The sequence below is a fragment of the Helicoverpa armigera genome, chromosome 4 (assembly GCF_030705265.1).
Source record: "Helicoverpa armigera isolate CAAS_96S chromosome 4, ASM3070526v1, whole genome shotgun sequence".
In the NCBI taxonomy this organism is placed as follows: Eukaryota; Metazoa; Arthropoda; class Insecta; order Lepidoptera; family Noctuidae; genus Helicoverpa; species Helicoverpa armigera.
In genome coordinates this window covers 9,113,993-9,258,171 of record NC_087123.1, presented here as the reverse complement: position 1 = coordinate 9,258,171, position 144,179 = coordinate 9,113,993, and the positions used below count along the sequence as shown (strand labels likewise).

The 144,179-nt window shown below is 36.8% G+C and overlaps 4 protein-coding genes, 2 long non-coding RNA genes and 1 other non-coding gene across 12 annotated transcripts in view; 2 read left to right on the top strand and 5 right to left on the bottom strand.

Moving 5' to 3' along the window:
• Nucleotides 1–37,091, bottom strand: part of LOC110374844 (rho GTPase-activating protein 100F) — a 43,615-nt gene extending 6,524 nt beyond the window's left edge. The window contains exons 1-13 of one of the 4 annotated variants that reach the window (XM_064034227.1): nt 36,918–37,091; nt 6,759–6,878; nt 5,462–5,545; nt 4,510–4,608; nt 2,792–3,068; nt 2,438–2,567; nt 1,865–2,026; nt 1,533–1,673; nt 1,317–1,444; nt 777–1,239; nt 620–705; nt 392–543; nt 56–317 (exon numbers count right to left, since the gene is read on the bottom strand). In XM_064034227.1, the coding sequence (XP_063890297.1) occupies nt 56–317; nt 392–543; nt 620–705; nt 777–1,239; nt 1,317–1,444; nt 1,533–1,673; nt 1,865–2,026; nt 2,438–2,567; nt 2,792–3,068; nt 4,510–4,608; nt 5,462–5,545; nt 6,759–6,878; nt 36,918–37,004 (2,191 nt within the window). In that variant the 5' untranslated portion in view covers nt 37,005–37,091. Of the gene's footprint in view, nt 1–55; nt 318–391; nt 544–619; nt 706–776; nt 1,240–1,316; nt 1,445–1,523; nt 1,674–1,864; nt 2,027–2,437; nt 2,568–2,791; nt 3,069–4,509; nt 4,609–5,461; nt 5,546–6,758; nt 6,879–36,917 lie in introns of those variants that run through there. The other 3 variants (XM_064034226.1, XM_064034228.1, XM_064034229.1) reach the window with 3 other exon arrangements.
• A 4,947-nt stretch (nt 37,092–42,038) lies between these two features.
• LOC110374850 (uncharacterized) lies at nt 42,039–43,737 on the bottom strand. The gene is made up of 2 exons (XR_002429452.3): nt 43,247–43,737; nt 42,039–42,266 (listed from the first exon to the last, which is right to left on the bottom strand). It is a non-coding gene; the product is annotated as an uncharacterized LOC110374850 (long non-coding RNA).
• Nucleotides 43,738–44,568: 831 nt separating this feature from the next.
• Nucleotides 44,569–45,809, bottom strand: LOC110374842 (uncharacterized). The gene is made up of 2 exons (XR_010276440.1): nt 45,632–45,809; nt 44,569–44,767 (listed from the first exon to the last, which is right to left on the bottom strand). It is a non-coding gene; the product is annotated as an uncharacterized LOC110374842 (long non-coding RNA).
• Nucleotides 45,810–46,700: 891 nt separating this feature from the next.
• On the bottom strand, nt 46,701–52,416 carry LOC126055970 (uncharacterized). 2 transcript variants are annotated; one of them, XR_010276397.1, is made up of 3 exons: nt 52,154–52,416; nt 49,339–49,451; nt 46,701–46,897 (listed from the first exon to the last, which is right to left on the bottom strand). It is a non-coding gene; the product is annotated as an uncharacterized LOC126055970 (transcript). The 2 variants fall into 2 exon arrangements; XR_010276398.1 differs by lacking the exons at nt 49,339–49,451; nt 52,154–52,416 and adding an exon at nt 47,927–49,332.
• A 1,576-nt stretch (nt 52,417–53,992) lies between these two features.
• On the top strand, nt 53,993–115,526 carry Spg (sponge). Of its 2 annotated transcripts, XM_064034202.1 has the most exons (35): nt 53,993–54,195; nt 55,616–55,699; nt 56,706–56,899; nt 60,789–60,937; nt 86,905–87,019; nt 90,709–90,996; nt 92,833–93,045; nt 93,338–93,437; nt 94,559–94,794; nt 95,265–95,424; nt 96,043–96,166; nt 96,599–96,753; nt 97,102–97,270; nt 97,786–97,920; nt 98,573–98,819; nt 99,386–99,578; nt 99,986–100,233; nt 100,827–100,988; nt 101,161–101,289; nt 101,811–101,955; nt 102,493–102,721; nt 103,870–104,026; nt 104,355–104,468; nt 104,771–104,899; nt 105,341–105,535; nt 106,160–106,301; nt 106,721–106,881; nt 107,290–107,397; nt 108,502–108,815; nt 109,393–109,482; nt 109,582–109,678; nt 110,098–110,273; nt 110,643–110,740; nt 111,208–111,351; nt 111,820–115,526. In XM_064034202.1, the coding sequence occupies exons 1-35, from the start codon at nt 54,153–54,155 to the stop codon at nt 111,987–111,989; spliced, it is 5,613 nt and encodes a 1,870-aa protein (XP_063890272.1). In that variant the 5' UTR covers nt 53,993–54,152; the 3' UTR covers nt 111,990–115,526. The 2 variants fall into 2 exon arrangements, with proteins under 2 accessions (XP_063890272.1, XP_063890271.1); XM_064034201.1 differs by lacking the exons at nt 109,393–109,482; nt 109,582–109,678; nt 110,098–110,273; ... (1 more) ...; nt 111,208–111,351; nt 111,820–115,526 and adding an exon at nt 103,200–103,217 and having other exon boundaries at nt 108,502–108,839.
• On the bottom strand, nt 61,744–76,502 carry Inx3 (Innexin 3). Its single transcript, XM_021332715.3, has 9 exons — nt 76,214–76,502; nt 71,899–72,088; nt 65,502–65,698; nt 65,097–65,219; nt 64,733–64,828; nt 64,400–64,510; nt 64,048–64,184; nt 63,726–63,873; nt 61,744–63,621 (listed from the first exon to the last, which is right to left on the bottom strand). The coding sequence occupies exons 2-9, from the start codon at nt 72,059–72,061 to the stop codon at nt 63,436–63,438; spliced, it is 1,161 nt and encodes a 386-aa protein (XP_021188390.1). The 5' UTR covers nt 72,062–72,088; nt 76,214–76,502; the 3' UTR covers nt 61,744–63,435.
• Nucleotides 115,527–117,851: 2,325 nt separating the features above from the next.
• Nucleotides 117,852–118,713, top strand: LOC110374839 (ubiquitin carboxyl-terminal hydrolase). The gene has a single exon (XM_021332733.3). It carries the CDS (start codon nt 117,960–117,962, stop codon nt 118,644–118,646), a length of 687 nt encoding a protein of 228 aa, XP_021188408.1. The 5' UTR covers nt 117,852–117,959; the 3' UTR covers nt 118,647–118,713.
• Nucleotides 118,714–144,179: the final 25,466 nt, after the last annotated feature.

Here is a 144,179-nt window from a genome sequence, read left to right as displayed (position 1 = left end):
TAGTGGGTTAATAAAACCATTTATCAGTCAAATTATAAACTGGCTGTATTCTTACCATTAGGATTGATATCGAGATGTCTTTGATGTCGTGAGCCAGGTGTTGGAACAGGGCTTGGGTTAGGACAGTTGAAACGAGATCCCAACTCAAGCAGTTGTCGAACTCGCCGAGCTGATGGTGAACCACCAGCTCCTGCCCCTAGTTGCTGCGTGGCTCCCAATTGTTGCGAAGATACTGAACGAGCGGGCAAGTGTCGCGGTCTTTCCACCCGACGCCCTGCCAAACCTAGTGATGATCCAAACCGGCTGCCACTTTCCATCTGAAAATGACCATTATTTAAACTTAAAGCATCAATCAAAAACAAAGTACAAATCGATACTCAAAATTGCTTACGTTTTTGAGCGCATCGTGAATATTTTCAGCTGAATAGTGCGTAGGAAGTCGTGGACGCAGCGTCTCATAGAGAGCGCTGGTAGAGGGCGCACGTGATAGCCACGCCCTATACTCGTCCGAAGTGAATACTGAAGGAGAGGACGGTAAACGACCTGATGAACAAATGATCACTGATAAGGATGGTTCTATGGTGATATTGTGAAAGTTATTTGTTGGTTACTTGCTTACCTCTGGAAGAACGAAGATCCAAACGTGAAGACAAAGGTTCCGGCTCATCTTGAAGAACACTTCCCGCGCGTCTACTCAGTCCCAGCCTATTTAAAACATCGTAATTATTCAATCAATTGTCTGGCAATCTTATTATATAAGTAGGACACGCACTTACCTCTGTCCAGTCCCTCTCACATCCCTCGGTAAAGAATTAAACTTCGATCCAATATCCCTGCCCAAAGTGCTACTTCGATACCCACTAAGCCCTGAATAATATGGAGTTCTAGTAGGAGCCGTAGCCTCGGTATCCGACGAATAGTCCAGACTACGGTTTCTTCTAGCTGTTCCAAATTTACTGCTGTACGACGGTAGACCGAGCCCAGTAGTTCCATATGCTCCTGTAAGTGTCGATCCCAGGCCAGTTCCTCCTAATCCTGATCCTAGGCCAGAGCTCGTCAAGCCTGACCCAACAAGGCTTGAACCTGTGAGGCCACTGAGTCCAGTAGTCGATAATCCAGATGGAAGCCCGGGGCCTAAACTAGTTCCAGTTAGACCAGAGTCTGTAAGTCCAGTCCCTGTTAGGCCAGATCCGGGCATACCAACACCACCATATCGCTGGTTGTATCTTAAGCTTGATGCTGTAAATAAAAGGGTTAATCAAAAAATGATCCTTTATAATATTCTGTAGTAGAACTCTAAGCGGAGAAATCCTTACCTCCTGTTGCAGCCGATGCCTTCAAACTTGATCTGAGCAAGGAATGTCTACCAAAATCAGAATGCGTTTCAGCTCTGGGTAACTGCTGTTCTGACCCTGACCGCGGCACTCGGCCTCCGAAACGAGTACTGAAATAAGAATTAACATTTTAGATGATGACCAAAGAGTATTGAAAGGATTAAGATATTGTAAAGAAACCTTTAGTACCTATCATACCTTCCGCTGTCAGCGGGATAGAAAGAGTGCACTTTCTCCGCCAAACTGTCCAGAGTGTTTGGATAGGATCGCTCGTACGGTACAAAATGCGTCGCTTGAGATTTTGGCTGCTCTGTGATCACCGGTGGAGGCGGACGGTAGCTAAAAAAAAAATATGAAATCGTAAAAAACACGTCAGGGAAACACATGATTTTCTTGACACATAGATCTTTGGTGCATCTTAATTTGCAATTTCATTTTCTTATGAAAATGGATGAAATAAAATGAAGTTAGAGTAATCTGAATCTGATCGTCATATACTTATATTATATGGGATGGGTATGATAATTTACCTCCAAGTAGAATGATCAGACGGCGGTCGTGGATTGTAATATAAATCCAATGCCGTGGAATCCGGAGAGAGAGCGCCGAGCTGCAGCCGACTTCTTTCTTCCCTTCCATCACCGACCGGTCTTACTCCTCCACCGGGACCCGCAGACCGAAGAGTGCCATGCCTGGTGGAAGAACCACAAATTTTAAATTCCATTATAGTAGAAGACAAGACGTCTTTCGACTTGATTTGAACATACGTTTATTTTGACATCATGTTAAAACATTGTCGCCGCAGATTCACAGTTTTTTCGAAATCCACGGCCAGCTGACAATTAATTCAGCATTTGATCTGGTGTGATGCCTCCATTATTAAACTGGAGTCATTGAACACTTCAAACATTATTATATTGAAAAAAGTAATACACAGGATTGATCTATCTACTAATTACAATTAGGAATCACTAGAGAAGATAAATCATATTATAAACTCAAAAATCATAATCAAACTACACTCTACAGATCTTATGCTTTGTTAATTATTTTGAAAAAAATGTGTATTGATTTATCAGTGTAAATATATATGTAACACTCACTGTGAATAAAGTCCGTCGACTCGATCCCTGTCCCTCTCGTCATCATCTCGGCAGTCCCTTTTGAGCACCACGACTGGCGGCGGCTTGTGCTCCGACCGCGGCATCGATGGCGAACCGGGTCCTGATTTACCTGGGAAGGTAAATGTATTTTTTTAAGTCTTGATAAAATACTGGATAGTGTTTGGGAGGAAAATCAACTATAAGATGGCCATGCCTGTCTCTTGTTAGGTAAGATTACGAATATTACAAAAGTAGTTCATTTAATTCTGACAGACAATTCCTTGCTTTCAGTGAAAGTCCAGATTTCCAGAAGTCTACTGAAATAATATCTTTCTTGTTACATTCTCAACCAACCTTTCCTCTGCCTCGTACACAACAACAGCCGCCTGGGTATCGACATGATGATAACCACGTCATCCAGCGACATCCTCCTAACATCCACCAGGTTGACTGCCAGGATCTCATCCCCCACTTTGAGGCAGCCACTGTTGTACACCGCAGACTCCAATGCTATCCGGGATATAAACACTCCATCCGTCCGTGCTCCACCGTCACCTTCCCTGATATACAGTCCCAGGGTTTGGCCGGGTCGCTTCACTATTTCCACTAGTTGGACTATGTGACGGGAGTCCTGGGAACAAACAAGTATTTGAAGATAATTTAGAATAATCAGAGTGGCAGGAGGTAAACAAAGAAACTTAGTATACTATAATTGATAGTGACAAACTTTAATGACAATAAAACTGTTAAAAGAAGTAATAAACAGTTATATCATACAACAAAAACATCGGTAGTCACGTAGGTGCTTCAAATTCCGAATCAATCTGACGCCTTACAACAATAGTATTGTATCGCACAAAGCACAACCGCAGCAATTTAAGGAAACCGCAAATGGAATAAACCACAGAATCCATAGTGAACAATATTACATAGCTATGGTATGAGCCGTACTGCACATCCCAACAATGCTGGTCTAAATTGCGTTCACATTCCCAGCGATCTAGGCCAGCCCGACTCGAACAAAAGGGTTCACTAGAGTAGCGTTCTTTCACAGTGGGTCCCGTACTAGGTTACGAGCAGACTATTCGGGTCAATGGAGCGGGAAAATTACCTGGGAAGACTGGTGTTTTTCAAAAAATGAAGCCTTAACGCCGTCTCCAATCACTGTTCTCTCCCACTTTAAATATTTATGATCCATTCTCTCTCTAAAGAATAGGGAAATGATCGGAGTACCTATTTGTGAGTTCTGTGTGGATTCTTTTTTATATTTTCCAATCACGACAGCGTGGCGGGTTCTACTTTATGTTCATAGTTGTTGGTGCAGTGATCAGTATTCATTGCGGTTAACGATTTGTTTTCAATTTATTGTTGTTGGTTTTGCTAACAAAAGACGCCAAGAGTTTCAGCGAACTTACATTTGCTTGAGTTAAAGGCATTGTTGCGGCTAAGATTGTTGCATAAAGCGAGAACTAATACCAAGTTCGTTTCCTTAATGCAGTTAACGTATTCATCTCAGTTTCTATAGAAACCTTAGTTTTATGCTTACCTACGTTGTTGTGTTCTTCATAGTGATCATCTTTATTATATAGAGTAGCTTCATTAATCATGCCACTAGTTATATCATTCCCTCTACTGTCGGCTGTACCCTTATTGACCTTTAGAGAACTTACACGTGTTCCACGTGGAAATATATCGACATTGTGGAATCGTACAATGGAACAGTGTCGACATTCAGTGAATACGGCCACAATACCTAACAAAGGTACATATCAGCGACCTCAGTATTAGAAGTATAGAAATGTTCCTTATGTCAAACAATCAAATGGTTGTTGCCCAAAAATCAACAGTTTATTAATTTTATTGTAAACTAGCTTCTGTCAGTGGTTTCACCCGCATCCTGAGGGAACTACATACCACCTAAGGTTAAAAACGTGAACTGTGTTAAAAAGTACGATTGCAATCAATATGTGTTAGCTCAATACGATCAGCTGATATGCTCTATACAAGCATCCTAACATACAGACTCACATATTTTATATGTAGGTATAGTATGAGTAGGATAATGTTGTTACCTGTAATGAAAAGAATTTCTTGGCGGCTTCAATATTGTTACGGCCCACTTGTCTGATTTCAAGGATCCGTACGATCATCTCGCCGCGTCGCTCCACCGCCTGAAAAATACAATAACCATATATTTTACACGAACAGTTCATTTCAAGCGAGAAAAATGGCTTATCGAAAATACCTAAACAAATGTCAAGACTACGCGTATTTTTCTTCGTAAAATTCGACAAGACTTTTTTGGGTATGTAGCATTCAATAAGCATATTTTCAATAATTTTGTCGTGCGAAAATGTAAGCTTTCCCTCAATTTCTGTATACTTTTGTACCACGTGTTTATTACGTCAAATATTTGCTTACAATCTGTAGGTGTTGAGCAAACCTATTCATTGTGTGCTGATATCATTGACGGCGTGTTACTCATTTGTTAGAACATTGACGTATGCTCAGCGCAACGCTGACGTAATGGGAGAAGCCTTACTGATATAAAAGTGCCTACACGTACTTTACAAATGTAGGGTGTTGTATTCTGTTACATAAAATTTCCCCAAGAATGGAATAGGCTTCTAATATACTTGTAAGTTGATGCAAGTGATAGTTGCAATGGAATCTAAAGTTTACTTTTTGTGTTAACGATTTTATAATGGGCTCGAATAGATTAGCAAACTGAGATATCATTTTGTAAAATTGTTAGAATATTTTTACTGCCTTTCACTTCATCAAGTATTGTAGATGACCTTATCGAAGTATTAACCTTAGCCCCAGTATACTTATGGCAAAACGAGACCCTCTTATCTATTAAATATTTCAACTTCCGAATCCCAAGTATTCACTGGACAGAAATAAGTGGCCTCTCACTCTAATTAAGTACAACATCAAAATGTCCACATTTTCTCAAAGATATGCTAACTACGTTGAATATTCAGAAACTTAAGAGAATAAATTAAATAATTAGTGACTGACCTCGAGCGCCGCGGCAGTTGTCGAATCGTGGTCATTCTCAACCATTTCAATCTGCCTGAATATTTCATTGCTCACTCCTGATACCTGTGTAATGGAAAAATAGTTTCATCAAGCTTATTTATAAATCCTAACTTAGAAATTACAAGGTGTTTCTTGCTGGCTAGCCATTTCAATCTGAAGAACAGAAAAACATCGCTGTGGCGTTGTAATTCATTGGGTACCCATCTTCAATCACGTTCTTACTAATATCGGGACACCTTTTCACACACGGTCGGTTAGCCCCATGGTAAGTTATTAATTAACTTGTGTTATGGGTGCTAACACAACTGATAAACTACATATACACATATTTATAAATACATATTGTAACATCCAGACCACAGCCAACAAGCATGCTCATCACACAAATGTCGACCGAACCGGGAATCGAACCCGGGACCTCAGGCTCGGCGGTCCGGCATGGTTACCATTGAGGTATGTATTAATGCGACTTTCTTGATATTAATAGAATTTAAACTTGATCACGTGCTCCCCCTCATATTATTATGATCATCACACTCCATCCATAGTGATAGACGCCAATAAATTCCACTTATTGGTCTATCAACTGATAAAATGTAATGCGTGTAATAGATAAGTACCTTACATAATAATGATAGGGATAATTTGTTACGGTAATAACAGCCATAATCATGCTTACACAAACATTATGAAGTTGTATGTTTGTGTGTGTGTATCACACATTTACTGTGTGTGTGTATAGAGATACCTCATAGATTTGCTTGGCTGTAAAAGACTGTAAGTTTCGAGGTATTGATGATATAGTCATCATCTTGTTTGTTTAAATGTTCCTATAAACATCTAGTCAACAGACCGTTTCATTCATCAGGTTTAGATTATACACTGTCAGATTTTGAGGTGTCATACACAAACGTTTAAAGCAGCCAATTGACCCATCGACTCGGTGATCAAATCGATACATATTGGTAGCTTGAGTCAAATACATACCATACAGAGCATTCGCCCGATTAATAGATTGTACCTACAAATCTATCGACTGATCAGCCGACTATTCGATTTTGTAACCGACTGACTCGAATACTCGAGTATTTGCTTAAGACCCATTTTCATCGATAATCTTAAAACAACAGTTTACTCCGACAATTAAACGTCAATATTCATTGTGAACAGTTGTTTTAAGAAAACTGACGTCTATGCTGTCGGTACTTGGGCCTTGGTGATTGATCAAGTAGGTAATCTATGAAATGATCAATTTTACTTGTTTTATAATGTTTACCTTTCGGAAGTCTGGCTGCAGCACGCAGGGTGGTGCGTGGTTGGCGCGCGGCGGCTGCGGCGGACCGGGCGGCGCGCGCCCAGGCGACGCCGTCAGGTCCGGCGCCGCGCGCCCGTTCTCCTAAACAAAGCAAAGTAGAATGTCTTAAATATAGTAAAAAAATATATTTATGTGGCATATTCCAAGCTCAAGTTAAGAAGTTTCAAAAATATGACGAAGCGCTTCGAAAAAGGTAAACGTGTCGTGTGCCGTTCTCGTCTTGGCGGCAGATTCGTATTTTGAAATTCGAAATCGAAGCCAAACTCAAGTCAAGAAAGTTCAAAAATACGACGAAGCGGTTCGAGAAAAGGTAGGTAGTGCTAAGTGGTGCCATTGCGTTTTGCTTGGCTCGTCTTGGCGGCAGATTCGTATTTTGAAATTCGAAGTCGATCCCTACATTTTTCGTTTTTTTTTCATTCTCTCTGCTCTATAACATCAGCGACTTATCAAACGATGTTTCAAGTAAGCATGAAAAAGAAATACTTAAGAGTCCCAAAATAATAACCTTTTAATTTTTAGATATTTTGAATATTGTTGAAGAAAAATATCTACTCATGTGTCGTGTGCCTGATTTCGTATCGTAGAATATAGTTTTCTTATTTGTCTATTTGATGTTTTTATGCATTTAAATTAAATCAAATACATACCCTTATTTCAAAAATGTTGGGTAAAACTTAATACCTTTCTTCCACACGACTGTTAGTGACACTATATTACTTATGTTATTACAGTCTACTAACTTGAAGCATATTGCGAAAATTGCGAACCATTTGGTCACATATTGCCTCATTTTTCTAGAAGTAAAAATACTCTAAGCTAGACACAACTTTAATTTTACCTCTATTTTTGTCAGTGTGACAAGTTACAACGATTTTTTTTTGTAATACAAGATGATGTTTGTCTGCAATATTATTACTATTAACAAATGATAATACACTTCGTCTTTACATTTGTTAAAAAAACAATACCAATAGCTATTTTGCAGCGATTTGAATTTAGAACTCGAATCACTCGAATCACAAAATTAGAACGTTTCTCGTGTTCAATTACTATTTTTGTATACATTTTGAATTTGGAAGTTATCATTCATTTATTTTTATAATAGCTCATTTCATCCTTCTCATGTTGTGTACCAATGTGATATGTAATGTATGCCGAACAACACGGTAAACTATTGTAGCCTCTTTGAGAAACAAGATAAATCCTTGAACACAGCTACTAGTAGTACTACGTACATACCTATAGTCTATCAAGAAGGTAAGATGAGATCCCTTATCAAGTTTCCAAGTATTCAGTCATTTCCTAACACCGAGAGCTGCGGAACAATGTCTATATAGCCAGACATCTATTATATACTGTACCTACTATATAGATATACTTTATTAGGTTCCATCCACGTCCTATTGTCGGGGAGATAGGAAATTAATTAGCATATCGTATGTGTTCGATTTTCTTGTTCATGGAACAGAGAAAAAGCCTTTTGAGCATCTTAATATGAAATTAAATACGTGCTCCGTATTGTACAGTGTTGGTATTATCTTGTCAGAGGAAAATATGACGTTATAAAATATAGATTTCAAAGAAGTACCTAAGTCATTTTTGTTGCACTTTTTAACTTATTACAAAAATCCAATTACATTTTGAAAAGTTTCTGATTATTGTCGATATCATAAAAATGAATCTCTTTTATACACAATACAAAGCATTTAAAAACCATTTCCCCAAAACAAAAATGCCTCTAAAACAATACTGGCCACAACAGCCTGACCACAACCACGAAAAACTTCTGTTCGATATTCAAAACACCCGCCAAATACCGAGCGAACGAATCGAACCCTTTCTCCATTCAAATATTATTACGTCACAAACAAATATGGCCGCTATTCTTATTTCCTACAACGTTCCGGAGTACGTAATATTGTCACATCCTATGTGAACGAGGAATGTCGATGCGGTGTGGAGCAAGGAAAAGCCATTTTAAAGATAAATACAGATTAAGGAGCTTGACGGTTTCCGTTTGAAATATACAGTACGGAAAGAAATTATTTTGTTTGGTATTTGCGTATTATACGTTTTGTTAAAGACTGCCTCATTGATTTTCGGAAAGAGGATTTAATCTCAAGGTTGCGAATTGTTTGTTGGATTATTCGACGCCGTTTTTTTGTAGATAAGGGACTGTATATTATGTAAGAGAGTATGGCCTTCTATCTTAAGTGTGTCATTGGCAATATGTGTGAGTAATACAAGAACATTTAGGAAGCGCTTTAGAAGTAAACCATATGAATAAGTGTACCCGTGAAAGATTAAACTCAGTTTGACAGCAAATGTTACTTACGTGCTATAATCGTTTAAAAAAAGCAAATTACTCAAAGGCATGCATCGTTCAGACAGACGATTCATGAATAAATCTTTTTCAATAGAAGTTTGAATGAAAAAAACATGAAGTGCAGTGACGTCGTGTGTAGTACGTCATATGAATGATGAATGAATTGTGAGTAGTGCAATAATGATATATGCAACGAGCAATCATTCAATGAAAGGTTAAGTTGATAAATATTTAATATATTCGTATTTTTGGTCTTGAAATTGATAGGATTTAAAACATTTTGAAGGACAAATTAATCAGTAGATACACATTTCAGTGCTCTTTAAATTTTTATCCGCCAAAAAATTCTGAATGATAACTTCACTTTCTGACCAATAAAACGAAGTCAACCATAAATTACGAAAATAAAGCTTAATAACCCAACTTTAACATTCAAATTTAATCGTCCGAAACTCCATAAACGCTGTTCAAAGCAAATCCAACTTCTCAACTGAGTTGTCAAACAGTTTTCGGCTTTGAATCGAACAATGATTTGTGAGTCGTATCATTGTCATTCCTCTGATTTTCGTTTGTGACGGTAAAATTTTGGCGGTCGATCGAGTGCGGGGTGGGGTGGAGCCGTGACCTAGTTCCTCGCTCCCCCTCCTCCCCCCGCCCCTCGCCCCTCTCGCGTACGCATGAGGTCAGTGTACTGCAGTTGCAAGCCCCGAATACCGCAGGGTGAGTGGACTCATCCCACAATACGACGGTACTAGACACGCAGAAAGCTTTGTGCCAAAACCTGATGCCAGCATACAATAGAGATTTGGGAATACATGAGTGACGTTTTTTTTTTGGTTTATGGGTGACGTTTTAATTTTAATCGCTGCATGTATAATAGTCGTGGTAACTTTGTTGAATTTTTGTATGATGGTATAGAATTTTTGACATATTTATATTTTAAAAAAACTGATTCTAGAAGACACAGTTCAAGTCAAACCAACCCAATATTCGAAAAATCTCAAAACATTCCCACAGTTTATTCCTAAACTAACATCGGAAAATATTACTTGAAGCAGAACATACTAAACGAAACTAGGATGGCACTGCACCCGTATATCGGTACATTGTGGTTAGCTTTATCCCGTGCTACATGTAAATGACTACGCCGTAGACGCTACGAAACTACGAAACGCTACGAAGCTACGAAATACGTAGCGGTGCTTTATAAAATACTCCTTTGTGTTTTTATGTCTTTACACGACAATGTATTTGTATGGCTACAATTTGTTCAAGTTTCTGTACAATGGAGCAAATTGTATGGAATAAAGTAATAAACATTTGTGTACAGAAGTTGGCAGGTACATGACGTGTACCAGTAAAGTTAACATTTCTTTAAATACGGCAATTGTGAATGGAGTTATATTGAGTCAACAAACAACCACTTACTTCTGATACTATTATTTTTGAAGTCAATCTTAAATGAATCATGGCATCAGAAAATACCGAGATACCCAATACAATGAAAAAAAATACGTTTCCATAAATCACCGTCACATGCCAAAATGTAAAATGGGATTTTTGTGATCAAAAAAAATAAACAACAGATTTAGATCCGAAAAAAAAACACCGAACACACAGTACCTATGTATTATAAAGCGTCATTCTACAAACATACCGTTAATTCATTATTTACCCTAATAGCTGAAAAAAGGACGACCAAGCAAAAAGATCGGATTAAAACCACAAGAATCAGCAAACGAGCCTGCTAACTTTTATGTTTGCATACCAATTACACGGCGAACCTAGCCCCATGTATTTACAAGAAACCGCTACAAGTCACAACGACTTAAGAACCTAAGAACTTGCTATAGGATTATAAGTCTTATCCCGTTGGTGGAAGATTCATTTTCATTTGATAGAAGTTTTAATATTCCGTATAAGGATAATAGAGTTGTGTTGGTTCTGAAGCAATATCGTGCAGTATGGCAGCGGGATCTAATCTTAGGTTTTATTAGTACTAGATGCAGTTTAACTCGTTTGCTCGTAATCTAGGTCTTGAAGATACTAGTTTAATGGTTCTGTTGACTTGGCCATTTGATGGGGTTTCATTTGTTTTTTATTTGTGATGGTTGTTTTATTATCTGTCAAAGCGAGGTCAAAAGAGTTTAAAGTAATATTTCAAAGCGTGAGTTATTTTGAATGACAAATATGGAAAAAAAGAGCAGAAAGAAAAGCTTATAGAATATATAACTTTTAGATTTGACTAAAACCTATTCATGAATATTAATATTGTTCAACCATTTTCACTCAAAATTCATCGTACATAATATTCACTTGTAATAATATATGAAAATATATCAAAACGACCCTTTCACGGCTACCCAGACTTAAATCAATGCGCCAACTTTCTTCGAAGGCCCACAAATAGATAACTAGGGGCTCTGAATAAATCATTTTGACGAACTACCTCCAAATGAGGCCTGTCGTGGCCTGTCGAGTTCCAACAGAAAATAAACTTTTGATGCCATCTAAAAGGTTAGGCTTGTACAACTTTCTATACCTGCATAAGTATAGCTTTATATGAAAATTCTATTTTTGAACAGTCAATTAGTGAAGTTTCTACCCAATTATTGAGTTAACAGATTTGAACTTTCCTCATTATCTCACTTTTAACATCAAACATTTTGGTAATGAAAGCTCATAAATTGCTAAAACGATATTTAATTTATCTTCTGGAAGCATCTGTAATTTCATTCGATTTTTATTTCTGCCTCAAAATGAGTTTTCATTCAACCTTTATTTCTATTTGTAACTTTTCTTAAAATAGCTTTGGAGCGCACCTAAATATATGGCCGACGCACTCTAGCACTCAGGTACCAAAAATATTTTTACCTCACATGTAACATATTTTTAAAAGCCTGTGACGACAAGAGGATGACGTCAGCCGGCCTCAACTTACTGACCACAAAATAAGTGCACATTGACATAGTTGTAACTTCAATGCTTTACGTGGTAAGTTTTTTTAGTTTTTCAAAAACATTTTTTTATTTATATTCTAAATTATACGCGTCCTATATGAATATTTCTACGTTCTAAGCACTCAGATGCATGTAGGTACACAAATCAATTTTCGTCCGATATTCGGTGACCGTTTTTTTGTAGGAGAAAAATAGAACACACTGAAAGCAATAGTGTAACTCACACGTCCTACAAGAAGGCCCTCAGAAAACTAGTCAAAACATTCTTCAAAAAATCTGTCTGTACCATTATCTATCCTACAAAAAGTGTGACGTGAGCGGGCAGCCTCAACATCTAATTATGTTCAGGACGAACGCTCAGACAACGTAATAACATATTTTTAAAACACTCGTGACGTCACGAGACTGTGACGTCAGCCAGCCTTTGAACATAAAATTAAGTGCACGATGTCATAGAAACTTTCAATGCTTCATGTTAATAGTTATTTTTTGTGAATATGAGGTGTACACTGACATAGTTTTACTTCTCCATTGCTTTAAGAGTTTTTTACATGTGGGGTATTATTTCAATATACCTACAGCGAATGCATTTCATTTTCATTTCATTTATTTATTCAGAACAACATTTACATTGTGTAGAACATACAACTTACAACTAATAGTTAAAATGATGTTACAATTTAATTCCCTGACACAGTTATAATTGTAAGAAATCTGACACAGAGTACAAACATTTTTCTAACAAAAATGCCTTTAATTCCTTCTTAAATGAATTAGTGCTATAAATTAATAGTTTGAGATTAGTTGGTAGCCTATTAAACAATTCCACTGCTTGGTACCCGGAGCAATGCTTAGCTATATTAAAATTTGGAGCTATCTTGTGCTTGAAGGTTTTCCTTCTTGTACTTTCTCGTATCTTTCTTTCCTCTTGTGATTCAAACTGATGAATATACTTAGCAAAGTGACTTAAGGTAGTTAATATATATAAACTTGGAACTGTTAGTATTTTTAATACTTTAAAGTGTTCTTTGCATGACTCTGTCTGTGCGATCCTAACAATAGTCCTTATGGCACGTTTTTGCAAGACAAACGCTCTCTGGCTGTTATAATTGTAGCTGCTCTTAAGTACCCCATAAAATAACATACCTACTGATGTCAAGGACATGATGATACCCCAACTTAGCATCTATAATTCCCATTGTATTTCCTGCATGTTAATGTACGTACTGATTCTCATTCAACCTCAAAAACGCCAACCAGCCCAAAGTACCTCAAGTACAAGTAGTAGTGCTTGGGGACCACTGCAAAATGAAGTGCACATCGACACAGTTGTTCCAACGCTTCACGTAAAGTAATTTTCAGTGGATGTCTCGACGCGGAAACGTGGCGCGCTGTAATCACCGGCCCTCGTAATAAAACTGTCGGGACTTACTCGAGCAGATTTATCATCTACTCTGCGGGTAGTTGCAGTTTGTTGTGACACTGACAATTGTCATTTTGTCATGGTGTGTGCGTCGTTAGTTATGAGAATTATGTCATTGTGTTTGGGTTTAATCAGGGTGATTTTATTTGCGTTTTTTTACGATTGCAGATGTCATTAAGATTATTTGTTGTGTCTCTCGACTTAAGTGACGCATCTGCGCCCAATATTCGATAAATCAGTTCCACAGTTTGTACATGCCAGTAAGACGATAACTTAAGATTACCTCAAAGGCTAAATATTCCCAAATTATGCACATGTGTGTAGTGTGTACTGAGCCTACAACTACATGACAACAAAAGTCAGTATTAATACTTTCACGCACACGATACGTTCAACCTTTCAATTACTTGTACGTACACAAAACGAACTGGAAATTGATACCCTAATAAGCGTAAAATGTTACATACTCGTACATTATTTACCTAATAACGACTGATTCAATGAACTGCTACGCCGTAGGCGCGAGCTACTCGAGATCAATGCTACGTAGGTCGAGTGCTACGCGAGTACTACGAACCAATTTTATACCTATTAGTCGATGTTTCGTGGTTCGAGTAGAAATATTTATTGCTTATTATATGTATCTGTTAATACACTAATGATATGGAAGTTCGTCATAAAATTGCATCAACAATAATAATTAATGAAACTACTGTAACTGTAAACTGTACCGTGGCTGTGAGAGTCAATAAAAACATAATATAAAACACACTTTTTGTACATATCAGCTTCACTCATAGAGACAATTATGTCTTGTAGAGATAAAAGAATAAACATTTCAACTTAGTTGAACTATGTTAATTGAGCTAGAGAAGTTAAATAAAAGGGTGCTGTAATGCCCAATATCTTCCCCTGCCCTGTTCCCAATTATTACTTGGGGTCGGCGCAATATGTCATTTTCTTCCATTTTCCCCTGTCACTCGTCATACTGACACTCACTCCCTTCCTATTCATATCATCGTAATGCCCAATATAATTTAAGTATAAAGTCCCCAAAAATTCCTTACATTTACAATTAAAGTCATTCTAAACCACCCCAACTACACTCTAAATACACATATCAACTAATTACACACACTAACAAACATTTATTTACAACACCAACACAAATAAATAAATATAAAACCAGCCATCCTGAAAACAAGGCTTGTTATCGGTTTCAAATTACAGCGATTCACTGCAGCGCTGTAAATTCACATAAACGTACCGCCATTATACCGTGCTCTGTTATTAATACCAACCGTTTGTCATGTTAACTAACTTACTCCCATAATTGCCTGTATTGATAGTAATGTATTTTATTTTGTAATTTTATCACGTACCTACATATATAAGAGAGTCATAGATTGTCAGTTTTATGTGTGAAAGGTAATATTTCAATCAGGTATTTCCATTTCAGATTTCCTGTTCTTTCAACTAAAGATTATTATATTATATAATTAAAGAATTATTTGACATCGACTTATAGTTCATTGTCAAGTAATTCCCAATAAAGTCTCTCTGAAATATCAGTGTACATTTAAAAAATAATGAAACAATATTTAAACAAGAAACTCCCTTTATTACTCGACTGTATCATCCGAAACTTTATTAATATCAAACGCCAAAGAAACTTATTTAGTTAATAAAATTAATTTAATTAACTCATCATTAGAGCAAAGAGAACAAAGAAATTAATTTTAATAATACATAGCATTCTATTATCTAGTTTGAAATAATGGCGGTAATTATTAAGATAGAAGTAATGAATGAACAGCCGAGCTCGAATGAGGTCAAATGAACTGTGATAAATTAAAACTCGTATAAATAAACAGTTTTATAAATTGTGGCCGCACAAAGCACAAGTTCGCGGTATGAATGAACAGTAATTTATAAATCATTAGGTTACACGTGAATGGGGTGCTTTAATAGTTCGCACACTTTTATGTTTTTAATATTTATCAATACGAGGTAAGTCGTGATACTCCACCGACCACTCCCAACAATCCCATACTCACGCGTGTGTATAAATCAAAGTAACGGCGACGCCCTTATAACCCACGTGTCCCGCTCTCTATTCAACAGTAAATCCAATATACGCATTTCTCGTACACTGACATTCTTACCCAAGAACGATAAAAGAAATTGCCTTAAGAAAACTACCAAGAAAATTCTACGGAAAAATTTAAAAGTCGTCGAAAAATAAACATTCGTTTGACAAAGCAAACGATGTCCAATGTTTAATTAGTTTAAAAAAATAGTAGACAAATCCAAGACGTACATTAAAAAGACGTCGTGGAGCACACAAGGGGCCTCGGATCGATGGGCCGTCGTACTCCTAATCGATAGCGCCGTACTACTAGCTCAATGGCGTGCGCGCGCCGCCTGCCTTACGTAACGCGCAGAACAACACCTGTTGCTAATACTACCACCCATTTATAACCCGACCACGTTGGGAAGCCCGTCTCACCTCCACATACAGCCCATTTTACTGCACCATCGAATTCGGCCGGGTAGCCGGAGTCAATGCACTTGGGCAACCTTCGGCGCTGCACTCAAGGGTGCATAGTAGGGTAGCGGTGTGTAGCTATGATAATGATCTTCGTTACCGTTATTGGAAGGCGTAATGAAGAGTTTACGCTGTAAAGGGCATGGTAATGCATAAACTTTCTTGATATTTCGCGGTTAAAAGTGGTGTCCTAACACAACAGATTTGTACTTGCAGATTTTTAAGCTTGAGTGCGGAATGTTGTTGTAAGTTCTTGAAAGGAATTGGGTGACTGCATAATATGGTTATTTTAGTGTTCTTTAAACCCTTACGTCAAAGAGTACTAAAAATGTTTTTCCCTGAAAATTTTCGAATGGCAGAGAATTAGCGTTCACCCATAAATAAGTGATAAAATCGTGCGAGGATCCGGTTTTCCGGCTGGTCGCAAAGATCAGACGGCGTTACGCACGGAGCGGAATGTGCGCACATCACGGCTGAACGGATCGGTCGTGTCCACTTGTGTGACTGCGGAACTCGCCAATGAGGCGCGAATAACTCGGGAAACAATAAACTGGTTATTGCGTTTTATGGGGTAGTTAGATGCGAAATAGAAGTGCTAGTTTTGCATATCTGTCATTTTATAACAATATTCAAGCTTCAAGCTGTACCTATGATTTGGAGTTCGTTTGGGGAGGCCTACGTTCAGAAGTGGAGGGCGATTGGCGAATATGATGATGAATCGAAAATCTTTGTTAAGACAACTAATCACAATTTTAATGTTTTTTTCGATCATAGACATATCAATCAAGATTGTTCTGTATATTTTTTAGAGTAAATGAAACACGTTTTTAGTATTAGTTGCCTACACATTTAGAGATGTAAATGAATGAAATAATGAAAATGCAAATGAAATCCCGCACATTTAAATATCTATGTTTAGTTTCAGACCGCTGCCCACACAAAGTAAGTAACATTTAAAGTACAGGCGTGGGCTTACATCAAAATCGTTGAAGCATTGATAGCTTTGTAACTACCGCCCACAACGTTTTAGTGAAATGTACCCTTCATTTAATGCTTGACCAGACATATCTTAGACTGATTACCAGAGTGTGTGGTAAGGTCTTTATATTCACCAAAATATATTATATGATAAATTAGTCTCTGGCATTAAATACCTAATGTCGCTGTGACCTAACAGGGTCCACAGTTGTTCTTAGCTTTAAGCCAAATGTTACATCTGTAAAAAACTTGTGGAAAGCAAATAAATGATATGAATATGATTAAGACTACAGGGTTTCATGTTTTGTGTTAACATATGGTAATGAGGGCCTGAAATTAAATTATTTGATTAAGACGATAGCTATATTGGGTTGCCCGGGTAACTGGGTTGAGGAAGTCAGATAGGCAGTCGCTTCTTGTAAAGCACTGGTACTCAGCTGAATCCGGTTAGACTGGATGCCGACCCCAACATAGTTGGGAAAAAGGCTCGGAGGATGATGATAAGACAATAGCTAAAGAAAACATAGAAAAAACATAGTCCTTATTGTTCTACTCATATTACTTGTCAAGGTAACACCAAAAATAATTCACATTAAATTCTCAATATAGAAAATGGACTCTTCGTGTCACAACACATTTTATCATACAATTTTGATAGAATGAAAAACGACGCAGTAATTGCATATCAAATATTCTTTAAATAAATCATCCAAATGGCTAAGTACAGTAGACCGCACATCAGTGGTAACTGTCATGCACCTTAACTCAATAGTAATAAGTACGATTTTCCTATAAAACTGTTACCACTGACCTGAAGTTGACTGTACAACTAGGTTGGGGTCGGCTTCTACTCTATTTGTCAACATCAATATTTTACTTGGAACAAGTGACATGTGACCTTTACAGGCCCAAATACCTGGATTAGGTACCCGATTTTAGGTTTACGACTAGTTTTCAGACTTAAGAATAGCTTTTACATAAATTAATACTTCTAAAGGTCTTACGGCAGGAAAATAATAATAATGTATCGAGACACCTTTGATTAGCTTCTTGGTAAGCCATATGGGGTAAAACTGAACTACACTACATCCATTAAATAATGACAGTAAGAAATAATTTCTTCGTTTCATTATTTACTAAGAAAATCCCTGAAGATAAACATTACACAAGAAACATGTGTAAATAACAAGCCTACATGATTTACTCAACTGTAACATACTGCCAATATAATATTATGTCAGACATGATTTACTTTGGTTCACATAATTTGGCATAATATGAGAAAACCGGCGAAATGTAAGCACAACCTTTCTACCCACGTGGCATCTGTTACCCACCCACAGACACTCGATAAATACCTTCTGATATTTTCTTAAGTAATAATCATTGACATTATAAAAACCAGTAGACCGAAGCAAATTTAATATCGAACAGAATAGAGTAAATTGTGTTTATTGGCATTTTGTTGGCAATACTTTTTTGCTCAGACAGTTGGTATTTACAGTTAACATTCTGTACTTGAAACTCTTGTCAAGATTGAACAAATATGCCAAGTACTTTGGATGCGGAAAGATATTACTTATATTGGACGTAGTCGGTGTAATAAGCTATCATTGTCTACCTACTAGTTTGATTCATACCCAAAGGGGACATTTGTAAATACAAATTATATACATGATCCAGTCTCTACATCTGGGTACCTAAGTAACTTTACGGAACGTTGAGTGTACATAAATTGTAACATAGAACAGACAGTTCAAAAACATATTTTTCCTTCATTCCCAGTAATCGACCTCAACTTTAACTCGAGTCAGTTATTTCGGCCAACCAAGGATTCTACCATTAATACCTCTGAGATTACCCTCACCCCATGAGAGAATTAGAGAGAAAAGATAACTCAATTCCGTTTAATTATCCCATTACAAGGAATACCATCGGATTGCCATGACTTGGAAGAGTCAGGTGATGAAAATTATTTATGGTTATTATATTATTTGAATGGGCTCTTTTGTAAAAATTGTGTCACTGGCTGGTGAATTGTGTGACTGTTCTATCATTTCTGTCTTTCAAAATGTGTTTGTGCCTTGACAGTTTAATGTTTTTTTTTTCTAGAAGATAGTAAAAGTACTGGAATGAAGTCGATCGAAGATTCTTGCCTAGATTGAATTGAATTCTCAACACGACTATGTAAGTGATTCGAGTGCGCTATGAGTAATTATAATGCAGAACGGATGAATTCATTGAAAGATGAACGAAAGGGCCGATTTATCTTCGAAAAACTACATTAGTTACGTTGCTTTAAAATAGACTAAAACATCAGAGCTCACTAATAAGCTTAAAACTAACAAATGCCCGACAGATCAAAACTCAGACTGACCAAAAAGTCGAACTCAAGTATTTCAGATAAGAGATTCAATAAGTCTACAATGTCTAGCCAGCCCCTGGCAACAGCCGAAGTAGTACGTACAAATAAATTCTTAAATAAAAAAACTTCTACAAAGGATTTTAAGCAAAGATTTAAAGAGCTTTTACTAAGAAGTTGGCTGAAGATCAAGTAAGAATAAATAGTTTTAGACGAATTATATTCTTTACGTGGCTCGGGTAGACATGTTATTTAATTTCATTTTGAAATAACGTTCTACGCCTACGGGAAATCTGTCATAGGTTTAATTAAGTCCCAGGGGCTAGTAGTTTTAGTACCTACCGATCCTAAATTGGGTAGGTAGATAGTTTTAGTATGTATTTGGCAATGAAGATACAGAACCTTCTATTTTTTGGGCCTTAAATAATTTTCCATTTAAATACGATAAAATGTTCGTAAAAACTTTTTAAGTTCCCGACATAATGAGATCAATAACTGAACAATTCTAAACCTTTTTCTCGTAAGCAGCTTTACTGAAATCGATCTCAGAAGTTTAAACTTATGTAAAGTATTTTTTTATTGATATGTAGTAACATTTTAAACTTCAAGCCCAGTATAATTCCTTATATTTTGCCTCCAAAATCCTCATTCAGTTCTCATTTTTCTGTTTATCACTTAATTTCCATAACATTACATCTGGTATGTAAATCTAAAGGTTGCTCGCAAAATTTTGATGAAGTTTCCAAGCGGAGTACCTTTAGCGTGCCCTAAGGTGGAAGTAAAGTGAAATTGCGAAAAATACACCGTACCCCCATAAAACATACCCATGTGTAATGCTGAGGAGTTTCCACAGACCCTGCAAATGGGGTTCCATGAAATAGGCACTTCGGAATGCCATAAACTTGTCACGTCGTTTGGCATCTGGCTTTGTGATGCTGTGATGTGCTTTGCAGCTTGAATGCAATTTTAGGAATAGATGAGTTTGCATTTTTGGAATATGAGTTTATCTAATCAGTAATTTTATGGACGTTATAGCAGATAATAATAATGGCGCCTAGGAAAATTGTCGGCCGTTTTCTTAGGAGATCAGCTAGCTACTTTGGACATATCGACATATTATACTATCAAGAAAGATCAGGCGCAGGACCTCTCCGAGGCACTACGTGGACCACCATCTACTTCCAGGCACCCCTGTATGTACTTTTAATATATTATTTATTCGTTGTATAAATACTGACTATATTTATTAAATTTACTCTGTAGTGTCATACATTATTAATTTAATATGTGTATTGAACATGAAAATCCTTGAAAATGTTGAGAGCAATTACTTCCACAAACTTCACAAATGGGACTAAGATATTCACTTCGAAAAGCAAATCTGTTCAATGGACTTGAAGGCATACATTGAATATTTAAATAACAAAACAGTCTAACATTATATTCGATCAAAACACTCGCTAGACTTTCACCAGTTGGTAAAACAAAACAAATATTAAAATTCACTCTGTAAGCTACAGAGTAACCACAAAATCAATTTCCTAACTCCGCTGGGTAAAAAGCTGTGGAAAAAGCGCTTTAATAAAAAAGCAATCAAGTTTTTCAATCAAAACAGCTGCATGTAATATCTGCAGCCCGGGGCTAGATCGTCAAGGCTATCGTCTAGACAGAGCGGACAGACTGTCGGACTGATCATGTCATCTGATCTACGTTCAATTGCTTTTGGACACGGAATGCAAAAGTTGACGTCAATTGCATCGTTATAGAAGTTCAACTTTTGACTTGCTATCGAAATAACTCATTAAGTAAATGGAATGAAAGATAAAAGTGCTATTGGTAGGTAAGTATGTGGGTAAATATGACTTAGGTACTTTGCTTCAAATCAATTTTATTTTTTATGTTGCAGCTGTGCAATAAATCAATAAGTTTTTCATCAGCGAGCCCAGTTTATGTACAGCTGCAGGCAAATAGAGTCTTCAAGGCCTAACGTCTAGACTATAAATGTAAATTCAAAGATGTTTCTTTTTCAACCAACTATCTACTTATCCTTAAAAAAATTAAAGATTATGGGGTCAAAGATGATGTAACAATTTGGACATGAATTTTTATTTCACCATAAAAATAACACCAAAAATGTAGGGGTGACGCAATTTGATTATAAGTTTTGCTTCATGAATTTCATATTCTGATACTAATATTAGAAATATCTTCAGTTAATATATGCTGCCCTTAGCATAAATCTAGTGGGGTAACTCAAGGATATTGTCTAGACAGGAGACACCACCATTATTAATAATGTCTTCTGGAATATTCTGTTCGAGATGAAATTATGTCAAGATCGGTCTGGAGGAAAGTTTTAGAGGAAAAATTTTATTTCGGCCAAACATAATTAATATAGGAAACCGTTAAGTTTTCACGTGTAGAATCTACTTCGCTTAATTTCTTATTTGCCTTATTTATGTATAAGGCACACTATAATAGTAATTCTGGAAAATTTAAGGGACCAAAGAAATCACTGGCACCTTTCGTCGTGTACATAAATCGTATTTTAAGAAAGGCTGAGAGAGAGTTACCCACCCAATATTAATTTCTTTATACGTATTTCATTTTTATAATAAACTCTAATATTACGAGTTTTCCTAAGAGATCTTATATACATTTTCCTACATAAAACAGCAAAGCTAACGTCCATAAAACGTTGAAGAACTAAAATCTACCCCAGTAACGTCGAGACAGGCGCCAGCCGAACTAAACCCCCATTACAAGGCTGGTGACACCGTGACGTCACCGATAATTATTGAAGCTCACGAGGACACGCCATGACCTTTCTGTGAGTGCTGACCTATTTTGCAGATGATTAAGCTGTGGTTTTATTTATTTATTTATTTATTTAACAGTTTATGTACACACACAGAATACAGAGAAGAAGAAAAAATAGAACAGATAGTACAAAGGCACAGCTTATTTCATTAGAAATCTCTTCCAGCTGGCCCGTTATGAGAGAGTTAGAATAGAAAGAGATTTTACTTCTAAGGAGATCTAGTTTGAGTAAGTTTCATTAAAAGAAGCAAGGCTGACTGGCTGAATCTGCTATTGAACCGGGTGCGCGATGCAGTTTCCACGGGACGTGGGTGAAGTCTCTGGCGAAAACTAGCCCTTAACGAATGGGAAGGTAAGTTTTTTGTTCAGCTTTTGTGCTAGAGCAGTTGAGTTTAATATGACATTTAGCATGAACATACATATATATAGTAGCTTAGAACACCCTCTAAGTTTGTCTCAACGCAGACAAAGTTATGGCCATGCAGTCACACATAAGTACAGGGCGCTCTCGAAGCGAAGTAATACCCTAAGGTCGAGATGTTATTAAACCTACTATTATATCCGAATATTTGACTGTACTAACAAGAACGATACATCTTCCAAAATCTAAAGCAGTCTAAAACCTTAACATATGACTGTAATTCTCCTTTGTGTTCACATAATAGAAATATACACAAGTACATAAAGTAAAATGATGATGTTCATTAATTCTCATTAAACAGTCTGGACTGAACTGAGGCTAAGCCCTTTTATCATTTGACAGTCCTTTAGGTTACAATAACCTTTGTGAGTCAAATCTCAGTGATTGTTATTATCCAGCCTGTTTGGATTATGCGTGAGTGAATTTTAACGTATGGCTGTGTATATATGGAATTAATTGTGAATTTTGCTGTAAGGGTTTCTTTGAATATTGGGATTACTGGATTGTGTAATGAAAGTTATTCAATCGTCTGCTAAAGGTTTCATAAGTAATGATTTTATTTAAAACTCTATGCTCGTTGTGGAGGAGAACTTTAGCGAGCAATATAATACACGATATTTTGTGTTGCTTCAAAACACAAACAAAATATAGCCTGTGTTATTCGCTGGTAGTCTAGCTTTCTATGAGTGAAAGTTTTTCAAATAGATTCAGTAGTTTCAGAGTCTGTACAGGGACAAACAAAATATTCTCATCGTCATTCTTCTTTAAGATACAAGTTTATTAATATATAGTTGATAAAATGTTTATCTAGTTCTTGAATATTTTGTGGTAGATTTACTCGTCCGAACTAAACTCTTAAACTGTGTTGCCGATACTAATTGCTTCACCCAACACTTTTTTTAAACTAAGTAAATAGTAATAAAGTTTCTGCGCTCAGTGACTTGAAACTAAGCCAATTAAACTGACTCCAACATTAAATAAAAGTACAGAAAAAGTGCAAACAACCTTTATACATAAAAATGTATATTAAGTAAGATAGTAATGTCTAACACAATGAAATTTTAACTAGAGCAAAATACGTAAAAAGGCTGATAAAATTATTTTTCACAAAAAAGTATCACATTCTCTATTTTACATACGCTATTACAAAAGCGAAATTCTCATCAATAAATCTACTCAGGCAAAATCAAAGTATTGATCAAACAGTTACCCCGAGGCACTAAAACGATACATAATTGTTTCACACAATTCACGTTATAAAGGGTCCTTTTGAAACGGTTAATTTATTCCCAACGTATATAGGTATATACCTATTTACATAACAAAAGGTCGCTATGTAAACAATGCCGTCGGAATTCCTTTTACGAATAAAATTGTGATACATCCCTTAAGTTGACGCAATCTCAAGTATTACGGGATAAGTTGGAGATAACTTGAGTTTGTTCACACAGTTTAGTGTTTGAAGAGCATGTAATATGAGATATTAAGCACATGCTTAGCGTACTTTGAAGTTATGCGTAGGTACATGTTGGAGTTTGAATTTTAAAATATGCTTCAGAAGTTCTATAAGATGTCACTTTGGATTTCATTGAAAGACCGGTCCAAAGAATAAGAGGCCCTAATAGTGTAACAAAAAATAGTTTTCTACAAGATATTTTACTCACGGTATTTTTAATCAACGCTAGATCAAAGATCGTCGTTTCTTCGAAACTAAAAGCAGAAGAAACGCCCTTTTATTTTATAGTTCTTCGTTTGTCCATATCAAAGGCAATTGCTATTAAATGGTCAACAGAGCAGTGAAAAGCTCGGTCAATATCAAACAGAGCCAGTCTCTTAGGTCAACAGTCTATTGTCCAAGCTGTTGGTTCTAGGTAACCAAGAGAAACCATGCGGGTAGTTCAAACAAATAACTTGTTTGTGGTACTGGCCATTTCTGTATGGCTTGTGTCTATTGAACGGTTATGCTGACAGGTGGGATGTAATATTGTCCATGCCTAATTTTGATAGATAAATAATTATGGATTATTTTCTTTAGCTGGTGTCCAAAAAGTTGGTAAAAGATTTAGACTGATTTTAATTTCCGAAGTTATTCAGGAATAAAGCGATATAACAATTCACTCGTAGAGATATTTAAATTGAGAATTTAGTAGGTGAAATGGTGTCCCGTACAGAGTAAAAATAAATGAAAATCTTTCAAAACCTTCATAAATTTAAATACCTAAAGCAAATTGGTAAAGCCATAGTTTCTCAATATTAATTTACGTAAGTAAATATTAACTGGAATGTTTGTTTATTTCTCAGCGTATGTAATCAGTAAATCTAGTCTCAGAAGTCAGACGTTAAATCAATCCCTGAGCTGTTTCAATATTAAATCCAATACATTAACGATTGATATTACTTCAAGCGAACCAATACTTCTAAATGTTTCTCAAGAACTTTATATTTACTGTAAGTACAAATAAATAACGAGGCACGAGACATACTGATATAATTAAAAATTAATAGGGACAAGTTAATAAGAAAAACAAGTTTGTTATTAAAACTGTTTGATGTAAACGAAAATAAGAAGATTTTTAAAAGGTTAACATTAGTTTAATACATATTTATGGACATGAATTTATTTTAGTACCTAATAATTATTAAACATAGGTATAACCTATTCTTTTTATAGACACGTTTTTCTACTAGCAAACTACCAGTTCTTCTCTATCAACCAAATTATGTGTCATGATAATCAGAGGTCGTCAATTATTATAATGGCTATCACGTCCAACCTATGTTCCAGTGAGCTTAGCAACTCATCATTAGTAAAACTGACATCTCTTCAAATAAATCTTACGGCCATATTTTACTTCTAAGCCCAGTCATGACTCTCAATTTAAAATTAGATTTCGGGATCAAACCTGTCAGCAAAAATCTGGTCTAAAAACATGATTCGTTTAAAACAAGATGAATGATCGTCCATTGTTCTGAATAGTCCCCGATTTTAACACCCACAGAGATTCAATTGTTTTTCACTTAAAAAAATGCTCGTATTTTTTCTATGTGTGTGTGCTATTAAAGTAACCCTCGTTCACTTTAAAACATTTAGCTAGTTTGAACGAGTCAAGAAACCTACATAGTGTGGGATTACCAGGAGTCGGCTACATCACCCTAAGGCTTTGGTGAGTCACCGGCTAAATTAATTCCTTTCTTTGTATGTTATGTGTAGGTGTGTATAACTCTCAAGGGGTGATTCAGAGCTAAAGAGCATAGAGCTAAAGACAGTTACATGTTAATTAATTGATAGTTTAAAATGTTTTGTCATCGTAACTAATTGATTGTGAAATATTACTTTAAAAGCGTCCAAGTTAAATTTAAAATTAAACTTTATTCTGCTTCGTCATTATTGCTTAAAATTTATCGTCACCTCAAAGGCCTATGTAAATATTTACGACATAACATTCACGAAGTTTCGTACTAAAAGCTTGACGCTAATGCCAAAATTTTTAAGCGGGACATATTCAGAAGTCGCGTAATGTCCCGCGCCGCTATTAAAGGCACTTCGGCCTGGGCCCACGTCCTACCCATTATAAACTTTGTACCATATTACCCTCCATGTCTTGAGCCGCAAATTGGGGCTAGTTTAAAAGGATTGATTTTTTTAAGGTGTTGGAAAAAGTGGTACTTTTATAGGATCTGCACGTGTGCTACTTTTTTTTGCAAGATCGTTTACGATTGATGAAAAAACATATGAAAATCGTAACAGCGATGTGTGGAAGAATGGTAAGTTATAACGACCGTTTGATTTTCTTTCCACAAAAAATATGTTAAAAATTCATGAAACTGAGGACACCATAATCCAATTGAAAATCCCTGTCTAAAATTAGATGGGGTAAAGTTAAAATATTCACCTACTTGTTGGTAGCAAATTCGTTTTGACATTTCCTCATCAAAGTTGATTCCTAAAAGGCTTTTTTTAAACGAATTTCTTTTGGCCTCCAACCTTTTAAGCTTTATTTTACTACTCACATTTTATAAATAGGTAATTAAACAATGTAAATTAATCTTTATCCTTATGTTAATAAAGGTCAGATTATCATTAGTGAAGACAATACGCTTCTCTCTAGACGGCCACGCCCACTGAAAGCCTACATGCACTTAAGACGTCTTTAGTGACATAATGAAACAAAAAAGACATAAAAATAGGAGATTAAAAAATCAGGAGAAAATAACATTGACATACTTTTGTTCGATACAAAATCCGCTAACGAGAAACTCGTTTGTTGACACAAAAACGACATTTAATTATTTGCGCATCATGCCTTTCAACAGTAACGTATTGCAATCACTGCAAGCTACAACAAAAAACACTGAAACAATCCAATTTGTTGCTAACCAGTAATTTTTATGTAATAGCTGGGAAATTAATTACGTGCGCAAAACACAGCGTGGTTTTAAAAAGCCGTCAATTATAGTAGCATACATTAAATTACTCCTTTAATTACTCGATAAGTGAATTGTGACCAAAGCTTTTAAGCGCTTCCCGCCACACGTGTAAAAAGCTAGAGCAAATACTATATACATGAGTGTTTTAAAACTAAATGTAGAATTATTTTAGTAGTGTAAATTATTCTGGGTTTCTCTGATTTTTCTTCTTTCTAGATTTAAACTCCCGAGACACATTTTTGGACTGATTGATCAAGGTAAGTACCCTAATAAAGTTATTTTACAGTTATCTCAAAATCTATACGTCTATAATTACACATTCAACATGGTGCAAGTCACCCCAATTTTTACACTTCACCTTAAAAAGGTGCCACGCCAACCCAACGACAAACTTTATCAAAGAAAATTTTTACGATCACATTTTGACATAAAAAATTAGATTTACTAATCGTAAATAATGTTGTAAATTATTACTTTAATTTGCTGTTCGCAGTACTTAACGCCTAACGTTTTAATTTCAACCGTAAATTATAAGTTGCGAAGTAATGAAACAAGGTTGTAATCACGGCTATTTATTAGGTTTGTCTCGTGACCGACGTTTATCGTTTTTAAAGCGGTTCTATGCATCAAAGTGTGATAATACTAGTAAGTGAGACTATGTATAGGTACTTGGGTCTGCGTATAGTTGATATATAAAGAGAGGAGGAACAAAACGCTTCGTCTTAACGTACAATGGTCCTCCCGGTCTGACGCCCATCCCTCCCGCGCGCCCCGCGCCCCTCGCCCGCCTGTCTCTGTGAGCGGCGCCTAATGAGAAGCGTTGAAACCTAAAATTTGGTGCCAACTCGAACTCTGAAGTGCTCTAGACGGTCGAGAGCTGAAACGTCGACAACTGGAGCGAAGCGTCCACGTCAGTGCCAAAGGAAAATATCCCCTATCTCATTGAGATAAAGACACAAGTGATGCAGTAAATAAATTCGTCAGTCTCAAGTGGCAAATGGCGGTATTGATAGAATTTTTACGGTTCTATTTTTAAGAGCTTTTATGTCAGCTGTAACCTGATTTTTCACTCAGAAAATACGATTGCTTTTACACGTGCTTGTCTTGGTATTTTTTGTAATTTCAAAGACATTGTTTTAAGTATTTACTGTAGTAAACACAATCAACATGATTGAGCGAGTAGGTATCTATATAAAGCATATTCAGCATATACAAAAACATTAAAATACTTCTGTATGACCAATCTCATATCAGAGATCTAGATAAAGTGTGCACAGGCCCTAACTGTAGGTATAAGAAATTTTTGGTAGAAAATTCTTCTTATTATGACAAATCGTAGGACATAAAATTGCGTCACCAAATTAGTATCACAAATTCAAAACGATAAATTATCTGTTAAATGATATTAAAAGACAACAAATCGGAAAACATATTCAAACATAAAAGAACTCCTTTAGGGCAAACAATGAGATTCATTAAATAACAAACGCTTTGTCTTGTAACAAAAGGTTTTGCAGGAAATGATATATACCGAACCTTCTAATGAACACAAAAAATAAACTTTTATAAAAGCAACCAACACGTTATATACGAAACAATATAAGCGTAGAATATATTTTTAAATAAAAAAGTCAAAGTAAATTATTATCTAGAAGAAAATTAATAAGGTTTTATGAAAGGAATTTCTCAACAAAGAAAACATTTAGAACCCTTAGAGCTTATTAACATTTTCTAAGTTGCGCTGAAGAATAGTTGGTCGTCGTAGCCGCTACGAGAGCTACGAACTTTCGTAGCATGTTACTGTTTTCAAGTACACTAATGAATTGTTTGTTGTGAAACATGTTATTTTATAATATGTAGTTTTAAAGTTAATGAGCTGTAGAATAAAATAAAACCTTCTCCCTATACGAAAGAACAATAGCTGAGATTAGTCACTTTTCTTCTGAGCAACATATATGTTTTACATTAAATCTGACTTATAAAACCCTAAAGTGAGGAAGGTAAAAATAAATTGGGCACTATCACAATATAGAAAATAATGGCTCTAAAATTCACACATGGTAACAGCTACTTATCTCAATGACGAAATAATCATTCCACACTAACACTCCATGATTCTAAGCAGGCACGTACTCAAGTAAATTGCTTTCCGTAATATATATGGTAAAAGTAGTGAAAAAACAACGAAAACTAATGGTAAAATAATTGCATTGGGTTTCCATATCTACCGACCGGCTGTAATTTCTGTGAATGATAACCATCGGAATGGATTAACTTTGGTGTTGGTATGACCGCTTCCTTCAATGGTTTTTGTTGGGTATTATTTACTTAGTGTTTTTATTGAGGATTGTTTAAAGTTGATTTTAAGCTTACTTATTTAAGGAAGTTCTTGAGTAATATCGGTTATCGTTGTCTCCACCAGATCACGGGACTATAGAGTCCGGATTTTTAGAAGAAGCTCGTGGGGCCAAAGTTAATTTGTTGAAGCCCTTTTTAGACAACATTAATAAAATGGTGACAAAAAACCTGCATTTATCCCTTTATGCACTATACAAAATTACCCAAGGACAATCTATTATTTTGAAATGAGAGTAAGTACACTATTTACATCCCTCGAAAACACAATTCATGTTTTTTCCAAACAACATACATCAAAGAAAACTTACTTCCAAAGTACCTGATTATATCCCCATAAACATAAAGCAAGTGATTTATATACCTGTTATTTTGTCCCAAATAACATCACCAGACAATGGCAGAAAGCCAAACAAATCTAAGATAAGAAAAACTAGGTTACACAGGGTTTGAAGAATATTTATTGTCAATACAACAAATATAACCTAGTTGGCAGTCTTAGTGATGAACCAGATATGTAGACTCTTAGGCTATGTTCAGTGTATGTAGACTCTTAGGCTATGTTCACTGTAGACTCCTGAACTATGCTCAGTGAACGCTCACAGGTCAATGACTACAAAATTATGTGAAGTCAACTCTGTCTGATTATTTGCATAATTTTATCTGGGAAAGAGATTTTCCTATTTAGGCTTGGTTTAAAAGGAATTGCTGGTAGAGTTAAGATCGTATGTAGCTTAATTGCATGGTAAGCAATGATTAAAACTCGAATTTTAGGTTGCTTGTTAGTGACACTTTCACAGTGAACTTTGGAAATAGTAAAGTTATGTGTGATACCTGGAAAATATATATAAATTAAAGCATATACCTAATTTCATTTAATACGTTAAATATAAACTGATCATACTTAATACGTAAAAGAGTAATTAAATTAAAAGATTATGTCAAAAACATTTTGAGGAAAAATCTCTTGCTTATATTGGAATTATCTTTCCTGTGATCCCGAACACACTTCTTTAAGGAAAACGTGTACAAAAATAATAATATTATTCAAAATATTTTCCCGAATCTGTATTGCTACTTGATCCGTGAAAGCCAAGCTTGAATTCGTTCCTCTACAGATATATTATCTGAAGATTTATATGAGATGGATCACTAAAACTTTCCATGTCCTTGTTGGTTAAATGCTTATTGTATCCACTTTATATATGAGAGCAAAAACAACACTATTTTCCTGGTAAATCAAGGCTATTCGGAATAACATTCAAGAACCACAAAATGTATTAGTATCTGCTAAGCTTCAGACTATACTTGGCAAAAGTCAAATGGTGACACCATAGCGTTGCATGAATGTTTGAGTTTTGAATAAATTTCACAAAGCTGTCCAGATCCTGATCGTCATCGGTTTTTCGTTATTAATTCAAAAGCCCATACAACAAGAACTCAACAGATAAACTTATCCTTGTACAGGTACTTACTCTACAGGGTATAATGAGGGTCCCTTAAAAGACCGCTTAAAATTTTCCTATACACGTGTAGATTTTGATAACGAACTTATAATAGACATACTTTCCTGTTTCCTAATGTTTTACTCGTGCACTGCGGTAATGACCCCACGGTGCTTGATCTCATCATCCTCCTGCCCTTATAAAATATACTTAATGCTCTACTCTTTTGTCAAACGATTTATCTCTATACTACATTGTATCTACGAAATGCATTGAATGAATTAATGGGGCCGCCACCTGCCGAGAGGGAGTTTTTAAGTTTGTTTGACACATCTTTGGTAGAAACCACGAAGGACGAAAAGATAGGGAAAGACCCAGATAGTGGGTCTGGGAAGACTTTTAATAACTGATGCGGTTGAGGAGAAAACGATAATGAAGATAGCCTGATACGCGCTGGATTGGGCGCTGGATCGGGTAGCCTTGAGAACGTGGTGGCGACCACCATAGTCATGCCCCTCAGTCAAAGAAAAAGTAGTGGAAGAATAGAGCATTATTACCTCTTAATGAAACAATAGGTTACTATTCTTATAGTTTGCATTGAAAAATGGCATGATTTTTCTACAGAAGCAACTACACAGTTAATAAATTGGTTAAATAGCGGACAAAGAGGAAAAAGTCGACGGACGATTGAATTTATTATCCAATGCTATTGTGAATTGAGTCGCTTGATTTATTTAAATTGAGCTGCCTTAATGGAGACAGTCGGTAGCTTCGTGGGACATGATACGGTCAATTTGTTTTGAAATATTTATTTTTGAACATAATTCTAAAACATCATATTTCGATGTTATAATTTGTCATGACTTTTTTACTACTTTATTAATCACATATTGCTCTCCTACCTACCTAATGATAAATCGACAACACTTTATCAAATGAAATAGTAAATAATAATATAACAATATTTCACTGTAAAGAGTTCAATCAACTGCAATAAACCTTTAAATAAATCGAACCAGTAACAATTGCTATCCATAAACAAAAACCATCGAGCTTAGACAAAAACCGAACAGTATTCGAAATTCAAATCAGATAGTAAATGAATGACGCAATAAACAACAGGATGCACCATTACAATAATCGAATAAAATATCGATGCAAAATCGAATTAATTGAATCGATGCAGAAAAGTCCTTGAACTTTAGGTATCGATATCGAGCTTTGTTCATTCATGAAGCATGGTGGCTTCAGTAGTTGTCTGCCTACGTATGACGTCATTGGCTGCAATATTGTATGCCGTGACAATAGATAGTGGAACACTTTAGAAAGATAAAGAGAACGCAGTAAGCCTATTAGCGCGCTTCACTTAACTGTTATCGCATCAATGTGCCGGCTTTTTTAGGGTTCTGTAGGTAACACGATCTCTGTAGTTTTGTCACGTAATAGTCTTAGCATTTTTATTACATCATTTTCAGGGAGTATTTCCTCGTTCATGGTGGATCAGTAAGACAAGAAGCTTCACAGTTTCATCTTGGATGTTTTAGAAGAATAGAAAGTCGGAAAGCATCAGTATTATTCAAAGATAACAGTGTTAGAGATTTTTTTTACGCGGAATATTGTAGTGTTTCGATCTCATTTTCAGCACTGATATGATCGTATTTTATGTCCTTTTTTTCCAAAGCAATAAATATTCAAAGTTTTTTTACCAATAGTGCAGTCATGGTTGTGATAACATTTTGAACTATGCTAATGACGTTAATTTAAATTTGAAATATACTAATATCGTTTGGTCACACAAGTAAAAAAACCAAATCCAAAAACATTAATTTTAATCTCACATCGGGCTACAAAGGTCTCGACTTTCATTTAACCCGCTAACCCAAGTCGTTAGACTCCTTGACTTTGAAGAAGTGTCAAACTCCTTAGCGGTATTTAAACTTCTTAACATAATTACCGTAACTATGCAAATCAACCCTAAACTGTGTAAGACACTTCATCATCAAGTAGTGTCAACAAATAGTTGCCAAGTGGCCCAACAAGCCAAAGCAAAGTTAGTTATTTATTCGAAGCGCGTAGTACTTTGATTATTGTAATTTGACGTAAGCCACGCCCGGCTCGGGGTACTCAACCCTTGGTGAAGGTTGAATGGAGTCACTTCACATCACAATATTGTGTGAGTGTTGATTATCTCTGACGCTCTCGAGTTGCGTTGAATGCGATACGCGAACGGAATTGTCGTGTGTGCAGGATGAAAGAGTGCGGTGAAACTTCTTTAAAAGTTACTCTGTGGTCTGCAGTTATGCTCTTGTTCAGGCGTTGAGGTAGTTTTTGATATTGCAGTTTTGCAAACTTTTTATCAAATGGACGTAATAATGTTGCTTGAATGTTAAGTCTTCAGGACTTAAATCTAAAACATTTGTTAACTTTGCTCTTGAATTCAAAAGTGTAGCAATACACATGTCATAAGAATTCTCAGAACATAGGGATAAAATCGGTGTCACCAATATTTGGTAAAAGAAAAAATATGCTTTCCATCGGGTGCAAGGTTACATGAAATATTGAGGGCCCCACGTATTTACGTCATCAGCGTAAAAAAGGGAACGAATGTCAAATGTTGATGCGAACGTTCAGTCGAATGTGAAAAACTGCGATACGAGAAAAAGGCATTGGAAAAATATGCGTTTATTTCTATTTAACATACGTATTTTACGAATACTTTTGTACGTGTAAATAAATCATCATTCGATCGAGAAAATATGTCACAAGTTTCCTAACATTACTGACAAATTATTATGACAGTATTGACAGGTGTACAAGGAAAGTTTACGCTACAGAAAACAAAAGACAACCGCCCACGAATGAGCGAACACGTGTCCTCCTTATTAGCCGTAATTGTAGGCTGAAAGAAAATAAATCAATCGTACTATGTTGTCATGCTTAGTGGTTCGAAGACTGTCATTAGTGACCACGATTTACTGTTATTATCTTCATACACCTGTTTATTTCACGCCTTCTTTTCTAAGGTTTTAACAGAGGTATGAGTACAACTACCACATATCTTGATTCAGACTTAAAGCCTCATTTCTTACAAAACATTCTAGCTTAAACAGTCTATGTATTTATATTATAATATTCTCTCAAATTGAAAACTCAAACAATCTCTAAGATTTTCAATAGAATCTATGTTCTATCAAGGCGATCTCTCTGTCATAAGATACCCAATAATCAAAGTTACAGCATCGTAAGAAAAATTCACTGAGCTAACTAAGCTAAGGAGTGAAATATGTGTTCCCTAATTTGTTTGAAGTGAACAGGGAAATTAGTTCTTTATTCATAACACTTGTATAATCAAGGCTGTGCTTCTATTACCCAGACAGTTAATGCCCCGGTTCTTAAATGTTGCCTATCTAACCAAAAATAATTTGGTAACCTAATTTTTTTGACCTAAGGCTCTATTTTTCAATGGTTTTACTCTTTAATCCTACGTCATTTGAATTAAAATCAATGACCTTACAGGTAAAAAATTACGTAGAAAAGAGGGGTTGGTACAATATTTGTAAGCATTGCTCAATTCTACCTTTTTATAAAACCCTATAGGTACATTATGGGGTATGATTGACCTACATACACCATGACCAAAACAAGGTTGATGTAACGTTAATTATTAAACGTAGGAATGAGTTTAATCGGTTGTTCTTCTGTTATACAAAATCTATATCTAATGTAGGGTTGAAATGGATTAAATGTGTCATTGAAATTCTTTATCTGCGTACCCCACTCGTATTGTAGGGTTAAGATTTTAATAACTGTTGTTATATTTATTTTGATAAAATATGTAGGTGTAATATTCATTGGCACCTTCATATTATGGTCAATGAATGATCATTATTGCAGAAAAATATAATTTACCAATATTTTTTTAATCCCGTACCAAGTCTATAGGATTTTAGATGCTCTTGTAACAAAACATACTTAATTAACTTTTTAACCGACTTCAAGAAAAGGAGGTTCTCTGTATTTGTATGTAGGTACGTTTGTGCGCGATTTTCCCATGTTTGACTGAGCTGATTTTGATGCGGTTTTCAGCATAGTATTTGTCAGACTAATGATAAGGTTCAAGCTTTATTATTGAAGTCGATTTTTTTATTTTATTTATCAGATATTTAGGTATCTTTAAATACGGCAAGTTGTGAGATTCGTGACATGAATCATTACGAGGTTGTCACAATAAAACGCGACGAATAAAAGTCGAACATCATGTTTGGGCGGCACGAATTATTGTTCATATTTCTGACATTACTTTCAGAATATAAAACAATCCTAGTATATGTACAGTGTTAATGGAAGTATGTAGAAGTCGTAAAGGTACTAGGTTGTGTACCTACAAGACTTTGATTTTAAACTTCAAACTTCAAACATTTTACAAATATGTTTTCAAATATTTTATTATTTTACATCGATTGCAATGTAAGTTACGTCTTAGTATCAACTCAGCCCTCACCTTTAAACGAACATATTTGCATTTTAGAAGTATTATTTGTAATGATAGAAAGTTGCATAGACTTGTCATAATTAAACTTAAATTAGTCATCATCATTTGCTCTAGCCGAAGGCTTGAAAGACTCCAATGATTAACCACCCAGTCTGGGTAGACTATCTCTTCTTCTTCTTCTCACCAGATAATACAGCATGATTTGGACCACTTTGTGCTCTCTTGGTTTGAACACCGAGCTTCGGTACCACCGTGTTACAAGTAGGTAGGTACACATAGAAACTCCCTAAGCAATAAAAATATGTGAGAAATCGCGAACTAACCATTTCTGAAATATATTTCATAGGTTTTTACTAAGACTGATTGCTTTTATGACAGCGATTTCATTTCATCATACTTCTATTGTAGCTAGGTAATTAACTTTTAACTGACGGTAATTAGTCCACGTGTTGATAATTTGACAGCTCTACAACATCAATTAAAAGTAAAGTAACTTTTTATATTACAATTTTAAATAGGTACAGTCAGCGTGAAAATGTTGGTAGATATACAGGGCTCCTTTACCAGTGCCAGAATGCATAGGTATTCATAGAGAAAAAACGTTGCATTAGGTATCTGATTTCTTCACAAATACTATAAACATGGAAATTCAAAAGCTTAACATCGAACGGATTTTTTTTCTGACTGTACTCACTACTACTCATCAGAGTAAGCATGTATGATCAAGTTCTTAGCAAGATTGGTCTAATCAATATAACAGGCGATTTCATCGATTTGACAGTTAAATCCTGACACTAAGAACGAGCATAACGTTAGAAAATCCCTATTCCATCCACAGATTCACTATAAGTGTAGCTTAGTACAGATGTCTTTACAAGATGGCGAGATGCTGCAAGTACATACGGCGGTACAGCGCAACCATTATACTACCGACGATTAGGTATTTAAATACATATGTTTGTTTCCACTTAGAACTTACATAGTCATTTTAGATATATTAATATTACATGTATTTCTGGATCTAGTACGGAGGGGCCGGACGGCGTTTAAAATAGAGTGACACTACAATCTATTTTCTATGATCATCGAAGCACAATACTCGATAGCTCTAAATTATAATCGATTCGACGGCCCACATTCACATGACCTACGGATTCATTACCCGCCCTTCAACGAAACTTCACTAATTGCTTAGAAAACGTGAACTTTTCAAGCGTTTAGCTTCTTTGATTAATTAAACTGTCACGATACATAATAAATGTTCACGGGTTAAGATAGTTAAGTTGCATAATGTTAACATGCATATGGTTACAACGTCTGAAAACTGCTGAAACATAAGGTTAGGATCCATTCAGACTAAAAGCTACGGGGTTGGAAATACATAATTTTATAACAGAATTCAGTGACAGAATTTGATGAGACGAACTAGGGCCAAGGAAAGATGAGAATCAAGAAGAAGCATGATTTAGTGAGGCATTAGTGAGTGGGGTCGTCGAACGGCGTCGGCGTCCGGGCCGGGAGGGGCGACGGTTTCGGCGCGCGCTATCGATCGGATCGCATACCTTCCTGCGGCCGCAGCAGAGCATCCTCCGAGCGCGCGACTGTCCGCCCGGCGAAGACTTCAACCTGGTCAGTTTTCGCCACTGCATGGGTGCAGGTTAGCGCGGCGCTTGCGGGAGCGGCCGCGGGGCCGGCAGGTCGCGCATCGCGACGCCGCGGGCTGGACGCGGCCGGAGCGCGCGAGCCTTCCTCGCGAAGTGCCCGCCGCACGCCCGCGCCTGCGCGCCGCCGCCTCGTCACCCTCGCGCCCCCTTACTCCCACCGATTAATAATTCCGGCTACGCTGCCAGTGCGTATGTGGGTTAGTTTTTTGGCGATCGATGCGATTATTCGGTGCGAGCCGCTTCCGGTCGCCAAACCATCGCGGTGCACCCCGAGACGCCAGACGACCTATTAATCGCTTTCTGACATCACCCCTTTAGTGTCGCGCGGACGCTATAGGTGTCCTTAATGCTTTATCCGGAATATAGGTCAGACGCATAAGTAGTAGGTATAAAATCACTTAACATGCAAGGAAAGATTATGTGCCCTACTGAACTATATTGGCAGCTTTCAATGTAATGAACTGAATATTTAAGAAGCTCACGAAGGCTTGATTGATTTTAAAATAGGTAAGATAGATTCATAAATAATTAATGAACGGGAGAGCTAGGATACCTAGGAGTAGGAGCTATCTATGCTAATTTTACGATGCCATTTGATACGCGTCGCACCTGTATAACTTTAACAACCGAGTGAAAATCCTACAGAACCCGAAACTGTAAATAAAACCGTCACATCTCATCGACCATAATAAATTCATCTCGAACTGTTCTAAAGCGTCAATAATTAAGGGTATAATAATTGCGTACGAGGCTAAAAGTCAAGCATGTTTGGGCTGGTATTAGGCTACAATACGTCGGAGGGTTACATCCGACCGCACAAAGAGCTCTCGCGACCACACGAGGCCGTCCTGAGCCCTTCGAGAGGGACGCTCGGCCCTAAAACAGCCTCGTAAACGGCCGGACGGATCACTTGCGTATTTAGGAGCAAATTAATGAAATTTTACTAACGTTTTTCCCGTGCCGCGGTTTCCTTGTGCGGGAGTAGGGATCCGTTATCGGGAAGCGAACTGGGAAATCTCCTCTCAGGAAAACTTGAGGAAATGACTTGATAACTTTGTGTGTTATCTGTTTTGTGTGAGTTATTGTGTTCGTAATTCGAATTGGCTATTGTTGCCCAATAAACTGTTGAGTTGTACTTTTGTCGTATTTAGAAAACATATGAGGAAATATGTACCTAGTTTATAAGTTTGTGGAGGTTACGTATTATAGGGATGTTATCAAAGATAACGCTTGAAGTAAGATTTTTATAATTCATTAATAATTTTTCGTATCAAAATAATCCAATAAATCATTCTACAAAATCTTCAGCTTACTCAAAAAATCGCTTTGTAAACCAGTCAAAAAACATGAGAATCTGCATAGCAAGGTCACGGGCCCCTAATTTCAAAATGGCGTGGTCCTCAACAGAATTGATTAGGGCAATTTCGTAAATTATATTTATTTTAGTTTCACCGTTTCATCGTCGCGATGTGGCGAAAGCCTCCCTAGAATGTTGACTTTGTTAAGAAATAATAAAAGGAAAAATTGTTGTTGACCAAAGGAAATTAATGGTTAATCGCTTTTTGTTGTTTTAGATATTATTATTGGCACATCTTTAAGTCATAAAAAATAAAATATTTTGTGATCCTATCCCAAAAAAATATCTTACAACTGAACGGACAAACTTTGTCATTATACTATATTTCTTGTATAAAAAATTCCTTTCATAGTACCTACAGCTGTCTTACCTAAAGCTACAGATACGTAACATTATTAAGACAACAGTTTAACTAAAGCTACAAATTCAATGAACAAGAATGAGCTCCGATTGCTGCAGACGGCAGGCTATTAACCGATTATTTGCTGTCTTTTCCCAGCATTTTTCTAGACAGGCAACTGTGTTGAACGCTATAATTAGGCTTCGTATAAAACATAATTATTAGAAGCCCATAAGTCTGACACTTCCTGGTGTTATAAATAAGAATTTTAAATTATGCGTCTGGTATTATACTATGATAAAGGTATGAAAATATATAAAAATAGTAGTGGTGGCGTAGTGGGTAAAGAACCAACCTTTCAAGTATGAGTGTGTGGGTTTGATTCCAGTTCATACTACCAAGACACCAGTCTTACCAAGTGGTTTCGGGTAGCGGTTGTAACATAGGCAGTCGCTCCATGTTAAACATTGGTTGCGTCCAATTAGGCTGGAAACCGACCCTAACATAGTTGGGAAAGGGATCGGGACATGATGTGATGTATAAAAAATATATGTACATTCTTACGTTCGATTCTAAGATTTAATATAGATTAAATCTTAGAATCGAACGTAAGAATGTGTCTGTCTACATTATTGAGCCTACGCGATTTGATGCTCGTAGCAGATAACGTGCTACGCCGTGCTTGCCGCGTAGCGCATACAGGCGCATGAGTTTGAACATTGATGCCTGATTTTTTATTATTTAGGTTTTATTACTATATGTAGAAAAGTATTGTTATCCATACATTACGCCAACTTTCTTGGCATAAACATACATACATTAATTAAAGCTTACACGGATAACACTGATTTTAATCAGATATTTTTCTCTATTCTTGTGCATAGAACCTCAATACATACCTCCTCATAATACTTATACGTAGTTACGCAGATATTTTACGTAGATTTTATCAGCATCCTTCGTTTCACAAAATTCTCCAATTATGATCATGTTAATGCTAACAGAATTTACTCATATTTTGCCATAGGGAACAATTTCGCGCCCTTCCGATAGACCCATTAAACTCAGGTGTGTCACAATAATTGGCCAATTCAAAGGCAATTTCGTTTGATCTATCTTGATAACCGTTGATTGACTTTTGAATAGAGTTGCAAGAACTAGTGCCTACAAAAACAACGCTAAGCTAATGAAAAACTTTGAAATTTTAATACAGGTTTTGTTTATTTTTGCTTGTGTGTTCATTGATTCTTGTATTTATGTTCTGTAGGGTAAATATCTAGACTTATGTAGTTATAAGTACCACCCACATTTGTTAAACGGTCTTACCAAAACTTCTAATCCAGCATTCTTTATTCAAAGCAAAATATGATATACCTAATTACCTAATCATTGCTTAACATGTTGTATTTCGGAGCGTCGATATATGCGAGCCACAATTGATTTTCTATTGTTTTATTATAAGCGAAATACAAAAGGTGGATGGATATTGATTTTTACTATCAATGAACTATCGTTAATAGTCGGTTATAAAAATAATGGTTTTAACTTTATATTGTGACGTCATCAAATCATTATCGTCTACTAATTTATGTTTTAATTATGTCATCTTTAATTGCATTTGACATCAACCATCAGAGCCCCACACCGCTTAAAGATAAAATAATTCGAATCGTTAGAAACATAAAAATAAAACGCTTCACACAGACATACATACAAGACATACATACATACACAATACACATACTACGATGGCCACTTGGTATCCAAAGATGAATGAAATGTCATCATCTGCGAAAATAATTGATCCAAAAGATAATAGGTACATGATGATGTCCTCCTAGACGTTTCCGTCGACGGCGACACCCTGGCATATATCGGCAGTTTGGTTTCGTTCATGGGCTCGTACATGACTAGCGAAACCAAACTTTGCCTTGAACACGCGGTCACAAATAGCGCAGTAGAGTTGCCCTTGCGCATTGTAGGTGTAGTTATAGGAGGGCTTAGGGCGGGATTTTTGGAGCTGGCGTTTAGCGTCTAGGGTTTCAAGACGCCGCTGTTCAAAATCCTGTACGCTCTTATGAACAGTTCTGCGCCACTCAGGTCTTTGGGTCGCTAGTTGTTCCCATGAAGTTGGCGATAAGCCAACTGATCTTAGGTGGCGCTTTAGTACGTCCCTGTATCGCAAATATTGCCCTCCAGATTGGCGTTTGCCAGTACTGAGCTCAGAGTAAAAAACCGTCTTAGGCAATCTGGAGGACTCCATACGTACAAGGTGACCGCACCAGCGCAATTGTCCCTTCGTCAGGAAACTTTCTATACCTGACATAGACGATCGACGGAGAACCTCCGTGTTGGAAATCCGATCTTGCCAGCGAATGCGAAGGCTAGCTTGGAGGCATTTAAGATGGAAGACGTCGAGGCGTTTGATGTCACCTTTGTAAAGGCACCAAGTCTCCGAGGCATACAAAAGCAAAGGTTAAATAAAAAGATACTACATAATGTCATTCTAGTAAGAGAGTTACCTACCAGTTTATCATAGTAGGTATCGTTTGGACTAATACCGATGTTATAATTTTTCTCGTAACTCTACAAACTATTGGCAACCTACAATAAATAACTAGTGCTCTCAATATGCGCAAATAAATTACAAATTAAAATGAACTACGCAACAACATACCACCAAGTTAACCGTTGACGTGACATAAGATATGAGACTGTAAAAATAAATATTATGTTCTGACACATATAACTTATCTAGGTCAAAGATAAGAATGTAAACCGAATTGACCTCATTTCTATAAAATAAATTATGTTCTTGGTACAATTGTTCTCTGTATTTTATTTATTAACAATCTCTTTATAAAGTTTGTTTACTTATTGACAAGTTTATAAGAAAGGTCATAGTTAACAGAATGACGCTGCAGCCGGTTCTTGGAGTCTTTAGGTGCATTATATAATTTAACCTTTCTCCATTTGCATATAAATGTAGATTAATTGGTTAGGTATTAGGTATACGTAACATATTGAATCCCGGATTCCAAGATATCTACCTATATCGCTACTTCTGTTGCAAAATAACCTATTATTTGAACAATATTTTCGAAAAGCCATAAATCTAGAGATTATTTACCCTATGTGGCTTCAATAATACAATGTTACCTATTTAAAATATTAAATATATGGATATAAACATTTCCAGAACTAAATAAAGCCGGTGCTTCATATCCGTGAGACAAAACACCGAAACAAATTCAACTCTCAAGGTCTCGTAAAACCCAAAAAAATACTAACTCCAATGACCATCCAAAATAAAACCACGTCACTTACTTCATAGCTTTAAATAACTTAAACAATAACATTAAAATTACACTAATTGCCAAAAATCAAGGGCACTCTTTTACACATTCGTGGGTTATGGAGTCTCGTATGGTGCCAGGGTTGCACCAGCAATCACAGTAATGTCTTCTCGCTGAATGAGCGCTGGGAAGCCCACAGATGACTTCGAAGGAACAGTCGGGACCAGGGTCGTATTGTCCCGGGGGGCACTCCGCTGAAAAATAAGAAGTAAATTCTAAGTCTAAAAAATTTTTGGACACTAATCACTGATTAAAGGTGAATGAAAACATCTCTAGGAAACCTGGATTATAAAATGCGAAATCACCAACCCAGATTGATCAAGCCATCACTTTAACGCTCAATCCTTCTCTATGTGAGCGGAGGCCTGTGCCCAGAAGTAGGACGATAAAAAAGGCTGATTATTAATGTTATGGTGGCAAGACCATGCCTAGGTACATGTTGATCAGAAAACTCATAACTCTCACACAGCCATCATAGTAGTAAAATACTGGTACTCAGCAGCATCCGGTTAGACTGGAAGCCGACGAAAACATAGTTGGGAAAAGGCTAGGCAGATGATGAACGCAGTCATCATAGCCCACGCTATGATGACTGCGTACTGGGTATCAAACCCACGCCCTCAAACTCGTTAGTCATACATACCTACATAAGTTAATTTGCAAGAAATTGATTATAATTACATTATCTTAGCATAGGTACTATGATTTATGGTAACATCAATTATTTTCGATAACCTCAAGTACGTTATTAATGCTTAATGGAAGATTATTATCGAAATATATATCTATGGAGATACCTACTTATATTTATTAGCCTCATCATTATCATCATCATTAGTAAATAGGTAAAACCTAGACGTCTATAAAGATTTTAATTCATCCACCATCGATTAACTTTATTAAGTCTTGAGTGGATTCAAAAAAAGTAAATAGGACCACTACCTACAGATATGCTCTACATAATATTTTGATACACCTACTAGGTACCTATATGAGAAATACTTGGATAAACACAGCAAACTGCTATACATTGTGCTAGATATATAAATCAGTCAATAACAACAATAAAAAACCGGTTAAAATTAAGTACCTATTAAATCCTCTAGCGTTTGTTACAATACTTAAGTTCTAGGTAAAACCTACATAAAAATGTACATATAAATAAAGTACTCACCAGTAGTCTGTTGCAAACAAATGACGATCACAAATAATAATATAACGGTCCAGAACTTCATGTTGGCGCGACATACACACAAACACGAATGCAGTTTATCACAAAACATCACTGTTTAAATAACTTCTTCACCTTGATTATCTGTGCCACTAATTTGTTCTATACTACATCAAAATTATAATAAACATTTTATGTCATCCCTGAATGTTCAGCAGCATTTTATGGCTCCGCGACAATAGTGTTGTATTTCATTAGAATCGATTAATTCGATTGTTATCTCGTATTGATTGTAAACAAATTGCTCTCACTATAAAGTATCAGTAAATTGTAGCCATTAACAATATATTTTCCACTATCGAACTAGCTACACTGATGTGATGGAACTAAGCATCGTCGTACGAAACTACAAAAACGATTAACTCGAAGCGAATAGATTGATGATACTGATTGACGCAAACAAGTTTCTCACGTTCCATGTACGAACATGACAATGGAAGCGTAGGTAGGTAATACACCTATGTACGTATGTGTGATACTTAGGTACTAATAATATTACTACGAATATGTGGTTAACGCTCACGCTTGCCTTTATAATCTTAGGACCATGTACAATCAGATTTAATTAGACGCAAAAAATCATATAAAGGAAATCTATTGAAGAAGCAGCATGTATGGGCACAAGATATTTGCTTGTCCATAGCGTAAATAATTCAAATGAGTTAGTTAAAGATAATCATCGTCACGGTTTGCTGGATAATTATGTAATTTTAATTTGCACTTCGATATAATATGGAGAAGCCGCATTTTTTATATTACCTATTACGTCATTCGCAATTTTTTCTAACCAGGTAATGAAATCCAGTAATTTTTTTTCAGCTTTTCAGTGACTTCTGGTTAAGACAACATGCTCGTTAGGCATATTATGCTTACGAAGATTCAAATAATTTGGTAAATAATAATAATTTTTTTTTCGTAGCCAGAGCTGTTCCACTGCTGGACAAAATGCTGGACTGCCTCAATATTTGTCTCCACACCTGTCGATCCTTTGATAGTTTCCACCAATCAGAGTTGTAGGCGTCGCAATAAAAAAATACGAATTAAAAAAAATCCCTATCCCCAAAAGCTAACGTTTACAAGTCAACAATACCTAATAGGATGCTATAGGTATCTACTTTCACGTCGGGGTATCGCCAAGTTCAAAGCAATATCTTATTAGGACCGTGAATACCGAAACGGTACTCCAACGTGATAAGGCCCGTATTATTTTTCACTACTTAGGTACCTACACAATCGGTAAATGAGGATGAGAAAAACCACAAAACCAATATCTTACAAAATATATTTCTTAATCGCTACAGCCGCTTAGTTCAACACAGGCTTTGGTATCCAGTCTTCTATAAGTGCCAGGTATGCACCAACAGTCGCAAGCATGCTTCGGATACGCATGGGAACTCCTTGTGGAACACGATGGCTCTAGACCGCAGTTTGGCCCTGGATTATATTCTCCTTCGGGACAGGCCGCTGAAAAGAGTATTTGTTGTCGTTAGCATCTTTTATTATAGGTAAAGTTCGGGGACAAAACATAAGTGTAGGTCTGCCGTGGCTGCGGGATTATTCGAAAGAGTTACCGTGGCCCTGGTACATAAAAAGCCTACGACGGAACACGACGGTTTTTAGTCAGTAAAAGTCTAACACTCCCTCACCGCTGCTAACCCATAGCGGGAGGGGTCATTTGATGATTTTTGACGTCGTTAAAAAAAAATAAGTTTAGGTATATGTGTACCTACCTATGTGTACGCCTAATCCCTATCTATAATACCCAAAGTGCGGCTGCATCCGGTTCTAGCCGGTTAAAACTAGCTGCAGCTGGCCACATGCGGTTAAACTTAAACGTATCCTCTTATCTTTGGTTATAACTACTTAGTCTTAGCCGTTATCAAAGCAGCTAGAAGTAGATGAAGCTGCAAATTGGTGGCTTAATTTAGGTGTAACCGATTCATCAGCTTAAAATGGGTTTTCAGTTCACTTTAGCATCCTGGTTTTTGTTTGAGAGATTCTAAACCAGCCTTTCATGTGCAGAGAGTAATTTTATTGCTTCAGTAAGTATCCCTAACAGCAACTCCCCCAGCATATGGAAGGCCTTGCCCTTGTCCCAGCAGTGGTTTATTAAGGCTGTGACAACGAAGTATATTTTCTACTATAATTTACAGATTAACATGTAAGTACCTAACAGTAAGTAAAACACCGACGTCTACTAGCCCAATAGATTACTGAAGAAATTAAATGGCCTAATTTTACATTCACTTTTTGACATCTGTGTAAGGATCCTATGCCTTACACACCGAGTACCTGTTTGTTAGTATAAACGGACATCTTACTACTCACCTAAGACCACTGCCAGATTGACGAGCACAAAACAAAACACTATCGTCCAGAACTTCATGGTGAATTTGTGTCCTCGGTTGTACATAAACACCCAAAGTGATGCACCCTTAAACTATGTTCTGTTATCGATAGAAATTGTTCAATGTCGACCGCTCTGGTCACTATCCAGAAGAACTCTGGATTATTTTAATTGCGTAGTCGATAAAAGGGTAAAGGACGAGCATTGATTGGTAGGTACTGTGGGCAGCAAAAATAATGTTGCTATGTGTATTTATATGCAGATTCACGCGGTCGAGTAGTGGCAATACTCTCGGGCCTCGGAGGGCAAAGGCAAATGCCTGATCAAGGTCTAATTGTCCCAACGGGCTATGAGAGAGAAGGAATAGGGAGTGCACCTGTGTTTGTGCAGTGCTTGTCAGGCCGTTGCGTCCATAAGTACCTATAATCATCTCGCTACTCAGGCACTATGGGAGTGCCCTAACGAATTTCCCAAACTACAGAAGAGTTTCAGTAGAGGCGAACCTACCCCAGAATTTACAATTATTATTACTTCATTTTCTTATTCATTATATCTGCGTACAGTTGTTCTAATACCACACTAATACCTACCTCATTATTTCTGCATATTCATTTTTCTGCCAACCTTACTAATTTTATTATACCTAGGTAAATGTTGTGCTCATGTTTACACTTTGATTAGTAGGGTAATTCGGTAATTAAATTGAAACACAACATTCCCTTATCGAAGTAATTCATAAATAGACGCATATATACCTACTTACTAAAATATTTTTAGATATCAACTAACCAACTCATAAAATTAACTTAAAAATTATTACGAAAATAACGAATGGAAAAGCAAGGGCATATGAAAGTATATAAGAGAGTAAATAAGTGTTTACATATGGAATTACACAGGTGCAGTACATAGGGGAGTAAAAAAAATGTAATATATAGGAAGAGTAGGAATAAGGGCCTACTGCGGTACGGAACCCTTCATGCGTGAGTTCAACTCGCACTTTGGCGTTGATTTGATATAGTTTTAAAAGAGAAAATAAAAAACAAAAGGGCCTGTTAAAACTGCACTTTATTATTATTAACAAGATTTAACGCAAGTGTTGGTTTCCAGATTTCTCAGTGTGCCAGGTTTGCACCAACATGTTTCACAAGCATGCTTCGCGTGCGCTGTTGGGCTCGCGTTTCCCTGGCAAGATGGCTCCAGAGTGCAGTCGGGGCCCGGATAGTATTCACCCTCGGGGCAGTCGGCTAAAACAAATTTTAAAATTAAAGCAAACATTTGACATGTCACTTAAACGCAGCTTGGCAGCGGAGTCTTGTTCTAGAGTTAGTACCTACCTAGGACGTACAAAGTGGCAAACTTCGGAGCGACACAGTATTTGACGAGAATCTACCGATCTGCGCCAAATCAAAGCAGTTTACCCACCTATATGTATTTTTAGGGTTCCGTACCTCAAAAGGAAAAAACGGAACCCTTATAGGATCACTTTGTTGTCCGTCTGTCTGTCTGTCAAGACCCTTTATTTAGCCTTTACCTAGATACTAAAAAACTTGAGCGTCCCATTTGCATTGTATAAATAAAGCTATAGGTACTCACGAAAAATTAGGTATACCTACCTACCTAATTGAATACCTAGTAAATAAGCTTAATTTAATTATTTATTGAAACAAAAGCCAACATGGACCAACCAATTACAAATTATAACATAAAATAATAATAAATATAGTTACCTACCTACATAAGGTTCAAAAATAAATACATTAAAAATAATATTAATGGACCATGGATTCCAGACTGGTAGGTGAGGGGTGGCATAGCAAATTTTCCTGTCGCAAACCGCAGATAAACTGGTAGGCAATTCTATTTTGAAATCCATTTCCTAACAGGTCCATCCATTCCTGAACTAGGACAAATCAGACCCTATCTAGTAGGTGTGTAGATAGATGCATTGCTATCATCTGTACACATTAAAGAACGTGGCTGGTTAGTAGTGGATGGACACGGACTTCTCAATATACGAATTGTTATCGGTCAAGTGAAAATGATGATATAGTGGAACATGGTAGATGATATGACATGGTGGACGAATATAGTGGAAGAGGAAGACCAAAGAAACAATGGATGGATTGTCTGAAAGTAGATTATGGTAAGAAAAAAATTAACTTGTGAGATGACGGCAGATAGAAGAGTATGGAAGGAGAAAACATGCTGCGCCGACCCCAAATAAAAATTGGGTTAGGTAAGGGCAGGAGGATGGTAGCTAGGTAGGCACTTACGTATAGCGATTGCCAGGTTGAATAGCACAATACAAAACAGTATGGTCCAGGACTTCATCGTGGCTTTGTGTCTGCAGTTGTACAGAAATGCAAGCCGCGATGCATCTTTATATATGATTTCACTAATGATTGAAAAAATAACTAGTCGGTCCACTATTTTCCTGTTCGGAGTTTTATTTCACCTAAATGCGTGTGTCACCTAGCAGGAAAGGACGCGCGTAAAATTAATTATTTTAGGTATTATGTAGTTATTAATAAGTATGTACCTATGCACTTAAGTTCTTACTAACACAGCGGGAATTGTCATTTGATGATTTTGACGTCGTTAAAAAAAAACTTAAATTGCCTATCTGTTAATCAAGAAAGTTAGATGGAATAGTATCCTAGGTAAATAGGCAATCTATCTATTCTGTGTAAAAAAGATTCAGTAAAAGTAAAATAATTCAAAGCAATCTTCAACATGCAAGTAAGGAACGTTCTGAGTAGGTAAATACTCAAAAATAGGCTCTGCCATTTAAAAATCTTAATTGGTAGATACCTGAGACCTATCGTTAGAATGTTAAATGATTTATTATTAGCAAGTTAGCAAAAAAACAAATTATTGCTATCAATAACACATCTTCACCTTTATTGTCCTTTGATACCTATAGGCAATAAACAGAATATTTGAATTGTAAATAAAATACCTTTGAAGAATTTGTATTTAGTTTTCCTTTACCCACTCAAGGAAAAACCAAACAAAATAGTGTGGACGCTTTATACAGATTTAAATCGCTTTTTACAAGCTTTAAGAGGCTAGGAGAATTCAAATTTATTTGACCTCAAGTAACCATATTGGGATGTTTTGTCCTTTATAACTTTTAGAAGGAAAATTCTGACCAGAACAATGCAACTGTTTTTGGTAGATAATTTCACAATAATCACAATTTATTTGATATCAAATGACCATATTGGGATGTTTTGTCCTTTATTAATTTTAGAAGGCACAAGGCTTTTCCTCATAAACTGAAGATAAAGCGTGGCATAAAATTATAATATAGGCTTGCGCTTTACCCAACAGCCAACCAGTCTTTTGCTTGTCATCAGAATCCATCCTTAGGTTGTCTGAAAAATATAGCTCTGAGCGATAAGACCAAGAGATCAAGAGTACCAATGTGTGTGTGGTGTACCTCATAAAGAGATCCGCTATCTATATTTTAAAGCTAAATAAATAAATATGCACAAAAATAAATAAATATGCAATAAATATAATGCTAGTCACAGTTACACTAAATTCAAATAAACATTATCTTTAAAAGCATACATTACTATTTTTATTATGAATACTTATTATAAAATTCATAAAATTAATCAACCACTTTCATAACACAATCTTAAATTAATTAAAATTACTACTAATTAATTAGTATTACGTATTTCCATTTATGTTTCTTAGATTGGCCCAGGGGTCCTGCATCATTGCAGGGTGTAGGTACTCATCAATATTGATCCGTGCTTGACCGTAGCTGTTGTTGCTTGAGTTACTCTGTAATTTGAAACATGGAGATTTGAAACATTGAAACAAAGAGCATACTATAATATTAAAGAGTTTCTTGATGAAAAATATTAGATTTTAAGTAGAAAATGTTTATGGTATTAGTGTTTTAATGTTTTAGTTTATAATTAATTTTGCAAATATTTGCATGCCATGTCAAATGGCAAACATGTTTTTAAGCACATATTTAATTGTAACATCTTACATACATGCACCTGCGAATAATTAATTGTAACATTAATTACTTAATTAAACGTATTGTAAGTCAATTCGTTTCGGTTCATTTTGCATCCTCAACGACAGCCCTACCTAATTGGCGCAGTCGGTAGGATGCTCGCGGTACGTTTCGCGTAGAAGATTTCCGTAATCGCGTGAAGCTCCGCCGTAGCTTGTCTAGCTGCATCCAGAGCATCCGAATCTACAAGTAGTGCTGCACCAGAGGTCTATCTAGACATCGATAGCGCAGAGGGACCGAAACATGTTCATGTGAGTACACTAGATTCTTTTTAGTGGTTGCTCAGTCCTAGCCTTACTAACCTGTGTTAAAATATAATTTGCCAAGATTTTTCATTTAAGAAGATCAAAGGACCCTAGGATAGTTACTAGTAATAGGCAACTTTTTATAGATAGAAGAAGAAATCTTAGTTTGAGTAGTATAGAAGAAGAAACGGATATGTCTGAATTAGATATCATTTATAAATCCTTAAGATTGGTACCCGACTTCGACGGGAACCCGAATGTGCTCACTAGATTTCTAAAATTATGTGACCAATTAGTAGCTGAGTTTTGTAGTGCAGGCAGTAGTGAATTAAGTAGGTGTGCTCTTCTCAATGGGATTCTGAACAAAGTAACAGGCTCTGCTGCTCGCTTAATCAATTCTAATGGGATTCCATCCGATTGGCAAGGCATTCGAACTGCTTTAGTGAACAACTTCGCGGACCAACGAGATGAGACCGCTCTATATAATGACTTAGCAATTTTATCGCAAGGTTCTAGCACCGCGCAGGAGTTTTATGAACGTTGTCAGAATCTATACAGTACTATAATGACTTATGTGAGCTTGCATGATACCCTAGAGACTACTATTAATGCTAAACGAGATCTTTATCGTAAATTAACGCTTCAAGCGTATTTGCGTGGTCTGAACGATCCCTTAGGATCGCGGATACGTGCATGCGCCCGGAAACCATAGAAAAGCATTAGAATTTGTGCACGAGGAGACGAATACCATGTATCTACAAAATCGGAACCAACGACTACCTGACAAAAGATCTATCAATTCTATGCCCGTGCCAAATCATTTTGTAAGTGCCTATAAAATGCCTAACCAACAGTTTTCAATGCCTGTGCCTAAACCTTTTAACTATAATATGCATGGCTTTTCACGCCCTAATTTAGTTTCACCATCTGCACCGCAATGGAGACAGAATATGTATCAACCCCGCCAATTTGGTCCAACTCGTACGCAACAAATTTTTAGATCACCACCCCAAAATTATAACCCTCAACAAAATAACTTTCAAATAGGTTCGCGTCCTAACCACCAAGTTTTTAACCAACCTCGTCCTATGAGTGGTGTCAGCCATTATGTAACAAGACAATTACCACCTACTCAACCAGCTATTACAGGACATAACTGGATAAAATCAGGGAACCCACCCCCTACGAACTACTTTAAATCTAAAGAAGTAAATTATAATAGTTTCATTGACAATTCTACATACGATGAATATGCTGATTATAATTATTACGATATTAGTGACTGCGTAGAATATCAGCAACCGTATGAATATTCTGTACAAGAACTTTCAGAAAATCCTACCGACTGCGCCAATTAGGTAGGGCTGTCGTTGAGGATGCAAAATGAACCGAAACGAATTGACTTATAATACGTTTAATTAAGTAATTAATGTTACAATTAATTATTTCTAACATGCGTGTGTATGTATGTATACACATGTTTATGGCAAATAAAATTATTCTATTCTATTCTATTCTATGCAGGATATTAGCACATACTCATAATTTAATATAAATAAAAATGAATTGTTGTTCGTTAGTCTGATTAAAACTCGAGAATGGTTGGGCCGATTGAGCTGATTTTGGTTTTAAATAGTTTGTAGAGGTCCAGGGAAGGTTTGAACGATACGAAGTTCGCGGGGTCAGCTAGTAATTTAATTTAAATGTGTGACGCTCAAACCTTCTCTGTGTGAAGGGAGGCCCGCGCCCAGCAGTAGTACAATATAAAGACTGATGATGATGATGTGTGACCAGAAATCTATACATGGTCAATGGGTTTTGAGTGTTCATTTTGATGTAATTGTGTCTTTGTTCATGCTTCATGCTCATTCTGCTGAAAGGAGTAGTGCTTGTCTATTTCAGACAGCTTATTACATACTATAGGTACTAATATTATAAAGAGGAAAACTTTGTTTGTTTGTTTGTTTGGTTGTAATGGATAAACTCAAAAACTATTGGACCGATTTAAAATATTCTTTCACCATTAGAAAGCTATATTATCTGCGAGTAAAATAGGCTATACAAGCTACATTTTATCTCACGGGACGCGGGTGAAACCACGGGAACGGCTAACGTTAGTTATATACTGACTTATCATACTTAAATGGTCTCGAAATGCTGTTTTTCTTACCGCTAACATTATTTATAGACCATATGTTTATATTAGTACTTACTTCGTGACTACTTCTCGAGCTATTTCTAAAATTATTGTGCCGATTATGTATGTTACCATGTGGCTGTTGGTTGTTAAACCTATGTTGTTGATTCCTGTCCTGTTGCCATCTACTTTGTACTGGCGTACTTTGGTTAAGTGGTATAAAGTTATCAGACATTTTAATAAATGCAATCAATTATAATTTTAAATTTATTTTTCTAGACCAATAAAGTTATTTGTTGTCATTAACAAATTGACATTTGTTTGACAGCAAACAAGCCATATTGACGTTTATAGTGCTGTTACCATAACCAAATTATCAAAAAACTTACTAAAACTACTTCAGTTCTCGTCTTCGAAGTTAATACTTCACATTAGAAAAATGGAAGCAATCAATTTTTGTTAAATAATTATATCAGCTTCATTCGTACATTTTGATGGTTTTGCACTCATTAGAGAAATCAGAAATCAGAAATTTTATTTGCTAGAAACATGGTATGGTATTACAAGATGTTACAGTAGGTATGTGTTTCACATGTCTCGCCGTTTAACCGGCATGCAAATATTATTATGACCATTATCATAATGTGGAATTACAATTTAAAATCTAAAATAATATTGAATATTAAAACAAAGTCATTAGGCATATTTGACAAACCAAATTATATGTATATAAATAAATGCGATTTAACAAAAAAAAAAAAAATTACAAATAACTTTCTATATTTCTCGACGTACAAGATATCAGATAAGAAATAGTTATTCGATGGGAACTTCAACTTAAACTTGATACTAGGTTAAAGTTTCCATCGAATAGCTTTTCTTATTTTAAATACATTTACTTAAATTCCCATCACATAAATTCATACATTCCCATTCAATTCCCACATAAATTCACTAAATTTAATTTCGTAGCCGCATATGGAGAGTGACATGTAATTGCTGCTGGTTAGTTAACCAGTAACAGATACACTTTTGAGGTGACAACGTCTAATAACGATTTTACGGGCTGCATACAAGAAAAAGATGATGAAAAAGGGACGATCCTTTACGGTCATTGTCGCGTTTCGCAAGCGAAAGCGCGGCACGAACGAGAGAGAGGCATGATTGGCTTTTGTTATTTCCACGCCTTTAGTTACATTATACTTCTTTAATGTTTGACGTTGTCACTTAAAACTGCCGGTTGTAAACCGACTTTAAAGACCGACCGTTTTTTTTTCAACATAAATAAAGGTTTGTGTTTCACCGCAGATTGTAGTATCTATTCTACATATTTTATAAATAGTAGTAGTATTCAATAGTTTCAAACATTTTTCAATCTTCTGTGAGAGAGGAGGCCTTTTTTCAGCAGTGGGACGATTAAAAGGTTGATGATAACTTACTGTTTTGGTATAATACATACTGAATACTCTGAGCCGATCGAGTTGTTATTTGAGACCAGACGAGGATAAGACCTGAAAGTTTTTAAAAGTAAATCGTTTAATTTGAGTGAAAAATATATGTTTCAAGTAATTATTATCCAGGTATATGAAGAAGGGATAATTTGTATTAGGCCGGGCCGTGTCCGGGGCGTGCCATGTACGTGACTCGCACGGGGCACGGATGTGAAAAGTTACATACGTTTTGTATGAAGCAGTTTATATTACACAGTGTATGATCCGTGGCCCGTTCGGGCCACAAACGACGCTTGTCTTTAGAATTTCGTAAAAGCCCGGACACGGCACGGCACGGCCCGGCCTAATATAAATCAACCCGAAGTGTCTTCATATCACGTGCAAGGGTGACACCGAGGGAAGTGAATGAATATGCATTAATCGACTATGAAAGCCTGCTAAAATGTGTTTTTGTATTATCTGTAATTTCTAAATCACATCACTACTCACTGTTGTCAAAAATTTGATCGAACGCAGGCTTTTGTTCGGAATTGATTATCTATTTTCGGATGAAAATAACAAATTCTTCAAGAATGATTCAGTGAATGTTGTGTTAAATATTCGTAGAAGCTGGCAGCTTTCGGCATGAAAATGTGGATTCCATCAAAATCTCCTAAGCTAGGAGTCGGTAAGTTGTCATTTTTTAATCAATGAGCATTACGCGGTCCGGATACATCCTGCCAATTACAGCGGAAGCGTAATAACATGTTATGAATTTTAACTATTTTATGTATGCAGGATACACAAGCTAGACGTATGATCTGTTGATTAGACTGGTCATCTTCTATTATCTATTTGCTTGCCCTGATTTAACCCATTGTTTGTCAACCAGTCTGTGTTTTTCTTTACTTTCCGGCCTTGTTTATAAAACCAAGGTTTTGTTTTTTTTAATGCCTATTTATAGACTAGCTTTAATTAATTATGCAATATAGCTTAGATAAATACTAAGAATCTGAACATTTTTGGTCATAGTAACACATCTTGAAAATGATATTCAAATAATTAATAAACATAATCTTGGTATTTGAAATTTATGAAAGTTTTATTTGAATATTTATTATTCTATACTTTCTTTGCATTACTAACATTTTGATAATCTGATTTCATTTCACATTTTCTACAGTCAATACAATTATATAATAAAACTTAAAAAAAAATGCTAATTTTGTTTTGTAGTTGCTTGGCTAGTTTAAAATATAAGTTTGCACCCGAAAATATTATGCGCACAGTATTCCTGTCTAGAGTCCAAGATGCTTACCACTATAGATTTATTGAGTACTAGCCGTTTTCCTGCAGTTTCACCTGCATCCGTAAGAACTACTGCCCATACTGGGCTAAAATATAGCCTATGTTACTCTGGAAGAGTGTAGCTTTCCAACAGTGAAATACATTTTCAAATCGGTTCAGTAGACATAAGGGAAAAAAAATCTTTGTTACTATTATTTACTATAGACTATCAAGTACCAATGGAACAGGTATTATAATAATGCTCATATGGAATGAATAACATCACTTTGGAATATTCTAATATTATTTGATTTATTTAGAGATTCAATGGTGTTTGTTTTTTCACTTACTTATGTGATATTTGTTTTTATTTATTTAGCCCTTTCTATGATTTTTTGCTTTCACACAATCCATCCATTGTTTGTTTTATTTGGTTCTACTAGTGCAGCCATCCAGGTGTTTATCTGAGTCATTCACTCTGGCTAATTCCATCCTCATTCATTAACTGGCACTTGGCAGTAGTTACGGGTAGTCAGAAGCCAGTAAGTCTGAAACAAGTCTTACCTACTTGGGTTGCTCAGGTTACTGGGTTTTGGAGGTCAGATAGCCATTTGCTCCTTCTAAAACACTGGTACTCAGCTGCATTTGGTTGGACTGGAAGGTGATCCCAATATAGTTGTGAAAAACCTAGACAGGTGACCTGTAATTTTCTTCAACTAGAAATCTTGTGTTAAATATTAGGTTGTTATTCTCAATGAACAGTTCTCACTAAGAATTTTCTATAAAATAAAACTTACTTGATTTTTTTATTGCTTTTTCAGCGGTTTACAACTGGAAAGGAGATGTCAGGTCGGGATTGCCACTGGAAATAGGAGAGACCATACAGATATTAGAAGAAAATGGAAGTAAGTAACTTATTTTCCACCTTATGTTACTAACCCCTGCACTCAGTGTCATTATTTATGATTACTTAAGTTACTCCTTAGTGACAGATTCTGCACTAAGGGAGATAGAAATTCTGCACTAAGGAACAACTTAAGTAACCATTAAATATCTGTGAATGTGTCCATTATTTATCCACTTTAAGTTATCATTTAAAAATATTTTTTACCTTTTGTAATGAAGGGTATAATTCAACAAAATCGGTTTGATTAGGTACAAAATGTTATATTTGTTAGACTTCACAAACCTTACAATCAGCTATCTTTAAATACTTATGTGCACTTCATTACGTCATTTATATGAATATTCATAAAATACAGACATTGGCACAAAAACACAATCTGAAATGCTAATTAGCTTCAAATTCTAGTTCTCATTTGTGTTTATCTGTTATAGAATCATTATTATGTATGTATTATCTTCCCACACAGCCCTGACTATTGACCTATAGGATGGGGTCTAGCTGAATTAATCAAATCAATTAATGTTATGTACTGGGCATTCTGGATTATATCTGGTATATTCCCAAATGTAATAGGGTTTTTCGTTTTTGTTTCAACATTCTCACAATTGGTAAGGCTAAGTTAAGAATGGGTATTATGGCAGATTGTAAAGATGGCATAAGTGCAACAGCTAGGCAATAAGACAGCCATACACAGGATTTTCCTTAGTAAAGTGACTGGTACCCTAGATTAATACTTATGAAGTAACAACCAATCAATCACACCATATATTATAACCTGCCAGCAATAAGATAGATTAAGTCCAAACCGCTGACAGTCGTCATTTGCCCTCCATCTTAATAGATAGGTATCAAAACTTCTTACCAGATTGATCAGGGTGTCTATTATACCTGTCATACGTCCATTCATCTCAGTCATCTCACGCCCGGGAGTATGTACGGTGCAACCGCACATTGCCATTTTCGCACTATCAGCAATAAAAATTATCAATATAATTTTCTTCCAGGTTGGTACCGCGGCTTCAGCACAAAGAACAGGTCGGCTTGGGGCATATTCCCAGCGTGCGTGGTGTCGATCCGGCCATGCATCGTCAAGGGATCAGGGCCGACCGCTATCGCTGAACTAAAGGATGATCCCTTAGTAAGGGAAATCGCATGCGTCCTGAGAGAATGGGCCCGATTGTGGAAGAAGCTTTATGTGGTAAGTTTTATATTTATAAATATATTCAGAGATTTTCTTACATACTGATTGAGCACTGGGTCCAAAAAGAAGGGTGTTCCAGTCAAAATGAATACATGCAATTTTAAGACGCGAATACAATTAGCGTATCAAATAATGGATAGTTGTGCTGGGACCCGCTGAATCGATGGGGTATTCTTTCCGCCCGTCAGCGACTGAATTTATATTGACTCTTATTTCAAGTTTCAAGGAAATACACACAAGAATTACTTGTATGAAACAAATCTTTCCCATTCTAAAAAGGGAGAATGGAAGCTGAAAAGCACAGTTTTCCAGATTTTCATTTATGCGATTTTATCCCAAAGAAGTAACATATAAGCAAAGTTCCTCTCTCATATATATAATTATTGTTAATAAGTAAAATATGTATTCTAAGTAAACATAAATGGTTATTACATGGATGGCTAATTCGCTACAAATCCGCAGCCGTGTTTATCTCACCAGTAAAGCTGCAATTAACGCATGGATCACTGGCTCTGCCAATAAGTACTTGCTAATGAATCATTCGCTTCGGCGTCATTGTTTTGTTGCATTACAAGTATTTCAGAATGTTTCTGCTATGTTTGAAATGAGTCCATAACAGAATACTTGTTTTTTTTTTTTCATTGAAATATTTATTACTTATTTAATAAAATCTTATGTTTATCAAAATTCTTGTCAACACTAATGTTATAAACGTGAATGTGCGAATGTATGTATGTTACTTTTGCCCAAAAGGGACGAAACGATTTTTTATGAAACTTGGTTGTTGCTTACAATACACCTCAGAATAAAACAGACAAAATTTTATCAGGGCAAGAGAAACAGATTCTTAAGCTGCGTTTGTAACCGCATACCGAAGCTAGTATCTTAGAAAATGTCGTGTCTCGGTTGCATGTCAGAAATGCACGAGTACACTATTATAGCAATTAGTTTTTCAAGAAGGAAGAAGGTAATTAGTAAGACTAGATAAGGTAAAGATATAATAGGCAATTAACGATGCGGTGGATTATGTTCGCGTATTCTTTAGAGAAGTATTGGTTTTGACAAAAATAGTTAATGTTAATGTTTTGTTTTTTTTTTTCTTAAGAATTATTCTGTACTGTCTGACAAAACAAATTGATACGGCCGTAAACAATCTCCTAGCATATTGATACAAATACGTAGACAACTATAATTAATGAAATAAATAACAAAATAAATTCTATTATGGAATATAAGTATTTAATATACCATTGGTACCAATATATCGTTTCATAACAAAGTTAATTGGCTGCCTATAGCTTACCGGTAAAGGAAATGCATCCCGCGACTAGAATATCTTTTCTCCATATTGTATTTTTATAATCAGTCAACAATTTATGTTTTATTTTATACAACATAATGTATACCTAAGTTAATTCCGTTTTCCGGTACAGATAGTGGTCAGCAGCAATAAAGTTTTTTAATTCAATATTGTTATTGTTTCATGCATGAATGAATCACCGAAAGGTACCTATGTAGCATTGTGCCTATACCTACTTACGTAAATGCCTATAATTTGAATTTGTTCAGGCTTATGACTTACCCTAATAGAGATTTTGTTATAGACTAGCTTTTTCCGCAGTTTAGGTTTAGCCCGTATTCTAAGGAAACTTCTTCTCCTACCCGGAAAAAATATCTAGACCTAGATTCCCAACAAAGAAAGATTTTTTCAAATTGGTTATCTAATTCCTGAGAGAACTAGGTACCTACTTACCTTACACAAACTTATATATCGTAATATAAATAGTAATAAGACTTATTCTCTCACAACTTATTTCTATGAAATCTTAGAATACTTTAATCTCGTTTGAGATTAACATCAAGTAAAAACGTATTCCAAATATTAACAAAGCTAAGACTTTTTTTTCTAACTCAGCAACAGCATTAAAAAAAACTCGCCGTGTTTAAATAGGAATTCGACACACAAGTAGCTATGGAAATCCAACATAGATACAATACCGTCGTCCAAAATCCATCCACACTAAACTATTCACAGTTTCTTTGTTTTTCTTAGTTATTCATGAATCATTGTTTGTCATGTTCCGTGTAGGTACGTCTTTCTTGTGAAGGCTTAGAATATATTACAGACACTTGAAACTAACATTTGCTTGTTGAAATAGACGATTACTTCATCAACTTGATGGTTTCTTCAGTTATAGTTATCGGCACGGATATTGAGCTCTCGGCGGAAGAGTGGGGATCGCCTTGCGCACTGTACACATAAGGCAATAAACCAATAAATCGCTTCTGGGCAGGTGAAGGTCAGGGCTCAATATCCGTGCCGATAACTTTATTTATCTACCTACTTAATATTAAAGAGATTTTTTAAATAGTCCTGGTAAAAAAACCATTAGAAAGCTAGATTATCCGCGAGTAACATATGTATGCTTTATTTTCATCCTGGTATGGACAGTAGTTTCCCACAGGACGCGGTTGAAACCGCGGGAACAAATCCAAATGGTTATATACTTATTTGAAGTAAGTATGTACAAGCAATAGGAACCAATCAAAGCTGTTTGTCTGTCTGTCAGTCAATAACTGTTTTGTCTTTGAGCAATCGTTCTATAAACAACGAAGGAAAATATCGTGACGAAACTGTACTTTAACCTCATTGAAAAAACTCGTAAGCGATTGTCAATATTGTCTATGAACTTCCTTTGGCCTTCAAACTACTATATTGCGTATAAATGGAGCCATCTCATCATTGATAGGAACATGAATACTCTACGTATTGGTATTGAATTCGTCTGTAATTTGACAAAAAATACTGCATGTTTGCTGAATGATGCAGCCTTGATATATGAGTCCGGTATTCTTATTCATTTTTATAGGCCTGTATTGGTCCTATTTACAGCAAGTTATGTAGACATTGCGACTGTGTATCTTCAGGGGACATCATAAGCCTATTTACATAAGTTCAATTTTGTACCTTAGTTACCTTAATTGGAAGTTGAAGAGCATATGAATTTCGGATCAGTGCAAATTTACTAATTTTCATTTTTATAGTGTCAGATAAACTAACTTTTCATGATAAAATCATCAAGTACATCCTACTAATATTATAAACGCGAAAGTTTGTATGTATGGATGTATGGATGTTTGTTACTCTTTCACGCAAAAACTACTGAATGGATTTTAATGAAACTTTACAATAATATAGCTTATACATCAGAATAACACATAGGCTACAATTTGTAAACATATTGTTCGAAATATTAAACCTGCGCAGACGAAGTCGCGGGCACCAGCTAGTACCTACATATATTCAAGTCTCTATTCACAGTGGCAAGGGGACCACATAATTGTACTCTAAAGTTAGATTTACCTGCCACAATGATCCTCTTCAAATGCTTGAAGGCTATTCTGGATATTTGCCTTGAGTTCTCAGATACAATTACAGCTATTATTAGCAAACATTGTTCCTTTACAATATACCTAGGTACTTACCTACTTACGTAAACCCACGATGGGTTGCGGTTTTTTGAATCGTTCTCTGAATTAGATTTTGTCAATGAACATAATCCTTTATTGTTTGGGCATTTACGATTCATAGGAATCTGAATTACAATACCTACCTGTGAATTGTAAATGCCCAAGGCTTTTTACGACTAAAATATGACCATATAATATCCTACACAAGTACCTAGAAACTATCTAGGTATAAGCCATAAGCATGTTCTCAATCCATCCAATAGCAATTTGCTGACTCCATAATACGTTGAGTATAAAGTCAATTCATGATGTAGACACACTAAAAATATCTTACTAAGACATGCAATTTTAGGGTTCAAAACATATCAAAAGTTCACAATATTTTCTCCAATCTTAATATTCATTTTTTTCGCAGGAACGAGAGACCTACAGATTCAGCGCAGTTGCTAAAGTGATGCGGGAACTTCTAAGCGGTCGGAGGGCTCTCCTTGCCGGCACGTTGACGCAAGACCAGACCAGAGCACTGAGACTCAAGCTCGTCGCTAAGCTGGATTGGGGGAACAGGTGAGTCTTAGCAGCATGATTTAGGAATGAATTGCAATGCTTTTTTTATAGGAGCCGATTATTTTTTGGGGTTAATGTGAGTCATGTGAAATCTAGGATGAAATCAAACGGTCGGTTATTTATTATGCAATATGTCTGGGTGCTACATTTTCGACAGATACAGCTTACTTAGTTTAGTACCGTGCCTTGTTTTCTTACAAAAAGGATTTTAACTGGAATTACAATAATCATTCGAGTTGCATTAAATTTTTTTTTGATGACAATGACAATTTTCTAATAAAATTAATTTCATTGCCATTTCCTGATTCTAAAAGAGAACATTAAATGGCTTTTAGTAATAAAGGTGGCTACTAAATTGTCATTTGGTAGTTAATTATCTCATTTACCTTGTGCAATATTTACAAAAAAACTGACTCACATTCTACAAGGATTTTTTTGTAATATGACTTTCATATTGACGATTCGCTAATATAATTGCGTTTGTTCAGCAGCCGAACAAATATTTTTTCATTACTATTTCAATGTCTGCAGATATTTTTATATGCAGTTGTTATACTTGATTCTTATTTACAGTATTAAAAGTATGATATGGGTCGAAGGATGTTTTTATTTGACAAGTGTTTCCTGGTTATCACTTCTTTGTTCAATTGTTTATTTAGAATTCGGTGGGAAAATTGTGTTGTTGTACCAACTTCCAGTTGTTTTAGGGACCTTTAGTAAGACATGGATTCCGGTTTTCATATCGACAATATCAATACTTCCAGCTTATACTAGGAGATAGGGTATATACAAATAAAACCAAAATGTAATTATTTGAAGTAATTTATTACCAAATATAATGTAGACAATGTAACACATTGAAAAATGATTGTTGCAGTCTCAGAGATATTACGTAGGAAGTAAGGCAGCTTCGTTTACAAACTACAAAACATTTTATATAGGAATGGCATAGTAATAATTAAAATCTAGTAAATACACGGCAAAATTGCAAAATTCGAGTTCCATTGAAACACTGCTCTAGTGCATGGAAGACATTTTTTAGAGATTCCGAGAAAGTTATTCAAAAAATATCATTTCATTCACACATATCTATTATATTAGTGCATGACTCAATCTTATTCTATAATGTTTGAGATACGTTGAGAATCGTGGCCTTTCCCTTCTGGACATCTTATTAATGGCACATTTGGAACAATTTATGAGTATAATGTATTCACTTCAAACTTATAGATACACGTACCTTGATTATATCCATTCACACTTCATACATAGTTTTGATTTTCTAGTACCAAATATACTTTTGATATCAATCGCGAGATTGAAGTAACATTATATAAAATTTGACTATCAGCAGATACCCACGCAGCTCATACACATGATAGTAACCCTATTAGTTACATTATAACTTCAAAATATTTACTAAATTAATGGAACAAAAGAAAAGCACGTATAAAATATTCTAATCAATATAATATCTACTTAATTGTAAATGAAAGACTTAATTTTAAAGTCGATATGTGTATTCTGAAGCATTGTTATAGTTTTTAATAAACTACTAACTCACTGAATGTTTCATATCAAATAGATATCAATATTAGAGACCAGCCTGTTTATTATAATATTTCATACAGTTCATAATCACTTATTTAATTTCATTAAAAATGCATGGCTATGGCCTTAATATTATATCATACTTATCGATACAAAAAAGAAAAACATAAACTGCTAAAATTAAAAATGTCTTCTATATCTCACGTCTGAAGTTACTCGCAGCACAGTATGGACAAGTTATTGAATTAAATATTATTATAACATTTAATGATGGAAAATTAAATATAAATACATAGTCGCAACGTGTCCAGACCACATTTGCTTGTAACCTCATTTATTTGCATAATATCCTAATAGAAAAAGATACATTATACTTAAAATAGAAATGAATGTATACTTTGTATGTACTTTAAATATCAATTGCATTTATCTGCGAGTCGCTTCGAACTTACAAAACTAAACTTGGAAGTTAAATGTTATTGAGAAAAAAGTGAATGTTGCTTATTCGCATAGTCGTAGTACCACAGCAAATGCCATATCGTAACAAAGTGCTTACTTATGTTAATCGAAATTTGTCAACAATTTTATAATAATTATACAAATCGTATAGGGTTTCACTTAATTTAAAGCTCAAGGCAAAAAAGGCAATTGTTGTCTTACTTAAACAGGTAAAATAAGGAATGTCATGGTCATTCATGTCGTTGGAACTGAATTTCTTACATTACTGCGAATGAGCGTTACAGTTATAAAAACACAATACACTGCGTTCTATACTTTCTAGATAGAAAGTAGTCTCGGATACAAGAATTGAGAGGAACAGCGAAATGATTGTATAGGAATCACATTGCTGAATATTCTCAAGAGTCGTATTCGAGACAAAATTTCGTACATTTTCTAGAACAATTTTTCTGGGGGTGTTGTGTATTGCCTTAGCTCAGTCTCACAACTTACGTCTCTGTTTCCTTGGCGTACTTGTCAATGTTGGGATAGATGGGGGCCATCTCGAGAGTGGAAGGGGCTGAGGGTGCGTTGGAGTTCATGTGCAGCCTTCGAGAGAGCTCGTCTAGCACCTCGCCGAATACGCGGAGTGACATATTCTGACCGAGCAAGTGAAGAAGTAGGAAGTCTCCCACCTAAAAATACAAAGCATTTTATTAGAAATACAATATAATTTATTACCTTAGGTCAGTTTTATAAGTCATCAGTATATGTAGGTCTTCATAGCTTCAAAACGTACCTGAGTTTTCCTAACGAGTGATTCAACTCCAGCCGGAGTTCCGAAACGGAATCGCCTCTTCAGGATCGTCTCGCGGGTGCTTGGCAATAGGATTACTGCTGCAGAGTAGACCAGGGCCAATCCGCTCACTACCGATAGGATGATAAACCTGAAATAAGTTAACAAATGAGTCCACTTACATAAAGAAATTATTTTATAGCTGCAGACAATCTTTATACAAGTGTCGCTTTAATTGTGCACTTAACCCACACACATTATCTTAATTCCCAAAACACATTAGCGTTGTATGAAATCATGCAACTAAAGTAAATGGAGGTCTTACCAGAACCACAGGAAGATGAAAATCTTCTCATTGAGGATGTTCAAGGCTAGCACACAGAGAGCGTCGTGTTTCTGGATCGTTCCAGAAGCACCGAATTTGTGGAATGTACACTTTGTTATTCTTGGGAAGACTTCAATCTGAAAAGACAAATTTGATTAAGTATTTTATAGGTAGCCAGACACTTATGAATGCTTAAAATGTGGAACTGGTTATGCAGTCAGTAAGTATGATAATTTGTAGATCAATGTAAGCTACTATTCCGACTATTTCGCAAAATCACTTTACAGGTTAGAATTGCAACATGTATGTATGTAAGTGATTCAATAAAAAATGCAGTGATTATAACACTTACCATAGGGTCAGTTCGTTGCTCCTGGTTCATGTTCGAAAACCTCACGACATCAGTTCCATAAGTCAAGAAGGCCCCACCAAGGAATGTGTCCAAGAAGAATATGTTGCCAACCTGTAAAAATATAGTATAGTAAGATAATGACGATCCCAGTACGACTCCAGTGGACTCTTCTCTTTGTATCATTTAATTACAAAGTTTTTTTGTCTGATATTTTCGCCACGCCTCCCATTATACTATAGGGTTTAATCTAAGTAGGCGATCTGAAGCTGTAGGACAATGCACCACAACTTCTCACACCGTGACGGTATTGCACGTCTTCTAAGTAGTACTCACCACATTGATGAAGTTCATAATCTCACAGAAGAAGTAACCAAAGGAATAAGTGTTGTGCATGTGTCTAGTATCCACCAAATACTGGACAAGGCGATTCTGTAACACAAAAAACCGAAATATTAGTCTACGAATAATGTAGTAGCAAAGTCTATAGGAGTATTACATAATAGACGTCCCAGGCTCAGTTAATTTGTCTTATTAGGGACGTTCATCAAGTTTCATTAGTATCGGGACTTATCTCAATTGTACCACTTTATTAAGAAACAAGATACCTATATTGGCCTTATTAATGTACTGGCACTATCTGTTTGTTATTCTTGTTGCGCAGAAACTGGTAATATTCAAGTAAAGTTCTAAAACTCACCAGACGATTGTTCTTATCGTCAGCAATGGTGGCAGCGGTACCACGTATGCCATCAGAGATCATGCGGATTTTGCCTTCTTCCCAGTTCTTCCAAACCCAATGGGGCACGTAGAACAGCAGACCCTGGAAAATTAGGTTAATTGACAATTAGTGCAAATATAATAATTTATATGACAAAGTCCATCCAATATGTGTAGGTTGATAAGTATAGAAATTACGCGATTGTACTGCAAACCTGTTTCTAGCAACAAAAACTTAAGCGGCAGCAAGTCACCAGGTTTACTCAGTCGGAGAAAAATTACATCATACTTCTTGTTACGCAATACGGAGACCTCTCGATCGAGCATAAAGAAATCTTTGCAATATCAGAAATTAATCACGATTGAAAGGTAAAAGAAATCTTACCTGGAAGAACAGCATGAAAGGCACCCACTGATAGTAGGCATGGATGCGTTTCTCTTCTAAATAGTCATTGCCAAGGCCGGGATGTGCCACAGCCTTGGAGTTGGAATTCGGAAGTGTGAACGTGTAGGTGATCCAGCAATAGGTGTTGAGTACGTGGGCAGGGATCGCACCGTCGTTGATACATGAGATCGGCTCGCCTGGAAGGAAATAGACGATAAAGGTTTTTTATGCATCTTTAAGTAGGTAGTCCTACGCTTTGCCGTCTTCTATTTCTGTGCCGTTTCCAATGGAAATATTATTCATAAATTAGAAGTCCCCTTGCTAGAATCATACACGTGTATATGCAAAACACAACTTTGAATTTCCAAGTACAGACCATTCTTAGTAAGAACTAAAAAATGTTTTTGTCCTGGTGTCCAAGAATTAATACTTTTATAAAGTGCGAAACCAAAAACCGCAGTTTAAGTTGCGAAAGTCAGTTGATCCCCAACCGAGCACGTAAGCAAATCGTGTTCTGTGGTTTTTACCTGACGTGGATTAAATGTAAGTCGTGATGACTCACTGTTCCGCAATTTAGGGTAACTTGTAGGTTTTTTTTCCTTAAGTTTCGTAAAAATATATTTCTAAGTTTTGACCCATGAGTCAGTTCGCGAGTAGACAAGTTATGTGTTTACTGTTATGTTTAGTCGATGCTATAACACCATGCTCATTATTTATTAATGTCAGGCCTTGAAGGGCCCTGCGGTACGTCGCTTCGGGGTACCTATGCGGAATTATATTTAGATAAATAATATTGCTGTATGGCCGTGACATTGCAACAACGGTTTGCGGATGACGCTAATATCGACTGTAATAGTGCATCTGCCCATCAGGCTGTCGGAATTGCCGACCGTGATTTAAATCACCTTGCTCGTGGAGAGGGCTGTGGTCCTCTGTTATGAGTTCCTGTTATCGGTTTAAAAATAAACCGGTCCATGTTATCACGTGCTAAAGTTATTGCATCTCAAGAGCGGAGCTTGTTTTAAAAATATAAAACCGTACCGATGATCACTTGCAACTCGTTTGGCATTCAAATATTATATCTCTACTAAATGTAGACAAATGAGAATTACATTTTGTCCTATTAAATTCAGTTACATGATCTCATTTAATTAGAGCTGGTCAGTCTCGGATAACGTATCTACCACACACAATGATAGCACGTGGATACAGGTAGGTACGTATATACGGTACAACGTTTACTTGACAATGTGAGGTGTGACCAGCTTGCAAAATAACGGATGCTGAAGGCAAAGCCCTGGGAAATTCACGTTTTAACCAGATATATCTCATGATGTAGCATTTACCTGTACAATCTGGTTTCCTTATAGGAAAATGTCGATATTCAATATCATTGATCGATCTTAATGAAAAATGATTGCATGATGATAAATAATTAGTGATTAATAAACGAAGCAAACGTTTCCTCAAAACAATTGCGCTCTATTAATAACAGATATTACATAACAAGAACAAAGTCCTTCACAAAGTTTCTAAAGAAATAGAAATTCCGATGAGTCCAAATATCAAAGTTTGCATTTAGAGAGGTCATTTGACATTTCGAAATATTGTATCATATAAATACCGTTAAGTCTGACTCAACAGCCGAGGTGTCGAATTGACTAGTCACATGCTTGCTAATTGCTCCATAACGAGCACTTACAATAATAATTGTTAGTGCATTTATCATCGTCTTGAGAATCTCAAACGGGCATACAAATAAGAATGACTTAACAACACGAGATGACATTTATAACTGGAGGGTAGATAGAAAGTACGAGATTGTTATTGCAGATATCTGTATCTAAAAAGTCTGTAAGACTGAGTTTAGATGGAATAAACTGATAATAGTTTAAAAATATGACTCAGATTTGAAGAAAAAAATGTAGAAGCTGCCGTTTATGACAAATAAAGCCACTGAATAGCAGTCTTCTTTATCGCGGCAGTGCATTGACTTCATAAATTCTTACAATCAAGAGAAATCGCAAGCGACACACAACTGCAATATAATAGCGACTAACAGTCTCGTGCACATCAACGAATTACCTTTCCAATGCTGTTACTGTTATCGCCTAGCTATTCAAGTTATGCTAATTCTAAGTTACTCTAAGTATTGTACTTAACAGTTTACGATAAGAATTTAAAACGGTTCTATCAATAGTACCCTGAAAATACTCGTTTTGCTGTGATTGGTTATTACTGGGTCATGGTGAGCAGGGCTGTATGAGACTTTAGATATACATTTAATATAAACTTACCCACATATGTTCGTTTATGCGGACAAAAATATTAATTTTAATGCAGAATTAAGAATTGAGGTCATGACGTTAAACATTGTTCGTAATAATGTACACAATTGCACAATCCTGGCACTGTCAGTTTTGTATCCTACCAAAATTATGTAGCTATTGTTTCCATACCTACAAGGTTTTATCTCACAGCGCATCCCATTTGCAATCCAAATTCTGATAAAATATTGAATGTGACTCATTAAAAGAGATAATTTATTTTTATGTTTATTTCTGTTAGCTTGATGATAATGCATTATGACATGTTGCCCACATCCGTTGTCGGATTAAAAGGAAAAATATTTTATAGTGAATAATCAAAAGGTATTTTCAATTCACCTGCTAAGTGGTAATACAAAAGCTCGTTAGTGATTTCTCACGGCGTGATGCATAGTAACAAGTACGAGTAGCAGTGTTATCGTGGCTAACGAGCGCTGTTATGATTACCAACACCTGAGCAACAAATGTGATTGTTCAGCCTGCATGTAGGGCAAAATATCACGGACTGCAACGTTGCAATAAACTCCATATGGACTGCTGACTAACTACCTATGAGACAATGTGCACTGAGTACGTGACCTACGCAAGGAACCTGGACGCTTTAGTATGCAGGTTCATTTGATATTACTATTGTTGGATGGTACCTAGTGTTGGAAAGTTACAAACAATGAGCTACGCCCTAATGACCTATTAAGAGTCTTCGAGCCGTGTAAATTACTAGCATACCTGTACGTAATTGTTTATTTTAGAATTCGAACTGTCAGACCTCGTTTCTCTGTTGACTAATGGACACTAAATATATTTGTAAAGGTAAATACAGCCGTAACTAATTTGTCTGAAATCTAATTGTCTGTCACGAACTGGTGAATAACCTATACAAATAAGGAAAACAAATAATAGTAGTTGAAGAATTAACCAGAATAATGCTTAATTCAGAGATGAGGAAACTTCAAGTTAAATGATAGTCTACTTAGCATGTAAAAACAAATCGTGCAATGAAAAAGACAATAAGGTGTAAGGGATCAATACCTACTTAAGGCCATGAACATTTTCACATGTAAATTCTTTATCTAGGAACCACGATCTTTGATCAATAGCTTATTGGCTTCTATCACTCACATAGCAATGATCATCAGATGGTTAATAAGTATAAGTTACAAGTGGCTATTAAGCAGTAGTTTGTTAGTGTTAGTGGCTCATCGAATGGGGAGCATGCGATAACGTCTAATGTAAACATCGTTTGTTCTACCGGTTCGCTTGAACATTTTTTAAAGTCACGTACTCTTTACATAATAACGCGTAATGAGTTTTACGATTTGCTGCAAAATAGAGATATTCGATCCCTATATCTAGAACAAGTTGACTTAGCCGTAACTTGAACAACGTGCGTAGTGATTACCTGATACCTACCAATACATGAAGTTGGTGGGACAAATGCTACTGAGTTTAAAACTTTAGCAAATGCAAACCCAACTCCCAAAATACAACCAGATGATAACTATTAACTTGTATGCCAAAGCCATTCGATCATGCCAGTTCATCATAGCGTATCATTAGCTCATCGTTAGGTAATTGGGGATAATGCTCCTAATGTGTACGAGACGTTTAACGACTGTTTATGGCATTTATCACGTGTTTGATAACTAAGCAGCTTGTCTTGAACTCGTCCAGATGTGTTTTATGACTAACACTTGAAATGATCCAAATTACGCGATATAAGTTTCAGAAGTCGCAACTCAATAGCTAAATATTATTCAATTGATAACATTCAAAGTTACGATACTATTCAGTATTAACATTTACGCGAGCTTACGAATGGTAAAGCTAGGTAACTAAAATAGGTCGCTAATGTTCCATTGAAAGCTGTAAACACTCTTGAGATAGTGAAAGTTGAATAATAAAGATAAGCTAATAGAGTTTTATAAATAGCAGTCCGTGAATTATGGGAAGGATTTCCACAGGATTTCACTAGTAGTATAACGCAAACTTCCGCAATAAAATCTATTTATAAATAAACTCCAACGTGTAGTGTAAACAGGAGCATTAACACGTTTTACATTGTATTTGACTTTGAACTGTAAAATTGTGTAAAACTTCAGCCAACCGTGAGCTGCCATGACCCCAAGTTTTCTATGTTCATGTGATCTGTTGACACAAAAATTTTTTTGGTGATCGCACTATATTTTATACTTAACGACAACAGAACATTTAAAATGATATCTAATTTCAAATTAACCATGCAATGCTATAAATACCCGAATCAGGAATTATGTCACGCAGGAAGGTCGGTCTTCTCATTGACATCTAGAGGTTAAATTATAGATAACCGAATATTAAATTAATGGCAAAAAAGGCAAAAATTATGTATCCATTAAAGTGATTGCGACGAATGAAGAAGTGTCTGTTTAAAACCAGGAACAATGACTGTTGTGACGGTTTCATGTATAACAATGTTCAAGTCAGCCGCAGTGAAGACAGTTTTTAGACTTTAGATATGCAAAGATGCATACGCTGCGCATGGTATAGCTGGACGCCTACGCAAATCTCTATGCACAAACTTTAAATCGTTCCAATCAAACACTTGTTGCCCAATACATAATCTTGTGTGCTCTGCAGTTCACTGACCCGTTTCGCTCTACTGAATTGAATCTTATCACGTACGTTTACGGCTGTGTATATGTTTGTACAAACAATTTGTCATGACGTCTCAATTTGGGTAACTGTTACACACACGGTGTTCCTGTTCTGAACAATGACCTGAAAATGATTCACACTTTTACGGTAGTTACGAGATCAGACGAGACGGACTGTTATACTGTTTAGATGCTTTGTGTTATTCGGTCTTTGGGTTAGTGTCTAGGTCATATTTTGCATCTTTTGAACACAAACGTTTGTAATTAGTAGTTTTAATAAGCTTTCACTACTCTCAGTTGCCGGGGCTACTTTCACGTACGTGACGAAGAATTTTTTGTGTCAGTTCTTTTTTATTGCTTATTCAGTTACTACACAGTTAAATAATTTCATAATTGCATTATTCTCATGCTTGTAATATGGAGTAAAGTGAAATAAGTAGTTGCCCATTGATGTGAAAACTTGATTGTCTTTTAAGGCCCTTTGAACTCTGAATAAGCAAGGTGACGTTCGTCATAAGTTTACTCATTGTAGCTACTAAAAGCACAATTGCATTTTCTACGTTGAGGTCATATAAAATCTACTTGCATAAGCATTAAACGGTAAAATAAATAGCCAATTGTGCATACTAGAATTATTAGCCACAAGTCCATTTAATAACAAAACAATGACAAGTGTATTAGAAGTGAGGTTTCTAGCTAAAGATAAACAATTTAATATTAAAATATTATTCATTCAACTATTAAAGCAACAAGTTCATAATCCACTGAGCATGAAGCAAGGGGAATAATTAAGTAAGATCTATAATTAGTTGGTGCATACAGTCACAGGTTTTCATGGGAACAAACTTCCCTTGAATTCAATGGGTAAAAAGGAAAAACGATCGGCGGAGTTTGCGATTATCTAATTAGTTCTATTGTTCATTTCCTGGGTTTGTTAGGTATTTGTTGGTACTTTGCATTCATATGTTTCAAACGTTTGATAATAACAATTCTCAGTAATATTTTATCTCCATAATGCAACTAAAAAATGTAATGATTATTTAAAAAATTACATCCGTTTATGGTCATAACCATCTCTATACATTTACCAAGACTGTTCTACGTCATAAAGCAGAATCTAAAGACAATACATTGACGAGTTGTAACAGGTTGGTCTTCCATCGTCTGCCTGTCTAGCAATGCGACAATGACCCATATCCCGTTTACGACTTCCGCGGGCAAATCACTAGCTGATACAAGCCATAGTCTAGTATTACCATATCAATATGACGTTGCCTTACACATATTCCTTTTGTTTGAAACGTATATATTCCTGCCTAACAATGCGCCGAGAGTGAAGTTAGATGTCGACGAATAGTTAAGCAAAAGACCTGGTGTTTCACAAGGAAGTTTTGGTCCCTAGTGAAATTGATGCCAAAATACTAAGAAGGAACTTACCAATAAGATTATTAGCGGTGACAAGTATACAGCACAGGAACAATATGGCTGATGTGATGCGATAGTGCATTCTGAACACCATGTTGTCTATGACAGCCTTGTCGATGAGGTAGCGGACCTTCACAAAGCCCGCCACCGATGACACCAAGCCAAATACCGCCATCTTGAATGTGTTTGTTTACTTCGTTGTCTGAAACAAGAAAAATAACAAATGAAAATCTAGCCAAACCTGCATTTGCATTATACATTCTTGTTTCGCATTCGGGACTGTAACTGAATTTTAAAACAATGTTTTCATTTACGTTTCAACAACAGTAGATTGTCCAAACAACCCTTTGTCTTTATTAGAACATCGCAACATCAGCCACAAAAGACTACTATAAATACATCGACGCGTCTTTACTAACTTCGTGACAAGTACCGTACGCCACCCATACGAAATTAGAACTTAAATGGTTAACTTTATTAGTGTTTTGATTCTCTACCAATGTGCGTAACAGCTGTGCCGACACGCCCGCGCTCGTTCTCATGTCTTCATTTTCATGTAAACATTGGCTTTATACGTTTATATCTTAAATCGATAAACAGTTATGTGATGAGACCGGAATCCATGTCTATTAGGGCTGGTCTTCTCAAGCGATGACCTCAAACATAATTCAACATTGTAGCTACCTTTCGCCCACGCTTTGTAAGTCGGGTCCATCGGTTTTTTATAAACCAATATTTTTTCTTCGAGTTTAACTCCACGTGTAAATATGTGGTCGCCGTATTGACTTTTATACTTTACTGAGAATGGTTGTGTTCATTTTGGTCTATTGCCGTAGGATGTGTACAAATGAATGAATGGTTACAGCAGTCTAGTAGACAACTCATGATAAATGGATCTAACCTTGACGACTTCTTGATCCCGTTCCTACGCGGTGTCGCTTCTAACATCTGTTATTTAGGTCGCTCGCAGGGGGCAATGCTATTAATTAATGATTGAAATTTGTTATGAAATCAGCTCGGAGAAGAGTGTCTATTAACTGTTATTGATAGAATTTAATATGTGTCGGGTCCGTTGAGTTCCTATCATGCATGTGAATAAATGTGATAGTCATCATAACGTTAATGTTTATGTCAGCTTACACAGATATTGCACGTTACTCGCGCAATAAATTCTGTATTATGGCAGACATGCTGAATGAAACGAGTCATTTTTAACTATTTTGCTAACATAATCGTAACCGTGTTAAGATGGAGTGCGGTGGAGGCGATGTTGCGCTGGCGCAGGGCATGTGGCGGGTCGTCGACCGGCCGCTGTTCGTGCGCCTCCTGCGTTTTTAACCTCCCTCCTCCCCCGTGCCCCTCGCTGCTTTACCTCAACCGACCCTGGCTGATGCATCGCTTGGCAACGCGAATTTTACGCGGAAACCAGTTTGGACGACGACAATCCTTACCAAGTTTGCATGTCGCGATTTCGACGTCGATTAGGTTTAAAGGATCGTTCATTATTGTTATAACTGTATGATATCCTAACGATGCTCTTGGAAGTCTCAAGAAGCATTTTAATTTGAGTCTTGATATTGCGATTCTCACGTTTCTAAATTATTTCTAATCAAATCACAAATATTTGCTTGTCTAGTATGTATTCGGTAAAATGTCGATATTCCAGATATTCTTAAAATGATAGATATTTTGAAGACCTCGTTGTTTGCTTACGCCGTGACTGATAATGGAGCAGAGAGGGGGAGAGGTGAGGCGTACATTCCGCTGTTTATGACATGCGCAGGCGCACAGGCAGTGGCGGGTGGGCTCCGTCCCTGAACCTTTTGTGCCGCTCTTAACTGCATATCCTTGTTCCACTCGCTTGTTACCGCAGACCATTTATCACCGGCACTTCGCCTTGCTAACTCGGCTTTATTATCTTTCGTTATAAATTACTTTGGCTTTTATAGGCTCCTCTTTCAAATCAAGACTGAAGCGCTGTTAAGTATATTGCTGACTCATGCATGGCTGCGGGAGTCTATCATTCTTAACCCTGAATATGCATATTTTTTCCAGCTTCTATTTGGTGATGAGAGCAATGAATAGATACCTACTAATTGCGGACTTAGTAAAACACTTCCTCTTGAACGGTATACACACGTTCAAAACTAAAACAATACCGACTTTCGTGGGAAAGAATCTCAAACCTCTCGTATCGATGGCTCAGTCGGACAATAAGCATTTCATCAGAAAGCGTGTCTAATGACGTGAAACGATTGGTCTGAATATTAGGTAACGTTTGAGATTTGCAGTGCAAGTGAACGGCCCAGTTTGTCGCTTCTGTTGTAATTTACTCAAGCCTCGCTTGAGGCGAAGAAACGTACTGATTCAGCCCGGTCGGCTGCTGTCGTCTCGTGTCTGATATAATTAACTCTCATTGACTGCGTTGATTGTTAGTGGAATTCCGTCCCGCATTGTTTACATTGTAGAAAAATAATGTGAAAACACGTGGTACTTATTAACGTAAGTTGAAGAACCAGTGGATACTATTAGTAGCGTCAAGACAAGTCGTGTGTGTATGGGTCATAACATCCGCGGTCAGTATGCCTGCCTTTCGTCATGTTTTGTGTCCATTCATACGGAAATGCGCTTCTAATGTGGACCTGCGGTTGCGTTAATGCGGTCCAGCTTATGTTTCATAGACCTTTAAACTACACGCTCTGATAAAACACATCAATGCATTATTTATCGTCAATATTGCAATTGCAAAGAATTTATATTCCACGGCAGTTATTTATTGATGGTTTATCATGATCTGGGGTCAAAGATGCACTTTGGGTTTCTCTGTGGGTTGATAAACAAAACCACGCTTTGTAAAACTTATGCGGGCTAATTGATAGCGCGTGAGCTGCGTAAGCAATGAAGAATATAATAGACTTTCGAACGTGCTTAGTATTTATCAGCATTACTCTGCTATGTCTTCCAGTGCCAAGTGTAAGCATCCAGAATAATTTACTTAAATTCCGATCCTTGAATTCTCAGGATCATTTGAATATGCTAAAACAACTTTGGAGACTGAGAAAGACAAGAATAGCCGTGACTGTACTAACAATTAGTTTATTTATTATTTTTATATGAGAAATACGAATACTAAACAAGTTTGCAAGTTCAAGGTGTGTTTTAGAGGTTATCGCCAGGCGCTTCGGCGTCATCATGGATGCAGGTGCCGTGGCCGCGCGCCGTGACAAGAATAATATGTGAGACCGGTTAAAGATGCCCCCTTTTGTGGTACCATACCAAAGAAACTCACACGGTACCAAATGAGAACCCGATAATTTCCTACTCTTTCACGCGTTATTTGAATTTTAAATGTGCTTTACGGTAAATGTTATGAAATCGTATATCACTGAATACTTCAATCTTCTGTGTTGACCTTTTTACGCGATCGTCTCTGATAATGACTGCGTGATTAGGAACATTGATGTCATTACATCAGGAATGTCTGCTAAAACTAATTTACTGATCGTAATGTTACAAATTAATACTACCTAATTATGTCGCATAAATAATTCACAGATAATGTACCTACCTGTGTAAGTTATTATTAGTACGCGGTCACTCGTATAGTAGGAAATTATTTTCTACAGTCACTTGCTGTGTAATTGTTATTTTGTTTTGTACGCGTACATGTCCGGGTTGCTACAAAATTAAGCGGGCACTGGTTTGATTGTTTTTATTTCTTTATTCACTGTGTCCTTGGCCGGCAGATCTTCAATGAAGTTTCGTGGACCGTGAATTTCGCGTGTTTGGGTACATGTGTTGCCGTTTCTCATTGAGAATATATGAAAAGTAACTCGTCTATGTTAACTCTAAACATATCATAAAATCCTTATTTTGTGAATCGCAACGTGGTTATTATTAACTTTAAATAACTTAGTGTGTAAATATGTTCATCCCTTTGGCTGGAATTGCTTTGTCCATTCTATTCAAATGGAGTTCCCGGTAAATAGAACGGCGCGCGGCGTCCCTTTCCCCCTTACTCGCCGCTCAGGTAAACGGGGACACAGCCGCTACCTGTGACCATGAGAAACTTAACACTGACACTTCGAGCCGTCTTTAATTCATAACATCATTACTTTAATATGAATCCATTAATCGTTCGTTCATTACTTACCCGCCGTTCGTACCTTGCAAGACAGCGGGCGGAATAAAAAAGAAATGGGATGACTATGCACAAGGCTTTTGTTGCCGCACATGTATGCTGTCAAACAACATTCCTCGCGTCGTCGATATGAGTTAAGCTCGACTCAATCCATTCCAGTAAGCTTTTGTGACACAACTCACTTACCTTTTAAACCTAACTGTTACTTTCCAGCCACTCCGGTCTCTAAAAAAATATGATCGCAAATCGCTCGTTCTTTGTACACAACACTGATCACAGGCACACTTATAATATGTCTAAAAATACTTTGCTACAATAGTTCAACGTCATTGTATTACAAGGGATATGTCATACAATATAATGAAGCGAATGGAGTAAAACGAGTGGCAACTGGGGGCCCGCAGCACAGCGCACCAGCTGCTCGTGGGTCGGAAACGTAACTGAACGAACGAGCGCTCGCTCCGATCCGACTCGTATTCGGTGACTCGCGCGGGATTTTACTACCGATGCTTGGCGTCTCTGTTGCGTGCGCGCATCTGTATCCGTCTCTCTCTTCTGCGCGCGACACCCGTACAGCTCGCATATCCGCCGTCTCCTTCTAAAGCTAAAGTGCACAGTAGCCAGTACTGAACGAGTTCGACTTGAGGGTCTTGACTCCGTTGTGGAGGTTTCTCTGAGCAATACTTTTGATCTTTCGTGTCGATTTTTTTGGCGAGATTTTGATGACTGGTTTCGACGAGTGAGGATTGCTCGCGGCTGTTAATTAACACATTTTCGAGCCTTAGTAATTTACTAAGTTGCATTGTTTTATTACTTGTAATCATGTATTTACTTTGATTACATATTACCTAGTTAGATTAAGCACAATATTCCTGGTTCACGTGTTATTTTACAAACTATATTTCAGCTGATCTTGGTGACGGTATATCAGCTGATTATTATTTAAAGCTTCAACAACAATCAGACAACCGTTCTTACATGTTTTATCGTGACATTAATTATGTTTATTTGACCATTAAAACCTTCCATTAAATCAAGAGCGCCCATGTTTTTTTTTTCCTAGACCTAAACTTGTCTTATGAAGTGTGTCAGTATTGCTAATTTGAATCAAACTCAATTTATATAGCTGATATTTTTGTGCACCAGACCTGATTACAAATTATCCGATCTTCATATTTAGCACAGATATGTAGGCGATATCAGTGTATAAAGGGTCAATTATATGTCTCAGTAATTACGGGTCCGATCTCTGCAAAGCGCTGTCGCGCGATGCAACCTCATTGGACAGGCATGCGACCGTCTACCTGTCCGACTCGATATAAAAAGCTAGATACAGCTGAGATGTGGTTTTACCCGGTTGCCCATATTCAGTACTTTAGCACATGATTACGTAACTTTAACAGCCTATCAGAGAGCTGGTTTATTATTTTTATTTCCAAACCCCTTATAATTTTCAACTTAGCGTCCAAGTTTTTTGCTGATACATTAGGATATTGTGAAAATATTGACTTGCCACTTCTTATAGCTTTAGGCGATAACAAAAGTTTGACTTTGATTTTGTAAGGATTATTTTAAGTAAGTAGGTATAACAACATATTTTCCTCTTGAAGCTAATTTTTCCTTCTACCGCCAAACACGCGATTTTCCACCCACTTCCTGATATAATAATTTAATAAAATTGCTGTTTTTAAAGGACTTCCCTCAGATTACAGATTTCCTGTCGTCTGCATTACACCACATTTCGTCATTTAGTTACCCTTCCTCGTGGTATTTAGCTATAGCATGGTTTTGAGGAAAGTTTGTATTGTATGGTAAAATTTCCATTTTTGCAAAATATTCATTCCATTTCTCTTTGATAATGAGTCCGTCATACTCCATGTGTTACTGTACTAATTAATATTGAAGCTCCAAATCACCTATTATTTAACAACTGACTAACTTTTTATATAAAGAAAGGATTACGAAATAATTGTCTAATGAAACGTCGTAACATGATGAAGTTCGATGCGCCGGAGTTGTGCAAAACTTGATTTACCTGTTTGGTCTGTCACGATGAAATCTAGCTTTATTTCTCGTTTCTTTTCGGCTGGGCTAGGAATGTACTAAAAAAAGACTTGCCTGACTATGGTGCCTTTCCATTTGTTAAATTTTTATACTTATGATGTAACTGATTAAGTTGCTCAGTACCAACATGGCTGTTGAATATGCTGCGGATAAATAAAATATTTCTTTAAAAAAAATTATCAGAGCACATTTGCTTAAAATGTTGGCCTTAATTTTATTACTACAGTTATTTAATTGCTTTGGAAGTCCTGTTTTTTCCAATAAGACTATCGTAAATCCGTAATCCTGTAAGTATGCTCACTTAATTAATTCTTTGTGGATTTAAAAGTGTTCCATTGCAATGCACCATCTATCTATTTAATTAAGGCTTATGTTCTCTTCCCATTGAAATAACGCATGTAAATAAGTGCATAAAGTATGAATTTCCTTAGGTTAATTTTACTCTGAGTCGAGTATTTTAGTGAATACGAAATGTAAATATTTATTTGTGTAGGTGTCCAATACGATTTTGTAGTAATACGTATTTGGCAATTTTATATACCTAGGTATCATAAAGTCACACAATAATTTAAATACATTACACGCGGATTGACAACTTGCAAAAGGTGCTACAATAATATCAGATACCATAATAAACATTTGCATGATGTCACATCCTGAGATATTGGAAATATTGTCTACGTCATCAAAATGTAAATAGGTAGGCAGTAGTTCCATAATTGTATGGTCTTATATCAACCGTCGATTAGACAGGTCATTCACCTCTGAATATTTAAGTAGGTGGCTATGCTATGTCAATTGGTCGTTGACCATGAGATTGAGGAGAGAATATTCACACTATCTATGCTAGTTCTATTCTCGTACCTTCAATTAAGTTGAATTTGCTGATGGAATATGACTAGCATAATGTCTAGTCATAAGTAGGCATGTTTTTTTTCTATCGATATGAAATCATTTAAAGATGACATCAGATGTACCTAGGCAGGTCCTGCAAGCTAGATTTTTGACACACCCTAAATTCGCCAATTAAGCATGCGGGCTTAACACTAAGCAGAATAAAAATAAGCGTGTCGACAGACCAAAACCTGAGAGTTACCCAGACCGTTGACAAAATCCTTGATCCCACGCTCAGTAAGTATGCGTTTGCGACCAGACCGACGACGTAACAGTCTACTATAGTTACAAAATCGTCATAATTTATGCATCTAGTGGTATCGACCACGTGCAACAACGTCATTAGTCCATTTCTGCTCAATTCTGAATATCTAATACGCCTCGTCTGCATCATTCACTTACATGACACGATATACCAGTTATGTAAAAAGAAATCAACAGTTCCTCGGAAGTATCACAAACGTTGAATTCGAAGAAAAGCCTTTACAAATACACGAATCCTGCCCATACAAATGAGTGAAAAATACAGTTACTGCTCAACCGAATGAATGCTCAGCTTTGAACAATTTGAAAATGTAGTCGTAGTCGTTAGAAGGATTTCTTTGCTAAAGTTGAGATAGTTATAGTTTTAAAAGTGATCTTTGGGATCGGTTTTAAACTTTTAGAATTCTTAGTAGCTCGTGTGCGGGCGACGTGCGGTGACCACCTCCAGACATCAGCCAGTGTCGCTTGAATAACTGGTTTGGTGACCTTTCTGTGTTGCACATTGAACGGACCCATACCATGGATTTATTTAGGCAATCATCAGCCAATAAGAGCTGTGTATTCAAATATTTATTCTTATTAATATCAGTTAGCTGTTGAGACCTCATGCCAGTTTTTGGGCCTAGGTAACGCTTTTTGCTCGCTAGTGGTTACAGCGTCTTTATTGAAATTCGCGCAACTGTAGGTGTGTGCACACAACTGCAAGTATGTCTCATAACTTCTTAAGTAAGAGGATGACCTCAAAATGGTCACATATAACAAGGCTTTACTGATACTGTTTATCAGAATACCAATCTTGCATAATAATATATGTGTGTTGCACAGGCTTAAACAAATTGAAATGTCCTGGAATGTCCCTTGTGTGGGAGAGCTTTTGCAAATACGAGCGAGCCGGTTATTTCGCGCGCATCAAAGGCATTCTATAGGACCACGTGGCTCCGCTATGGAAATTCCTTTGTCAGTCTGGAAGTTCTACAGTTTTGCATAGTTCTTAAACATTACTTAAGCCTAACTTTACATGAGTGAAGCTTAAAGTAATGCAATGAGTTATTTTTGTCGCATATATTGCTATAGAATATATAAATGTGATTTTTTTAATTCCGTGATAAATCCATATTTGTCGTAGTCTCATAATTTTGTGATCTTCACTCTATCTTGATTCTAAGATCCTTGTTGTATTGTATGACCGTATTTGCCTTGGGGTTACAAAAATAATCCTAGAGTACTTTGATGTCATACTTTTTGCTATTTTATTTATTTATACGAACCACTGTGTGGACTACATTAAATATTCATATCGTGTTATTCTTGTCGCATTGAATACCTAAGTCTTAAAATAGTTTTTATAAACAAAGTTCCTACGTTGAGGAAAATCATGATTTTATAGCCATCAATGTTGTTTCATTTGATTAAAATTAACAAGTTTTTAAGGTTGTACATTATATGATTGCCACAGAGAATAAACCGATATACAATACTCTCTCAATGATGACAGGTTCCAATACATAATGGGGGACGTAGCACTTACTGTATGAACCGATTTGAAAGCTTTTATATGTAAAGATGGAGTGTCATTATCATATTTAGTAATGCTATTTGATGAAACTCAATTAACCACTTTACAATGTATAAGCATAAATTGCTATAGGTTTTCCCTTTTAAAAGCGTTTGTGCTGGGATTTTTATTTTGAATTTGTTTTCCTGAACACGTATGAAAATGGTTCTATTGTCTGAAACTGCATCACTCATCTTTTGACTATATTTAATGCTGAAACAATGCCCCTTTTCAATATGAATTTATTGATTCACTATTTTTTGCAAATATTTTTCCTCGATACCAACTGCAGAGCAGAATTGTAGGAAGAGCTTGGGTCTAAGGCACATCAAAACGTACATTTACTACTCTTAGCCTTGCCGGTCATTTTCAATGACGAGTTTCTGGTCAGGAGGAGGTCAGATAAGCAGTCGCTCTGTGTAGGACACTGGTAGTCAGCTGTATACGGTTTTAATGAAAGCAGACCTCAAAATAGTTAGGAAAAAGGTCAGGCACGGGCTGATTAATTGTAAAAAGCGGGATTTCTAAGTAACATGGTGACTATTATCACAAACATTTGCTTAGGTTGTTTGTGAACAATATAATGAATCATTTTGTATCGGTCATTATTTCACAATATTAAAATCAATCTGAGAATCAAGTTTTCTTACTTTCACATAAACTTTTAAACAATATCGAGAATTCGGTAAGTATTTATATAAACAAGGAAAAATAATAACACGGAGCAATGTGTGAATTTGGAAGACTTCCTTGATCGACTGAATCAAGTAGGGTTAATGGTTATGATCGGAAAACTATTCTATAGATACAGAAAAGCATAACTAATGTTCATCATTCCATGTTCTGAGATTCCGTTAGTCGAATTTAAGAAAACTCGAACACTATAAGGGTTTGTTAGAAGAACATCATTATGATTCAATTAATGCCAAAAGCTTCATATTATGTTAAGGTAAACGTACCAATAGTCGTCGGATTTCGGAAATCACTGACTTTGAAGCGCTACTGTGTGTTAAATATTCAATAGAAAATGAAATTTTTTGCATGACGTCATAGAGTATTTATTCATTATTCTAAGTAACTAATGTTTTTTTAATAGTTTTGATGGGTATATATACTTATTAAGGCAAAAGTAAAAAAAGGGCGATTTGTACCAATAGTCGTCTGATTTGTACGGATACTCGTCAAATATTCCCAGTACTCGTCAACTTTTAATGCTAATGTAAACTCTCTGCTCTTGAACATAAGGTTCAAGTTATGTACATTTTTTGTGCTTGAATTTGTTAAGCATACTTGTGCTTTTGAAACATTAGGTAGGTAGATAGATAAAAAACCAAATTTCTAATTAGAATAGCAGGTCATAATCTGTTAGAAGAGCAGGTATTCAATAAAACAGATACATGGTTGCATTTTAATTTATATTTCAATCTATCAAACGCTTGGAATCACAAAACCAGTCTATAAGGGATGATTTATATTAGGCCGGGCCGTATCCGGGGCGTGCCGTGTACGTGGCTCGAACGGGGCACGGACGTGAAACGTTACATAGGTACATTTTGTATGACGACCGTCGTTTGTGGCCCGGACGGGCCACGGCCGGGCTTTTACTTCATACTAAATGTATGTAACGTTTCACGTCCGTGCCCCGTTCGAGCCACGTACACAGCACGCCCCGGCCACGTCCAGGCCTAATATAAATCAACCCTAAAATATATGTTATATTTCTTAATCATAATACCCATGCAGTCATGTGCATATGTAGCACGAGTAAAATAATTACTTTTAAAATATTTAAATTGTAAAATAAAAGTATTCACAAAAAATAAAAGCCACATCATTTAAATAGGTTTCCGCGAAATAATTACTAACATTCATAGATATGTAGGTAAGGTTGTCATTCATCAAAACTTCTGATCTGCTTAGCGCATGCTAAGTACCATTTGCAAAAATCTCTATAGACAGTTCAAACTGTCTACTGTCTTAAAGGTATCAATCAAAAAATAAAATATGATTAGGTACAACTAACCGTTCAAACCCAGTAATAATAATATCTAATAAGCCCCACAGGGCATCTGAGGCGGATGACGGGGAGTAGCGACCCCGCGGGGCCATATATCCGAGTGCTCCGGGGAGAGTATGCTGTCCCCCATCTCCGGCCTACCGGAGTGAAGGTCTCCCGCCTCTTGGCTTGCCTTCATTGGCCGACCAGAGTGGAGTCGCTAGAGCAGGGTTAGCAGCCCTGCTCGGAGGTTAGATGCCTCGTGGTAAGTCTCGGGTGGGCCGGTGATGTTGGACCCACAGGGAGCGCGTGATCTGCTTTTAAAGTCCGCCGAGATATCCTCACCCTTCAGCCGCTCATGTACCTGTTGCCCTCTTGTTGCGATTTAGCGACTGATTTCCGGGGGTCCAGTAAGTGAGGTGGCGAGTCGCCACCTGCCATTTTAACATGTATTTTATACGTTGTCATCGGCAGGTGCCATAGTTCCTCATCATCATCATCCTCCGAGCCTTTTTTCCCAACTATGTTGGGGTCGGCTTCCAGTTTAACCGGATTCAGCTGAGTACCAGTACTTTGCAAGAAGCGACTGCCTTTTTCTGACCTCCTCAACCCAGTTACCCAGGCAACCCAATACCCTTTGGTTAGACTGGCTTCTGACTACCCGTATCGACTGCCAAGGATGTTCAATGACAGCCGGGACCTACAGTTTAACGTGCCATCCGAAACACAGTCATTGGTGACATTGCAGGATATACTTAGAAAGTACATACAAACTTAGAAAAGTTGCATTGGTACTTGCCTGACCTGGAATCGAACCCGCGCCCTCATACTTGAGAGGTTGATTCTTGGCCCACCAGGCCACGATTTTTTTCCAGGTGCCATAGTTCCTATAGTTTCCTATATCCTAATCCAGTAACGCTGGATGCGAGAAGCCGAAAATCGATCTCAGTGGCGTGCACTTGGAGAGGCCTATGTCCAGCAGTGGACTGCGATAACTAACATCCCAACGCAATAGCCCAAGTAGTTTTCCTCCATAGTTAGCAATACTTTAGCTCAGAACCGGAGATTGTCCTTGGGTTCATTTCTATAGTATATATATAGGTACAGGGATAATCGTGGGTTTTGTGTCACCATTTCATTAAAGTTGTCTCAAAAGGGCGTTTTAAATTTTCTTGCTGCATATGATGTTGTGTGTGGCCCCTTGATTTACAGCTTTTATGACTTTTAAAAGGCCCTCTTGCTTGTAGTTTCTTTCAGTCATGATCTGCTATTAAAATTACGATCATGCAATCACTACATACAGACAATTTTAAATAAAAAAATCTTACTTAAGATTACTCTTTACCCATCAATATCGAATACGACAAGCAAACAAGTGACAGCGATAGAAGCTATGTCATCTTAGTTTTAAAACTGATTTTAATATTTTTTGCGTCAAAACTAGTTGAATGACATAATTTTTATACAGGCGCTATTAAGGCACGTTAGGAGGACGCGGTACAATACGCGTGACGAAATGCAGTTATTTCGAACAAAAAGCATAGTGTAAGAACAGTCAATTTTTGTTTGCCACAAATTGTAATACAAGCGTTGTAGAAACAAAGGCTAGTGCTAGAACTACTTGTACCCAAAGCGGTAGATCTTAATCGAATGGCGGAGGCCTACAGCGGCCAACATATACCTGAAAAAACACTCGTAGACAGTGCATACTTATAGAAAACAGGGGATTTAACCATTAAGAAACATATGACTTGAATCGAATAACATGACTGTGTACGCGCATCTAGAACCAGCAAAGTAAAATTTACCCCTAAGAAAAAGCTTAAAAGAAACGCAGTTTTATGAATAAATGTATTCTAAACCTTAAATAAGTTTGTTCTAGACAGTTATCAATTGTGTAAAAGTCCCGATATTAGCTATTTATTCGCATTTTGTACTGTAAAACACAAAATACGTCATTATGACGAGTTTAGGTGCAACTTTTGAGCATGTCCCAGTAGTCGTCATAATAATTGTAAAATTGACGGGTTTTGGGTCAAATGGGAGTTTTGAAGTACCAATAGATGTCACATTAAAAAAATATATCTTCTATGTTAAAAGTATTCCAAATTGCATATAACATCGCTAGCAAATATACTTAACTATCTAATTAAACGAAGAAACATACCACAGACCCCACTGGAGTTATGTAAATCAAAACACAAAACCACGTGCTGAGTTTCACTTTTGACAGCTGAACTTCACGAAAAAACGATTTTGTTAGGGCACACACTTTTCAAATAACATATCTTAGAAGCCGTGACTGTTAAAACCCCGTATTGTTATTTCAATTGTGCAATATATTATCAAGAATATGTTGATATATAAACCGGCCCATTTTAAGTTCAGTAGAAAATAATAATAAAAGTTTTAAGATTAACTGACGACTATTGGGGCATGACGACTTCACCCGCGTTTACCTTATTCAATATCTGATTAATCTACAAATAATAACAGTACATATTTGGCATGCGTAATATTTGTGAATTCCATTTATTCATTTACGTTCTGCTTTTTATTAAAATTTACAAAGCCTTAAAAGTAATCGAAACGGGAAATGCAAAATAAACCTTATCGGTTGCATTTAGAGTTGACTTTAGATTGCTGGCAAAGTTGGTCGGATGCTATGCGCGTGAGTTGATTGAAAGCTCAGTCTACCAGGCGGTTACGTGACCGTTTATGCGTTCATCTAATTTGGCTTTTAAAATAGTTATACTGAAACATATAATTATTATTTATTTGCAATCTCCGCCGCTTCAATCAACTGCACGACTATCTTGAATTTGGACCGTTTACAGTAAATTGGTTTGAAATCTTGATAACAGTTAATCTTCGTAATGTTTGGATCAATTGGATCAATGTCTTTTCGCTGAGCTTTTTTAAAAACAATTAAATAACACCAGTGCCTTGATTAAGTAGGTACTCTATGGATATAAAAGATTAAAAAAATATTATTACCTAGTTAAGTTTTTTACTTCTTCACTAATGAAGTACCACACAGTCAAGTCTAGTTATTATAATTTAATGATATACCAAGACCATAAGTGGTCCTGCAGAACTGGTTCATGCTGACAGTTTTTTCAACTATGTAAGTTAAGACTTTAATTGTAAATACGAACCACCTGGCTTCTTATCAATCATTTAATCATATTTGCAGGAGACTAGGTACTTACTTAGATGATCATCATACTCCTGCCCTTATCCCAATTTTATTTGGGATCGGTGCAGCATGTTTTCTTCTTCCATACTCTTCTATCTGCCGTCATCTCACAAGTAACATTCTTTCTTACCATATCTACTTACTTAGATATATTGTAATTAATTAGTGGATATTTCAAATAGCCGAGATCCTGATCTAAGCAACTGGGACCTATCTATTGTTTTGTTGTAACCAAAAATGCAAATGACCTACTAATCAGAAAGTGTATAAATACCTAAGATGCGGGCAGATGTTGGTCCAGATTAAAGTACCTATGTAAAACAGCAAATTGAAGAGGTAAATTAATGGCAAAACAGGAAAGGGCGCAAAGGAAAAGGCTTCAAAGTAACCTTTAGTTTTATTATTCGTAAGAATTTCTTTTTAGGTGAATCACGGCATTTGCACAAGCAATGTTGCACGTACAAGGGGGTTTTATACAAGGAAATTGGTTTCAAATTAAATGTTTCTCATCTGTGTCACCATTATTCATATTGCATTGGGATACAACAATACAATACTGCGAATACAATAACTTATGTCAATAACAATAACTATGTCGTCATAGTTATGTCTATGAATAATCTTCTAGTTGACTGCCTCGTTGGTCTAGTAGACTCATAGCCTAAATACTATGCACCAGGTCTCAGGTTGGCAGTGTTACACCCCCGTTCTTGGGAGGGCACGTAAAGCCGGGGTTTCAGAATGCTACGTATTCTTTAGCAGTCTCTATAAATTATACGTCAGAGGCCGTTAGAAGGCGGATTTGAGAAAACTGCCACTAGGGCTGATTAAACCTGCAGCTCACTCGATAAGAAGAGAAGACCTTGCTCGCTTTTGGTCTAATATAATGTTTCGTTTCTTTACAGAAAACTTGGGTTGGAGCTGGTGCCTCGCCGAGGCGCAGAAGCCGTTGACCCTGAAGATATGAGCCTCGTGGAACTTTACAGGGTCCACGTAGAAAGCGCAGAAAGGGCAGCAGCAGTAAGTATCCTTTGAACCCTATAAGCCCATTTTTTCAGCCAGCAATGGTAACGAATTTATTTTAATACCTTTAAGTTAGGTTTAAGTTAAGGAGAATTGAATCAACTGGAGGTGCAATGAGCACAATTCTCAATGCACACATGGGGCGAGGCAATGCAACGATACTGACAGCTCACTCATGCAATGTCGATCACACAGAAAAAATACAAACACATGCATGAAGGAACTTCACGCACATTATCGTACTTTGGCAGACAGTATTTCAATGGTGTCTCCATTTGTTTAATGATCAAAGTTATAAAACTAAATCAAGTGCAATAAAGGAAAATAGTTCCAAAGGTAAGTAGGTAGTATAATAGGATGAAATTACCTGCTATTCGTTATGCAGGTACCGCAGTTAAAAGGATTATCCCCGTGCAGAATTGTATTAAGCTAAGTCTGATGATTCTTTCCTGTTGACGCGTGTTAATCGAAAATGTACTAAGTACCTATTTACAAAAATATGGATTTTATTGGTTAAATTTTGAATTCAATTTTATCATTTACGAATAAAGTCATCTAAGGTCGTTTCATCGACCAAATAGCCACGTGTTCAGTGTTATACCATCCTTTTTCCTGTTTTTATCTTCCATATAAAAATGAAGAGGTATCTTAAATTTTCTTTGCCAGTCTGCTATTAAAACCTAGTAACTGAATAAAAAATGAGGCATTTAAACCAGGCATTGGTACTCTTAAAACAAGAAAGAAACTTTAATCAATAAAACAAACACAATTACTCTTTTCATAAAAAAAAAATGAGCACACAGCTGGATAACTGTCATCTTCACCTGTTAATACAAGTCATTATCTACTCGATACTAATAGAAGCTCCTAACTGTACATTAGGCCAGACAACTTCAGAATACAAGCCCTCAGCCTATTCAGGTTATTCTTGTCCGACGAGAATATCCATTTAATTATAGGAATTGGCGATAAAACCTATCCATAAATGTTTCATTGAACATGGTCGTGGTGTTATGGGTATGTAATTGCACTTGCAGTCACTTCCTTAAAGTTAATAAGAAATGACAACTAACGTTCTTCAGTTGACGTCTCCAGATGAAGTTGAGTAGGAAAAACTTGGTCGTGTCATTGAGTTACTTCTTATCCTTTTTCTAACTTTCTTCAGATGACATTAAGTAGGATAGACTTTATTGGCATGTCATTGGGTTAGTTTTTATCATCATCATCATCAGCCTGTTGTTGTCCACTGCTAAAGTCAGCCTTCCACCTAAGCCAGCTAGTTATTATGCTAAGCCCGAAATACTAAGTAATAACAAGAACTAAGTTCAACGCATGCTGCCATATACATAGATGCGCTGAGATTCTGCGACGACAAAGGATTGTCAATTACACGAGCATTGCCAATAGCCGGTATATTAGTATTCTATTCACACATGATTGTCTAGAGAAATATTTTTATTCCCCAATTTACTTGTTCTATTCTCTTTTGTAGTTTTCTAGCCATGTTCTCTGTTATACAAGAAAATATTCCACGTTATTTATGCCTTATCCTAAAAAAGCATATTCAACTGTAGTTGAACAACAGCGAAATACAATAGTGTCTGATAGAAATTTAATACCATTGTCACAATCAGCATACAAGACCAGACAGGATATAAAGCCGATACAAGCACATTACTCCCGTAATCTACTTACATTACATCTGCTTACCGATGTAATCTATCTCTATGCCAGCATAAACTATATTTTATCATCAGCACCTTTCTTGCTCCGGAAACCTTACAGTCTTAAATATTTTATTATCCTGTCTCAAAGCAATTTCATTAATGTTTGACTTTTAATTATGATCGTTATGCAAAATGCATTGAGGATACTTGTTCAGCATAAAAACTAGACCGGTTTTTAATCACCTAACATTAAACGGTAAAGTATCCAGACCATTAGGTAAATGTTTGTTTTCTTCTAGATGAATAATTGCATTTTACTGCGCAAATACAATTTATCCTGTTATTGGTCATTTTGGAAATTCTCAGAAACTGCAATGAATCCTTATGCAAACAATTCTTTAAGTGGGGTGTGGCCCCTAATATTTGATGACGAATATCAGGATAGTGAGTAGGTCACCAATTGTGCACTAATTTGTTCCACACAACTGCTAGTATGTAGGTATATGCACTTCAAATCAAAGCTACATTGGTTTTTAAACTACACTTTTTGCTTCGGCCTTTCCTAACCCTCATGTTGCATACTTACCAAGTTAACTTTTAATGATATTTTACCTGAAGGTAATACTATATTACCAAAAGTGATACGTAAAAATAAAATATTCGAATTATCAAACTACTTTCATGAGAATTTCCTCTCAAATGATACTATTTCAAGAAGTAGTAGGTAGTGTAGAAGGATTGTCAATTTACATCATTATCTTGTTCTAAATCTGTTATTAACGTGGCTTTCCTGTTATGATTTAGTGTAATTGATTCAGACTCGATTTGTAGTTTATAATTAATGTCTTATACAACCACAATTTATTGCCTGCTTGATAGCAGTCGCTTCACAAACATGGCATGGTATCTTTTTATGAAGTCAGCGAATCTGCGCTTGTCGAGTTACCAGAACTAAGTATATAAATATGTTCATACCTTTTATGGAAGGTATGTAGCTAACTTGTGTGATTGGACAGGTCGAGTTTCATAACTTCGTGGCATATGTCGAGGTTTATGTTGCTTTTTATGTCTTAGAAAGTAAATGACCACATGCTCATTGAAACAGCAATTGAACTGAGGAAAACTTGTAGACTAAAAGTCTTCACACATCTGTGAACAGGTCTGTTTGACCTTTTCTGAGCGTGCTAGACGCTTTCCTCAATTTATTATTTAAATATTGTTGAATTGGTTGAATAAGACGGCCAATAAAAGTTATCACGTCATCTTACAAACTGTCACCAAAAAAACGTTAATAATAGCAATCAAACATTGTTGGTCACATCACTTCATGTTGACTCGCCTCGAGAAACGACGATTTCCAATCTGCAACCACATTTCCAGACTCATACAATATAGGCCCGGTTTTCTTCATAGATGCGGATGGCAGACGGTAGTCGTTCCACATAAATCTAGACTCACCAACTGGTGTACGTATTCTAGCGATAAAGAAACAAGGCAGACGCCTAATGAACTCACGCATTTTCACCGCAAAATGCCTTTGAAATACGGATGTAAGATATCGGCTCTAAGTTTGAAAAATTTGCAAGGTCAACTGTGTTGAAAGACAATGCCTTTTTCTAATTTGTTTTTTGAGTTCAAAACAAAGTCGAATTGTCGCCTTATTCGCACAACTACAGAAGATTTTGTTAATAACTAGAATAAACACAGGGTTTATCAAAAAAGGTTTCTTCTTTGTTTTCTTTGTTACCTATAGAAGTCTCAACCGGTAGGATACACATTAATGACTCACAAGTGTTTTTAGTACCTGCCTAAGTCTAATTGATACTTTTGCAAGGTTTTTTGAATATAATATATTTTGATTGTAATGCATCTAATATTTTACCTCCTCCTATCAAGGCAGAGGAAGTAAACCTCCTGATATGATAAGGGAATGATGGAACTGGAACCTCTCTTTTAGGTATACCTCTGACTTTATGGCTTTGATATACCTACATATACTGATATTCTTTTGTCTTTCAGTGGCGAGGCACACTCCGCAGAGCCGGCGGTTCAGGCAGCAGCTTCAACTCGGGAACCCTTACATCAAACAGTTCAACGACCTCTACAGCTACCGTCCAATCCCACCACCTCAGTTGCAGTATGAGAGACTTTGGCCACACGGCTGGAGGTGACGAGGCTGAACTATTGCTCTGGCTCCATGACGCGAGGAGAGCTCAACCTTTGTCAGAACGATTCAGGATCAGAATAGCAAGGGACGGGTTCTCGAACTACGTGGATCGATTGCATGCGAACAGCACGTTATTTGCGGTAAGCAAATTAAATGTCTAATGTTCAAAATGGTATAGGTACACTTACCTGCCCATGAATTTTGGTGACATAAAAACTCAGTAGTTACTCGAATCTGTTACTGAATACCCTGAGAAAAAATATTTCTTGTGAAATTAGAAGTAGATAAGCATTTTATGGTTCACTGCCGATATACTTAGGTACCTATTACGTTTCGATAAAGTAATAAACAAGAAGGAACAATAGGAGCTTTACAGTATCGAAACCGTTTAGATATCGATACAATTCAATCGAATGAGATCATGTCAATACCTGCATTATTGTTTTAGTGCAACGTTCAGAAGTCTGGTAATATTGCTGAATTTATCGTATGTTAATAGATTTAGTAGATAGCTCTTGATACATAGATATACAATATCGAGTGTAATGTGTTAGTGGCAGTCGTTACGGGTCAGTCTAACCAAGTGGTATTGGGTTGCCCGGGTAACTAGGTTGAGGAGGTCAGATAGGCAGTCGCTTCTTGTAAAGCACTGGTACTCAGCTGAATCCGGTTAGACTGGAAGCCGACCCCAACATGATTGGGAAAAAGGCTCGGAGGATGATGATGATCGAGTGTTGTGTCTTGACTTCATATAAATATTTGTCCTCAAATTGTAAACAATGTGGTTGCATTTTTTAATTGTAACCCGATAGTTTTGCAACACGTCATTGAGGTTAAGGCGAGAGAACTGGTTCAGTGCAGTATAAGGCGAGGTGTCGATAACAAGAGGTACAACTCTTTTTAGACGATTTTGCAAAGGGACTATGGCCGTTCCGATAAGGTGTATTTACGGATAAGTCATGGAAAATCTTAGCTTTGAAAAACGAACCAGATTTAAGACCTTATTAGTTGAGACCATAAAATCATCATCATTCTCCTGACCTTATCCCAATTATATTTGAGGTCAGCGCAGCATGTTTTCTCCTTCCATACTCTTCTATCAGATCTATAACTAACCGTTTTCCCGCGGTTTCAGCCGCGTCCCGTGGGAGCTACTGCCCGCACCGGGATAAAATATAGCCTATGTTACTCGCAGATAATAATAGCTTTCTAATGGTGAAATAATATTTAAAATCGGTCCAGTAGTTTTTGATTTTATCCATTACAACCAAACAAACAAAGTTTTCCTCTTTATAATATTAGTATATATCTATAATTCTATATACTTCAGAAAACATATTAATATAAATAAACAAATTGCATACCTTTTAAACATATTAAATAATCCACGAGAGGGTATCGTGCTTATTACTTAAACGCGCCGAAGTCAGTAGGCCAGTTTCAATACAATTATCCCATGCGTGTCTAGATCATCGTTTAATGCTAACCTGACCTACGGTTAGGTACTCTGCGGTAAAGGTTAGGTCATAGACAAATGTACGACGTGGCCTAAATGCCTTATTGATTGATGTATTTGTGCCTGTTGCAAAGTTGACGATGGAATAGTAGAAATATAAACTGCACTGTATCACCAAGCAACAGACTTATGGTCTAATAAAAATATGCCAAATTATAGCGGATTCGAATATAAACCTGCCAATACTACTGTTACGTTTTGGAAATAAAAACTGTCTTATTTTAGAATCTTTTAATTACAAATCTCGCAGGCGTTACCATGAGCATGCTTTCTGTTCAAAATTCAAATCAATATGAAGAAATATAGTATTAATGGTTATCATCATTATCCTATTACTGATCGTAGACCTCCCCAATGAGCTTCAACAACTTGGGCAGCCCGCATTCACTCGTTGCCCTCAAATTCTTCAAATAGGTGCTTCATGGTATAATACTACTAGAAAAATACTTCAATTTTCCAGGACCTATCAACAACAGATCTAACCCGCGAGTTATGGCTAGTCGCGTGGGTGATCCGCGTAGGTCGGTGGGCAGGCGCCGGCAGCAGCGGTAGCGGTACCGGCGAGAGACGGGGACCGGTCGCGAGAAGACCTTTGGGTGCCGGAGTCTTACCCCTCGCTGACTTCCTCAGGCAGCCCGGACAGCATCCCGGGGAGAAGGAGTATACGTTTAAAGTGAGCATAACTAAAACCCGTTAACTAATGACTGAAACCGTCCTTAGTTCGTTCTGGGTGCTTTTGTACTGATTACCAGGGCTGAAGTAAGTCTTTCGATAAATTGAGCAGGTCTTATAGACTTTGGTCCTATAAGCTCTCAAGAGTAAGTTTATTTATTATGTACAATAAATATCACAGAAAGTGTATTTCTAAGTTTTTGCTACAATATTAGAGAGCATAGAATAGGATAATTTTATGATTTACATAGTTTAAAATACGTAAGGTGTTGTGATCTTTTTAATGTTTTCAGGTTTACCAATGTGAAGAGAAAGATTTCCATCAGTTACACGACATGTTAATCAGAAAACAAACAAACAAGTGCAATATTTTACCTGGACAACCTAACTACGGTAAGTTACATACAAAGTACAAAACGAACATATTTAGAGTATAAGTCAAAATAATATTTATACGAGATCATTTTCCTGTTTTGCTGTGTTACGCACTAAACTGTAATGCGTAAGTGACGTATAAGTTTGACGTTCTTGGGAATTCAATCTATTTATTATTGTTTGAGGGTATTTTCCTCAAATAGGCTAGAGATATTGGTAATTATTACTTAATTGTATTTATGAAGTCACTCACGTTAAATTTATTTACTAATTTATATTAAATTACCCACGTTAGGTACCTAACTTAGTAGCTTCAAGACCAGAATCGTTCGCATGAACTTTTACCTACTAATATTAAAAAATTAAGAAAGGTTTTTTATAGCTTAATTTGATGTCCTGAAAATGAATAATGTCCTTATATCTTCATTCGAATACTTTATAATCTCGAATCATTTCTTTGTTATCATTTTATCAATCAATATGTATTGGTTTCCATATATAAATTCAATCTGATGATTGCGCTCCCGATATTAAATGTAATGAAGATTTATATTATTAATCCAGTGTTGATAAGTATCCCCTTAAAGGATGCACAAGTTAACGCAAAGATGGTATCATGAAATAATTACAGGAAGAGGACAATTTATTCTGCATTGTTAATTAATCACACGATGTCATTTGTACAGTTAATCGTCTCGATTTCCATAATATATGCAAATGCTCATAAATCTTACGTTATCTAAGTAAATTGCGTATTGTTTACAAACATTATATGATATGTAGTAAGAAGGTTAGGGAATTAAATAATTTTAATATAAAAAATTTACCTCAACTGTTTAGTTCTGTGGCTTCATTATGTAATTATTGTCTTAAAACCGCGATAGAACAAGGTTAACGAAGTAATAATAAAATAATTAAATGAGAAAGAAATACTAGGTATATTAAATACTTAAACAAATACATTTATTTTACAAAGGTTTACATCCTATCACAAATACTACCATGCTCAACGTTAGCTATATCACATGAGAACACTATATTAATATGAGCTTTACATGAAGAAAATCTTCTTTCTATATTTATTTACTTATTGGAAAACCATTACCAATACATTATGTTAATCTTAACACAATTTTCAGGTATAGTAGTAGCCCTCCGTCTCCTATCAAACGCAGGCAGCATATCAGAAGCAGTAAGCTCCGGGGCTACAGTGACGGCCAAACGGGGCTTCCCCGACGTCATAATGCCTGGTGACGTCCGTAACGACCTCTATCTGACACTCGAAAAGGCGGAGTTTGAGAGAGGAGGCAAAAGTACGGCGAAGAATGTTCTAGCGACTGTCACTGTACATGATAGTACGGGACAGGTTATCAATGTAAGTTTTAAACAGCTCTACGAAATAGTATGAAAGTATTGATTAGTTAAATAAATAAATAAAGAAAGATAACGTTCACATTAAAGAAACTGCGGTAATAATTACCTAATTTATCATTGATGAAGTCGCGATGAGTCATAGTTGGCTATTGTAAGGTTTGCATCATTTTACTGCTAGTAGCGCCATCTATCAGCCGATGCAGTATATTAAAAGAGCTTAGTAAATTCTTTGCGCCCTAGTTGCATTTTAATAAATGTACCTTTACTAATACTTAGGACAAAGGCAAACGAATCATCTTTTAAACATTTGCAGTAAAAAAGTTTAACTTATTTAGGTACAATTTCAAAATGACATTGCCTATTTTACCATAGTGATCCACGGTCAAGTCGTATCTTACAATTTGCCTCAATACCACCTAACTTTAGCCACAAACAAATTAATTTATCTGAAATAAACTCTTTCTTCTCCAGGAATGCGTATGGGGCGCAAGTGGCACCGGCTCGACGTCCTACGAGTCTGTAGTCCTGTACCACAACAACAGTCCCGCGTGGGGCGAACACCTCCGTCTCACCGTGCCGCTGGAGACGTTTACCAACGCCCATGTCCGCATTGAGTTTAGACATTGTTCTAGTAAGTACTGCTTGAAAGATATTATAAGGTTTCATGCCTAAAATAAATGTTTTATAGTCTTCTTCTGGTAATCTTCTCGGTGCAAATAGCTTGCGCACATTGAGGCACATGCGCGGGTTACATGCATTGTAAAAACGTGCGGGTCCAGCTCGCATGTACCAAAGCAATACCCACCCCACCCCCACGTGCTCTTGTCACTTGGGCAAGTTAACTTGCACCCTTAGTTTACGCAGTTCCTCCGTCCATCTGTTACCGGGCAGACTCTTAAGACCTAAACAGTTCACAGTTGATATATTTTAATTTTGAGTTTTTTTCTAAGATTTCTGTTTCGTTTGTAGCTTTAGATATTCCACATCAATGGGTAGCTGTTTTTATTCGTAAGTTGTTTTTTTTGCAATCACTCTTCTAGTGACACTGAAACGTAGTAACCACCCCGTAATCCCATCTTCTAAACACTGAGAAATTGTAAATAACGTGTCAAATGAAGAGGTTGGAAATGCGTTAATCATAAAAATATAAAATTTTTACATGTTTTTCTTTAGGCCATATAACAGAATATGGCTGAATCATTTTATTATTTTTATTGCCCTCCTAACAAAACATGTGTGTTTATTACAGCACGAGATAAGACAGAACGTAAACTATACGGTTTCGCGTTCGCTAGACTGATGGAAGCGAGCGGCGCTACATTGAGAGATGGAGCGCACGAGCTATACGTTTATAAGTGTGATGATCCCTCCAAGTAAGTGTATATAGACAATTTATACTACTACTTATAACCACTATAGGCATTCAAGAATAATGACTGAATGGGTCTTTATTAACAATCTGCTGCATTAGACACGTCCTGTAAGGGTAGATGTAAGGTTATGTATGTAAATAAATAAAACAAAATGGACAGGGAAGGGGTTAACTTTATTCTACAAAAGTTCTTGTCCTATGAATTAAATAACACACTTGTCTGTAGTCTTCTACAGTACTTGTCCAGTTAGTTCTTTGCCTTTATGATAGTTCAAAATGTATAAACAAAAGACTACTATTAAAATTACTACATCCATACTAGCACAATGGACTAGCACAATAATTGTCAAATACACAAGTGCTGTATCGACGATTCTTCCCTATTTCAACAACTAGCGATTCCTTGTTCTACATCAAATAAATAACTTCCCAGGTTAACGTCAGCAAGCTACCTATCTCTGCCGTCATGCTCAGCGGATAGTGCCCGCATGGGATCATCCAACGGCATAGTGCCAACATTCCAAAGAAGTTCCAAAGAAAATTGTACCATCAGCACGTTGTTATGCTCTACTAAGTTAACTCAAAATGGTAAGTGTGTATTTAAAAACTAATATAACAGTCATTGTGGTGATTTGAAATAGGTTGTTAGTGAATAGTTAGAAGCTTCCTCAACCCAGCTTGAGTAAACATAACCATTTTGTGTAGAAATTACTGCGGGTCATCAATCATCATCATCATCCTCCTGTCTTATGGCCAATGCGGACAAGGCACTTTAATCAATTTTTTTGTCAACATTCCTAATATTCAAATAGATAATATATCAATCTGAAGCCCAGAGTTCAAAGCTTCCGCATATTAGCTTTCCTCAAAATAAGTCTTACAATTTGCTGCAAAAGCGTAACGCTTCAAATTACATTACAACATTTACTTTCGCAGAGGATCTCCTAGCATTATTACAATGGCGGGCCCGACCGGAAAAGGTTCAAGAGACATTACTCAGAGTACTGAGGCTCGGCGACGGCTTGAGTTGTGAAGAGCTCATCAAGTTCCTAAGAGATGTGTTAGATGCATTGTTCGCTTTGTTCTCCACTGAAGATGGGAATAGGTAAGTACTTTCTAAGTAGGCTTTTTTCTTTCTTTCATTTCGTCCTCGATATTATTATGTACATAAAGATGATTGGATGGATTGCCTGTAAGATAACATGAATGGGAAGGGAGTGAATGTCAGTATGACATCGAAAAATGGAAGAGGAAGACATATTGCGCCGACCCCAAATAAAATTGAGAATAGCATGAGGAAGAAGAAGATTATTATGTACCTAAAAAAATATATAAAACAAACTACAATATTTAAAAGTAAACTAAATCTATATTTACATAAAGAAAGTTTTTTAACATTTCAAGATTAGTCTGATTTGTTAAATGATAACTTATGTAACTTTTTGTAATACTATGTGATGTTCTAACTTCCGACACGATATGATTTTGATCCAGCTAAACAGTGAGACCTCACCTAAGACATAATTTTAACTCCGTTTCTTTTTTGTTTTTGTAACGCCTTGTTAACCCCAGCATCATACATTATACGTTTGGTAATTAAACGTTTTGGTTTAATTTCAGCACGCCACATTCGGGCACAGTATTCCTAGTGCTAATATCGATATGCAGCTTACTCGATGAGAGTCGGTTTCAGCACTTCAGACCAGTTCTCGACGTTTATATTGAAGAACATTTCTCAGCTGCGCTTGTGTATAAGTAAGTATTGTTTATGTTATCTTATTTATTGTGTTATCTAACAGATTCCATGTTGCGCAATTGCGCTAAGATGCGCAACATATGCGCAGACAATATAAATTGCTCAAAACTAACTACATTTTCTTAATTTAAATAGTGGGCAATAATTATTATGACCTCCAAAATGTCAAGGAGGCAGATACCGTAGACGTCCTTTATAACATCTCATCATCCTCCGAGCCTTTTCCCAATCACGTTGGGGTCGGCTTCCAGTCTAACCGGATTTAGCTGAGTACCAGTGCTTTACAAGAAGCGACTGCCTATCTGACCTCCTCAACCCAGTAACCCGGGCAACCCGATACCCCTTGGTTAGACTGGTGTCAGACTTTCTGGCTTCTGACTACCCGTAACGACTGCCAAGGATGTTCACTGACAGCCGGGACCTACAGTTTAACGTGCCATCCGAAACACAGTCAATGGTGTCTAAGATATACTTAGAAAGTACATACAAACTTAGAAAAGTTGCATTGGTACTTGCCTGACCTGGGATCGACCCCGCGCCCTCATACTTGAGGTTGGTCCTTTACCCACTAGGCCACCACGACTTCCACGACTTCGTCCTTTATAACATCTACCTACCTACAATACATATATATATTTTTTCTATCTGCAGAGGTCTTCTCTCATCAGTCCAACACTGCGCAGAATGGGCCGCTAGCGCAGAAGGACAAGAACCTATTCGCAAGTGCTTACGTTCCTTAGGCGCAGTGTTCCGTCTAGCCGTAAGATCTCGAAGACTGTTCGCTAGAGCGACCGGAGGACAGTATGAAGACAGCTTTAGAAGAGATGTTAGGGCTGCCCTGCATGCCTTGAAAGCGTTTGCGCAACACCCGTATAAAGAACATTTGGCGCCGGCTCAAGTTTGTTATCTTCTTATAAGCTTTTTAAATAAATTCGGAACAGGAGTTGGTTCTTGATGTGTTTGGGTTCAATTTTATACAAATGAACGACAATTTTTTATTATTGGTGTTTTAAAACATTAGCCCATGTCAATTCTGCCGGGGCTGTGGGTTGTTCGAAAGAGATACCGCGGCCCTGGTACATAAAAGGACTACGACGGAATACGACGGTTTTTAGTCCGTAAGAGTCTGACACTCCTTCGCCGCTGCTAACCCACAGCGGGAGGAGTCATTTGATGATTTTTGACGTCGTTAAAAAAAGACCATGTCAATCCAATGCCGTATGCTAAAGTGTTGCTCGGCTTTAACTGGGTACTGAGATCTTCCAACCCCTACATCTTTGCGGAATACTTCCTAATGAACTTGACATTTATAACTGACTATTTTTGCGGAACGTTAGTTGTGCATAGTTCCTAGCCTAGCCTTTTCCGTTTACAGTCTAACCAGATTTAGCTGAGAGCCAGTGCATTATTATGTGAAAAAAATGCTCTATAACAACTATTCAAACACCAATCTTGTCTACACAGGTAGCCCTAATGTCCTCCTGGGCTGAAGTAACGCGCGAAGTATGCGGAGCGCTGGGAGCGAGCGAAGCGGCGCGAGCGGCTGCCCTAGTGCTGGACGCGCCGCACCACCACCCGCCGCCGCCGCCGCAGCTCGCGAGAGCACGGCTACATGCCGCACAGGATATATTGAAAGGACCACTGGGAGAAGATCCAGGTAAGTTGAAAATTTAACTTGACTAAATCAACTGACTTCACAAAATACTGAGAGGAAAACATATAACTTTGTATGTATTATAAGTTTGGGTTATCTTAGGAATGGTTCTAGATTTTGTTCATAAAATGTCACATAGAAAAATTTCCTTTTCCCCTATCTACAATACATACCTACTTATCCATGGAGCTTGGTAAAACTTATTGGTGGCATATGCCATTATTATTTACATACTATTCAGATAATTGCAAAAATACATACCCAATATTAATTAATTTCAACTGCATATAGATTTTATACTTTAGAGTAAAAAAACCGGCAATGCATTTTCCAACTTATATATTAACAGCAGAACGTTACTACTTGGCGTCCAACTAAATTACCCCTAAAAACATATTACTTTTTTACAGAAGCCAGAAACATAATCCTAACCACCGCTTGCCACCATCTACGAGTCCACCTCGCCCGTCGGGACGAGTTATCCCAATGCGCGGAAATGATAGGCGAGCTCGTAGCGCTACTATGGAAGAAGCAGGACCCTGACAGGCCGGTGGATGATGATGAACTGGACCCAGACGTCGATGTGCTCTGCTTAAATACCCTCGATGTCCTCGTGGAGACTGTCTTGCATCTGATTGGAGGAAACTCGCCGGTGCTTGTGAGTTTTTTCTTTTATTTTTTAAATGATAGGCGAGCTCGTAGCGCTACTGTGGAAGAAGCAGGACCCTGACCGGCCGGTGGATGATGATGAACTGGATCCGGATGTCGATGTGCTGTGCTTAAATACCCTCGATGTACTCGTGGAGACGGTCTTACACCTGATTGGTGGGAACTCGCCGGTGCTTGTAAGTTTTTTTTTTCTTTTTTTATTTAAATGATAGGCGAGCTCGTGGCGCTACTCTGGAAGAAGCAGGACCCTGGCCGGCCGGTGGATGATGATGAACTGGATCCGGACGTCGATGTGCTCTGCTTAAATACTCTCGATGTACTCGTGGAGACTGTCTTGCACCTGATTGGAGGGAACTCGCCGGTGCTTGTAAGTTTGATTTTTCTATTTTTATTTAAATGATAGGTGAGCTCGTAGCTTCAATGTAGAAGAAGCAGGACCCGGACAGGCTGGTGGATGATGAACTGGATCCAGACGTTGATGTCAAAATATGACTAATGAAAATATCGATAAAATGAACAACCGCTTCCGTTCAATAATATCACGTCAATGGTGCTCAATTCACGAATGTTTTTTTTTCACAGGGAGCAATGGTAGCCGGTCTTCTAGGCGTGATGGAACTTCTAAAGCCGGTACACTATCAGCGACTGTGGAGCCATCTGGCGCCCCACCCGCACGACCGCAAACCCTTGAAAGACTTCTTGATGCGAGCCTTCTTAGTGTTCCGACATCTTATTGAACAGGACGTGAGTATATTGACACCAAAGTCTTGAAGTACACTTATACTAAAATATCAATATTCAAGGACAACATTAAAATATTATTTGCATTAAAACTACAAAAAATTATTTGTTTTCCTCTTCCTTTTTGGAAAGTCAGTTTAACACAATTCCTGAAATTATTTTGTTTGTGCATTAGGTGTTCCCAGCTGACTGGATGGTGTTGCGTGTACAAAGCTGTAAAGTCCTTCTGTCTGCGCTTCAAGATCTCGCTCAACCGTTACTAGAACGCTTCCTAGGCGATGAGCCGCCACAGTTCGATTCACAGGTAAGATAATTTTAGGCGTTGTTGTAACTAGTGTATTGTCAGAGTTTAGTAAGAGCGTGCGCGAACTTTCGCTCCGCATGATTGTTTCATGTCATCTTATAGAGCAGCGCTGCGTGAAACGGGGCGCGATGTTCGCGGTGCCCTCGTATGTACTGCGACCATGGGGAAAAAAATAACTAGCGGAGATTTCATACCGCCAGAGAAAGTAGCGCGCCAAAACTACTAGTTACTAGCTCCGCCCTTTCACGTCTTCTATGAAACCCCCCAATATTATCTATATTTCCCAATAAAAGCACCAATCGATCGAGACATGCATCGTGCGCCCGCTTAACGCAAAAAAGGGACATAAGAGTTTTATAAAACCTCCCTCTCTTTCATGTGTCATCATCACTCTCCTGCCCTTATCGAAATTTATTTGGGGTCCGGCGCTCTTGCATTTGTGACTATTCTTAATTCGAATTTTACTTACGATCTTCAATTATTCAGTCCCAATGCCTAATGCCCGCTCTATTTTATCCCAGCTATGGTCGGGCTACATGGAGCTAGGAGTGGCGCTGGTGACGTCGAGCGCCCTACAGCCGGAGCGCTGGTCCGGCCGCGGCCCGCACCGGCCCCGCATGCGTGCCGCTGCCGGCATGCGAGTGCTCGCCACATGGAATATGCTCGGTACGTGCTTATGTAGCCTAGCCAAATATTGTAACTGCACAACTGCTGTATCACTGTATCAGCCTTCTATTGTAATAGATAGTTTGTGAACATATTATTATTACTTTAAAAAAAAGAGTGTCTATGGAGTTTCTTGCTGGCTCTTCTATATGTGAGACCAACTTTTTGGAACCGTGCAATTAGAGTGACGTTTCATAGGAGCCTGCAGAAGCCTATTTGAAATAAAAACATTTGACTTTGCCTTTAAAAAATATGTATATCAATTATGTATTATCAAGAAATTAACACATACCTCAATGACAACCTTAAGATGTCAATCCTGAGCTTGATCTTTCTGCGGTCGTAACTGATTACCGTTTTAGGAAAGAGAAAGAGAAGGTCCTTGGATGGAGTAGATCCATACGGCTCGCAGAAAACTTTTTCAATGAGTGGGTGTTCCTGTTGATCCTATTCCTGACTCATTCTATTCTGACCGTATCCATACAATTGATCCTAATAATAGGACTTTTTTATACCATACAATATTTATTCTCCCAGGTCCAGCTCAACTGCATTTAGTACCCGGAGCCGTAGGAGCTTTACTAGAAATAACTTTAGTCAGCGAGTTACGAAGAGCAGCTTTAGGCGCGTTAGTGGCACTAATGGCGGCCGAACGCGCTCATACGGGTGAAGCTAGAAGGACGGAGGCAGCGTTGGTGGACAAACTAGACTCGTTAGTCGCTGATAATAAGGCCGATGATCATTATAGAAGACTGTTTGATACTGTGTAAGTGGTTTTCAATAATTATTTTTAGATTTTATTGGTTTTGAATGGTGGTTCGGAATATTTTGCGAGGAGCTGGCAAAAACTATTTTTAGGTATCAGCGGGAAGAGAAGCTGCGCAGAAACCATTTTTAGGGGAAGGAGCGGGAATATCAGCGGGAAGGGAGGTGCGTGAGGAATGTGTGTTGGGTCTCATGCCAGTACTTATGCTCGGAAGTTAGTTGCGAGTCGCCATTAAGTTTAGAAAGATGTATCATTACGAAATTCCAAGTTTGGAACTTCTGGTAAATTCTAGTAACAAACTCAACTAAAGTTGAATGCAAAATTATAATGTAAATACTTATATGGCTGTCGCGACGACAAAACTATAAATAACACAACTCTAATTACCACAAAACACCTACAACAAAATACTTTAAAATAATACTGTGTTTACAACAGCAAAAAAACTAATTATACTTCTATTGTCCACGCTACTCAGGGAACATTTGAGCTCAGTGTAAGTATCTCTACCGTTAACTTAGACGTCACAATTGTAACACACTTATTTTTGGCGAAAAACAATCAAGTCAAACACGTTTTGTTGCATTAATTACTGTTTGATTACAAGAACAAAACAATTTATTGTCAGTTGTGCTGTGAAGTTGGTTAATTACGCGCAAAATGTTCGCTTGTTTTTCAACGTATTTTGTGAAGAATATTCTCATTGAATGTTACAATTAAGTATCTGACAGTTTTAGTTATTTATTTTTTGTTGCCTCTTTATTTTTGTGCACGCTCATTTCGTAGAAAATATTTTTATTTACTTTGCAATAAGTGTAATAAAATATGTGACTGGCGCAAAACAAGTGAAGATCGCTGTTTGAATTCTTATATGCCATTTAAATCTTTAGCCTTTACTTCAGTTCTTATAATAAACGTTATAACAACAGCAATAGGGTTCATTACGTATTGCAGTTTGTACGAAACTTAGTTCGGTATCAATTTCATACTTTCCGTATACTACACGTATATTCTTAAAACAAAAATACAGTGCACTTTTTGATAATTTTCTAGTAAAAGTATATATATAATATTTCAATGTATTTGTAATCTTATTTTGGTGTCAAAGAAAAGATTCGTTATTTTAATTATCTTATAATATACTATAGGTTAATGGAACGCGTTTCCACGGAGGGTTGGCGGGAAGCTGGGGCGGCGTTTGTAGCGTGCGTGACGCGACTGTTGGAGAGACTGCTGGACTACCGCGCTGTAATGCAGGGCGCAGAACATAGGGATAAGAGGATGGCTGCTACTGTTAATTTGTTGGTGAGTGCCAAATCATGCTGACTTGTCAAAAAAAACGCTAAAATTCTATAAAACATAATGTAAGGTACATACCTCACGCTAGAAGCCAATGTTGTATTTATTTCGCAACAGACTTCAAACTCTCTGAGCTAAAACTCGGTGGCGAAATAAATGCATTTGAGGTATGAGTACCACCTTGGATACCCATGGATTGTTCTATCATGTACCCATGGATTGTTCTATCATGCATCCTTTACAAAAAAATATATAATAATTTTACGTGAAATACTCTTATAAAGTACGATACGACTTCGATTCTAATAGAGAACATTTTACTATAATATTTCAGAATTTCTACAAGAACGAGATCGATCGCAAAGAGATGTACTTGCGCTATGTGTACAAGCTGCACGATCTTCACATTGCGTCTGATAACTTCGTTGAAGCTGGATGCACTTTATTGGTAAGCCGTTCTTTGATACTACTCAATAAATGCACCTTTAGATCAGGCTTATTGGTACCATTTTATAAAAATTTGATAAGAAAACAAAACAGTTGGGAAATAACGGGATATGTGTAGTAAATAAATGAACTGATATTCAAATTATTTATTTCCAAACACATAAATTAGAATTTTCAACAAGAGCATATATTATTTTTACTATTGAAACCGTAATTCTGAGGGTTACAATGTGCCGACATTTAGCCTCAAAATCATTAACATTTTGAACGTTAAAAATTTTACCTAATGTTTGAATCTTGCAGCTGTATGCAGAAACTCTAAGCTGGGAGAGCGATCAGATAGGCGTGGACTCGGAACACCCAGACATGCCCGAGTGGAAACGTAAAGAGGCGCTGTACAACCAAGTGCTGCAATATTTTGATCGCGGGAAGGTATGATTCTCTGTTCATTATTATCACAGTTAGTCCTGTTAATTTGGTTTATCAAAAAAAATCTCAGAAGTTGTAGACCTTGTATTCTCTACAAAAATGGTCCTTATGGATATATTCTCCAGAGAGGCTACCATTCGTGAGAAATCGAGATTATAAGACTCACATTATACATGACATGCACACAGTTCTACCCCACCTTTGAGGTAATTTACTCGGCGCGTTACCTGTCCTCGACGAGTTTTGGAATCCACCGCTAAAACCGAAACCTATTAAACCTATTTAAAATAAATATTTTTTGTTTATATAGTCTGAGAGAGGAAACGGACTATTTCTGAATACGGGAAGTAGTTCTATTGGAAGGCTAGTGAAACAACTTGTACTTTAACAAATTCATTTTCAACTATTTTTTTTAATTAATTTTTCTTTTCCTTTTTATTCCAGTGCTGGGAAAAAGGCCTGCCCCTACTCAAAGAGCTTGCAACGCTATACGAAGTAAAGCTATGCGACTACCCTCGGCTAGCACACTGCTTACGTACTCACGCGACCTTCCTAGACTCTGTGATGGAACAACTCAGACCTGAGCCCGAGTACTTTAGAGTCGGGTTTTATGGAAAAGGATGTCCGCTGTTTGTTAGGGTGAGTTTTATAGCATTATTAGTGTTATTATTTTAAAAAGGTCTATTAAAAGAGCTAGCAACACTACGAAGTGAAGCTATGCGACTACCCTCGTCTAGCACACTGCTTGCGTACTCACGCCACCTTCCTAGACTCTGTTATGGAACAACTCAGACCTGAGCCCGAGTACTTTAGAGTCGGGTTTTACGGAAAAGGATGTCCGCTGTTTGTTAGGGTGAGTTTTACTTGTATCCTGTCTATATATTTTAATAGTAGAATAGTAGATTAGTTTATTTGAATGAAAGGAGCTGCACCGACAAGAGCTGGGCTTTTAAATTAAAGAAGAATATTTGTTTGTATGATAAATAATGCGTCGGTAGGAAAAATTTGCTTAATACCCTAAACTATACATATTGTATCTGTAAAGTAGAATCAAGAAGCATTTCCTTGTGGGCTGCTCTTCATTATGCCAAGTTTCTGATTATTATTATTTTTTAAGTTCGTTTGTTGAAATTCTCACCAACGTGTTTCTCATTTAATCAGAATCAGATATCTAACAATACCTTCACAGCTCGGTCAGGGTGTTGTTTACATATTATTTTTTTTCTTCATGTAAATGCTTATATTATTCATGTTTATTTCCAGAACAAACAGTTCGTATACCGCGGGCACGACTACGAGCGTATCGGCGCGTTCACGCAGCGTCTTCAGGCTGAGTATGTGGCGGCGCATATATTGATGCGTAACACCCCGCCTGATGACTCCATTATCGCTAATGATGGCCAATGTGAGTTTATATGATGGCATCACATGTTATAAAGTGGTTAAAGGCACATACAGTTGTCGTTGAGTAGTTTTGCTTGGTTAAAGCAGGCTGTTAGTAAGGTTATGCTAATCCAAGTGTATGAAGAAAACATAAATGTGCATATTGCGCAAGGCGTCAAATAATATATTAGTGATTCAGAGAAGCAAAGTTTTTTGGCGGGCAAGTTATCAATAGGACTCGAATAGCATAGTCAAGCTTTCAGGCCCGATAGAAATAAAAATCATTTATTCAAATAAGGCTTATTAGATTCTTCACCCCATGGTGTTCTTGCGTTAAAAAAAGTGACGAAATCAACTTCCCAGTAATATGTCAGTATCTTCTATAAATACTCCGTAGGTTCAACTCTTATTTAACAATCTACTAACACTGCCCACATACAGACATACAGATCTGCAACGTGAAGCCAGTGGCGTCCCGTCGTCAGTGGCCCGCCGGCACTCCGGAACAAGTGAAGCGATTCTACGCATGCAATGACGTCGACACCTTCCTATGTGATAGGCCGCTACAGAAACCGCCCATTGATAAGGATAATGAATTTAAGGTAATTGACAACCTTCTAGATAAATTGACATCAAAATCATAGTATACAGTGTTGTTACAATAAAAAACTGATGTTTGTAACGTTCTCAGGAATAGATAGAAAACTATTGTAATTAATTTTATTTTCTTTTAAAAAGAGTGTCCATGGAGTTTCTTGCCGGTTCTTCTCCATGAGACCAACTCTTTGGAACCGAGCAATAGGTTGACGTTTCGAAAGAGCTTTTATAGGCCTATGTGAAATAAAAAAAAAAATTGGGATTTTGGACCTAAAATGAATTACATAAATTAAATAGGTAAACTTTGGCACAGTCTACTATGAATTTTCACGTTCAAGTTTAAAAGTAAACTGTTGTTTTCAGAAAACTAATACCCGTTTAAATCTTACGTTTTCGTGTTTCGTAATTTTCAGAGCCTCTGGATAGAAAGAACGACGTTAGTGACAGAGAACACGTTGCCAGGCATTCTGAGATGGTCCGAAGTTATATCCAGATCTGTTGAAGAAATACCACCGGTCGAAGTAAGTGTTCTAAATGCTACTTTACTATATATTATTTATTTTTAATTATTCAACTTTTATTGTACATTTTTTTTATTAAATTCTCTATCTGTGTCCTACAGGGTTCATATTTTTTAAAGGGAACAAATATAATGACCACCATAAAATGCTTTGATACCCTAAGTTTTGCAACCAGAAATATCTACTGAACACCAGAAAAATAAAGTCTAAAAATGTAATAGTACCAGCTATTTTAGTCACGACTTCACTTTAAATTGTATTCGACCACCAAATTTAGTAAATGATCACCAACTCTTGACGACCAAATTAATGTATTATTTTTGCCTAAATAAGTCATTGTGATTGCCATAAAATGTAGGCTTATTACCAAATAAAGTATTATGATGCCATATTAAGTTATGTGTCCGGCTTGCAATGCATGCGTGATTGTCAGTATGACGATTGACAGGGGAAAATGGAAGAAAATGACATATTGCGCCGACGCCAAGTAAAATTGGGAACAGGGCAGGAGAAAGAAGAAGAAGAATGTGTTTCTCAATACACTCTTATCGCATTGTTTAGAGGCATGCAATAGACAATTTTCCACGCTAGTGCAGGAAAAGGGTCCCCATAATGTTATTACATTTATTTTATCAGGCCGAACTTATTTTTTTGGAGTCAGTTTAGAAGAAGATGTAAAAACTTTTTTGATGATCATTTACTACTTTTGGTGATCATTTACTACTTTTGGGACTCATTTTGCTTAAATAGGATAGCAGAATTTAAAAACTTTGGTTATAATCTTACTTTAAAATGGTGGTTTAATTTTGGTGATCATTTACTATTTTTGGCTTACGCATGATTTATTTTGGAGTCATTTCACTTAAATAGGATAGCAAAGTGTTAAAACTTTGGTGATAGTTTTACATTAAAATGCGAGTTTCATTTTGGTGATCATTTACTATTTTTGTCTGCTGTTTGTTACTATATCTGGTGATCAGTTAAACATAAGCCTTTTTTAAATTCTATAACATAAAATGTAAAAAAGGTTCGAGTATTGAGATGAGCATTAGTTTTAGTTCACTCTTATGTCTTTACAATTTATCTCAAAATCTTTACTTACAGTACGCCTGCGAAACAATGGAATCAACCGAACGGGAACTCCGCAGCCTCATCTCCCAATACACAGCCGACCCTACCTTAAACATAAATCCATTCTCTATGCGGTTACAAGGTACTATCGACGCGAACGTTCAAGGCGGGATCACGAAGTACGAACAAGCGTTCATGACGGCAGAGTTCGCGAGAAATGCTACGCCGAGAGAGGCAGCTGCGGCGGCTAAGTTGAGGAGATTAGTGTCCTCGCAATTGGCTGTTGTGGATGCTGGGTTGTCGCTACATGGGAGATTGGCCCCTGAAGATGTTAAACCGTTGCATAGGTGAGTTGTGAAATAAGGTAGATATAAGTTTAGCAATAAGTTAGCAAGAAATGCGACGCCGAGAGAGGCAGCTGCTGCGGCCAAGCTGAGGAGATTAGTGTCCTCGCAATTGGCTGTTGTGGATGCTGGGTTGTCGCTACATGGGAGATTGGCCCCTGAAGATGTTAAACCGTTGCATAGGTGAGTTGTGAAATAAGGTAGATATAAGTTTAGCAATAAGTTAGCAAGAAATGCGACGCCGAGAGAGGCAGCTGCTGCGGCCAAGCTGAGGAGATTAGTGTCCTCGCAATTGGCTGTTGTGGATGCTGGCTTGTCGCTACATGGGAGATTGGCCTTTGCATAGGTGAGTTGTGATAGATGTTTACAAGCTGAAAGATGTCTGCAGTGTGAAATGCCAATTTTAAGGCTAATCGAAATAACATGTTTTCAGTGGCCAGTAAATACTGATGAGTTGGTAACCATTGGTCATCACAAAACCATTGGGTTTTTGCCAAATTCTAGGCTACGAAAATACTGATATTTGATTGTAATTCTCCAGTTCACAACGTTGCAATAAAATTATATATTTTTTTTCCAGACGTCTTGTAGAACGATTCAATCAGCTAAGACAGAACTTGGGACCAGGATTGGCTCGAGCCCGCCGTCAACTATCAGAAAGTATTGTAAAGTAAGTACAACTGAAATATAACCTTTACGCAACCTGTTCATTAATACATTATGTACTTATTCTTTTGGTAACATTACTTACACTTTATGTTATTTACAGCACTCCACTGCCACCCGTCCCAGCGTTGGACAAACGATCTCAAAGTATTCAACAAAGTGATAACTACTATGATGACGGACATCTATATGATAAACCGGTAAGTGGCGCCATCTAGTAGTGTTCAGAAACCTTATTTAGTTGAACACTAATGGTTAAAGTATTGTGATTGTAGCTAAGCTATTAAATTAAATATGGTATAGTCAACGTCAGGTCAGTGGTAACAGTTTTATAGGAAAATCATACTTATTTCTATTGATTTAAGGTGCATGACAGTTACCACTGATGTGCAGTCTACCGTACTTATAGCAGGTGTTACATAAAATAATAGAATTATGATTTTTACATTGAATTACATTAAAACTACGGAAGCTCTTGAAGGCCGCATGCAGCTTTTACGAGCTCGAAGACGGTCTCGGTTTCGAGATGCCTGTGCTCGAATTTTCCTTAGCTAAAATCAATTTGAATTTTATTTAATAAAGCACCTAGTAACTAATATTACTTTATTTTTCCACGCAGCTATCAATGGAAGACGCAATGGAGCAACAAAGCATTATGTCAAGCAGCCTACCTATAAGCGACAACAGAGACTGCATTGAAGATAACTCTATGATCAAGTCTGCACCGCCGCTGCCTATCAGACCCAAGTCCGGAGACCCTAGGAGTCCGACGAGACCTCCGCTAGAGAAGTACCGGTAAGTTGACGTACTCTCTTGAAAAAATAATACTATACTCTGCATAGAACAATTCTCAATAATCTGAGAATGCTCTAGCGAAGTAATAACAGCGACGGTCAATCGAACATAAGGTTGAAAATTGTACCGCGGATGGGTAATCATCTTATCAAGTTCTTCCCAGTTTCGAAAGGCACGTTAAATTGGTCGGTTTCAGTTGTCATATGAACATCTTTGGCAGTTGTTATGGGTAGTTAGAAGCTAGAAAGTTTTATAACCAATCCTACCGTGGGGTTGTCTAGGTCAAGGTAACTGGATTTGGGAAGGTAAGTCAGTTTCAGCTAGGTTATTTTGTATTTACAAATCATTAATTCTATTACTTATTTCCAGCGATTCGATCGATGGTGACCTGGTAGAGCAGTGTCGACACAGCCGCGCTTCATGGAGCGAGCCAGGAGACGCACCTCCACTGCCACCAAGAGTTTCAGGTACATTTAAATCTTGGATATGAATGTGTATTAAAGAAATATTTTGTGTCTGCTAATTATTCTAAACGATATTTTCATCAATTATTGGCCGCTTTCGGTTTCTGAGAAAGAGGAAATAAATAAATAAGACATCAGTTTATACGCTATATTTTAATCACTTATGTAAAGTAACTTTTTCGGGACCGCTTTGAAGCATGTCGGATCCGCTAATACATATTAATTTAATCTCAGATCACTTAGGGTGGGTTGCACCATGTAGTTATAATATATGGCCTTATGTATAGGCTTTAATAAAAGCCGACCCCAGCATAGTTGGGAAAAAGGCTCGGAGGATGAGGATGATGATGTGTAGGCTTTAATTTGACGTCCGCTTGGGGTTAGGTTATCGTTATAGCTATCTGGCGTAACTAACCCTTATTCATAACATTCCCTCACCTCACGAATTTATAATCGACCATTACTCCCAGGCGACAAGCGTTCGTGGATCGAGGCGCCGCCGGCGATCCCTCGTCGCGCCCGCTCAGGCGACGCGCCCGACGACGCGCGGGACTCGGGCGTCAGCGTCGACCACGCGTATGGCAACGCTGACGAACACTCGCATCTGCATAAAGGTATGTACACTATAGCTAGATAAATAGACAAAACATTTATTTAGTTAGATATTTACAAAGTGAGAAATAAAGAAAACACAATGTGAATATAAAGCAAATAGAAATTAACGTCCCAGATATATAGATTAAGTTGTTGTTGTTGTTGTTGTTTTACTATCAACCAATTACATTTATACCATAAGCAAATTTTCGTAATGAAAAACCCACACGGTGCAATACTACAATTAAGTATTTCTCCACTATTAAATAGATGTTATTATACATACAAACCTTCTTCTTCAATCAGTCTATCTATTAAAAAATCGCATCAAAATCCGAATTTTGATGCTGTTTGAGCGTACTCCCTATGTATAATACAGAGAAAGTGGCTTTATTTTATACTATGTAGTGAGAAATATAAAATTATATTTATACAATCAAATAAAATAACACCGTCATAAAGTTCTACATCATCAATTTCTTCACCAGATCTCGACCTAACAGTAGACTCACTGCGCTACGAGGAAATAATCTCAATGATGTCCGAACCTCTTCGCGTCGACGAGGGTGAGAAACCTCCCCCAATCCCTCCCAAAGGGCTCGGACATCTCAGCTCCTTCGACTCGGGACACCACGAGAACGGCGAGTCACATTGTTAAACGAAGTAAGAGTTGTAACATAGAAGCTTCTAGGTCGCACTGGAGACAACTATCAAGGCGCATTAATTAAGAGTTGTAACATTGAAGCTTCTAGGTCTTACTGAAAGACTACTAAAGAGGTGCATTGTACGGAAAGATTTGAAACGGAAAAAATGTATTTACCACGAAATTAATAAAATGAGTGTTTTAACATCTTGTTGGCAGTGTATTCAGAAACGTAATTTGCACTTCGGTAATTAGCCTCCAGTCCTACTTGTAAGCTCCTATTTTGTAAACCACAGAAAATCATGTCCCGTTTCAAATTCCGAATGTCATGATTTGATTGGCTGTTGCAATTTTTTAAACCGATGTCAGCACCAAACAACGGAATATAAGATCAAAAATGGCTTCTCGCAATTTTTTATTTCAATATTATGAATGAACACAACGCTTTCTTTGCTGTCAATACAAGGTGCATTATCAGCCAAGTTATTAACTGTCGTTGTTGAGAATTTGAAGTAGCTTGAAAAATTATGATTTCCTGAAAAAATTGTACTCATGAAACCAGGAGAAGACAATGCACACACACACATTGTCGATAACATTCAAAAGTAAGATTAGTAGTTGTAAGGTATAACTTTGGGACTCCGTCATTTGTATATTCGAAGAGAAAAATATTAATTATGAGTAATTATATTTATTTGAAAATCATACCGGAGATAAAGTTCTTCAATTGAAATAAGGGCTCGTTCTAAGCGTCATACACGGTTGACAAGGCAGAAGCAATTTGGAGGTTGAAATTGCTGTCTCATAGTATAGAAATATGATTTGTGAATTATATCTTGTCCGTCATAAAAAAAATTAAATCGTATTTATAATCAACATATTATGTGCGTTTAAAAACTCGAATTGCTGTCATATTAATGAAATAACGCCTGCTTTAATGTTCATAGCAAGGAGTCGTTCGTCCTCTTGCTCATTTTATTCAAAAAGGCGTTACATAGTTTACTTATGGTAGAAGATTTTTTTATTTTAATAAAATATATATTATGCATATCATTCCTTGAATGGAATAAAATTATTAGATTTAATTTTATGTGATTAATCAGATTATATTTTTTATTTTGTTTTTGGCACAAATTGCATTTAGTTTTATGTGTCGGGGCCATATAACAGTGATATACATAATGTTAATTTTCTCACAGTTACAATTCACTCACTAATATAATGGACTGAGAAAAACAGTTTTTATTTTTATCTAATCTGGTAAGAACACGAAAGTGCATAAGAATTGAAAATAATTCACACATATTCTCTCCAATTTTATATAATATTTTATTAACAATACATATTAGCTAAGTATAATATTTGTTTGAATGGTTATGGCGTCAATATTTTATATACGTGATTTTATTTCATTATGATTCCTAAAAAGTATTAATTGGGCAACCTTTTTATAAATTGACATTAATTGTAAGTATAGCATTACAATTAAATTCGTATTATTTTTTATAAATTTTATTTGAGCTATTAAATATAGCCCTTATTAGCTATCAACAGTATTGCTTTTGCATAATATTGTAATGAAACATCAACAAAAAAGTTACAAGTCGTTTTGGACTTTATGTTTTCTATTTAAATTTGTATGTATGCTATTTAGAAGTCTTTTTAGTCTTAAAAAATATATTAATCAATTTAGACTATATATATTCTTTTGCTCAAGATCTATGTAGCTAATTTTGTGGAGTCCGTCTTTGTGAAAAAAATATGAAAATTAGAAAAGAGTATTTTCTGCTGTGCTGTCGTTCACAGGAAAATGAATTAAACGATTTCAAACTATAATCCGAAATGTAGAGATTCCCGATGTTCTCATATTTTGGAAATATGTACCCAAAGGTTGAGTACGCTTTTTGTAATGTCCTTCATAAAGTTTCTGTAAACTCCCTAATCTATGGTGCAATTTTTATTTACCTACTCTTTGTATCGTTTTTTGATGAATTTTGAAACATTTTCATATTACAGACTTTATAATATCAACTTCTCACTTATGAATTAAAAAAATATTAAGTCTTTTTTATATTTGTACCAAATTGTCTTTTGAGATTTATAATACACTCTAAATATAACGCTTTAAATATTTTGATCTCTTGTTTTCGAAATTTGATAGTATGTGAAACTAATAAAATTCGATTTTCATATGTGAATGAATATTAACTTCCACAGTGCATTAATAATTTATATTTTAATCACAAAAAGCAATGCAATAAATATACCAAATAATATAAGTACACAATGTGAAACTAATCCAACTTTTTACTCCAATTTAAAAAGTCTTTCCGATTGTCAAGTGATATTTTTCATACATTAACACGTTAGATTTTTTAACTATAGCTCTTAAGTTCTAGGTGTTAAGGTTTACATTTCCAACGAACAATTTCATAAACTCTTTACATCTGTTAATGTGTTTACTCGTCTGTAATCGTAACATGTATTGTTCCATATTTTATATTTTACTATTATGTATTATCTAGTTTTTATGACTATATTATTACTGTTGTATACTTGACGGTTTTTAGGAGCCATCAACTCGACGCCATCGTGTAGGCTTGGATGAAGTGAGTAACAGAGCGATGTTGGAATATTAATGTAAGTCCTAGAACTATACGAGTATAAGCCTACTTTTTTCTATACAATATTTTATAGCGCATTACAATATCAATGGCCTATTCTTGCATTTTCATATAAAACGTTAGATACCTATTTTCTGTCTGAACGCACAAAAACTCTAAGTGAATGTTTACTTTGATATGCTTTTATTGGAACATCGGTGAAGAAGATGGCAAAGTTGATGGCTCTTGAACACTTACACAGACTTCATACGACTATAATTATTATACCGCAGCGTTTGTTCTTACCAATGTAACTCTTGAGTTAATTTTATACATTTTTATCATATACACGTAAGGATTCGTTTCACCGCCTTGACATATTTATTTTCAAACCTAATTGACCAGACTTATATAAAATTATTCCAAGGAAAATAATCTCGGGGCGGTGAAACGTACTCCGATAGAAGTTTTTGAGCATTTTAATGTTTCTATTAACTAATTATGTACAACAAGTATTGAGTTACCTAAGCTGAATGATTTTCGACTGATATTCAACTAGTTATTGTATGGTTATGTGTGATTATTGTATTCCTTTATGTTAACGTTATAATATTTCTCAGTAGTTTAGACGATTCGTATTTAAAAATAATTTTAGCGTAACTAATTATAACCGTACCAAAAATTTCTTCAGCTATTTTTATAAATAATTTAATATTACATACGCATTGGTATTTATTATGTTTTAAATATTGTATTAAACGATTGTACTGTTTGTGAATTGAAAAATAAATTGAATACATTGAATAGTGTTAGGTGGATAGCTCGCCAAATGAAATTGTTCAGTACAAAGCGTAGTTGAATTGAGGGCGCTGACTAGTGATGAAACGTAGCCATTTATCATCAGTTTATATGTAAATGGCAGAAATAAATATTTAGTTGGATGCATGAACAGTGACTTTCATTTACGAAGTTCCCTTACCAATAAATTAAACAGTCATATTGATACTAGTAGTAATAGGAGAATGAATTATAATATCGTTCATAAATAATAAGCTTATAATCCTGTTTCTATAGCTAATTAAGTTCTAACAAAACTGAAAGTGGACCGCGCGCCGCCGCGGGCTAACGCGTTGTCATGCGAAACGATTATTGTATTTATCGATTGAATTTCTAAATAATAAGCGCTCTTAGGCCAGTAATTGAAGGTAGTCAGTTCGAACGTCGCCCGACCACGAGCACGGGTATACACGGGTGATGACCGCAGATGTGTCCGAAGATATGTCGCTTGTGACAGCGTCAAAGAATATTTGGTGAGTAATTCAAACAATAAAAATAATAACTAATCGAGGTATTTGCAATGCGCAGTTAAATTCAGATGTCTTAAGTTTTTGATGGTTTATGAAAACAACAAGTCTTAAGCGTTCAATATTGGACTTGGACAGGACATATACTGCGGATTTAATAATGTTGTTTCATTGTAGGTAAACGTCTGAAGCTTTTTTTGTTCCAATGGTCAGGGATCATGGTGTATGATACAAGAAGATAATGTTATACAGATAGGTACAGTTACTTGTTTCCATTTATCCTGGTCAGAGGCATTGTATCCTGTGCCTATTGACTTAATTTCGGTAACGCGAGTGCCAAGTAATCTGCCTTACTAATCAATACTTAGAAATAGACAAGTTGGCACCAGGTCGCGTCGCATTCCAATGAAAGTGCCAACTTTTGTTCCAAGTTCTGTCACAAATAAAACTTTAGATTTATCTGTCTGTGCAAATTGTAATCAAAAAGCACTAACCTAGTCTATCAGAAAACACAAAAAATGTTCAATGAATAACAAAGAATCTGTTTAATTTACATCGCAAGGATCAATGTGCTACTTTATCCAAATTATCTCCAAAAATATAGTAAAAAATAACTGTTTATCTTAAGACCCATCGCTACCACACTAATCTCACGTACATCCGAACCGATAACTTCTCAACAGCCACGCCCACTCTTGCCCTTAATGGACGCGCGCTATGTTTGACAATATTCGACACCTTAATGAGGGGGAAGACGCCTTACATCATCCATTGAGAGCTCACATTGCGAATACGCAGCTGATGCAACCTTCTTGCGAAACCTCTGCATTGTGCTCCGATGCCCGTAATAAAGGCGATAAGTTATATAGTTACGCATAAGCCTATATAAATGGTTAGTATTGAATATAGCTTGAAGATAATTTATGCATATTTTATTGTTAATTTAACGAAAATAAATCCAAAACTTTAATTGGATCTTGATCGTTCGTCAAAAGGAGAAAATTGTTTTTATCTCCTATTTAGGTAAGTAAGAAGGTTCGAGACAATGAGTTTCAATACTTACTTACCTGTTAAAAAGTAGGATGCTGAAGGCTCCCAGTAGATCCTACTATTAACGGGCTTTATATTAGATTTAATATCCACATCTTTTTTGCCGTCTTACTGGACACGCTTACAAAAAAACATTCAATGATATATTTATACTAATGAATGCTAAATACAATTAATTAAAACATTGCGATGTCATTTCTCATTCTTGGAAAATATTGCCTAAGAAGTTGCGAATGTATTCTTAGCAAAGATCCCCCACTGAATACATCAATAATATTCTCATAATATATGATTAAAACCTAAAAACTGAAATCCAATTAACCATCACGCAGTTGAATAAAAAGAGAATATAATTAGAATTTTTAATGCTCATGTCAATTGTCCATTACATTAATTGCGACATAAATTGCTTAAATGTATTAAAAATTATGTATGCCATGTAAAGTGAATAAACGAAGCTTCAGAGACACCTGCTTTTTTGTACCAATTAATTATGATAACACATTTATGCCAATAATATCTTCGAGCTGATACCAACGCGATAGTTGAATCAAGTACCTATAAGTACCTACTCTTACCGCTATGGTACCTATAAAGTGTTGTATTAACAACCAGGCCTGCCAACTATTAGTCTTATTAAATACAATGGTCACTTAATTATACACTTGATAAGTAACGTAGGGAAGTTTTTTGTCTTACGTTGTGGCAAAGTGGGCCTTTAATGCGGTATAAATTGTATGTTAATGTGGCCTAGAACACCGTTAATAGGGATGTTACAAATATTTGCAGTTAGCTATCTTTTACTTTGCCAGTTTGTTTTCATTATGAACACCACACACATTCATGAAATTAAATTACTAAACTTTTTTCACGGTACAACACATAATTAAGTAAAAACTCTTACGTTCTTCGGTAAAAGAAAAATTGTAAAGTGTCATACGAAACGTCACGTATCTGCGAGATTTAATTCACTAGAATTCTTTAATTTTGTTCTTTGCTTCATTAATTGAATAAGAAAATAATCCATCATGGCTGTAGCTCTGCCTATGGAATCCAACCCCGAGACAATGAACAAGTACTTGGAAAAGTTGGGTGTGTCTGAAAAATGGCGGATGGTTGACGTGATAGGTTTAGAAGACGATGCCCTCAACTGGGTCCCACGGCCTGTGCTCGCCGTAGTCTTGTTGTTTCCACTCTCCGACGCCTACGAAAAGCATCGCCGTGACCAGGAGAATGACATTCAAACCAAAGGCCTCCAGGCTCCCAAAGATGTGTTCCATTTGAAGCAAGTTCTTAGCAATGTGTGTGGAACTATAGCCTTAGTGCACAGCGTCGCCAATAACATTCATGACATTGAACTAAACGACGGACTTTTGAAAAATTACATCAAGGAAGCCAAGGACCTCGATGCGACCGCTAAAGGGGCACTCCTGGAGAATTCCGCTGCAATTTTGAACGCCTATAGAGATATAGTCCGCACGGGAAACGAGCCAGGCACAGAAGTCGAGGAAACTGTCAACAATCATTTTGTTACTTTCATCCATAAGGATGGGCACTTGTTCGAGTTGGATGGACGCAAGTCTTTCCCTATAAACCATGGCGCTACCACTCCAGAACGTCTTCTAGAGGATGCCGCGAAGGTGTGCCGTCAATTCATCGAACGGGAACCGGATAATATCGGCTTCAATGTAGTAGCTCTGGTGCCTGCCCAGTAATATTTCCCATTTATTTGTTTGAGCATTTCAATTCATTTATTTTAAATACATATTAATAACATTGTCAGAGTGTAATTTACGAACACGTAGAGTTAATGTGAGTCATATTCTTTTTGCTACAAGTATCATCGCTAATGAAATAATCGCATAGCAGTGACGTGACAGGGCTGCGCAGCGGCGTACACGCGATCCTTCAATATGGCACTACGAAAAATGGCGTTCATTAATTCTCTTCATTAGCGAATACCGGCACATTCAGTTAGCGTACACCGCTGCACGGACGTCGATTTAAGTCTTTAATTCATAATTAATCTTGTAGTATTAAACAAATCGCCACTCGGTGTTCGAAACGGTACGTTCGTCTCAATTAAGATATCCGCGCGCACTGCCAACACGGCTCCCGCATTCCTCCTTAAAATTCTCTATCTTCGGAAACTAATTAAAAATTCGCCTCGCCTCCGTGGTTCGGTGTTCAATCGGGACGATATAACTTCATTTAAAAACGAGCAATCTTGTCGAAGATAAGGGCTGGCGAGAAAACAACGAAGAGCAGCGCTCGCCACACGCGGCAGCGACGCGCTCGGACAAAAAGACAAACCAAAGAAAGAACTCCAAACTTTTAAATGGAACGCGAGAGAATTCACCGCGTTAACTATGTCGATACTGGGAAGGACGCGACATCGGTAAGTCACGTCACCGAATAAATGACGCCGGCACTGAAATAAATATATAAATATTGTGTAAATAAACAAAATAATACGGCGGGGACCCGAAATGCTTTAAATATTCAAATGAAGCGAGCCGAGGTGAAATACGAAGGTGCGCTCGCTCGAGTTGAGCCCAATTAAATCGGTGCCACTGAGGTAGAAATTAAAAACAAAAGGAAGATGACGGGGGTCCGGCGCGCATTTTTCTCATGAGTATTATTAGCGCGATGTCAACCCACAAAAAATGGAGTTAGAGGGTTGTCGTGGCCGCGATCATTATCGACTACATCCCGCGTTTTGTATTGTTTTGATAAGTGTGATGCTCTTGCGCTCCGACGTTTTGTTGACATTTTATATTCACCATACACATGTGATTGATATGCTCGCATCCAAATTAATTATACCGATGTTTAAACTGCATTCTTCGCGGGTAGAGTTGTGTAAAACCTTGCGCAAGGTTGACGATACATTCTCTCAAAGCATGATTGCAATTTTGAACCATCATAACTCGTTTCTCAAGAATATTAATATCTATTTCTATGCTGCCTTATAACAAGTTCACATGTCCCATTGTGCACAAAATAGTGCGTCAATCAACTGACAAGTGCGCATGAGATGAATTAATGGGAGAAAAACAAAACCTTAAACAGTGTTGGGCTCGGTCATTAGTCATGAGAGGCCTGGCGAGAACAGATTTAATATTTGCCTATAAATCAATTATAGACGTGTGGAGTCGCTTAGTACTTAACGCTTTATTATTGAACTGCTTTCTTAAGCAGATATGATAAATTACATACGTGTGTTCGCTTTAGAATTAGTTTTGTAGATATGCGTTAATGTTGGTGCCAATGTGGTTATCTACCCATTTAAAACATGAATGAATGATTTCAAGAGAATCATGGATTTTTAATCCTTTTAAGAGCGTTAACATTAACTTTATGGATTAAACATCAATGTTACCTAAGCATAGGACATAGGAACCAACTGATTTTTGCTAAACATACATGGCTCTTTTTCGAGACAACATTCTAACTATGGCGGGGTCTTAAGCCATTGATTTTTTTTTCACTTTATTTATCAATCAAATATTTGATTCAACACTTTCAATACCAATAACAAATTTAAGTAGGTACAGAACACATGTGTCTATGTACCTATGTATATTTGTTGTTCCCATTCGTTATAAAGTTCAGATTCATTAACACTCGTCGCGACCTCCGCGCCTCTCGCACGATTTATCCAAACAAAATACATTTATTTTAGACAATGAGGATCTAAGTGCTTATTGGGAGAATATTCTACCACTGAAATTGTCCCAGCCACATAAACACGTATGATTATCATGCATTGCTCGTTATCTTCTGCGAGATTTTATAAAAGGCGGTTTAGAACGTGTAATGGATTGTGTGGTGTTCTGAACTTCGTGGGAAGAGATAGTTCGTTGGATGCAGGCTCTCTCCAGGGGTCCGGGCGAGGCCTACCGACGCTCATCACTATTCAATAAGCTCCATTTATTGAAATTACATAATTTGTGTGTGAATAATGACGATTGTGATGAATCTTCGTGGGCGATACGAGCGACTTGAAGCCGATTAACTTTTGACCGCTACATGATATTAATAAGCAGTCGGTTCGACACTCGCTCCGCTTAATGACATGGAAATGGAGTGGGCCATAAGCTGCGCGTTCACTCTGATTTCTGACGTCGTTTATTTGAATGGATGCTCTTGTATGGGAAGCTTTTGGGCGAGCAATATGATACTCCGTTAATATGACTTCAGTTTCATGTAGAAAGCGGAATTCTAGTTCATCTGAGTAGCTGCTAAATATTATTTGATATTTTGTCGTTTGTGTTTCCTGTTTCCTTGCTTTTATTTCGCTAGCTTTTTAATTATCTTTTAAACTGATTTTAAGAAGCTCTTAAAAAAAATTTAGTAGAGGCACAATAAGCACTGCTTAAAGCTTGTAGTTTTACATAAAGCTTTATTTCCCCATCACAATATTTATTTACAATACCTAGTTGTAGGACATTGCAGAAACATTTGCGACGTACATTATAGTGGCTTATGAATAAAACATAACTCTCGTATACTTACAAAACGAAGGAATGCGACCAACCATTACTTGATTTCGACATTTTGGGAAATAACGACGGGATTTATTGCGGTTGTTAATGTCACCTTTCCTTCAGCATTTGTGTACTCAAATTTTGCGTTTCTGTATTTCCTTTTTTAAGAAAATGAGTTGATTTTAATAAAGTACTTAGTCCTAGGAATTTGAACAATATTAAGTATCTATAAATCTCTTATTCTGACGTTCTAGTCATTCGCCTAAATAGTAGCTAAAAGGCCTGAAAGTATGAGAATATTTTTTTTTCAGCAAAAATACTGAGTAGGTAGACCTAATTTCTTTAAAAAAATATATTTAGTAAAGTTGCAGACAACGACACAAAACGGCATGAACTAGCAGATATCTAAACGTAATAGCAACACAGATCTAAGAACTTATCAATATGCGCTTCTAAGTTACAATAACTAAGTACTAGGAAAAACAATTATTTTCTTTCCCTCCATTGTGATGCTAAGCGGGCGCTCTAAGACACTGCTCACGTAGATCCAGTTATTATTTAGATCAGCAGAATACCTTCATGGCCAGTAGAAGTTACTATGCAAGAACTAGATCTACACTATTAATAGCCAATAAATTAACTGCTATAAAGATCAGACTTTCCGCTAATACATTTTCCATATTTTCATGGTAATTGCGGAATTAAAAGCGCGGTGTTCGTCTATTTATGGTGAAGTGAAGTTAACAATTGATTGATGGAAATTGATCATCTGCATTACAAAGTTTCCGACTGCGTACCGCTGCATGTGTCAGATTAAACTTAGAAATTACTGGATGGACTAGCAACTCCATTTAAAAATAATAATTACATTTTGTGTCAAAGCGGGTCTTTTATAGAGACTGCAACTTAGTTGTTCTCAAAGAGAGAAAATAATGTTGCCCAATATTGTGTTAATTTTAATGTTCCAGTATATTTCAGTTGACACCTGTGCCGTCAACTGGAGTAAACCACATAATTCTAAATTGCACCATTCCTGACTTCTTGGAAGCGAGACACCCACATCCAGCCACTTATTTACCAAATCAAACCATTATTTATATTTTTTCATCCGGATTTTCGGGTAAACGACCGAAACGCCAACATCCAACGACATATACGTAGAAAGCTGGATGATATGTACCTACAAATGCGCCCGCGCAGCCATGCCGAGCGTTTACGACTTCCGAGAATCGGCCGAAGGTACCCGACGCTATCCGAAATACGGTAAATCGTCTAAATTAAGTAGATGTGACCACTCCGACCTGTATTTATTAATATGAGGTATGTATTAATTTGGATATTAGTTTTGTTGCAGCCGTTTTTATTTTTAATTATCGTGATGTTAAATGAAAAGTATCGTGTGTTAATTGGTGATCCTTACAAGTTGATTGATAAGGATGTCGCACATTAGGAGATAAAATCCTCGTATTAAATTTTTCGAAATGCTTCTGTTTGTTTTTGAGCTTTTTAACTTGAGGTTAAAGTACTTTAAGAACAACACTTATTCAAAAGTTTTGTTTCCTATTCGGTAAAACTTCAGGCATGCCTGAAAATGCATCCTGAATGTTGGTTGGGGTTGTTGTAATAACCTGTCCCAAAGTTTATTTGCTCTGTAGCTTAAAAGCTTTAAAAAAAGACATAAGCCGTTTATCACATCTTTGAGAAAAAAGCATTTTCTTGTTTTCCTTGATAACAGAAACTCAGTAAGTATCATATAGCTAGTTATAGCTACTGAGATAACGCAGAAGGATACTTTACTCAAAAGCGCAACTATGCACGCGTATCCCACGTCAGGTGCACAACTGCATAAACAGATAATAAGATTCCATTCCACTGCATTTAATCTGAGTGGGGATGATGGATAGGACTCCTGCGCACGCTACATGGGAGCGCTAAACAACAGGAATACCTAGACAAGTTATTTCATCTATTTTTACACTGAATCCTGTTCTACGCAGTTTTGTATCAATCATTTGACAACTTGTTCTTTGTTGCCTTGTTTTATTACTGGCTGTTGCTCCTAGGTTTACCTGTATCCCGAGGGAAACTTCTGTAACAGGCATTTAAGCTGTTTCTTCGTTTGTCCGTGAAAGCATTACAAACGAAGACTTGTCAATGAGCTTCTTCCTAGGTTAATACGGGTTCAAGATCTTTTGAGCGCTATGTGTCTATTCGATGTCACATATAAGTACATGCTGTGACATTCTAAAGGTAATGGAAATACGTATGTGCAATTTGTACCTAAATGAGGTAGATTGGAGTGTTGTTACACGCTTTTTATTAGCTTCACCTGTATGTTTGTATGTTTGTAGGTTTGTATGTTTGTATGTTTGTATGTTTGTTTGTAACCGACTTCTTTGGGCGCGATTTTGACCCACTTTAAACGGCCAGATTTCGTTCAAACTTTGTAGATTTATTGAGGACCGATGACAATACACTAATTTGATAAAATTATTCCATTTTAACCGACTTCCCAAAAAGGAGGAGGTTACACATACACATCGATTACTCCGAGGTTTATAGACCGATTTACGTGATTCTTTTTTTGGTTCGACTTGGAATAGCTGCCAGTTGGTCCCATATTCATCAGGTCAGGATCTGATGATGGAAACCCTGAGAAATCGAGGGCAACCTTCAAAACTTGTAGGCATACATAGGTTGAAAACTTGACACTTAGGTGTACGCCTAAAAGCACTATTCAACTGTGAAGATTTGGAGCTAACCTGATGATGGAGACCAGAGAGGGTCGAGGGAACTCGACAACTGAATATGTAAACTACCTCGTGTTTGGGCTTAAATTATTTGTATTGACAAGACCTTTGCAACAGTGAAGGTTTGGAGCTGACCTGATGATGGAGACCAGAGAAAATGGAGGGAACTCGACAACTGAATATGTAAACTACCTCGTGTTTGGGCTTAAATTATTCGTATTGACAAGACCTATGCAACAGTGAAGGTTTGGAGCTGACCTGATGATGGAGACCAGAGAAAGTCAAGGGAACTCGACAACTGAATATGTAAAATAGCTCGTTTGGACTTATATTCTTTGTATTGATGAGAACTTCCCACTTGTATGGATGTGTGTATGGATAGTGACAACTATTCGTATCACTGAAAAGCTTTAAATAAATAACCTTTTTACAAAAAAATTAAACCGAGTTCCCAAAACACTAAAAAGCAAAAAAAAAACTAATTTTAGGTGCATCGGCCTAGAAGTCGGTGGCAAAATTAACTTAGTAACATCCATTAGACACCGACTTCTAGGCTTTTCAATTTGCAAAATATGATCTTTGTTAATTTATATAATTTTCATCTATAGTCGATAAGGTAAGAAAATTAATTAAAATTTTCTAGAATTTTTCTCTACAGTCGATAAGGCAGGACTCGATGTTAATTTTCCAATAATTATCTTTAGCCGTTTTCTCTAATATTGACAAATTGTATACTAAAGAGAATTTTAATTCTACAAAACAAATAATAGTTTGAAAACAAACTAAAAAGTAGAAAATAAATAATAGTTTAAAAAAACTAAAAAACACGCTTTTTATAGAAAAACGAACTAAAAAATAGGAAATAAATTTTAATGAATTTAAATTAAGAAAACAGTGTTAAAAATTTCAATGAATATAAATTAATAATAGTGTGAATACAAAAAAAAAATATTTAAAAAAAGCGTGGGGTGCTTTTTAAGATATTATCGAAATGAAAATCACTGTACTCATATCTGTCAATAAAATATTTATAACTATTGACACCATGCACCCCACGCTTTTTTTTAAATATTTTTTTTTTGTATTCACACTATTATTAATTTATATTCATTGAAATTTTTAACACTGTTTTCTTAATTTAAATTCATTAAAATTTATTTCCTATTTTTTAGTTCGTTTTTCTATAAAAAGCGTGTTTTTTAGTTTTTTTAAACTATTATTTATTTGTTGTTTTGTTAGAAGACCTCAAAATCAATTGATCCTTGGATAGGCTTATGTTGAAGAGGATGACAGAAATAATAAATTCTAAAAGAAATTGTATTGATTATTATTATCTACAAGGTATTTCTGCCACCAGAACTGCGTGAGGAAAATTACTTAACCTTTTCGACGTTAGGGATTTGAATTTCCAGTTCCGCTCACTGTTATTTTGCATTTAATTATGTTTGCAAATATGAATTCGTACCTTCGGTAGTCAACGGTGAGCATAAAACAGTTGTAGGTTCAAATTCGGCAGCGGCCGCCCGCAGCGCTTACTCCTTCAATTATGCCCCGAATGAATTCCATTAAACAAACGCAGCGTTTTACTGCTCCGGCATTAAGTCGACACTCGTCGTAAACTCGCCACTTGATTGATAAATTCTCTTCAGTAACTGCCGGAGCGTCGCCCGCGTTATTATTGCTACCGAACGACATTAAAATCGCCGCGTCCGCGTGTAATGCACCAACATAGTCATATTATGAAGTAGGCCACTTAAACTTGGCAATATCAGTAAGTTGCCAACGTTATGAACCCTTATGTTTCCTGAGCGAATAACTATTGCGTTGGCTTCAATTCATTACTGTTATTCAGGAACGCTCTCACTCAGTTATGTCAAAAACTTTTCGGCTACATTAAACTGCTCTGGAACATTAATTATTCCGTTAGGAACATTTTTTACATAATATGGGCGATAATTTTAATTTTATTGACTCGGACAATGAAAGTGACGAAGGAGAATGACACACGTTTATGACTCTATAAAATATTCGACACTGACTGTGTAAATATATTATTATTGTCAGTATTTTAATTTTGGATTCAGATTTATAGTAAAGCTCGCTTTGATATTTAAATCATTCTATATTTATTGCCCATTCTTTAGTCACTGTATTTATAAAATTAATTTGCAAACTTTTTGTAAGCGCTAAAGATAAGTCAAGTTGAATTCAAGTAGCACAATTTTTTGTCCACAACTATCGAATATGTCATATGAAATATTAGTCTCATAATAGGTGTCATAAATCTTGTAATATTGTCACATTGACTGTGCTCGTCCTATTACATATTAGTTGTTCTGTCAGATATTTTAGGATAACTGTATCTGTTTCTTGGAAGCGTAGATACCTATGTACAGTCGTGTCCGGTTAATTGGTAAAGTGGTGGGTTAGAGTGGGGAGTGGGTAGATTAATGAGCGGCTACCGCTTGCTTATCGCGCAGCATCTCGCGCATGACTGATCATCTGTCGTGCCCCTGCGCCTCTATGGCTTTAGTGATGGACAAAGCACTGCCTCTTGACTCTTTCTATCGATCATTCACATTTTATTTATAAGTCACAAAAAAACACTACTGTCTACAAAAAATCTAGACTTTATTTTACGCCAGGTTGAAACTGGCGGTACTAAACGCAACCGAACCTATAGCCGTAACAATTAAAATGCTACAAACCAGTTAGCTATTCCTTTCCGCATAAAATAACAATTTCGCTATTTACGACAAAATTTAATGAAACCTTATTGACCAATAATATCGATAATGGTATTCGTAAGGTACAGTGGGCCGCCTTACGCTCGTGATATGACTGTGACCGCCAGTTCCCAGAAGTGCTCGGTACCTTACGACCGTCGTGCCACATTCGACCAGGCTTTTTTCTTTCCACCTTTTATCGGACGCATTGAAATATTTTTGTGGAGATCAAACGACGTTTAGATAGGTACATTAGGATTAATGTTGGACATCAGTTACTTATATATGTAGTACTGTTACCGGGAAGCTGGCTGTATGTTGGGCGCATGGAGGATTGTTCTCGCACGATTTTTAGATAGAACATCCATTGTGTTGAGTATTGTTGCTTAGTAAACTTAATATGGCTTTTGGAATGTATGTTACTTTTAAGTGGGTCCCATGTCGCGGCTCTCATCCTGCCCGTGGGAGAAAAGTTCTCATCCATAGTTTGGTTTTAAACAATGATCAATAACAGTTGTGTAAGTTCCATTCTAATTTTGATTTGAAGTAGCTTAACTTACAATAAAGAATTGTACTTAATGAAGACCTATAATAACATGTCTGTTAGTAAATAAATACATCTAAGGCTATCATCAATAATATAGAATTTTCCTGCTACAATACGACTGTAACCACACTTACATTTTGGACGTCCAAAACAATTTGCTGAACAGTAATTTTTAAAATTATCGCACGAAACAAAACACTTGCACCAATGTTGCGTGATTGGTAACCATATTTCTTTTAACGAAAATATATATACACGTTTTTCATTGTGGACGACAGCAAAAAAGTACAAAATACTTTAAATGATAACGATATTGCTACTGCACGTATTAAGAAGTATCATTTTCAATCGTAACAAATCTTTCAACTGGAATTATGAAAACTTTATACGAATAAACATACTTAAGAAGAGCATTCTTTTTCAGGCGATTTTTTATAGAAAACATGATGTTTGGTCATCATGAGACATATTGAAGTTCATTACCTGATGCCGAATAAAGCGAGATAACTAGCGCGCTAACTAGAGCGGGATCGCTAGCTGCATGAACAAAACTAAATGGTACCCTTTACAAAATAAACATCACTTCACATTAACTCCATTACATTTGAAAACGTCAAAAAATAATTCAGAAGCACTCATTCGTATAAATTAATTGTTAATTTAAATACAAAGACTAATTTAATAAGTGACCCGACTCCCAAAATGTCAAGCTTTAAAAAAAAGAATCATATAAGAACGATGGCTGTAAGAGAACTCCCAGGACGGTGTTACGGTAGATGTGACTTTTTTATACTTCAAATAAATTGGGAGTCATTTTTTAAGTTTTTTTTATTCTTTATTTGTTATTGAGTACAATGGGTGGACAAGATGGCCTGTTAGGTAACATTTTTAACATCATTATAAGTGAAAAGCTTTGAGTGATGGTCTGTGCGCTTCAACTGATGGACTGGTCTTCTTGGAAGTTTGTTTAAACTATTGTTTGTGTAAGAACTTTTGTCTCTGATAAATATGTAGTTTTGATATATAGCTCGTAGTAAATTGAAACCCTTCCTATTTTATTCGACATAATTCATGTTAAAATTCTGAAATACACAATGTTTTCTCCGTTCTACAAAACTGACCACGTACTGAAAGCTCCTTATGTATTTTATTAAGGTAAAATGCCAGTAACTTATCATTTTATTTGTCACCATAAAGTTAGAGACTGATGTCTTACGACCCCATTTCATTCATCTTTTGTTTCCAAAACCAATATAATTAAAACAATAATATCTAAAAATCTAAAACATCACGATAAAAATCTTTGGCTCACTTCCGCTCGGAATTTGAGGCAAAAGAAATCCCTTTTTTTCAAAACTGACATTCTTGAATATTTTGGTATCGTGGGATTGTCTGGGTGCTCCCCTGGGGGCCGGGGACTTCGGTAGCGCCACCGGAGCACCCCGCCGCTTCGCCACTTACAAAACCAATATTTAATTATGATAAGTTATAATGATTATAAATTAATTTTAGGAGGATGGTCCTAAGGTAAGGGTTATGGATTCATTAAACATAATGTGTGTTCACGCTTTAGAGGGTTCACTTTATGGGATAGTCGTAAATGTCAATTTCGAAGTTGATACCTGCCAGTCGTAGGTTACGTTGTTGAAAAGATGGAACTGGAAATAACTGGAAAAAGAACCTGGTTTGTTTACTGATTTCAACATTTCCGAAATCTAAATTCGTCTTCGAAATAAGTGCTATGACTATAAATTAGCTGCTAGAAGTACCTAAATACTAAGAATGTACATACTTATGATATCTTTCATAATCCAAATAGTACCTACGCTCATACGTGAAAATTATGATAATGGGAAGAATGATATTTAACTTAGACACAAAAATGAATCAAATCTTTAAAACATTAATGGTAAGACAGTATATAAATCATACGGATAAACAATGTTTAACAGGTCAATGTTAGAGATTGTTATAAAATATCATTGAAAACTTAGAACCGATTTTAAATATCGCAAAATGAACTCTACTGCGAGGCCATTAAAAATGGAACTCGTCTAAAATACGTGTGTCCATATCTCAAACAAAACATGCAAAGTATTTCTTTAACGATCTCTTATTTTTTATACGGAATCTTCGAATTCTAACCTCTAGTTACTGACTCAAACAGATCATGAGATAGGAGTTGTTTAACTTTTTTTGGTCACATAAAACTACCATAACCGTCTATGATATTTAAGTATCGACAGGTACATCTGGGACGTTCGGCTCGGAACACAGCCGCTGCTCGATAAGAGATGATAAAGTAATGGGCGAGATAGCCGGCCCGCTACCGAATCTGATACGACACGGTAGCGAGCGCACACTCACTCATGACATACGCCATTCAGCTTATTGAATTCCATCGTAATGACCGATGGACATCTCGGCCCGACTCCGCATTTAACTCTCACATAAAAACAATATACGATCGTCCACCACAAAGCTAACACTACACGCTAATTTTATTACGCCATGAGCCTTCAGACGTTACGCTGAAGGGCTAATCCGAAACCCATCAATATACCGTTATCTAGAACGGCGTCTGTAAACCAAGTATACGATCCATAAATGAGTCGACAAGTGCCGGCGCTCAAACCCTAATCGCCGTGCAGATACCCACGAGGAAGAAACTGCCAATATTTATAATACTAAACATAAAATACCACAATAAAACGAACTGCGTCGACGCGCAAAACTTTATGCTAATCGCCAGTAAAAATATAATAAAAGTGCGACCTTGGTGGACGCGTCGCGTTCCTTGCATGCCGTTACTTAGCTGAGCTGGTGTTCTTAACCACATAATGTATGCCTTCACAACTCCTAAAATCTGTCATCGTGGGTTAAACGACACATAAATCGTGGAGAATTTGACACCGCATGAGCGAGTCCTATTGATTTATCGCCTTCCTTAAACATGAAACTTGATACGCGAATAGAATTCATTAAACGCTAAGATGTATGTCTACAGAGGAGATTTGGTAACGAGCACACTTTAAATTAATACTAGATGTATTGTATAAAGGCCTACGCAGACCGGGACGGAATGGCAAGGGATTTTAATTTTTACTAATGGACATTCAACCGTACTGTTACAGAAATACGACATAAATTGCTATGCTTTAAAATGATGCCGTGGCATTGAAAGGAATTTAATCGAAAAGACACGCCACAGGCTCCCGTGGCGGGATGCCGCGGCATACTGCGGTAGGCAACGGCATGACACGGACTCCGGCGCTCGTCACAGGCTCCCGTGGCGGGATGCCGCGGCATACTGCGGAAGGCAACGGCATGACACGGACTCCAGCGCTCGTAGTAATATACTGCGGGGTGCGGCGGTGGGGGTAGAGAAGCGGGGAATGCACACCATTGACGCAACTGAAGACTGCAGGCAGCAGGAGTCGCTGAGGCGTGCTTTGTCATGCCGCGGTACCCCGGGGCATGCCGGGGCATGCCGTGGCAAAGTGCTGGAATGCCGCGGCACGCCGTGGCATGCCGTGGTAAAATGCTGATATGCCGCGGTATCTAAGCAGCCGGTGTGCGCTGACTCACGGCAAAATCCCTTGCCATGACGTCCCGGTCTGCGTAGGCCCTAATGCATTTGTTAGACAGGGGCAGTGCGCGGCTAATCACGAACACAGGTAGCGTATCAGCATCATCTCGCTCGCGACTTACGATCCATTCCGGTTATTAATGAAGCCGAACCATTTTCGAATTTCGCCGCCGCCCGGACAGACTATTGACGGCTGTTTATTTATCAATGTCTACTTTGACTCGGGCCGAGGCATCATCCGTTGCAAATATTTGAATTAGTATTCAATGAGCACTCGGTTCGCTTTCACAACTTTGACTCGGAGCTGCGTAGCGACCTATTATTGTTCATAGAAGTGTACAATAAGAAAATCAAACAGATTCCCGCTGGTTTCTTTGCTCGTATCGGTCGCAGCTAGTTTTTCCCCGCGGAGTAGGCAATAGCATTAACATTTCATAACAAACCTGTCGGCAACTGCGGGAATTGACGTTTATTATTACGTAGGCATCATGCTAATTGTCTTCTAAAAACTAAGCTTCGCCGGAAAAGCTATCCGGCCGTATCCAGGGGTTCGCCGTGCCGCCGTATTACGATTAATTGATGCTAATTAATAAATTAATTAACCATGTTAATACTACGCTTGAGAGATTCCAGTTTTTCATGCGCCACGTTCGTATTTGTCCGAGCTGCATTCGTATTGCCAACCGCAGCATTCTGTCTTTTTGTTAGACGTTCTCGATACGGCATGATCTCGTTAGGTGACCATGTTCATATTTCGATATTAATTTATTAAAATTAATTATGAGCTTCGAGATGAAACACTCCTAATTAGGACTCTGTTATGACAGTCATTCATATTATAGTAAATGATTGAATCGGAGCGGCATTTGATCATAATTTATGTCATATTTTCTCATTTGTTTTCTTAGTAATTAAAGGTGATCCCGACTCGTGCGATGTTTTGTATCGAGTTCCAGCAAGTTAGCAACGTTAAGATAAGCTAAATGATGTGCGCAACGTCTTCTTATTGCGATTCCTATGTCCGGAAAAATATCATTACGTGTCTTAATAGCATTTCAAGTTTTTTTTATTCATGGTACGCGTGGTTATGAAGGTGTAATATCATATATTACGGCGGCTACAGTGGCCGGTGGAAAAACTGGAAAAACATTGTGGCACGCGCGTGGTTCCATTGAAGTCTCGCCGCCGCTGACTATGTTGTCACGTATAGGACACTTGACTGAGATTTCTTCTTCGAAATGCATACAGTTTCAAGAACACGACACAGCCCATTCCTTCCTAAATCTAGATTTGGAAATTGCAGTACGTGATTCAGCGAGCGCGACGCCGCGTGGGCGTACGACTATTTTGATACCGTCTCTGTCTTCTCGGAATGTAACTTTGAATCTAATATGATAAGCAAATTGTACAAAGAAAAGTTAACAATACCTCCGTGTATTCTCTTTACGACCGGCAAAGATATAACTTGTGTGACATCGTAAAAAATGCTCGAAGCTTGCAATATTAGAACAAATCATAATAAAAGTGCAGCGAAAACAAATTTTGTTGGCTCGCAAGAATTTACAGTCGTCGGGCTCGCGGGTCGGCGAGCACGCGTCCGCAGCGAACATAAATACGAACTCCTCGGGCACATAATATAACGAGTATAGGAGGCCAATTTAACAGACTTATTGTCTCCGCGCGGCTACAATGCGAGACACGGAGGGAGACGCAAAACGAGCACGACGCTGGGGACCCCGAGCCTGCCGATACAAAACAATGGTATTTAATCAACGATGATAAATGCTGTATTCAAGCACATTTTTTAACGATACTGCCGTATTGTTTTGGCGGGAGCTTACCGTTGAATACGGAGATAAGTCGCCGCTGAGAGTGGCTTAGCTGACAAATTGGAATAAAAGGAATATTTATTCGTGTTGGAAATCGTGGAGCCTTGACGTGGGGAGGTTGCGATTCCTTGATATATTCACGTATTCTGCAGACACAAGGCAGACACGACACTGACCTCTTATAACATGTTCACCATATTATAAGTTAACATATATTACGGCGTGATTAAATGGTGCTTTACATCCAAATTATTTTTTAGAATCAGCATCGCAAACATTTGTTTCTATATATAGCCATCAAAGAAAAAGTGTACGATACCTGTTCAAAAGAACAAACACAGATTTCAAAATATACAACTTCCCATGGAAAATCGAAGAAGTTCAATATTCTTCAGGAATGCGTTGAATATTTTCACATGGCAAACATACACATATCTACTTAGTCCTGGTTCCCGCTATCAAATAAAATCTCCATTCAAAGTATACTTACGAAGATATATTCCGTAATACCTCGCAACACCACAAACGGCTGTACTTTCAACACTTCCAAGCCCAATATTACGTCATAAAAGATATATTAGCATTGCGTACGATGAGTTTTGTATAAATCACATGCATTTTGTTGAAATAACGCTGAGAATACGATTGGCATCTGGTCTGCGAGAGGCATCGTAAATTTGTGAGGTTTAACAGCAGGACGCCGTATTGAGGCTGAAGGACGAAGCATAGAGCATTGATTTATAAGCGCTGGGCACTGGCCAAGCAAGCATGACGCACCTGATGTATTTGTTCGACTGTCGACACATGACAATGACGATTGTTCTTCATGAGTTATGAAAGCTCGCTGGATATTGGAAATTGAAACGTTGTAGTTATTTGCGAATGGATTCAGTTTATCAGTACTCGTGGTCGCAAAGTTAAATAAAGGCTAGCAATGTTTCCTTGCAGGAATTCCGAATAATGTTTTAAGATTAAAAGCGTAGTCAAGAATATTAGTACATAGGAAAGAAGTGGATAATAATTTATGAAACTATTGTACAAGCTCTTTGAATTGCCAAGTCCATGTTCTTCTATTTACTGAGGGGTCTCAGAACTTTCCTTTCCTTGTTAAAATCATATTCATCAAAATTCCCAAACCAAAAAAGAGAGAAAATAGAATGCGATCAAAAACTTAACGAGATATGAATCTATACGTCTCAAAAATGGCACTAACGGTGTTTGCAGACTCGATAACATTCCTGAACAATCAACAAAAACAATTATGTTTAGACATCGTTTTGTGTTGTGTGTGTCCCGACCAGCTCGTGGCATAACCTGCGTTCCAATATTTATGCAATTTATTCATATCGTCTTGTGAACTCGGCTTTAGTTGGTAAGCTTATATTTTGAAATATTAAACTGCATCGCTTGGTTTCAGACTGTTTAGAAGTTTCCCAAAAAAATGGTTCGGTGTACTTTGACAAAATACTTATGACAGTTGCCGGGAGTGAGAAGAGGTAAGTAAGTAACTGAAGAGGTAGGTACAGTAGACCGCACATCAGTGGTAACTGTCATGCACCTTAACTCAATAGTAATAAGTACGATTTTCCTATAAAACTGTTACCACTGACCTGAAGTTGACTGTACCAGGAGAAATGCTGAAATAAAATGCTAAAAGGATAAATTATCATTAGATTTTTTGGTAAACTATTATATAATATTTTTCTTCATTTTTGTTAGGGTCTCTTTTTCCTGTAAGTGATTGTTCATGTTCCTGATTGATTTCCATGATGCTTTATCCCAAGATTTTTGTGAGATACTTCATATTTTTTAATAAGTCATCAGTCATAGAAATACTGACATAGGTACAAGATCGAAGATCAAGAGTCAAAGATTTGAAAACCATAGAAAAGTTTGCTTTTGATACACACACAAATCATTTACCACCAGACCACCAGCATCTACGAAATCTAAACATTATCCAATTTGCAGTTTCATATAACGACTAGAATAATAAGCAAGGCTTTTTGCCAATACTTATGATATTCTATTGTTTGAACAGAGCAGCTCGTGTATGAATTGTAGCGCGAACGAATATGAAAAAGGGATGAAATAAAACAAAACCTAACACAATAGCCTTTAGTATCAGAGCTGAGAGGATCGTTGTCAAATTTTTATATCGTTTGAAATCGAGGTTGCCATGCGAGGGAAAATGTATCAGAAAAGAAAATATTATTTTTGTTCTAGTGGCATGATGTACTTAAAATTTTTTAGTCTATGTATATGCCTTAACTTTAAAAATAAGGTAGGGACGCTGAATTTTAACCTATATGTGAAGGTGCGTTTGTTATGTCTATATGCAAAATCAGCTTATCTAATTTAGATAAAATGTATGATAGGACACTGGGTTTTGTAAATTCTACCAGGACGCAAGGACTTGAAAGATTTATATAGTGGTTAGTCATTGATCATTCATCACCAAACCCTCCCTAGAGACACAACACCCAAAAATCAAGCATCTATGCTCATATGGTGCCACAGTGGCAACACCAACAGCCATCAGTGTTGCAATAAATACGTCTGGCTTTGACAGGCAAAAAGGCGGGAATGCGCAGGCGGCAAGCGCGCCCGGCGGTCTCCGCGCATGCGTACGCCGTGACGCTTTTTGGCCAAATTCATATTTAGAAGCATTTTGGTTATTTTGTTCTATTTTCGTATTTACAAATCGTTTTGATGCCATTGTGTTGGCAGTATTAGTAGCGTATTATGGTTAATAGGATTAAAGGATTTTATTGGTATACAGCAACTGTTATTGTAAATCAACCTTCTGTATTAAGACACGCCTAGCCTATGAAATTTGGTGGCTGTTCTAAACAGGGAAACTTTATCAGAAATGCTTACGCGATAGCCGATAGGACTGAAAATAGAGTCTTGTCTTTTTCCAATGAAACTTATGTTACGGAAAATGCTGTTCTATTTAGCTGTCCCAAGTAATATGAATTGTTAGCTAACCTCTGATGTTGGCTAGATCTAGGAGTAGCAGCGATTTCGCAAGTCAAAGACTACGACAGCGCTTGCGTGCTGGGCTTGCCCGAACGTGCAACATTCCCCGCGGCCGGCGCTATCAGATGTGCGGGCGCACGTGACGGAATCCCGCCCCCCTCACCGTGCCCCTCGCACACCCTCCTCGTCTTCCCAGAAACAGAGCATCTGAAAGCATTCGAGAGCAGCCGACGTGTCCCCACGTCTAACTACAAGTCTAACGCTACTCCGGAATGGGGCGTGCGTGAGTCGTTTCGAGTCCAGCTTTATCTCGCCTAGATGACTGTGCTCTGGCATTTTTACGACATGTTCCGTGAATAAGCTAATAAGGATATCAAATGTACCTGTTGGGTTACATGTCTGACCATGTAGGGTTAGGAATTTCAAGTTAAATATAAACAGAGTATCCACCAAGATCAACAATGCCGATTGTTTTCTTCTAATGAAGTGAGTGCAGTTCTGCTAGCAGAAAGCTGATGCTACAAATAGCCAGTGAAGTGCAGCAACGAATTGAACGCTAAAATGATAAGTTCTTAGAAATCGGTATGTCAACAATGGCGGGCGGGCGCGGGGCGCGGGTCAGGCGGCGGCACCGACACTCGCTGGATGCCTCTCTTTGAATAATTCGCGTTGTTGTTCGGCGCCGGTGTTAGCAATTGTCGCGCGGTTGTTTTACGATAGCATCGTGCCGCCGCGAGTCGGCGCCGCTGATCTAGATCGCGGCGTCCGCACACCAAAGACGTGCACTCGACGGATAAAGTCGTCACACACGACGTTCGCACCCGCGCCAGGTATGCCTTTGAAAAACGCAGCGCAATCGCAAACTATTCAGCGTGCGCTCGTGATGGCATCCTAGCAACACTGTCGATGGCTTAATTTACTGCGCACCGCATTTGTTTTAAGCTTTGAGAGCTGTAAACTATGTTAGATTTATAATCACTGGCAGTGTCTTAGTGAGAGCGCATCGTTTGAACATTGCGCTTCAATAGACGCTTGCTATCTAGTATCGCGTTTTGGAGCAATCGCAGGTGTCGTACAAGAGAATGCGTGAGAACAAGTCAGTGATTAATAGATGCAACAGCTTATCTCCCTTTGACAAACCTATCAAATGTTCACCGAGAAAACGTTTCACCAAAGATCATTTCTGGAACAGCGACCGTTGGTTTACCCTGAAAGCTGTATGACAAAAATTGCATCATTAAATTATATTTTCACGCCACACAATGAACGCAAACACCAACCAGGCTCAAAGAAATGTCCGCACCACTTCGGTGCCAAATATTAATAACCGCTAAACAGATTATCGGCATAACATCGACGGAGCTAAGTTTTTCTCACACCGTTCGCATCACTAATTCATACCATCCTCTCACGTACGGTCTACAACATTTTATCTGTGTAACGACAGCATTCGGGGCTTTCTGTTGTCCTAAAATTATTCTCAAATGGCACGACAAGGCGTAAGAAGTCCAATTGTTTTCGTCGGAATGCTATGAACAGATTTCTTTGGGCCTGAGTTCGTCACCAGCCGTGTCGAATATGGCACAGCACGGTTGGTACCGGAGCATTCCTGGTTTTTCTACAATATTAAGCGTCGTGGCCGATATGGGCCGGTACACATAACCGAGGTGTGTATTGTAATGTTATCGCCGCACGTATTCGTCGATAGGTAATTTGTCGAATGGCTCTGATATTAATGTTTTTGGTTCATGTTTTGGTGTCCTCGTTATGAAGTTGTTTTGTGTTGAAGCGGTTTAAATTATGTAGGCGCTGTTGTCGCACCATTTAATACGTCATTATTACAATAAACTTTACTTTTATCAAACGATGCAATTTGATTCAACAGGATTTTATTAAAGAACAAGATATTAATTAAGACTGGTCATCATGCAAAATACATTTTGGTCCCAAAGGTATAAGAGATATCTAAGACTTTTCAAGATGCACATTCTCACAATACATGAGAGGTTATTTACCCAGCAGCGTCGTACATTATTATCGATCACAGCCTTCTCTAAACTCCCCAAATATTTGACTGCTCTAAAAAAAGTTGTTAAGCTCTCGTTCCCAAATTATAGTGTTCAAACATTTTAATACAACGCTAAGAAATGTGCGTAAAAGTTTATAAAATAATATATGTACCGGTGCCTTCTGGGGGCCATTACTTAGGCCCAGGCTTGTTATTAAATTCGGCCTTATTTATTTATTTATGAGCATGTTTATTGTATGCGACGTGGCCGACCATTCCTGTGCTGACTCCATCGGAGGTATGTGAAATTTTCTTTTCTGAAGAAATTATACTTATGAGAATGAACATTCCTGAATTTCAAGAATTGATTTCGTGTCCAGATTTTTTTGTTTCAGGAAATGCATTGAGAATGTTGCAATTTTAGCGAATGATTTAACATCTGAATGTCCACCACCAGTCAATGTATTCATTCAACCATTAGTTGCTTCTGTATCAATAGTAGTTTATATGATCACTATAAAATTAGGGTTCAGAATCAAGATATTATTACCAAATTATATTACAAATCCCTACACAAATTGACATCGCCACCCAAAAGTAATTCCATTGTCACTGCCTCAAAACAAATAACACCAACGAGCAACAAAAGTGACGATTATAGCGCCTAGCCGTACCGGCCACTACTCGAGAGAACTTTAATCCAAACTTAATTACAGATGAGCGGCGATCACATGAAATATCGATTTGGGAGGAATATTCAAACGATCGGTACAGGTGCCGCGTCACGCCCTGGCCCGCGGCCCACACACTTACGTGTCGGCCCAGCGATGCCTTCAATACTCTTACATTAATTTATTATCACAACAAAAATACATTTCGCATAGTAAAATAATCATCGAATTTCAAAATTCAAATAAATATCACAGCAAACTTCCTAACTATATGCAACGGACGTAAAAGTAAGAAAGTCTTTTCCCTATCTCTCAGATTTATCTGTAAAACCTACTCGGCTTTCTCGGATCGTTTGCAAGGAACATTAGCGAGGCTCGCGCCGTCGTCGGCAGATGCATCGGGCACGAATCGAGTTTCCCAATAATTTCATAGTGAGTCTCGATCGAAGTGCTTCAGTATCTTCGGATCCATCTCTCGCCGACGGCCACGCGGCCTGCTATGTACGGCCCTTATTAAATGCAAAATATTGCAGCTTTACATAACCGAGATCTCGTTAATATTGCATTAACAATATTTTATAAGACGCCATGTTTTCGCCTCGGCTTTGTACGTGATATGTTAGTAACGATGTGTACAACATCCAGGTTCAATGATTTTGCATTCGTTTTGTTCGATCAGGTTGTTGTTAGCTCTAAGCTTTGTTGTGGCTTTAACTTGGCTCGATATTGTGTTTTGCTAGAGGAATGTTAATATTAATGTTTCTAATTTTATCAGTAAACGTGATTCCTCGTTTCACAATTCATATTAGGTATTCTTTGTTTTATCGCATCCATGTAAAATGAAAGCTGTTGAAACATTGAACTTGTTAAGTAGTTTCTTCGTTTGTGATGCAACGAAATGTAGAAATCTATGTAGGTAATGTAGATGCGTATCGGGCGGCATTCAAAAAATGTTGATTCCCGAATGCAAGGCAGCGTTATCTTCAAATGTATCAGTAGAACAACGAACACCAGTAACTTCCTCGTGCACCAGTAATGTTGTTAGTTTACTACCACTGTTATTATGTAAACAGGTGACACTATCTTTGTTTTATTATACTTTAATTGCTGGACCTATGTTACTGTTTAAGATTTTGTGCTTTTAATTAAACTCGACAAATGTCAGGGAAATTATGTGCATTTAATTTTTTTTTATGTATAAGTCTAACTTGCAAAGCGATCTACTGTGATTCTCAAAGTAAGCAAAGTCAAAGTCAAATCATTTATTTCACTTAGGCCTTTACAAGCACTTATGAACGTCAAAAATTATGAATAGGTTTGATTGTAGTTGCCCATTCCAAAAGTAGCTCCCTATGGAGAAGAACGGGCAAGAAACTCCATGGTTACTCTTTTTCCAAAGTTCACTAGCACTTTCCAAAGTTCCAATAAGTTCGTGAAATCGAGGGCGAATCAATTTAATAACTACTCAAATACTTATTGATATTTGTTCTCCTCCACTTTCTTCGTTACGAATACCTAGTCTCAACTCTATCAACTTACAGAAAGTCTTTAGTCCCATTACAGAGCAAAACCGATAGGAGTTTTAGATGCAACAGATACCTACCATAACTACATACTACGCATACACACATAGCCCGTTATCTGATAACAATTAGCTAATTAAAACGGCTATTTACGCGGTTACAAGGAAATACCTAAGTAGGTACTATTTGCTCAAACTAAACAATTACACGGATCGCGCTTATTGCTAAAATACTAGGTATTATCATTATTCGCACTATGTTTTACTGTAGTCATAATAATAGTTGTTACAAAGGAATTTTAATAGTTCAAGTAACGGTAAGTTACACTTAGAAAATGTGTGCAGATTAAGATATATTAAGAAAATCCTCACTCTTCGTGTTATGAATGTTTAAGCAAAAGGAAAATTAACTAGAGGTGTCGCTTATAAAGTTAACATAAATCATGATTTGCTAACTGAAAACCTAATTCCTTCCATATAGAATATTCTTAATTATATAAAGCAAGTTTGCCTAAAAGGCTGTATAAGCCATTAGCAATCAATATATTTTAAGACCTTGATACAATAATAAATGGATTTTCAAACACTTATTAATGTGACTTCATCATCACTAATCACAACTACAGATACAAACGTACTTACTCTTAAAACAAACTTGGGTGGCCAAGAAGTCAGGCAGCTATAAATAAAATATGAATTAAATAACATCGTCTTTAATATCTTTAACTAGCTCAAAGTTAAGGCCACCAAACGAAATCAAAGCTTAAAAACAACTTAGAATAAATTAAGCGTCTGTAGAATGTCAGTTGAGTGTGTTTAAAATATTTTAATCTTATAAAATGTAATTACAGAAGTTGATATATACATGACACCAGTTGGATGTTGTCTGTTCGTTTTGAATTGTAATTAGTGAGTCATGCTTGTGAGCTTGTGCACACTGTCTCATTTTTGCTTGTTTAGACTTTGAGTCAATTTTGGATTTAAGTTTTTCATTATGAGAAAATAGGTGGGCTGCCTAGTTTTGTCATTTTGCGCTTAAAAAGCAAACACAGGAGCTGTTACCTAAAAGAATAAAATTGGTATATTTTTCTGTTGGAAATATCATTTCAATGTGCTTAATTTCAGGTATTTACAGTAAGTGTGCTTTGCAAATTATTTTCTTCCAAGTGCAATGTTGTCAGAATCAATTTTCTATCAATGTGATTTCGAAAAGAAATAAAACATAAGCTGAATTATGCTGAAAGTAATGAAGACTTCTTGTACAAATTAATACTTCCTTAGTCTAGCGATGATAAAGCAGTGTGCTCCAGCTTTAATATTCGATGCCTGGTCGTCCAGGTGCGATCTAACTTTGTAATCTAAAGAGAAATCTACTGAATATTCTCATGTTCCTAATTATTGTAATAAGGAAGCTTATTATATAATTATCATATTTTTGTACCGATCAGACGTTTCGTCTACAGATATTCGACATTAACGTGCAATACTTGTTTGTTATCTGTATTATCTATCTATCATATTTTTATCTGTAAATTATGGTTTTGGTATTCTTATCTGCTGACATTTGAATTGGATAAATGGGGCAGTTATATTTGGAAAAGAAACCTGTTTGTTAAATGTTAGACATAAGATTTTATTTCATTATAATTTTGTGTTGAGAAGTATTTGTCTTTAGTTTAAACATAGGTCTACATAAAGTTCGGCTCGTGAATATTACATATAATTGACCGAGACCCCTTTCAATTTCTGCGAAAATTAGAACACAGCTTATTTTCGTAATTTCTTAAACCCTTTACAATGCCTAATTGTAGGGATTCAATGGCTAATTACTGGTGCAGTTTAGTGGTAGTTCGCGGCTAAACATTGGTTATTGTGAGTAAATGATCGGTTCGGCGGGTTCGTTACATCTGTCACAATTACAGAGCGCACCTGCGACGCGGCGCGGGCGCGCTCACACATCACATTTACATAAAATGAAATCGCCCCGTGGACGATACGCCACGGAATTCTGAATATCCATAAACGTAGCTGCCAGCATACCGAGGGCCATACTTAAAAACAAAATTAAAGGGGATAGCCGTACGATAATATGAATTAAAAATAATAAAACAAAAAAAAAATAGGAGTCACGGATCGCCTCGAGTAAGTTTTTTTCGAGTTTTTTAAGCGATGCCTGCGAACAGAGTTTGGCCGGTATCTCCTGACAATATCTTTGACGAGTTTTTTATGCGGCATTATTTTTAAATGAACAGATTATAAATGGTTGTTTGGCGATTTAACGCCCAATCTAATTAGGCAAATGATATGTGTTTTCTGGTAAAGATGGACGCTTGATAACCTGCACTATTCGTTGATTGATTTATACTCGTGTTGTGATTGATATCGACTGATAGCTCGCTGTTTACGCTGATAACGTACATTATATTGTTTTATATTCCTTTGTAATTATAGTGTACGGAGATTTTATTATTATACGCATTATCATGTAACATGTTATTATGATGTTCTAATGTCTATTTATTTTTTAAGCAACGGTAACTTAAATACGTAGGCAAGTAAACCTACGTATTTTATAAGGCATTGGTGGATAGTGAGTACTTATACCTAGGCATACATTGGATAGTGTGATTTTTTTTCTATCCTCCCCCATTTCAAACTATTTGACATCCTAAAGGAAACAGTAAGATTCAAAAACAAAGAACGAAATACACAATACGAATACTGAATGTAAGACTAGATACATGAGTAGGATCTATCTATCGGGTTTTCAGTAATGGTGATGTATCCAATTTAGAAATATTTTTTTATTATGATTTGCGTATCAACTTCCTACTGCTAGTAAGGCCTTTTCCAGTGCTCTCAAAAAAAGTTCTAAGAACTGGAAGCATTTATATCAAACAGGCTAAATCTATTTTCAGTTACTATGATAGCGTTGTACTTGCCCTATTTACCAATCTAATATGGAATGTTGAGCTGCTTTTCTATACGAAGAGATCTTTGCTTCATGAGGTGATCGTTCACTAACTTGCACGTTCCTAAAGAAAAAACCTGGGAGAGAAAATACTGAAAACAAGGACACAGAAAATAGTAGACGAATGTTTGAAACCTTACCTAGACCTTATAAAGAAGATTTTCAGCAGGTACTTAAGTACAGTTCATCCACTATGAATAAAGTACTTCCCCTTAATTCTAGCTGTGCCCTTCTTTCTGCGGATAAAAGTAGCTTTTGTCCTTTTTCAGGCTTTATACTATTTGGGTACTAAATTGCTTTGAAGTGGTTTTGGCGTGAAAGTGCGACCGATAGACCGACAGACAGGGGTACCTGGCATCAATAATATTTATATGGTTTATGTTTATATAAAGGGCATACGTTAATTTTGACAAAATAATCTACCTATAGAAATTTATGTAGGATAATGATTTAATACAATATAAGCCTGGTTGAAGCAACCGCACCTTCTAGTCCAGTGTCTTGGGCACTATTGCAGAGGGTACCTGTGGTCTTAAATGCAAAATCTAGCAATTAGGTAATACTCGACATCTGTAGCCATTTATATCCTCAAACCAGACTAGAGATAGGTACTCATTTTCTGGTTTAATTCAACGCATAAAGAAGTTTTCCGATACTGAAATAGACTCCCTTAAAATGACTAAGATTTACAACAACATAAGTTTGTGACTGACTTTTCACTAACTTAAAAGATCTATCTAGCATTTTTGATCGTTATAGTAAGTAATAGGTAAGTTGTGGGCTCATCATTTACCATAATACATTTTTCTTGGAAGTAATTTAGGTTCAGATTTATTTGGGTAACATAAGTTTTAACACAAAATCATCAAGTAACCAGCCAATAATTAGTATTCAGAGTTACAGCTCTCATCATTTTAAGTTATGCATAAGTAAGTTCTAAGTATTTCGAGGCTACTTTACCTACTTTAGATTTTCTTATACCTTCTGTTGTAGGTGCCAATAAAATAGGGAAACAGAAAACCGCGAAGCACATAATTTCAACTTGAGAATGCAAACGTCGTTTTCCCTCTATTAATTTCATATTATGCTTTGATTTAGTCTTACTGATTAATATTAGGCAAGGTTTAATCTTAGTAGATAAGAAGGGACCGTTTAGTGTTGAA

Excerpts from the sequence above, each read along its gene's own strand:
- Spg (XM_064034202.1), top strand. The coding sequence starts at position 54,153 with ATGAAAATGTGGATTCCATCAAAATCTCCTAAGCTAGGAGTCG. Across the intron at positions 93,438-94,558 it reads ACCTGGACAACCTAACTACG|GTATAGTAGTAGCCCTCCGT; the intron begins GTAAGTTACATA and ends CACAATTTTCAG. Across the intron at positions 104,900-105,340 it reads AATATTTTGATCGCGGGAAG|TGCTGGGAAAAAGGCCTGCC; the intron begins GTATGATTCTCT and ends TTTTTATTCCAG.
- Inx3 (XM_021332715.3), bottom strand. The coding sequence starts at position 72,061 with ATGGCGGTATTTGGCTTGGTGTCATCGGTGGCGGGCTTTGTGAAGGTC. Across the intron at positions 65,220-65,501 it reads CTTTCATGCTGTTCTTCCAG|GGTCTGCTGTTCTACGTGCC; the intron begins GTAAGATTTCTT and ends CTAATTTTCCAG. Across the intron at positions 63,874-64,047 it reads TTCATCTTCCTGTGGTTCTG|GTTTATCATCCTATCGGTAG; the intron begins GTAAGACCTCCA and ends AACTTATTTCAG.
- LOC110374839 (XM_021332733.3), top strand. The coding sequence starts at position 117,960 with ATGGCTGTAGCTCTGCCTATGGAATCCAACCCCGAGACAATGAACAAG.